Source organism: Salvelinus fontinalis, chromosome 2 (genome assembly GCF_029448725.1).
Source record: "Salvelinus fontinalis isolate EN_2023a chromosome 2, ASM2944872v1, whole genome shotgun sequence".
Lineage (NCBI taxonomy): Eukaryota > Metazoa > Chordata > Actinopteri > Salmoniformes > Salmonidae > Salvelinus > Salvelinus fontinalis.
Genome location: NC_074666.1, coordinates 63,264,004 through 63,408,182, shown reverse-complemented (window position 1 = coordinate 63,408,182; position 144,179 = coordinate 63,264,004). Strand labels below are relative to the sequence as shown.

At 42.5% G+C, this 144,179-nt stretch overlaps 3 protein-coding genes across 16 annotated transcripts in view; 2 read left to right on the top strand and 1 right to left on the bottom strand.

Moving 5' to 3' along the window:
• jpt2 (Jupiter microtubule associated homolog 2) overlaps positions 1–9,745 on the top strand; it is a 10,073-nt gene extending 328 nt beyond the window's left edge. The window contains exons 2-5 of the mRNA XM_055881909.1: positions 4,084–4,232; positions 6,812–6,957; positions 7,075–7,123; positions 7,361–9,745. Coding sequence (XP_055737884.1) covers positions 4,084–4,232; positions 6,812–6,957; positions 7,075–7,123; positions 7,361–7,605 — 589 coding nt within the window. The 3' untranslated portion in view covers positions 7,606–9,745. The remainder of the gene's footprint in view (positions 1–4,083; positions 4,233–6,811; positions 6,958–7,074; positions 7,124–7,360) is intronic.
• A 15,363-nt stretch (positions 9,746–25,108) lies between these two features.
• mapk8ip3 (mitogen-activated protein kinase 8 interacting protein 3) lies at positions 25,109–118,042 on the top strand. Of its 12 annotated transcripts, none has more exons than XM_055881554.1 (35): positions 25,109–26,149; positions 55,284–55,404; positions 65,529–65,599; positions 65,765–65,856; positions 66,491–66,514; positions 69,168–69,225; positions 70,117–70,351; positions 72,205–72,307; positions 72,484–72,602; positions 73,389–73,400; positions 73,868–73,885; positions 74,535–74,592; positions 75,003–75,155; positions 75,233–75,296; positions 81,197–81,348; positions 81,603–81,659; positions 84,835–85,005; positions 85,748–85,874; positions 88,237–88,287; positions 89,994–90,080; positions 91,048–91,212; positions 91,352–91,426; positions 91,535–91,625; positions 103,686–103,874; positions 105,364–105,553; positions 105,865–105,987; positions 106,212–106,292; positions 106,419–106,486; positions 106,779–106,927; positions 107,201–107,372; positions 107,830–107,943; positions 109,333–109,371; positions 113,417–113,593; positions 115,524–115,670; positions 115,954–118,042. In XM_055881554.1, exons 1-35 carry the CDS (start codon positions 25,850–25,852, stop codon positions 116,079–116,081), a joined length of 3,981 nt encoding a protein of 1,326 aa, XP_055737529.1. In that variant the 5' UTR covers positions 25,109–25,849; the 3' UTR covers positions 116,082–118,042. The 12 variants fall into 12 exon arrangements, with proteins under 12 accessions (XP_055737529.1, XP_055737511.1, XP_055737501.1 ...); XM_055881536.1 differs by having other exon boundaries at positions 85,715–85,874; XM_055881526.1 differs by having other exon boundaries at positions 69,168–69,282; positions 85,715–85,874.
• An 8,501-nt stretch (positions 118,043–126,543) lies between these two features.
• On the bottom strand, positions 126,544–132,925 carry LOC129823082 (nucleoside diphosphate kinase 3-like). Of its 3 annotated transcripts, none has more exons than XM_055881834.1 (5): positions 132,836–132,925; positions 129,906–130,036; positions 129,524–129,625; positions 129,245–129,357; positions 126,544–128,938 (listed from the first exon to the last, which is right to left on the bottom strand). In XM_055881834.1, the coding sequence occupies exons 2-5, from the start codon at positions 129,918–129,920 to the stop codon at positions 128,821–128,823; spliced, it is 348 nt and encodes a 115-aa protein (XP_055737809.1). In that variant the 5' UTR covers positions 129,921–130,036; positions 132,836–132,925; the 3' UTR covers positions 126,544–128,820. The 3 variants fall into 3 exon arrangements, with proteins under 3 accessions (XP_055737809.1, XP_055737799.1, XP_055737790.1); XM_055881824.1 differs by lacking the exon at positions 132,836–132,925 and adding an exon at positions 132,381–132,736; XM_055881815.1 differs by lacking the exon at positions 132,836–132,925 and adding an exon at positions 130,629–132,300.
• Positions 132,926–144,179: the final 11,254 nt, after the last annotated feature.

Here is a 144,179-nt window from a genome sequence, read left to right as displayed (position 1 = left end):
ACGTTAACTAGTTATAAGACAAGTTAGTGATACAATATTCCGTTTTGTCAGTACTTAACTTTTAGTTTGGTACGGGTAGTTATCTTCTATGGGCTTTGGTCCCGACGCAGCAGGGCGGGGTTTTTTGGGGGCTGCGGAAATGGAAGCTCGTGGAATATTTTTTTTTGTTGCAGCGTAGCCAGCTAATTTATATGACGCTCATTGTTCTCTGTTGCTTGCATTTTCAAAATGGGCACAGTCACCCACACCCCGTTTACAACAACCTATTTCTAAACAGTAAGGGTAATTGGGTATATTTCACCTTTTTTTTTTTTGCTCTTTCAACTATGGTTGTCTAGCCCCACTGCGAACTTTTCAAGAACAGCCAGCTAACTGGCTAAATATGTGTTCTGTGACTGTGTTGAGTTGTATGATCAGCTACACAGCTAAATGTGACTTTTAAACATTAACGTTACTTAAGTCAGTAGTCCTATGTAGCCTGCAGTCATACTGTGGTACAATTAGTAAATAACTAGATTATTTGGTCTTTAGTCACAGCTAATGTGGCCACAGACACCGTTAGTGGCCTGTCTTAACCCTCCTGTTGTGTTCCGGTCGAATTGGACCGATTTACAAGTTTTCTCTCTGAAAAATGTAGTTAATTTAATCTGAGTGACATAAAGTTCCATGACTTTGTCCACACAGCGCATCTGAACACACGAAATACATTTTGATGATTATCATTACATTTTGGGTGTTTTCATTTAACTTTTGTACACCTGTGGTGTTCCTGGTCAAAAATGAATGGGTGAGACTACAATTCGTGTATAAAATTGAGTAGAGGCACATGCCCATTCATCACAAACAATCGGAACATTGTTTCAATATTATAACTTTTCTCGCAGCTCTGATATATAAAGCTTTTTTGAGGCCTTGCTCACAATTCAATCTGTGGCAGCACAATGACCGAACAATATACAATATACTGTATTTGAGGCTCTTGATCATATCTTTGATCATGACACTTGAGGAGGAGAGAGTGGTTGTTAAACTTTGACACAAAGTAGTCTGTGATAAATAGCACAATATGTTTCATCTGAGTATTTGTTATAGTCAAAATTCTCCATACATTATGCATCTTTTAACTCAAAATGAGTCATATGAGCTCAGGTCAATGAGGCCTAAAGGCCATACATAGCAAATAGAAGTTCAAAAGTTATTGTGAACATTACAAGTTAAGTTGATAAAGATTTAACACAACATTAGGTGATAATGTATGTATTTTTATGGATTTCTGATCAGCTATAATGGGGCGGTCATTTTGGACCGGGGACACCGAATTATTTAACATGAAACTAACACAACAGGAAGGTTAAATAAGAAGTTCTGCATGCAGAATATTCGATTCCTATATTTTGCTAAATGCACCTTTTCGTTATGGTACCTTCTCTATTATTTTTTAAAATATGATTTATTGAATATTTGAAACATACAATGTACTTGCAGTGAAGCCGCTCAATAACTACATCATACCAGTCATCCAACAGATTCCCATTCAGAGCGACACACAGACGCATCCAGGGTCAATGCCCTGCTCAAGGGCATGTTGACCGATCTACCACCAGGCCAAAGAACGTGAACCCGAACTCTCCAAGATCCCCCCCCCCCCACAGTTCCCCAATAGCTGTCCCTCAACCATTTGAGACCCCTCCCACGGTCCACCCCCAGAAAGAAAATAATAAATAAAATACAATTAATTCCACCCCCCCCCCCCAAGAACCCCCCCCCAATGCACCAACAACCAAGAGAATGAACTAAGAGAAAAAAAGGAAAAGACAGAAGAAAACAGGACATTAAGGACAACTAAAATCATAACAGCAATGCCAACTTTATATGTTTGTGTGCATGTCTGGCGCTATTACATGTATGTGTGTTCTTGTATGTGTTTATTTGAATGAGTGTGTGTGTATATGCATGTGTAGAAACCCCTGCACGGCATTAGTTCTAAAAACACTGCCACTTAGTGTCATTCAAATGTACTTTATATTATGTTTTGTTTTCCTGTACTTTTATCTTTGACCATTCTATCTCTCTCACAGCAACTCCACTCCCTTTTGTCTCCAATTCCACATACCAACCCTCAGCTTCCCTCAGCCCATCCCATCTATCTCTGCTGGCCACCCACTTTGGGTTTCTACGCAACACATATCTTTGTACGTTAAACATCACAGCATAGTTCAATGTATCTAATCGAATAGGATCCCCAGATTGCGAGTTTAAGATAAATACTTTTACTAAGAGTATTAGTAATTGACTGACCCGGTCTCTCCAGATCTCCTAACAGTACTATTTCTAGGGTAAATTTTAGATCAATGCAATGCGTTTTCAGCCATTCCTGAACCTGAGACAAGAAACAGGCTACCCGAGGGCAATAACAAAATAAATGTTTTATTGGTTCTGTATCCTCACAACAACATCTGCAGAGCTTCGTTGAATTTATGCCCCAATATTCAAAATTTTGTTGGTGGCAAGAATTCTATATAATAATTTTAGCTGAAAAGCACGAAGTCTTGAATCTTGCGTTTTATATATCAACTCATACACCCTGTACCATGGAATCAGTACATCAACAATCTCTTCCCAACTATTTTGCGATCTGTATGGCACAGTTGTCAACATCCTGGTTCTCAAATGAAACTGGAATACTTTCCTATTTATGCTATTTTTATTCCTCTGCCAGTTTTGATCCTTTATATTGGGCAGACAGACCAGTTCCCTACCTCCTCCCGCTGCCACCCGCCTCCATTTTTGGGGCAATGCTGTAATCAATTGATTGTACTCTTGGATTGAGCAGACCTTTCCATACAATTCTGTTAACTCCATGAAGGACAACTCTACCATTCCAATTTACAATATCATTTAAGAACAAAATACCCTTTTCAAACATCTTTCTCATAAATACAGGTATTTTATCAACCAGCACATTTGAGTTCAGCCATAATATTCGTAATATTTGTTCTATCTTTTCAGGGGGGTGAAATTAAAACTGTAGCCAGCTCTGCAATGCTTGTTTGAAAAAGAGAGATACTTTGAAAAAGTATTATTTTCAATTAATTGAAAATGAGACATGGCAATCTGCACAAAGGCCTTTTTTTTTTAACAATGGATGACATTTTCTTAGTAATCTACTTGAGAACCATTTAGGGTTCAAATAAAACTTTTGAATGAGTGAAGCTTTTAGAGAAGTTTAGAGCTTTTATATGTAATAATCTCAACCCACCCTATTCATTTTATAGATAGGCACGTTTTTTTTTGTCTGGTTTAGTGTCCCAGATAAAGCAAAATATTTTTGCTCATATTTTTTTATTTGAAAAAACGAATCATCAGGAGTAGGCAGCGCCATAAGTGAGTAAACTGTGATATGACTAAGGAGAGATAATCAGGGCAATTTTTTCATATTTAGACAGGTATTTACCTCTCCATGGTTGCAGGATCTTGTCTATTTTTACAAGTTTTCTACTGAAATACTTTGGAGAGCTTATTTATATATTTTGTGATATGAATACCGAGTATGTCTACTTCACCATCAGCCCATTTTATAGGTAAATGAACACAAACTTGCAGTCCCAGCCGTAAAGGCTAACCGTGTCGTGGAATCCTTAGCAACAAAACTTCAGTTTGGAATAAACCATTTTAATGATTTAAAAAAAAATGTAAACAACAAACTGAGTGTAGACAGTACAATGTCCTGTTGTGCGCTCTGATGATGTATGATGATGTGTCTGGATCTGAAATGTCTCTGTTAATTTTATTAACCCCAGGCACTGACTTCCTTTGTGTATGATGAATGCTGACTGTGGAGTTTGGCCTACAGGCTATATAGTTTACATCAGTGGTTCACAACCAGGGGTACAAGGAAGCACTGGTGTATTTGTCCTATCCACAGGGGTTTCTTGCGAAGACTCATGAGACCATAGGCCTACTGATAAAGCACATGAGTGGGTACAGCGGGCAGAGCACAATCCATTTGGTGGTACAGTAACCAGAAAAGGTTGGGAACACTATTCTACGTGAACCAACATGATTCTGATGTTTTCTTTTCAGAGTCCTGCGTCCCCCGGGAGGTGGCTCCAGCGACCTGTTCGGTGGCTATGAGGAAGAAGCAGCTGCGTCGAGACGGCCCCACAAGATGGCCTCCAACCTTTTTGCCCCGCCAGAGCCCCAGGGTGTCATCAGACGAACCAACCCCCCAGGTGAGAAATAGAAGGCCCCTTACTGTGCATACAAATACCCTTTTCACACTACTGGGCTCAATTTATCCAAGCTGCTTTTCACAGGCCTGGTTATGCTTCCAAACAATGGGTGGCAGTCTGTTCTTTTAGTCCTTAATACAAAATAAAGTTTACGCAGCCACCATAGATGCTGGAACCATGATAGAAAGGACTATGTGAAAGGAAAATATCAGAGCCAGGAAAGTACAGTTCATGTCAGCACAATAGAGTGGAAAGGGAATATTATTCCTACAAGTTGAGGGCCCCTGACTGGGCTCCCTGGTCCTGGAGCTGTCAGAGCCTTTTCAGGTCTATGTGGTGTGAAAACTGCCACTAAGGTGCTATGTTAGCCTTTTTTAGGTTCAGAAAAGGAGACATTGATGAGTGTGAACTTACTCACAATCTCTTCCCCAAAACCTGTTAGGATTGCATTGACGTGTGTATTGAAAAGGGCAACAGGTCATTTCTTATCTGGTCCCTTCAGTGTCACAAGACTCAACCAGCCAAATCAAATTTTATTTGTCACATACACATGTGTGCCAGATGTTATTGCGGGAGTAGCGAAATGCTTGTGTTTCTAGCTCCAACACTGCAGTAATATCTATCCATTCACAACGATGCACACAAACAAATAATATGTAAATATCATTAAAGTCACTAGTTTTCCATCATTAAAGTGGCCAGTGATTTCAAGTCTATGTATATAGGGCAGCAGCCTCTAATTTGCAGGGTTACGTAACCGGGTGGAAGCCGCCTAGTGATCGTTATTTGAGATGGAAGCTGTTTTTCAGTCTCTCGGTCAAAGCTTTGATGCACCTGTACTGACCTGGCATTCTGGATGATAGCGGGGTGAACAGGCAGTGGCTTTGGTGGTTGTTGTTCTTTTTGGCCTTCCTGTGACATCGGGTGGTGTAGGTGTCCTGGAGGGCAGATAGTTTGCCCCCGGTGATGTGTTGGGCAGACCACTCCACCCTCTGGAGAGCCCTGTGGTTGTGGGCGGTGCAGTTGCCATACCAGGCTGTGATACAGCTCCACATAATGCTCTCAATTGTGCATCTGGAAAAAATTTTAGTGTTTTAGGTGCCAAGCCAAATTTCTTCAGCCTCCTGGGGTTGAAGAGGCGCTGTTGCGCCTTTTTCACCACACTGTCTGTGTGGGTGGACCATTTCAGATTGTCAGCGATGTGTATGCACGGGGAACTACTCTAGCCTAGTATCGATCAGTGTTAGGCTCATTGTCATTCCATGCAGTGAAATAACAGCCCAGCCTATTCGGTGTTGAGTCCAGTGTAGGATTACACCCTGGCCAGGGTTTACGCTAGCCGGTAAATGCTGTCTTTTGGCTAAAAATAAATTAGTGAAAAGCCAATAAATTAAATGGTTGCCGTCTTTTTTTTCTTTTTTTTTCATTGCAAAAAAATATTGATTATCCCCGTTTCTAGTGTTCACACAGAGGGGATTCTTTCTCCAAAACAGAGTATAGATGGCCTCAAGATCACACCTTCTTGAGGACAAAGTAACGAGGCTGATGCTCATCGCAAGCTGCTCCAAGGAGTTGGACAGTTTTGACTTCCCAACAGCATTGGCTAACTTTGAGCAGGCCAAGGTCCGCTGCAAATGCAAGTAAATTAGATAGATTTTTTTTTCCCAGGCCCGGACTTAGCAGTTCTGCTGCCGCTCTAGGCAAGATCTACATATGCTGTCGTAAAGTATAAAGATTTGGAATGGATTGATAAACTAGAGTAATGATGTGTATCATGCACAGTTTGTGCATTTTAAATGTAGCTTATTCAGTAGCACTTAGAAGCGAAACATCGTTACAGGCTAATTTCTATTCTGTTAAGATAAATTACAATAATCTAAATGTGATTTTGAGTACAGTTGGTGGACGCCCTAATGCGGTACACACTGGATGCATATGGATGTCCGGTAAATTAAAATATCTGCTGCAAAAATGTTCCTAACGGAAACCGTGACCCGAGATTTTCATTAGTTAAACGAAGTTTGAGCCACATGTAATCTAATGACATCACATGACTGGATCAATATGTCTATATTGAGGCCAAGGTTCAGAGATGGATGAAGTAAAATGTTATCATGAGTTTCTATTGTTTCTCTGCACATCGAGCTGGTTGGCTTCCAGCTTTCAGCTCTTCTGTCTCTGTGGTAGAATGGTCTAGAAATAATCATGACGGCACACACCCATATTTTCAAATGTTACTGTGAAATGTATTGCCTCATGTCAGTCCAGGCTGTGCAACAAGCTCTTCACAATAACCATAGCTGTAGCATAGTGAGAGTAGGACTGAGCTTTGTGTGAATGTGGAGGTTTGTGGCCTGGTTCAATTTGGTTGGAGGGGGTATAGTCGTCATGTTGCAAGTAATGGTTCAGATAAGAGGTTTGAGTATTGAAAATGTGTAGAGATTTGACTTGTCTGTCTTTTCCTCAATGCCTTCAATAATGTTCACTTTTTAATGTAAGGGCGTAGACCGAGCCATTTCACCAGGTCAAATTCCTGATGAATGTAAAAAATAATATTTGACTCGCTGTCCTTAATGCAGGAGGTAAAAGCAGTGGGATATTTGGTTCTCCAGAAGCCCCAGCTGAGCAACGGCGACCCGTACCCTCAGGCGTCAACACCAGCAACATATTCGGGGGGTTAGAGCGCGCCCCTCCATCGGTCAAAGCCCATTCCAACAAGCCAAAGGTAATCCAGACCACCCTTGTCCCCCTTGTCTCTCCCATTCCAAATTACTAATGGTTATGGATTGCTAATTTACACGATGTGTAGGCTATATTGACATGTTATCCCTATTATTCCCAGGACAACATTTCTGTGGGTGAAAGTCCCATGCCCATACCCGAGCCCCCAGGTGAGTTTGACACTGATAATGGGTTATTGCTAACACTTTACAGCCCACTGTCAACCAGGCAGTTGCTAGAAATTACTTGTTGACCAAGCTAATAATAATGACCTAATAATTGCATAGTAATTAATTACACATCTGTTTCTTTAAAATGCATTGACACCAAGTCTAATGTACCAGGTTAATCTCGCTCGGTTTCTCATCTTTTTCTCTCTTTTATTCCTCTTTCCCTTTTGCTCTCAGCTCCTCTGCCAAAGGAGAGCCTGGCCAAGGAGGTGAAGGAAGAGAACGTGGCCTCCCCTCCCCCCACACCCACCAAAGTAGCAGTGGAGCCTGCATCTGCTCCCTCGGCCAAGAAGCCAGAGCCAGAGGCCTCCCTTAGTGAGCTCTCACTGAAGGACCACGAGCCCCACCTCGGCCCCCGCCCCCGCTCCCACAACAAGGTCCTTAACCCCCCAGGAGGGAAGTCTAGTGTGGTCTTCTACTGAACCAGCTCCTCCATCCCATCTCTATTCATGTATGCATCCCAAAAGGCACTCTATTCCCTATATAAGTAAGTAACCCTTGTCTGAGCCAGAACGGATCTCTTGTTTCTGTAGCGTGAGGCTGCTTGATGTACAAGTACATCCCCTGGACAGGACACTAGTTTATGGGCCCTGGTCAAAATTTGTGGACTGTATAGGAACAGGGTGCCATTTGGGGCACAACCTATGTCCACTATTATTCTCTGTTCTGTTAATTTTCCCTATTCACTCTGTCCTTCCCTCACTGTTCATTTTATTTTCTGTGGCTATCAAGCTGGAAGAAAATTCTCAACAATCATTTTTACAGGCTAAATTCCTGTCCAATCATTCAAAATGGTTACATTTCCATTTCATTGCAAGGGTTCTATTTCTTGCTGTAAATGTTTTTTTTATTACATGGTTTTGAATGTTGTGTTGATTACAAAGGCAGGGTGAGTTCATTTAGTCAGTTATACCAAAAACAATCACTGGCATCAAGGTTCCAGGTGGAAATTCTAAATTCCATTTAGAATTCAGTGTATGACTCAGCAGTGTATTTGTGTTGGCATTGAGACCTCTGTTTGTTGCCCATGCACACGGTTGTCATAGTAAGCCCTTAAGTGATCACAATCACTCTTTACTGTCACTTTGTTGACAATAACACATATCCCTATATCATGTTCAATCTGTCCTCCATTTCATCCCACTCCTTTTCTCTCGCTCCTCTAATAATCAACCTATCTTGAGTCTCTGTCTGGAGCCAGAAGCAAACTTGTTCAGGGAGAAAAAAGCAAAAAATCGACTAACTAGTCAGTGCAAAGCGCTACAGGCAGTACACATTATGTATTGCCCACCCCCAAAAGTTCTTGTTCTTCGGAATAAAATCCATTATGATTTTTATATATCGCCCATGCAAATGGCCGAATGTATTGTATGTTGTGGTTGTTTCCTGCTCTATTACCATTGCTTGCTGTTCAGAGGATGGTGTCCACTCGGAGGCCTCTATGTTTTAAATTAAAACGGCTGCTGTACACATGTGAACTTTGGAATAGTACATGACCGGGCAAAATATGGGTGGGGACTTGAAAACCCTAAGTCACCCCTAGCCACCCACACACCGTACCACGTTCCAGGCTGCCTACGTAGCAGTTGCGCACCAAATCTTACAACACATGGATAAGCGTTTTAATGTCAGTAACCAGTATGACTAGTTTCTCGTCAACGTATACACCTTTTAATTAGGACTTTGGTTCAGCATATATTAAGAGGGTGTTTGCTTCTGGCATAGCCCGGATAACAGATTCAACTGATTTTCATGCGAATAATTCCAAATCTGCATAAAAACAATATTTGGGTTTTCCCACAATTTTTCTATCAAATTGACTTGTGGATAAAAGATTGATGTCATACTGCACATAAACATTTATTTAGCTATTAAATTCCCATGTACTGAATAAAAAATAAGTTAAATGGGACCTACTTTACTCGCATAAAAAGGTTGGATGGAAACCTGGTTAATAACTGCATCAACCGACTGTAGATGGCGCGGTATTAAATCGATCATTGGTTTGTGTAGTGGGGCCGGTTTGCAGGCAGTCTGGAACGCAAAAGGTCTCCTGGTGCCACCTTAACCCCTGAGTGTTGGAGTGCCTGGCAGGCAAAGTTCACAGCAGAGGAAAAGCAAAAAGAACCTGTGTATTGCAATAAAACTTATTTTCTGACTGATGTCTTGTCTATTTTGCTGTTTTCAGGGCTTAGGTATTGGCTGTGTCAATATATTGATTAAATCATGGAATCGTGAATCACAATTTGCAATTTCAGCATAGTGTTAGTGCACACTAGCAAAGGTTTTGCAGCGAAAAACTAGTTATTGGATAAGTTCAGATAGTCCCTCCCCATGTTTCTTTCTGGTGTTTAGTGAATACAACCCAGACGAATACGTTGGGATGGTTCATCCTCTGTTAGCTTTCTGAAATAGGATATCGGCCGCACCCCTTATATTGTAGGCGTGGTCAATACTCTGAATGCAAGAAATGTCATGATTTGAAATTCCATTCACTTATTCTTTACAGTTATGTTCAATCAACCTTTAACAACTATAAAATTAAAGTGCTTTATCAATTTACATGTGATCATTTTTATTGCTGTGTTTATGGCTGCTGTATGCTAATTTCCCCCTTTGGTGGTTGCTAAAGTCTAATTTACCCTTGTGTGTAGTGTCATGGCATGCTTTAATATTCTAAACAAACTAGGCCTTTATCACTAATATAATCACATGTGTTTTTGCACCACACTTAGTGATGCCTTTTGTGTGGTTCTGCTCATGGCCATTGACTTCTGTTGGAGTAAGACGTTTTTTTCTCACATGACACATGTCTCATGGAGCTACGCCGGCCACCCTCGTGAATAGAGGTAATCTAATACATCTGCCTGGCCTTAGGAATTTGGGCTGCTTTTAGATCAATTGAGAGAGTTTACATCTTATTTCCTTTTACTGTCCGTACCATTGTACATGTTTGGCATTATGGCATGACAAGGTGTTGCATGATCGCACAAACAGACAGGTATCCAGGCTAGCCACAAGGAGGTTATTTCCAACTTGGGCCACCAGAGGGTGCTGCTTTCCTTAACTACACTGCTGTTATAAAACCAGTACTTAACGAATGTGGCTGCACAAGTGGAAGAGGAAGGTGAGGACCGTCCACAGTGAATTTAATAAAAATAGTGAAACATTAAGTTAGCCTTTTTTTAAATAAAACTATAATAAATATATTCACATGGCACCCAATGATTAAAACACACTTTTGCAATGGTCTACAATAGTACTCTGCAGGGTAGCTCCATGGTGTAGCTGGAGGACAGCTATCTTCTGTCCGCTGGGTACATGGACTTAAGTACAAAACCTAGGACGCTCTTGGTTCTCACCCTCTTCCAAAGAAGGTTGGAGGACGTCCTCCAACCGATCAGAGCTCTTGCAGTATGAAATGACATGTTGTGGACCCAATCTTAATATATTAGAATGAATATATATATAAATACTTTTACTTAGCTAGCTAGTTTAGCATACTCAAACACCTGGCTATGGCAATCAATACTCCAAGTCAAGGTAAGCCTTTGGTTCTATTAGTTTATTACCACCGGGGTCCGCAGGTTTAATTGCTGAACAGCTTGATGATTTGTAGCGGCTTTACTAACACGTTAGTTCTAGTAGCTATGTTGACTATGAGGGGACAATGATGCTGGTTGTGTGTAGCAGTCATGATATTAACCTCTCTAGGGTACGTGAGACGGTAGCGTCCCACCTCTTCAACAGCCAGGGAAACTGCAGGGCGCCAAATTCAAAACAACAGAAAGCCCATAATTTAAAATTCCTCAAACATACATGTATTTTACACCATTTTAAAGATACACTTGTAAATCCAGCCACAGTGTCTGATTTCAAAAAGGCTTTACGGCGAAAGCAAACCAAACGATTGTTAGGTGAGTGCCTATTCACAGAATAATACAGCCGTTTTTCCAGCCAATGAGAGGATTCACAAAAAGCAGAGAATTAATCACTAACCTTTGATCTTCATCAGATGACACTCATAGGACCTCATGTTACACAATACATGTATGTTTTGTTCGGTAAAGTTCATATTTCATATCCAAAAATCTAAGTTTACATTGGCACCTTACGTTGAAGTTCCAAAACATCCTTTGATTTTGCAGAGAGCCACGTCAATTTACAGGAATACTCATAATAAACATTGCTAAAAGATACAACTGTTATGCATGGGATTTTAGATGCACTTCTCCTTAATGCAACCGCTGTGTCAGATTTCAAAAAAGCTTTCCGGAAAAAGCAAACCATGCAATAATCTGAGTCGGCGCTCAGAGACCAATCAAGACACAAATATATCTGCCATATTATGCACTCAACAGAAACCAGAAATAACATTATAAACATTCACTTACCTTTGATGATCTTTATCAGAATGCACTCCCAGGAATCCCAGTTCCACAATGTTTGTTTTGTTTGATAATTCCCATTTATGTCCAAATTCCTCCTTGTTGTTCTAGTGTTCAGTAAACTTTCCAAACTCACGACGCGCGGGCAAGTCCAGCGGAAAGTACGGATGAAAAGTTAGTTATATTACAGTCCGTAGAAACATGACACACGAAGTATTGAACATTTTAACATAATTCTTCAATAATGTTCCAACCGGAGTATTCCATTGTCTTCAGAAGTGCGATAGAACAGAGCTCGCTCTCACGTGAACGCGCATGGTCAGCGCATGTTCAGGTCTTGATAGACCTTACTCATTCCCCTCTACTTCGGCCCCACTTCACAGTAGAAGCACCAGACAAGGTTCTAAAGACTGTTGACATCTAGTGGAAGCCGTAGGAAGTGCAACATTACCAATATCCCACAGTATCTTCAATAGGAGCTGAGTTGAAAGTCGACCAACCTCAGATTTCCCACTTACTGGTTGGTTTCTTTTCTCAGGATTTTGCCTACCTTAAGAGTTCTGTTATACTCACAGACATCATTCAAACATTTTTAGAAACTTCAGAGTGTTTTCTATCCAAATCTACTAATATGCATATTCTAGCTTTTATGGCTTTGTAGCAGGCTGTTTACTCTGGGCATGCTTTTCATCCGGACGTGAAAATACTGCCCCCAACCCCTTTCCAAGCTAACTTCTTTGGGGTATTCGCCTGGTCACAGACAGTCGCATGGTTGAGGTCACTGATAAGGGTGGAAAGCTGTGGATTGGTGCGCAATGGGGGCCGAGGTCAGGTCACATGAAGGGAGAAGGAGCAGTTTATTACCCACATCACTTAACTTACTGCCTATCAACAAAAATGTAATGTTTAGAGAAAAGGAGTACTCTACCTAAAAGGGAGTATAAGTACTTGTGCTGGTGGGAATATGTCTTTGTCTTATGCAGCTCTGTGACCCAGTTGGTGAATAAACTTGGTTTGAGCTTTACTAGTCGTCTGAGTTTTTACTCCATTTATTTAGAACCTAACAAATGTTTCTTGAATAGAAGCAAACAGAACGAAACGGGGATAAACATACCTGAATTTGTCAAATAGAAACTCTCCTTTGCAACTATTGAACTAATGATTACACCCTGGCTCAGCTAGATGCAGGCAAGAGTGTGCAAGGCGGTATTGAATGTGTCACTGTCTGTCACCTTGATTACTCACAATTCTCTCGACCTGTGCACCTACGTTATAAACTTTCATTCATAGGCTAGGTTGGAGCAATCTCATGAAGGGTACAGGGAAAATGTTAGTATTATGTAGTAGCAATCGGGAACGTGGAAACAGCTTGTTTATTTGTTTTTGAATATAAATAGAAAAAACTGAATGTCTTGTTTTAGTTTTTGCATATAAAACCAAAAAACAACTTGATATTTCAATTTTCACTTATGTGTGGGGTTAAATGTGGAATGCCGGTCATTGGTTAAGTGCACAGCCAACACTTCTTGTGCTTTCAAAGTAGGAGTTCACCAATCTAACTTGTTAATGAACTGCTGTTACTGTAAATGGTTAGCTGAGTGATATATCCTAGCTACTTAACTAGCCATTGGAAATCTTATTCATTGATGTCATACAGACAAAACAACTATCTATTGCTAGACTAGAGATATTCCACTAGCTACAATTAGTCAGCACATCTTATCTAGCTGGAATAAAGCAAGGGTGTGAATGGTAGACATGTAAATACAGTGCATTCAGAAAGTATTCAGACCCCTTAACTTTTTCCAAATTTGTTACATTACAGCCTTATTCTGAAATAGATTAAGTTCACTTTTTTTCCTCACTCTACAAACAATACCACATAATGTCAAAGCGAAGACAGGTTTTTAGAAGTTTTTGCTAATATACAGTATATATTTTTTTAAACAGACCCTTTGCTATGAGACTCGAAATTGAGCTCAGCGGCATCCTGTTTCCATTGATCGTCTTTGAGATGTTTCTACAACTTGACTGGAGTCCACTTGTGGTAAATTCAATTGATTGGGCATGACTTGAAAAGACACACACCTGTCTATATAAGGTCCCACAGTTAACAGTGCATGTCAGAGCAAAAACCAAGCCATGAGGTTGAAGGAACTGTCCGTAGAGCTCCGAGACAGGATTGTGTCGAGGCACAGATCTGGGGAAGGGTACCAAAAATGTCTGCCCCATTGAAGGTCCCAAAGAACACCGGGGCCTCCATCATTCTTGGTGGATTTCTGTAAAATGGTATAGAATCAGCTTGATCCCTCTGTCGAAGATGCTTGAACCTTCTTTTTTAATATTTTCAGTGGTATTGTTAACAAACATGCCCCATAAAGAAAATGAGAATTAAAAAAAGGTTCAGCCCCTGGTTCGACCGCGATCTCGCAGAGTTGCTCCACCTCAAAAATAGCATTTGTCCAAATGCTCGGCACACAAATTCTCAGGCTGACTGGCTCTCGCTCAGGTAAATGAGAAATAAGTGCACTCAGGCTATCCGGAAGGACAAAGTTAGATACTTTAAGGAGCGGTTCTCTCTCTGTGGGTCTAACCCCAAAACGTTCTGGAAAACGGTCAAAGACCTGGAGAATAAACCCTCCTCCTTACAGCTGCCCATGTCCCTTAATGTTGATGACGTGGTTGTTACTGACAAGAAGGGCATGGCTAAGCTCCTTAATCACCACTTCATTAAGTCAGGATTCCTATTTGACTCAGCCACGCCTCCTTGCCTGTCCAACATTTCCTCATCTCCCATCCCTTCTAATGTGACTATCCCTGATGCTTCTTCCTCTTATTCCCCTGCCCCGCTACTAAGTTTTCCCCTGCAGGCAGTCACTGAGTCCGAGGTGTTAGAGGAGCTCCTGAAACTTGACCCTAAAAAACATCTGGGTCAGATGGTTTAGACCCTTTATTCTTTAAGGTTGCTGCCACTATCATCGCCAATCCTATCTCCGACCTTTTTAAACTGTCTCTCCTTTCTGGGGAGTTTCCCATTGCTTAGAAGGCAGCCACGGTTCGTCCTTTATTTAACAGGGGAGATCAAGCTGATCCTAAATGTTATAGGCCTATTTCTATTTTGCCCTATTTATCAAAGTGTTGGAAAAACTTGTCTATAATCAACTGACTGGCTTTCTTGATGTCTATTGTATTCTCTCTGGTATGCAATCTGGTTTCCGCTCAGATTATGGATGTGTCACTGCAACCTTAAAGGTCCTCAATGATGTCACCATTGCCCTTGATTCTAAGCAATGTTGTGCTGCTATTTTTATTGACTTGGCCAAAGCTTTTGATACAGTAGACCATTCCATTCTTGTGGGAATATTGATGTCTCTGAGGGGTCTTTGGCCTGGTTTGCTAAAAACCTCCCTCAAAGAGTGTAGTGTATAAAGTCCGAAAATCTGCTGTCTCAGCCACTGCCTGGCACCAAGGGAGTACCCCAAGGCTCAATCCTAGGCCCCACGCTCTTCTCAATTTACATCAACAACATAGCTCAGGCAGTAGGAAGCTCTCTTATCCATTTATATGCAGATGATACAGTCTTAAATGCTCTACAACCAAGCTTTCTTAGTGTACAACAAACTTTCTCTACCCTTAACCTTGTTCTGAACACCTCCAAAACAAAGGTCATGTGGTTTGGTAAGAAGAATGCCCCTCTCCCCACAGGTGTGATTACTACCTCTGAGCATTTAGAGCTCTAGGTAGTCACCTCATACAAGTACTTGGGAGTATGGCTAGACAGTACTTATCTCAATACATATCAAAGCTGCAGGCTAAAGTTAAATCTAAACTTGGTTTCCTCTATCGTAATCGCTCCTCTTTCACCCTCAGCTGCCAAACTAACCCTGATTCAGATGACCATCCTACCCATGCTAGATTACGGAGACATAATTTATAGATCAGCGGTTTAGGGTGCTCTCGAGCGGCTAGATGTTCTTAACCATTCGGCCATCAGATTTGCCACCAATGCTCCTTATAGGACTTCTTAGTGCTATGCGTCCCGCCAGCGCCACGCAATTTAAATAAATAATCATAAAAATTATGGATATTAAACATTTAGGTACATACTAGTGTCTTATATCGGTTAAAAGCCTAAATTCTTGTTATTCTAACTGCACTGTCCGATTTCCAATAGGCTTTACAGCGAAAGCATGCCATGCGATTGTTTGAGGACGGCGCCCCACATCAACATATCTTTCCACCGGTACAGGCTTCATAAAATCACAAATAGCGATTTAAATATTCACTTTTTGAAAATCTTCCTCTGATTTGTCATCCAAAGGGTCCCAGCTATAACATGCAGTGTTGTTCTGTTAGATAAAATACTTCTTTATATCCCAAAAAGTCAATTTAGTTGGCGCCATCGATTTGAGTAATCCACTCGTTGCAGAGAAAGGAATCCGAAAAACTGCACCTAAACTTTGTTCAACAAGTCAAAATACATTTCTATTTATTCCTCAGATACCCTAAAATGTAATTAAACTATAATATTTCATACGGAAAGAAGTATGTTCAATAGGAAAGCAAAATTAGCAGGTGCGCGTCCACTTTGTCGAGCACTCAAACACGGATTTCCAAACTGGTGTCGTCTTACTAAAACTCATATTTATTCTTCATTATTCAAGTCACAAGCCTGAAACCTTGAACAAAGACTGTCTAGTGGAAGCCATAGGAATTGCAATATGGGAGCTGGAATTGCATATGCCCCTATGCTTTCCATTGTAAGTGCATGGGCTCTCAAAAACAAATTCTGGTTGGTTGTTCTTTGGATTTTCTCCTACCATATCAATTGTGTTATAGTCTCATACATTATTTTAACATTTCTACAAACTTCAAAGATTTTTTTATCCAATGGTACAAATTATATGCATATCCTGGCTTCTGGGCCTGAGTAACAGGCAGTTTACTTTGGGCATGTCAGTCAGGTGGAAATTGAGAAAAAAGGACCCTATCCTGAAAAATTATGGACACATCACTGCACTCTATACTCCTCTGTAAGCTGGTCATCTCTGTATACCCGTCGCAAGGTTTAATATACACTTCTGTAAGCTGGTCATCTCTGTATACCCGTCGCAAGACCCACTGGTTGATGCTTATTTATAAAACCCTCTTAGGCCTCACTCCCCCCTATCTGAGATATCTACTGCAGCCGTCATCCTCCATATACAACACCCGTTCTGCCAGTCACATTCTGTTAAAGGTCCCCAAAGCACACCAATCCCTGGGTCTTATCAGTTCGCTGCATCTAGCGACTGGATCAAGCTGCAACAAACACTCAAACTGGACAGTTTTATCTCAATCTCTTCATTCAAAGACTCAATCATAGATAATCTTACTGACAGTTGTGACTGCTTTGCGTGATGTATTATTGTCTCTACCTTCTTGCCCTTTGTGCTGTTGTCTGTGCCCAATAATGTTTGTACCATGTTTTGTTCTGCTACCATGCTGTGTTGCTACCATGTTGTTGTCATGTTGTGTTGCTACCATGCTGTGTTGTCATGTGTTGCTGCCTTGCTATGTTGTTGTGTTAGGTCTCTCTTTATATAGTGTTGTCTCCTTTGTCTTGATGTGTGTTTTGTCCTATATTTATGTTATTTTTAATGTAATTTTGTATTTTTAATCCCAGCCCCTGTCCCAGCAGGAGGTATTTTGCCTTTTGGTAGGCTGTCATTGTAAATAAGATAAAATAAATATGTTCTTAACTGACTTGCCTAGTTAAAGGTTAAATATTTTTTTTTAAATACATTCTGAAATGGAAGAAGTTTGGAACCACCAAGACTCTTCCTAGAGCTGGCCGCCCAGCAATCGGGGAAGAAGGGCCTTGGCCAGGGAGGTGACCAAGAACCCGATGGTCACTCTGATAGAGCTCCAGAGTTCCTCTGTGGAGATGGGAGAACCTTCCAGAAGGACAACCATCTCTGCAGCACTCTACCAATCAGCCCTTTATGGTATAGTGACCAGACACTGCTCAGTAAAAGGCACATGATAGCCCCTAAAGGACTCTGGTCATGAGAAACAAGATTCTCTCATCTGATGAAACCAAAATTGAACTCTTTGGCCTGAATGCCAAGCGTCATGACTGGAGGAAACCTGGTACCACCATGGTGGCAGCACCATGCTGTGGGGATGTTTTTCAGCAGCAGGGACTGGGAGACTAGTCAGGATCGAGGGAAAGATGAACGGAGCAAAGTACAGAGAGATCCTTGATGAAAACCTGCTCTAGTGCGCTCAGATCCTCTGACTGGGGCGAAGGTTCAGCTTCCAACAGGACAACGACCCTAAGCACACAGCCAAGACAACGCAGAAGTGGCTTCGGGACAAGTCTCTGGCTAGGCCACTCAAGGACATTCAGAGCCAGGACTTAAACCCGATTGAACATCGCAGGAGAGACCTGAAAATAGCTGTGCAGCAATGCTCCCCATCCAACCTGACAGAGCTTGAGAGGATCTGCAGAGAAGAATGGGAGAAACTCCCCAAATACAGGTGTGTCAAGCTTGTTGCGTCATACCCAAGAAGACTCAAGGCTGTAATTGCTGCCAAAGGTGTTTCAACAAAGGGTCTGAATACTTATCTAAATGTGATATTTCCGTATTTTTTTTTATATATATTTTTGCAAAAATGTCTAAAAACAGTTTTTGCTTTGTCATCATGGGGTATTGTGTGTAGATTGAGGGGGAAAAAACTATTTAATCAATTTTAGAATAAGGCTGTAATGTAACAACATGTGGAATAAGTCAAGGGGTCTGAATACTTTCCGAATTCACTGTATATCCTTTCACTGTTCACATCAGGTATTTAGCTACCTAGAACTGTCTGATCAGCATGCTAGGGTGTTGTGGGTGTGTCCAGCTTACACCTGTGGAAATCCATGTGTGTGTATAGCAATGGAATGAAACCTCCAACCACTGCCTCAAGTCACGCTGTAGGTCCACCACACACCCAGAGGGTAGTGAGGTTCTGTCCAGAAGCAACCCCTTCAGGTTTAAGCAATGTGTGTGTAAGAGCCGTTCGAAAAAAAGGCCTGGAATTTCAGCATGTTCAGGTGGGATGGAACTTTTGGCCCACATCATGATGTCACAATGTGATCTGATTATAATAGACCAATTACTGTTAATCTGGGAAGGGGTCGGGCTCAGCCAATCAGGGCTGTGTATGTAAATATCTAAACATTTGTTTGATAATGCCCATATAATCAGACAAAATATATTTTTTTATTATTTTCATTAAATAAACACACACGGTGATTTATTAGACATACAGTGATGATTTAAAAATAAAATCATAAAGGTTGTAATATCTGTCAAATACTTGCTTCCTTTGTCCTTGGGAGAATCTTTTTTGCAATTCCTTGATTTGTCGCATCCTCTCTCCTCGTTTCCTTCTCAAAGCTCATTGGATGAGAAGGTCAGAGGTCCTTCCCTTCTCACCTTCTTATCCAATGGGTTTTGAGACGGATGCGAGTAGAGAGGACGTGAGGAATCAAGGATATGCAATTAAAATCAAACAAATGTATTTGTCACATGCGCCGAATACAACAGGTACCTTACAGTGAAATGCTTACTTACAAGCCCTTAACCAACAAAGCAGTGTATAGAAAATACCTAAAAAAAGCAAGAGATAAAATAACATTAGTGGGGCTATATACAGGGGGTACCAGTACAGAGTCAATGTGCGGGGGCACCGTTGTCGAGGCAATATGTACATGTAAACTCAGCAAAAAAAGAAACGTCAGGACCCTGTCTTTCAAAGATCATTCGTAAAAATCCAAATAACTTCACATATCTTCATTGTAAAGGGTTTAAACACTGTTTCCCATGCTTGTTCAATGAACCATAAACAATTCATGAACATGCACCTGTGGAACGGTCGTTAAGACACTAACAGCTTACAGACGGTACGCAATTAAGGTCACAGTTATGAAAACGTAGGACACTAAAGAGGCCGTCATGGTCCTGGGCGGTGTGTCACAGCATCATGGGACTGAGCTTGTCATTGCAGGCAACCTCAACGCGGTGCGTTACAGGGAAGGCATCCTCCTCCCTCATGTGGTACCCTTTCTGCAGGCTCATCCTGACATGACCCTCCAGCATTGCAATGCCACCAGCCATACTGCTCGCTCTGTGTGTGATTTTCTGCAAGACAGGAATGTCAGTGTTCTGCCATGGCCAGCGAAGAGCCCTGATCTTTATTACATTGTGCACGTCTGGGACCTGTTGGATCGGAGGGTGTGGGCTAGGGCCATTGCCCTCAGACATTTCCAGGAACTTGCAGGTGCCTTGGTGGAAGAGTGGGGTAACATCTCACAGCAAGAACTGGAAAATCTGGTGCAGTCCATGAGGAGGAGATGCACTGCAGTATGTAATGCAGCTGGTGGCCACACCAGATACTGACTGTTACTTTTGATTTTGACCCCCCCCCCCCCCCCCCCCTTTGTTCAGGTACACATTATTCCATTTCTGTTAGTCACATGCCTGTGGAACTTGTTCAGTTTATGTCTCAGTTGTTGAATCTTGTTATGTTCATACAAATATTTACACATGTTAAGTTTGCTGAAAATAAATGCAGTTGACAGTGAGAGGACGTTTCTTTTTTTGCTGAGTATAGGTAGAGTTATTAAAGTGACATGCATAGATAATAACAGAGAGTAGCAGCAGCATAGAAGTGTGTGTGTGTGGGGGGGGGAGGGCATTGCAAATAGTCTGGGTAGCCATTTGATTAGATGTTCAGGAGTCTTATTGCTTGGGGGTAGAAGCTGTTTAGAAGCCTCTTGGACCTAGACTTAGTGCTCCGGTACCGCTTGCCATGCGGTAGCAGAGAGAACAATTTATGACTAGGGTGGTTAGAGTCTTTGACCATTTTTAGGACCTTCCTCTGACACCACCTGGTATAGAGGTCCTGGATGGCAGGAAGCTTGGCCCCGGTGATGTACTGTACACTACCTTCTGTAGTGCCTTGCGGTTGGAGTCCGAGCAGTTGCCATAAAAGGGCAGTAATGCAAACCGTCAGGATGCTCTCGATGGTGCAGCTGTAAAACCTTTTGAGGATCTGAGGATTCATGCTAAATCTTTTCAGTCTCCTGAAGGGGAATAGGTATTGTCGTGCCCTCTTCACGACGGTCTTGGTGTGCGACGGTCTTGGACCATGTTAGTTTGTTGGTAATCTGGACGCCAAGGAACTTGAAGCCCTCAACCTGCTCCACTACAGCGCCGTCGATGAGAATGGGGGCATGCTCGGTCCTCCTTTTCCTGTAGTCCACAATCATCTCCTTTGTCTTGATCACATTGAGGGAGAGGTTGTTGTCCTTGCACCACACAGGGAGGTCTCTGACCTTCTCCCTATAGGCTGTCTCATCGTTGTCGGTGATCAGGCCTACCACTGTTGTGTCATCGGCAAACTTAATGATGGTGTTAGACTTGTTAAGATTGAGATTCTCCCCTTGTTTCCCCCATTTCTCACCTCCTTCTCAAAGCAAATTGGGGAGAGCAGTGAAGGTTCCTCTCCTCAGGCTACAATGCACTTTCAAGGAGAGGCAAGGAGTGTAGGAAACAAGGGCAGAGGAAGGAAACATTTGACGGCTAGTTTTCAGATAGACTCACAAACACACAATGCTAGAAGAGTTTACTGATTATAATGATTTCATTATTGGTTATTATTGTCAATGATTTTGTTGACAGAACCCATTGTATTATATTATATATTAAAACATAGGGAAATGCTGATTATCTTTTTCATTCTTCAGGAATATTTAGCATGGCTATAAATGATAGAGAAGTTGACTAAAGCACAAAAAGACCTGGCAACTAGGTATGACAAAGAAAGATGCGGTGTCCATGTTTCTTGTGCCATTTTGAATTACATGTAGATGTTTTGTTGTTGCTAGGTGGAGTTCTGGTCTCATTGTGCCAACCTAGAAATGTATTCCTGTAACTACACATGTGAAGCTGCAAGAAAATTATATTTAAATGTATATCAAACCATTTTTAAATTTTGACGCTGATGTCACACATTGGCCCCTTAATTTATAGAAACACCCATATGTTTACTTTTACTCAAGTATGACAGTTGAGTACTTTTTCCACCACTCACCCAGCCTGAATTTAAAATGGATTAAATTGAGATGTGTCACTGGCCTAAACATTTTTTTAAACATTTTTACAAATGTAATAAAAATTAAAAGCTGTGATTAAGTATTCAACCCCTTCGCTATGGCAAGCCTAAATACGTTCAGGAGTAAAATGTGCTTAACAAGATACATAAGTTCCATGGACTTATACTCTTTGTGCACTAAGTGTTTAACATGAGGTATTCATAAAACAAAATCATCTCTGTACCCCACACATACAATTATGTGTAAGGTCACTCAGTTGAGCAATGAAAGAAATTCACAAAAAGCAGACATTAAATATCCTTTTGAGCATGGTGAATTTATTAAGTACACTTTGGATGGTATATCAATACAACCAGTCACTACAAAGATACAGGCGTCTTATCTAACTCAGTTGCCGGAAAGGAAGGAAATCCCTCAGGGATTTCACCATGAGGTCAATGGTGACTTTAAATCAGTTGGAGTTTAATGGCTGTGAAAGGAGAAAACTGAGAATGGATCAACAACATTGTAGTTACTCCACAATACTAACCTAAATGACAGAGTGAAAAGGAAGCCTTTACAGAATAAAAAATATGCATTCTGTTTGCAATAGAGTACCACGGTAAATCAAATCAAATTTTATTGGTCACATACACGTGATTAGCAGATGTTATTGCGGGTGTAGCGAAATGCTTGTTCATCTAGCTCCGACAGTGCAGTAATATCTAACAAGTAATATCTAACAAATCACACAACACATACCCAATACACACAAATCTAAGTAGGAATGAATTAAGACTATATACATATATGGATGGGCGATGTCAGAGCGGAACGGACTAAGATACAGTAGAATAGTATAGAATACAGTATATACATATGAGATTAGTAATGCAAGATATGTAAACATTATTAAGTGACTAAGATACCGTAGAATAGTGTAGAATACAGTATATACATATGAGATGAGTAATGCCAGATATGTAAACATTATTGAAGTGACTAGTGTTCCATTCCTTAAAGTGGCCAGTGATTTATAGTCTATGCCTATAGGCAGCAGTCTCTAATGTGCTAGTGATGGCAGTTTAACAGTCTGATGGCCTTGAGATGGAAGCCGGTTTTCAGTCTCTCGGTCCCAGTTTTGATGCACCTGTACTGACCTCGCCTTCTTGATGATAGCGGGGTGAACAGGCAGTGGCTCGGGTGGTTGAAGTCCTTGATGATCTTTTTGGCCTTCCTGTGACATCGGGTGCTGTAGGTGTCCTGGAGGGCGTGAGTTTGCCACCGGTAATGCGTTGGGCAGACCGCACCACCCTCTGGAGAGCCTTGCGGTTGTGGGCGGTGCAGTTGCTGTACCAGGCGGTGATACAGCCCGACAGGATGCTTTCAATTGTGCATCTGTAAAAGTTTGTGAGTATGAATTATAATACCGATTAAACCTCGTGGTCAAACAGGGAAATGGTTCCAATCGTTTTTCAACCGTAGATTTTTCCCATAGGGGATTTTAGTAACACTTCAAATAAGGGCTGTGTTTCGTGTAGGCTTACCCTGGCGTAATTCTGAGTTGGATGGCAGTTGAAAACGTATTTTCCCAGTCGGAGCTTATTTTTTTCCGAGTTCCCAGTTGTCTTGAACTCACTGAAATCAGATTTCCCAGTTCTGAGTTTCCAGTTGTTTTGAGTGTGGCAGAAGTCATGCTGGATTGACACCATGGCCAATGTTAAATGTTTATCCTTTTAAGCTTGGAAAGAGACTCTTAAACCCAGACTTGGGACCACACACCCACTCTATTGAATAGCAGGCTAGTGATTGCTTTGCAATGCTTGCAGTCAGCCACTGATTCCTTCCAAACCATTAATTGTTGAATTTGCGATTTCCAACTTGTGTAATATTTATGTCCAATGGTCCATGAACACCGATACGCTTTATCTATAATTTCTCTTCATTATTTATCTTCATATGACAAGGAGATTGTCAACTCGATTCACGATGATTACTGCTAGCTTGCTAGCTAAGATTTTGAAATTATGATGTTGACATGATCAGTCCAATCAAAGCTGCTGTAGATATACTTGAGTAAAAGTACAAAGTAAAAGTAAATGCTCTCCATCAAATTCCTTATATTAAGCAAACTAGATGACACTATTTTCTTTTTTGTTGTTTTATTTACAGACAGACAAGGGCAAACTCAAAACACTCAGACATCATTTACAAACGCAGTATGTTTAGTGAGTCCACCAGATCAGAAGCAGCAGGGTGGACAATTCGTTATATTGATAGGTGCGTGAATTGGACAATTTCTGTCCTGCCTCAGCATTCAAAATGTAATGAGTACTCATTGGTGTTTGGGAAAATGTATGAGAGCAAAAGTAAAAGTTGTAAAAAATATAACTGCAGAGTAAACAGCATGACGTCAGCCAGAATTGGTCAGCTGGCACCTCCATCCATCTACAGCCAGGGAGTCCCGAGCCGATTACCGTTCTCCTAGCAGCAGGATATTATGCTGGCAGATGATCCGGATTTTTTTCAATGTTTTATAAGAGTCTCCCTGCACAGACATACTAAACTTTGGGAATATCGATTTTTTTTTTATGCTGTGCAGTGCAACTGTTTTTCACAGCTTTGCAACCACCTTTGAAAAAATACATGGACCATTTTACATATTTAACCAGAATTTATTTTTAAAGTTTACACATACTGGTATGTTGAAAGTTATTGTGTAGTCTATATTAAAAGAAATACACTTTTCATTAAACACGGATACATGTTATTGGAATTGCTCAATCGAGTCTGCAAAAATGAAATTGGTCTCTTGTTCTGGGCAATTGGTTTAATATAGAGTACTGGTGACTCCTTACTCCACCCACTCCATTCACTGCAATGCAATACACGGTACATGGGATACCTGTCTTAGCTAAAGTGGGTTGGGAAATACTCAGTAAGGTCTCTACTAACCAAATATGGCTGAGACGGGTAGAAAAGTTCTCTCTACAAGCCAATATGTATCCCATGTACAATCTATTACAGTGATTGCATTGGACGCTTTAGAGGGGGCGGATTGAAAAGCCAGCAGCAGGCCATGCAACATAGCACCCCTCCAAAACTAACCATATTATGTTAGTAGACCCTACTGAGTATTTTCCACACACATTAGCTGAGACAGATAGAAAAGTTCTCTCAACATACCAGTGTCAACATTGTATTTTTGTCATTTTTAGTCTTAATTGTTATTTTTTTACCATATTTTTTAAATAAATTACTTATTGCATTTTCTTGTTGGCACGATAAAAGTGTCCATTGATTAAAATTGAATATAATTTGAATGAGGTATCCACATTGAAATGTTTTGAAATGCGGGCTTTTATTTAGAAGGTCTCACTAGTATCATACGAAAGTGAAGTTATAGTTTGTGCTGCTGTCAGAATACTAGTCCACAGCGCCACCGACACCGAAACAGCATCGTCCTTCACCGAGAACAACATCGGTAGAAAAAAACGGATCTAGTATGATTTAAGGGGCGGCTTGGGTGTTGGCAGCACAAGGAAACGCCGTTATCCTCTTAATTTTACCTATTTATATATTGTTTTTTGTTGTTTCCCAACGGATTTCGAATCCTCCCAGTAATGGCTGGGGTCCATGCCTCCGGCTGCTGAGCGGCAGGTGTATTGTTGAGGACTTATTTCTCATTCATTATGTATTCAACTACGGCGGATACACAGGTCGGTAAGGACTGAACCGACTGCTACCGGAATTGGATGTTGCTGTCGCGAGGAAGGCAGTAGCAGGGTGCGTCGTTCCGTCCTCGAGGCTGCGGTGCAGCAGCAGCAGTAGTGGTCGGCTCGGGAGGGCGGTCTCTCTATCCCCTTGTAAATAGCTTATATATATTATTGTGAATAAAAATGTCTCAATACAGTTTAGTAGATCAAGGTTATAAATCCTAACTGCCAAAAATACCACCCAAATGATAACAATCTTTGAAATCGTTCGGAATATGGAATGACACCGGAGATATTTATTGATGATTAATCAGAACGGATTATAATTTCAATGAGTAGTATTTTCCCTTTCATCTTGGTAAGCGTGTTTCATAACTAGGCCTATCTAATCAACATCATCACATCTGGAATCGGACCCAGACCTAATTTTGCCAAGATGATGGAAATCGACGAGGTTGTATATCAAGACGACTATGGCTCAGTGTCCGTTATGTCGGAGCGGGTGTCGGGCCTGGCCAACAGTATCTATCGGGAGTTCGAGCGCCTCATCAGCAGCTACGATGAGGAAGTGGTCAAGGAGCTAATGCCGCTGGTGGTGAACGTTCTGGAGAATCTAGATTCGGTTTTAACGGAAAACCAGGAGCACGAGGTGGAGCTCGAGCTGCTGAAGGAGGACAACGAGCAGCTCATCACCCAGTACGAGCGCGAGAAGGCGCTGCGCAAGCAGGCAGAGGAGGTGAGGGTTACTCCATCCATGGCTGTTTTGTTTATAAATACTCTACCAGTGTCTTCATCACTAGCTATATCTATGACTAGTAATCACTGTACATACATTCACTTTTAATAGAGGTTCAGTTTTCATTGCCACTGTATGCCCATTTTACCAAAATGAAACCCTAAACCTAGCCATTATAAGCTATACCCACGTCCCATTCACATTCCTTCTGTAGGCCATTTATTTCTAGGCCTAATTGGCCAGGCCTATATAACAAGGGATACGTCTCCAATGGCACCCTATTCCCTATATAGTGCACTACTTTTGACCAGAGCTCATAGGCCCTAATGTAATATACACTGAGTATACCAAACATTAGGAACACCTTTCTAATATTGAGTTGCACACCCCCTCCCCCTTTTTACCTCCAGAACAGCCTCAATTTGTCAGGCATGGACTACTATACAAGGTGTTGAAAGCAATCCACAGGGATGCCGGCCCATGTTGACTCTAATGCTTTCCACAGTTGTGTCAAGTTGACTGGATGCCCTTTGTGGTGGATTATTCTTGATACACACGGGAAACTGTTGAGCGTGAAAACCACAGCAGCATTGCAGTTCTTGACACAAACCGGTGCGCCTGGCACCTACTACCATACCCCATTCAAAGGAACTTAAATATTTTGTCTTGCCCATGCTCTGAATGGCACATATACAGTCGTGGCCAAAAGTTTTGAGAATGACACAAATATACATTTTCACAAAGTCTGCTGCCTCAGTTTGTATGTTGGCAATTTGCATATACTCCAGAATGTTATGAAGAGTGGTCAGATGAATTGCAATTAATTGCAAAGTCCCTCTTTGCCATGCAAATGAACTGAATCCCCAAAAAACATTTCCACTGCATTTCAGCCCTGCCACAAAAGAACCAGCTGACATCATGCCAGTGATTCTCTCGTTAATACAGGTGTGAGTGTTGATGAGGACAAGGCTGGAGATCACTCTGTCATACTGATTGAGTTCGAATAACAGACTGGAAGCTTCAAAATGAGGGTGGTGCTTGGAATCATTGTTCTTCCTCTGTCAATCATGGTTACCTGCAAGGAAACATGTGCCGTCATCATTGCTTTGCACAAAAAGGGCTTCACAGGCAAGGATATTGTAAGATTGCACCTGAATCAACCATTTATTGGATCATCAAGAACTTCAAGGAGATCGATTAAATTGTTGTGAAGAAGGCTTCAGGGTGCCCAAGAAAGTCCAGCAAGCGCCAGGACTATCTCCCAAATTTGATTCAGCTGCGGGATCGGGGCACAACCAGTATAGAGCTTGCTCAGGAATGGCAGCAGGCAGGTGTGAGTGCATCTGCACGCACAGTGAGGTGAAGACTTTTGGAGGATGGCCTGGTGTCAGGAAGGACAGCAAAGAAGCCACTTCTCACCAGGAAAAACATCAGGGACAGACTGATATTCTGCAAAAGGTACAGGGATTGGACTGGGGTAAGGTCACTATCTCTGATGAGTCCCCTTTCCGATTGTTTGGGGCATCCGGAAAAAAGCTTGTCCGGAGAAGACAAGGTGAGCGCTACCATCAGTCCTGTGTCATGCCAACAGTAAAGCATCCTGAGACCATTCATGTGTGGGGTTGCTTCTCAGCCAAGGGAGTGGGCTCACTCACAATTTTGCTTGAGAAAACAGCCATGAATAAATAATGGTACCAACACATCATCCGAGAGCAACTTCTCCCAACCATCCAGGAACAGTTTGGTGACGAACAATGCCTTTTCCAGCATGATGGAGCACCTTGCCATAAGGCAAAAGTGATAACTAATTGGCTCGGGGAACAAAACATCAATATTTTGGGTCCATGGCCAGGAAACTCCCCAGACCTTAATCCCATTGAGAACTTGTGGTCAATCCTCAAGAGGCGGATGGACAAACAAAAACCCACAAATTCTGACAAACTCCAAGCATTGATTATGCAATAATGGGCTGCCATCAGTCAGGATGTGGCCCAGAAGTTAATTGACAGCATACCAGGGCGGATTGCAGAGGTCTTGAAAAAGAAGGGTCAACACTGCAAATATTGACTCTTTGCATCAACTTCATGTAATTGTCAATAAAAGCCTTTGACACATATGAAATGCTTGTAATTATACCTCAGTATTCCATAGTAACATCTGACAAAAATATCTAAAGAAACTGAAGCAGCAAAGTTTGTGAAAATTGATATTTGTGTCATTCTCAAAACTTTTGGCCACGACTGTACATATACACAATCCATGTCTCAATTGTCTTAAGGCTTAAAAATCTTTCTTTAACCTGTCTCCTCCCCTTCATCTATACTGATTGAAGTGGATTGAGCAAGTCACATCAGTAAAGGATTATAGCTTTCACCTGTATTCACCTGGTCAGTCTATGTCACAGATTGCATGCAGTGAGTACTCATATCTGGACTATCCTCAAATCAAGTTTATTTTATATAGCCCTTCGTACATCAGCTAATATCTCGAAGTGCTGTACAGAAACCCAGCCTAAAACCCCAAACAGCAAGCAATGCAAGTGTAGAAGCACGGTGGCTAGGAAAAACTCCCTAGAAAGGCCAAAACCTAGGAAGAAACCTAGAGAGGAACCAGGCTACGAGGGGTGGCCAGTCCTCTTCTGGCTGTGCCGGGTGGAGATTATAACAGAACATGGCCAAGATGTTCAGAATGTTCTTAAGTGACAAGCATGGTCAAATAATAATCAGGAATAAATGTCAGTTGGCTTTTCATAGCCGATCATTAAGAGTTGAAAACAGCAGGTCTGGGACAGGCAGGGGTTCCATAACCGCAGGCAGAACAGTTGAAACTGGAACAGCAGCAAGGCCAGGTGGACTGGGGACAGCAAGGAGTCATCATGCCCGGTAGTCCTGACGTATGGTCCTAGGGCTCAGGTTATCCGAGAGAGAGAAAGAAAGAGAGAAGGAGAGAACTAGAGAGAGCATACTTAAATTCACACAGGACACTGGATAAGACAGGAGAAGTACTCCAGATATAACCAACTGACCCTAGCCCCCCGACACATAAACTACTGCAGCATAAATACTGGAGGCTGAGACAGGAGGGGTCAGGAGACACTGTGGCCCCATCCGATGATACCCCCGGACAGGGCCAAACAGGAAGGATATAACCCCACCCACTTTGCCAAAGCACAGCCCCCGCACCACTAAAGGGATACCTTCAACCACCAACTTACAATCCTGAGACAAGGCCGAGTATAGCCCACAAAGATCTCCACCACAGCACAAACCAAGGGGGGGGCGCCAACCCAGACAGGAAGATCACGTCAGTAACTCAACCCACTCAAGTGACGCACCCCTCCTAGGGACGGCATGAAAGAGCACCAGTAAGCCAGTGACTCAGCCCCTGTAATAGGGTTAGAGGCAGAGAATCCCAGTGGAGAGAGGGGAACCGGCCAGGCAGAGACAGCAAGGGCGGTTCGTTGCTCCAGAGCCTTTCCGTTCACCTTCACACTCCTGGGCCAGACTACACTCAATCATATGACCTACTGAAGAGATAAGTCTTCAGTAAAGACTTAAAGGTTGAGACCGAGTCTGCGTCTCTCACATGGGTAGGCAGACCGTTCCATAAAAATGGAGATCTATAGGAGAAAGCCCTGCCTCCAGCTGTTTGCTTAGAAATTCTAGGGACAATTAGGAGGCCTGCGTCTTGTGACCGTAGCGTACGTGTATGTATGTACGGCAGGACCAACTCGGAAAGATAGGTAGGAGCAAGCCCATGTAATGCTTTATAGGTTAACAGTAAAACCTTGAAATCAGCCCTTGCCTTAACAGGAAGCCAGTGTAGGGAAGCTAGCACTGGAGTAATATGATCAAATTTCTTGGTTCTAGTCAGGATTCTAGCAGCCGTATTTAGCACTAACTGAAGTTTATTTAGTGCTTTATCCGGGTATCCGGAAAGTAGAGCATTGCAGTAGTCTAACCTAGAAGTAACAAATGCATGGATTAATTTTTCTGCATCATTTTTGGACAGACAATTTCTGATTTTTGCAATGTTACGTAGATGGAAAAAAGCTGTCCTTGAAACAGTCTTGTTATGTTCGTCAAAAGAGAGATCAGGGTCAAGAGTAACGCCGAGGTCCTTCACAGTTTTATTTTAGACGACTTTACAACCATCAAGATTAATTGTCAGATTTAACAGAAGATCTCTTTGTTTCTTGGGACCTAGAACAAGCATCTCTGTTTTGTCCGAGTTTAAAAGTAGAAAGTTTTCAGCCATCCACTTCTTTATGTCTGAAACACAGGCTTCTAGCGAGGGCAATTTTGGGGCTTCACCATGTTTCATTGAAATGTACAGCTGTGTGTCATCCGCATAGCAGTGAAAGTTAACATTATGTTTTCGAATAACATCACCAAGAGGTAAAATATATAGTGAAAACAATAGTGGTCCTAAAACGGAACCTTGAGGAACACTGAAATGTACAGTTGATTTCTCAGAGGACAAACCATTCACAGAGACAAACTGATATCTTTCCGACAGATAAGATCTAAACCAGGCCAGAACTTGTCCGTGTAGGCCAATTTGGGTTTCCAGTTTCTCCAAAAGAATGTGGTGATCGATGGTGTCAAAGGCAGCACTAAGGTCTAGTAGCACGAGGACAGATGCAGAGCCTCGGTCTGACGCCATTAAAAGGTCATTTACCACCTTCACAAGTGCATTCTCAGTGCTATGATGGGGTCGAAAACCAGACTGAAGCATTTCGTATACATTGTTTGTCTTCAGGAAGGCAGTGAGTTGCCGCGCAACAGCTTTTTCTAACATTTTTGAGAGGAATGGAAGATTCGATATAGGCCGATAGTTTTTTATATTTTCCGGGTCAAGGTTTGGCTTTTTCAAGAGAGGCTTTATTACTGCCACTTTTAGTGAATTTGGTACACATCCGGTGGATAGAGAGCCGTTTATTATGTTCAACATAGGAGGGCCAAGCACATGACGCAGCTCTTTCAGTAGTTTAGTTGGAATAGGATCCAGTATGCAGCTTGAAGGTTTAGAGGCCATGATTATTTTCATCATTGTGTCAAGAGATATAGTACTAAAACACTTAAGTGTCTCTCCCGATCCCAGGCCCTGGCAGAGCTGTGCAGATCCAGGACAGCTAAGCCCTGGAGGAATACGCAGATTTAAAGAGGAGTCCGTAATTTGCTTTCTAATGATCATGATCTTTTCCTCAAAGAAGTTCATGAATTTATTACTGCTGAAGTGAAAGCCATCCTCTCTTGGGGAATGCTGCTTTTTAGTTAGCTTTGCAACAGTATCAAAAATACATTTTGGGTTGTTCTTATTTTCCTCAATTAAGTTGGAAAAGTAGGATGATCGAGCAGCAGTGAGGGCTCTTCGATACTGCACGGTACTGTCTTTCCAAGCTAGTCGGAAGACTTCCAGTTTGGTGTGGCGCCATTTCCGTTCCAATTTTCTGGAAGCTTGGTTCAGAGCTCGGGTATTTTCTGTATACCAGGGAGCTAGTTTCTTTTGACAAACGTTTTTCGTTTTTAGGGGTGCAACTGCATCTAGGGTATTGCGCAAGGTTAAATTGAGTTCCTCAGTTAGGTGGTTAACTGATTTTTGTCCTCTGACGTCCTTGGGTAGGCAGAAGGAGTCTGGAAGGGCATCAAGGAATTTTTGTGTTGTCTGAGAATTTATAGCACAACTTTTGATGCTCCTTGGTTGGGGTCTGAGCAGATTATTTGTTGAGATTAATGGCCCATCCATATAAACACAGCAGATCATAGACAGTGGAAAGGCCTATCTATATTGCATCATCAGTGGTGGTTCAATGAGGATAGGGGCCTGGGAATAGCCTAGTGCATGCATTGTGCCTGGGCCAGGTTGGTGATCAGTTCAGTGTGCTTGTGTGTTTGCTGAAGGATTCCTGCAAAGCTGGGGTGTTGTGATGCTGACGTGAATGTACTATATTTCATTACATTTTATTCAATAAAATAATTGTATTTGACACAGACTTTTATGGACAACAATGCCTAAAATGAAACCGGACTTTTCACAATTACAAGTTGTCTTGTAAACTATTACGGACTACAAAGGGAAACCCAGCCGCTAGCTGCCCAGTGACGCGCGAGCCTACCAGACGGGCTAAATGCCTTTTTATACAGGCTTCGAGGCAAGCAACACTGAAGCATGCATGATTTCACCAGCAGTTCCGGACGACTGTGATAATGCTGGTCAACATTCACAAGGCCGCGGGGCCAGACAGATTACCAGGACATGTGCTCCGGGCATGTGCTGACCAACTGGCAGGTGTCTTCACTGACATTTTCAACATGTCCCTGATTGAGTCTGTAATACCAACATGTTTCAAGCAGACCACCATAGTCCCTGTGCCCAAGAACACAAAGGCAACCTGCCTAAATAATTACAGACCCGTAGCACTCACGTCCATAGCCATGAAGTGCTTTGAAAGGTTGGTAATGGCTCACATCAACACCATTATCCCAGAAACCCTAGACCCACTTCAATTTGCATACCGCCCAAACAGATCCACAGATGATGCAATCTCTATTGCACTACACACTGCCCTTTCCCACCTGGACAAAAGGAACACTTGTGAGAATGCTATTCATTGACTACAGCTCAGCGTTCAACACCATAGTACCCTCAAAGCTCATCACTAAGCTAAGGATCTTGGGACTAAACACCTCCCTCTGCAACTGGATCCTGGACTTCCTGACGGGCCGCCCCCAGGTGGTGAGAGTAGGTAGCATCACATCTGCCACGCTGATGCTCCACAGGGGTGCGTGCTCAGTCCCCTCCTGCACTCCCTGTTTCACCCACGACTGCATGGCCAGGCACGACTCCAACACCATCATTAAGTTTGCAGACGACACGACAGTGGTAGGCCTGATCACCAACAACGACGAGACGGCCAGGTCTCTGACCTCCTCCCTATAGGCTGTGTGGTGCCAGAATAACAACCTATCCCTTAACGTAACCAAGACTAAGGAGATGATTGTGGACTACAGGAAAAGGAGGACCGAGCACGCCCCCATTCTCATCGACAGGGCTGTAGTGGAGCAGGTTGAGAGCTTCAAGTTCCTCGGTGTCCATATCAACAACAAACTAGAATGGTCCAAACGCACCAAGACAGTCGTGAAGAGGGCACGACAAAGCCTATTCCCCCTCAGGAAACTAAAAAGATTTGGCATGGGTCCCCATATCCTCAAAAAGTTATACAGTTGTAACGTCGAGAGCATCCTGACTGGTTGCATCACTGCCTGGTACGGCAATTGCTCGACCTCTGACCGCAAGGCACTACAGAGGGTAGTGCGTATGGCCCAGTACATCACTGGGGCTAAGCTGCCTGCCATCCAGGACCTATGTCATACGTGGTTTCAGAGGAAGGTCCAAAAAATTGTCAAAGACTTCAGTCACCCAAGTCATAGACTGTTCTCTCTGCTACCACACGGAAATCGGTACCGGAGTGCCAAGTCTAGGTCCAAAAGGCTCCTTAACAGCTTCTACCCTCAAGCCTAAAGACTCCTGAGCAATTAATCAAACGGCAACCTGGACTATTTGCATTTTTACACTGCTGCTACTTGCCATTTAATTTCTACGCATAGTCACTACGCATAGTCACCTACAATACCGTTCAAAAGTTTGGGGTCACTTAGAAATGTCTTTGTTTTTGAAAGAAAAGCAATTTTTTTGTCCATTTTAAAATAACATCAAATTGATCAGAAATACAGTGTAGACATTGTTAATGTTGTAAATGACTATTGTAATTGGAAACTGCAGATTTTAATGGAATATCTAAACTCAGCAAAAAAATAAACGTCCTCTCACTGTCAACTGCGTTTATTTTCATCAAACTTAACATGTGTAAATGAACATAACAAGATTCAACAACTGAGACATAAAATGACAGACATGTAACTAACAGAAATGGAATAATGTGTCCCTGAACAAAGGGGGGGTCAAAATCAAAAGTAACAGTCAGTATCTGGTTTGGCCACCAGCTGCATTATTAAGTACTGCAGTGCATCTCCTCCTCATGGACTACACCAGATTTTCCAGTTCTTGCTGTGAGATGTTACCCCACTCATCCACCAAGGCACCTGCAAGTTCCCGGACATTTCTGGGGGGAATGGCCCTAGCCCTCACCCTCCGATCCAACAGGTCCCAGACGTGCTCAATGGGATTGAGATCTGGGCTCTTCGCTGGCCATGGCAGAACACTGACATTCCTGTCTTGCAGGAAATCACGCACAGAACGAGCAGTATGGCTGGTGGCATTGTCATGCTGGAGGGTCATGTCAGGATGAGCCTGCAGGAAGGGTACCACATGAGGTAGGAGGATATCTTCCCTGTAATGCACCGCGTTGAGATTGCCTGCAATGACAACAAGCTCAGTCCCATGATGCTGTGACACACCGCCACCAAACCATGACAGACCCTCCACCTCCAAATCGATCCCGCTCCAGAGTACAGGCCTCGGTGTAACGCTCATTCCTTCGACGATCAACGTGAATCTGACCATCACCACTGGTGAGACAAAACCACGACTCGTCAGTGAAGAGCACTTTTTGCCAGTCCTGTCTGGTCCAGCGACGGTGGGTTTGTGCCCATAGGCGACGTCGTTGCCGGTGATGTCTGGTGAGGACATGCCTTTACAACAGGCCTACAAGCCCTCAGTCCAGCCTCTCTCAGCCTATTGCAGACAGTCTGAGCACTGATGGAGGGATTGTGTGTTCCTGGTGTAACTCGGGTAGTTGTTGTTGCCATCCTGTACCTGTCCCGCAGGTGTGATGTTCGGCTGTACCGATCCAGTGTAGGTGTTGTTACACGTGGTCTGCCACTGCGAGGACAATCAGCTGTCCGTCCTGTCTCCCTGTAGCGTTGTCTTAGGCGTCTCACAGTACCGCCATTGCAATTTATTGCCGTGGCCACATCTGCAGTCCTCATGCCTTCTTGCAGCATGCCTAAGGCACTCTCACGCAGATGCGTACAGAGGCCCATTTATCGGCAACCATCACCCCTGTGTCCCAATGGCACATTGTGTTAGCTTAATTCCAAGTTTCTAATTTTAAAAGGCTATTTGATCATTAGAAACCCTTTTGCAATTACGTTAGCACAGCTGAATACTGCAGTTCTGATTAAGGATGCAATACAACTGACCTTCTTTAGACTAGTGGAGTATATGGTGCGTCAGCATTTGTGTGTTCGATTACAGGCTTAAAATGGCCAGAAACAAAGACCTTTCTTCTGAAACTCGTCAGTCTATTCTTGTTCTGAGAATGAAGGCTATTCCATGCAAGAAATTGCCAAGAATCTAAAGATCTCGTACAACGCTGTGTACTACTCCTGTCACAGAACAGTGCAAACTGGCTCTAACCAGAATAGAAAGAGGAGTGGGAGGCCCCAGTGCACAACTGAGCAAGAGGACAAGTACATTAGTGTCTAGTTTGAGAGACAGATGCCTCACAAGTCCTCAACTGGCAGCTTCATTAAATAGTACCCGCAAAACACCAGTCTCAACGTCAACAGTGAAGAGGCGACTCCGGGATGTTGGCCTTCTAGGCTGAGTTGCAAAGTAAATACTTATCTCAGACTGGCCAATGAAAAGTAAAGAGATTTAAGATGGGCAAAAGAACACAGACACTGGGTAGAGGAACTCTGCCTAGGCCAGCATCCCGGATTCGTCTCTTCACTGTTGACGTTGAGACTAGACACTCTAATCTACTTGTCCTCTTGCTCAGTTGTGCACCGGGGCCTCCCACTCCTCTTTCTATTGGTTGCTGATAATGGGCCTCCTTGCGCGTATGTAGATATTCCATTAAAAATCAGCCGTTTCCAGCTACAATAGTCATTTACAACATTAACAATGTCTACACTTTTCCGATCAATTTGATGTTATTTTAATAGACAAAAAATGAGCTTTTCTTTCAAGAACACGGAAATTTGTAAGTTACCCCAAACTTTGAATGGTAGTGTACATCGACTTACCTGTTCCCCCGCACATTGACTCGGTACCGCTAACCCCTGTATATAGCCTCGTTATCGTAAAACGTTATCGTTAAAATAACAATAACGAGGCTATATACAGGGGTTAGCGGTACCGAGTCAATGTGCAGGGGAACAGGTTAGTCGAGGTAATTTGTACATGTACAGTTGAAGTTGGAAGTTTACATACACTTAGGTTGGAGTCATTAACTCGGTTTTCAACCACTCCACAAATTTCTTGTTAACAAACTATAGTTTGGACAAGTCGGTTAGGACATCTACTTTGTGCATGACACAAGTAATTTTCCCAACAATTATTTACAGACAGATTATTTAACTTATAATTAATTCACTGTATCACAATTCCAGTGGGTCAGATGTTTACATACACTAAGTTGACTTTCCCTTTTAAACAGCTTGGAATATTCCAGAAAATGATGTCATGGCTTTAGAAGCTTCTGATAGGCTAATTTGTAACGGTTGTCGTAATCCTCCTCCTATGACGAGGAGGAGAGGCGAGAAGTATCAGACCAATATGCGGAGTGGAAAGTGGTCATCTTTAATTAATGTAGAACGAACACTTATACATAACAAAACAACAAACGTGACAAACCGCAAACAGTCCCGTGTGGTACAAACACAGACACGAGATACAACCACCCACAGCCACCACGTGAATCACAGGCTGCCTAAGTATGATTCTCAATCAGGGACAACGATTGACAGCTGTCTCTGATTGAGAATCATACCCGGCCGAACACAAACAACCCAACAAGAAAATAACATCTCGACAACCCACCCCAACTCACGCCCTGACCAACTAAATAAACACAAGAAAAAGGAAAAACAGGACAGGAACGCGACATAATTGACATCATTTGAGTCAATTGGAGGTGTACCCGTGGATGTATTTCAAGGCCTACCTTCAAACTCAGTGCCTCTTTGCTTGACATCATGGGAAAATCAAAAGAAATCAGCCAAGACCTCAGAAAAACAATTGTAGACCTCCACAAGTCTGCTTCATCCTTGGGAGAAATTTCCAAACGCCTGAAGGTACCATGTTCATCTGTACAAAAAATAGTACGCAAGTTTAAACACCATGGGACCACGCAGCCATCATACCGCTGTCACGATCGTCGTATTGTGAAAGAGAGGACCAAGGTGCAGCGTGATATAAATACATTCTTCTCTTTATTTGAAGAAGACGAAACGAACACTAATACAAACTAGACAAAACAATAAACGTGAAGCTATGATAAACAAAAGTGCAGACACAGGCAACTTAGACATAGACAATCACCCACAACCTACCTAATGACTATGGCTGCCTAAATATGGCTCCCAATCAGAGACAACGATAAACAGCTGTCTCTAATTGAGAACCACTCTAGGCAACCATAGACTTACATAAACACCTACAATGAACACAACCCCATGAACTCTACAAACACCCCCTAGACAATACAAACACCCTAGACGGACAAAAACACACAAACATCCCCCATGTCACACCCTGACCTAACTAAAATAATAAAGAAAACAAAGATAACTAAGGCCAGGGCGTGACAACCGCTCAGGAAGGAGACGTGTTCTGTCCCCTAGAGATTAACGTACTTTGGTGCAAAAACTGCAAATCAATCCCAGAACAACAGCAAAGGACCTTGTGTAGATGCTGGAGGAAACAGGTACAAAAGTATCTATATCCACAGTAAAATTAGTTCTATATTGACATAACCTAAAAGGCCGCTCAGCAAGGAAGAAGCCACTGCTCCAAAACCGCCATAAAAAAACAGACTACGGTTTGCAACTGTACATGGGGACAAAGATCGTACTTTTTGGAGAAATGTCCTCTGGTCTGATGAAACAAAAAATAGAGTTGTTTGGCCATAATGACCATCGTTATGTTTGGAGGAAAAAGGGGGAGGCTAAGGTGCAAGCCGAAGAACACCATCCCAACCATGAAGCATGGGGGTGGCAGCATCATGTTGTGTGGGTGCTTTGCTGCAGGAGGGACTGGTGCACTTCACAAAATGGATGGCATCATGAAGAAGGAAAAGGATGTTGATATATTGAAGCAACATCTCAAGACATCAGTCAGGGAGTTAAAGCTTGGTCGCAAATGGGTCTTCCAAATGGACAATGACCCCAAGCATACTTCCAAAGTTGTAGCAAAATGGCTTCAGGACAACAAAGTCAAGGTGTTGGAGTGGCCATCACAGCCTTTGACCTCAATCCTATAGAAAATGTGTAAACTGTATGTATGTTAACTTCTGACCCGCTGGGAATGTGATGAAATAATTGAAAGCTGAAATAAATCATTCTCTCCACTATTATTCGGACATTTCAGATTCTTAAAATAAAGTGAAGACAAGACAGGGAATTTTTAGGATTAAATGTCAGGAAATGTGAAAACGTTTACACTCAGTTTATTTGGCTAAGGTGTATGTAAACTTCCGACTTCAACTGTAGGTAGGGGTAAAGTGATTTAATTTATTTACTTTAGTTTATTTCGTAAATATTTTCTTACCTCAATTTTCTTAACTGCATTGTTGGTTAAGGGCTTGTAAGTAAGCATTTCACGCTAAGGGCTACACCTGTTGTATTTGGCGCATGTGACAATTTTATTTTAATTTATTTGATCCCTGGGGAAATTAAATGGTGTAGAGTACTGTACAGTGGTGAATAGCAATGGTATCTTGTGCCTTTAGTAATAAGCGGCCTTCAACAGAGACTAAAAGGTTGCGGTCCTCGACTGCCTTTGTTGCTATTCTACTCCTCTCCTCCTCCCATCAGTAGTTAGAGAAACAGAGAAGATGAGGCACCCAGCAGCAGCATCAAAAACCATCCGCCTCTAATCCTTCACCTGCTAGAAGCAGATGCCATCTAAAAACAAGCGAAGCAGAAAGCATCCTACTGTGGTGTCAGTTGGCTTAGGCCTGCAGTGGCATGCTGCTTTCCCATGTACAGTGCCCTCCACTAATATTGGCACCCTTGGAAAAGAGGAGCAAACCGGGCTGTGAAAAAAACCTCTTTATTGTTTATCCTCTTGGTCTTTCATTCAAAATATTCACAACAATCAAACCTTTAATTAAAGTTAAATAATTGGAAGATTTTTTTTCTTCTCAAATATATGTGTGCCAAAATTATTGGCACCCCTTCATTCAATACTTTGTGCAACCTCCCTTTGCCAAGATAACAGCTCTGAGACTTCTCCAAAATGCGTAATTAGGTTGGAGAGCACATGGCAAGGGATCTGAGACCATTCCTCCATACAGAATCTCTCCAGATCCTTCAGATTCTGAAGTCCACTCTTGTGGACTCCCCTCTTCAGCTCATCCCACAGGTGTTCTATGGGGTTTAGGTCAGGGGACTGGGATGGCCATGGCAAAATCTTGATTCTGTGGTCAGTGAACCATTTTTGTGTTGATTTTGAGGTGTGTTTTAGATCATTGTCCTGCTGGAAGCTCCAACCACTGCCCAGTTTAAGCTTCCTAGCAGAGGCAGTCAGATTTTGATTTAATATCTGCTGGTACTTGATGGATACTAACAAGTTGTCCAGGGCCTTTGGAAGAAAAACAGCCCCATATAACATCAAAGATCTACCACCATACTTCACAGTGGGGATGAAGTACTTTTCTGCATGGCTATCTTTCTGTCTACGCCAAACCTACCTCTGATGTTTGTTTTTCAAAAAGCTCTATTTTGGTCTCATCTGACCATAGAACCCGGTCCCATTGAAAGTTCCAGTAACGTTTGGCAAACTGTAGGCGCTTGAGTTTACTGTTTGATGACAGCATAGGCTTTTTTATGGCAGCCCTCCCAAACAACTTGTGGTTATGTAGGTGGCATCTGATCGTAGTTCTGGAGATTTTCTGACCCCATGACCCAACTAATGTCTGCAATTCTCCAGCTGTGATCCTTGGAGATTTTTTGGGCCACTCGAACCATCCTCCTCACTGTGCGTGGGGTCAATATAGACACATCCTCTTCCAGGCCGATAGTTAACATCTCCAGGTGCTTTACATTTCTTAATTATTGCCTTGATAGTGGAAATGAGCATTTTCAACCTTTGAGGAATTTTCTTATAGCCATTTCCTGATTTGTGCAGCTCAACAACCTTTTGTTGCACATCATTACTGTATTCTCGTGTCTTTCCCATAGTGAAGGATGACTATGGGAACTTAGCCTGTGTGTCACCTCGTATTTATACCCTAGTAAAACGGCAAGTCATGGTTTATCACTTAAGTGTTCCTAATCACTCAGGTGAACTTAAAAACGTAAAATATGAATGGGAATATACTTCACTTAGATTTTACTCAAAATAACTTCTAGGGGTGCCAATAGTTATGGCACATTTAATTTACTTCACATACATTTTATTTCATCTAAAGGTTTGATTTTTGTGAATATTTTGAATGAAAGACCAAGAGGATAAACAGCAAATAAACATTTTTCACAGCCCATTTTCCTCATATTTACCAATGGTGCCAATATTAGTGGAGGGCACTGTAGCTTCAGCATTCAGTTCACTCTCGCTCTGCAATCTGTCCGTCAGGACAGAACTTCTCCATGTTAGCTTTATTTTCTCTCTCTATAGACACAACCCGAAACCTGTTCTCGGTAATTCCCAGGTATTTACTGAAAAGTTCTATAGTAAAATGTGAGGCCAAATTACAGTAATAACCCATGAATAACCTTTCATTTAAGCTAGTAGTTTGTTTCTATGGGATTCATTTTAACAAGCACCCCAAGAGATAGCTTTCATATTCTCCATCCTAGCTTTACTGTCACTAGCCTATAGACACTAGGATAAACGTGCTCATTTTCTTCTACATTCCCAGGTTCAGTTAGTATTTACAGAGAAATTGATAAAATTGTAATAATCAATGAATTAGGGTACTACTTTTCTATAAGATTCACTACAACAAGGACCACTAGGCACTATTTGGTACCAGGTAGCAGTTACCAATTGTGCAGAATTCTAAAAGATGACATTAACAAGCATGACAGCTGATGACAATCACAATTACCTTCACACAGTTATGACACATGCATTATACTTGGTGTCATGACAGCGCCCCTGTCAGTTGTCATAAACAGATGTCAGCTATTATGACTCCTTACGACATCTGTTATAATGCATGTGACAGTGTTACTACTAGTGTTATTTGTTATTAGCAACACGCATGCCCCGCCCACCTGAGGATCTGTCTTTTTCAGCCATCTATTTCCTGTGTTTGAGGGGTGCAAAACCCACTTGTCACTTAAATATCGCTGGATTGATTGCTTTCATTTTAATCCTGCGACTCTCCTACTCCTGCTCGTGCATGTCGTTTTCCCCTTTACAACCGCGGAAATGTTTGTAATGACTTGTCGAACACAACCCGGTAATGGCTGAAATGGGCTCAATGGAACACATTGACTTTCCGTTACATCTTTAAAAATGCTAAAGCTTCATCTGGGATTTAACACTTACATCACAAGAAAGAGAAGAAAGATTTTGATTGGTGTTAATTCTTGGTGGAATTGAAAAAAGTAAAAGTAATTTAATACAGTTTAAATGTTTACAAATTAGATGCGCTCAAACCATAGCAACTTCCGAAAATTAAGACTCGGATTATAGGGATATTATGTCTGATCTTGCAAACAATGTATATGTATTAGGGATGCACAATATATTGGTGAACATGGCCGAAATTAGCTAAAAATGCCAACATCGGTATTGGCCGATGTCTAGTTTAATGCCGATGTGCAAAACCGATGTCAAAGCTGACGTGCATACCTATATAACATGACGTGACGCCACGTACAATTTTGCGCTATACGTGCAGGTAGACCTAGGTAGAGCAAGGTTTTGGTGGTTGCAGTCCACCCCTTTATGTTAATGTACTCATATACAGAGTGTTCGGAAAGTTTTCAAACCATTTTACTTTTTCCACATGTTGTTAGGTTACAGCCTTATTCAAAAATGAATAAAATAGTTTTTATCTCTCATCAATCGACACACAATACCCCATAATGACAAAGCAAAAACTGTTTTTTAGACATTTTTGCAAATTTTTTACAAATAAAAAAACTGATATCACATTTACATAAGTATTCAAACCCTTTACTCAGCACTTTGTTGAAGCACCTTTGACAGCGATTACAGCCTCAAGTCTTCTTGGGTATAACGCTACAAGCTCGGCACATCTGTATTTGGGGAGTTTCTCCCATTCTTCTCTGCTGATCCTCTCGAGCTCTATCAGGTTGGATGGAAAGCGTTGCTGCACAGCTATTTTCAGGTCTCTCCAGAGATGTTCAATCAGGTTCAAGTCCAGGCGCCGGCTGGGCCGCTCAATGACATTCAGAGACTTGTCGTGAAGCCACTCCTGTGTTGTCTTGGCTGTATGCTTAGGGTTGTTGTCCTGTTGGAAGGTGAACCTTCGCCCCCAGTCTGAGGTCCTGAGCGCTCTGGAGCTGGTTTTCATCAAGGATCTCTCTGTACTTTGCTCCATTCATCTTTGCCTCAATCCTGACTAGTCTCCCAGTCTCTGCCGCTGAAAAACCTCCCCACAGCATGATGCTGCCACCACCCTGCTTCACCGTAGGAATGGTGTCTGGTTTCCTCCAGACGTGATGCTTGGCATTCAAAGAGTTAAATCTTGGTTTCATCAGACCAGATAATCTTGTTTCTCATGGTCTGAGAGTCTTTAGGTGCCTTTTGGCAAACTCCAAGCGGGATGTCATGTGCCTTTTACTGAGGAGTAGCTTAAGTCTGGTCATTCGACCATAAAGGCCTGATTGGTGGAGTGCTGCAGAGATGGTTGTTCTTCTGGAAGGTTCTCTCATCTCCACAGAGGAACTCTAGAGCTCTGTCAGAGTGACCATTGGATTCTTGTTCACCTCCCTGACCAAGACCTTTCTACCCCGATTGCTCAGTTTGGCCAAGAAGAGACTTGGTGGTTCCAAACTTCTTCCTTTTAAGAATTATGGAGGCCACTGTGTTCTTGGGGACCTTCAATGCTGCAGACATTTTTTGGTACCCTTCCCCAGATCTGTGCCTCGACACAATCCTGTCTCGGAGCTCTACGGACAATTCCTTCGACCTCATGGCTTGGTTTTTGCTCTGACATGCACTCTCAACTGTGGGCTCTTATATAGACAGGCATGTGCCTTTCCAAATCATGTTTAATCAATTGAATTTACCACATGTGGACTCCAATCAAGTTGTAGAAACATCTAAAGGATTATCAATTGAAACAGTATGCACATGAGCTCAATATTAAGTCTCATAGCAAAAGGTCTGACTACTTATGTAAATAAGGTATTTCTTTATTTTTATACATTTGCAAACATTTATAAAAAACTGTTTTTGCTTTGTCATTATGGCGTGTTGTGTGTAGACTGCAGAGGATTGTTTATTTATTTAATACATTTCAGAATAATGCTGAAACAAAATGTGGATAAAGTCAAGGGGTCTGAATACTTTCCGAAGGCACTGTATGTACATTTATGGAAATGAGGCGCATATCATTTTATTTATTTTAACACAAAATGAAATAAATACCTGATACCATTAGACCATTTATAAATGAGTGCATTCTAAGAAAAAAAGTGACATTTGACAATACATTTAATACCTGAATTCCCACCAAAATTCCTGAACTCCATTTGTTATTTGTCTATTCCAGTAAAATGTTTTATGTGCTATAAATTCAGAAAGTTTGGAGTATCTTCATCCATCGTCCAACTGTTTTATAAGAATTGTTTTTAAAACCTTTTAACAATTTTGATGACTTTTGCTGGTGTTATCCTAGACACATTCTAGTACAGTATAAGTAGACAGCTGTGCAGGGTTTTACCCAAAATAAAGGTCCAATGCCACATGATGCTTAGTCACAGATGTGTGTACAGTCATATTGTAAGGTCCCAAATAGCACCCTATTCTCAGCCTAGTGCGCTACTTTTTACTAGGGCCCATGTGGCTATATAGGGAATATGGTGTCAATTGGGACACTGTGGTTTTCTCTGTCTCGTTGTTTGCTACATTTGAGAGAAGAGAACATGATTAAATGCATACATTTGAAATAGATTATCATGAAAGTGTAAAGAGGATTTGTTTATATGCTTTTGGAAGCAAGTGACACAAAAATAGCATGTGTAAGAATTAGTAAGTGTGCCGGTCAGAAAATATGATAAGTAGTTGGATGAAATAGTGCTTGCTACAACCAACATGAATAATGATAATGACAACCTGTAAAGATATAGTGAAAGTCCTTTGGAGTAACTCGTACTGTTTTATAACTGTCTTATATGAATTAGAGACTTCATGATGAACTGCAGAATAGTGTACTATACACGAAAGTAACAGTAATAATCACATTACCTGTACAATGTTATAAGGGTAAGAGTTGAGGTCACAGTTATAACCTTCAGAACAGAGCTCCATTTTCATTGAGACCATAACACACTATATTTGCTGTGGTGGATTAGAACTTTGAATACCGCAGCGAACATACGAGTGCACAGATGCTATTTCAAACATAAATGTTTTAGATGCGACCCAGGGATTGGTTTAAGGCACTGCCTGAGACAGTGGCGTGGTGCGTTGTGGGGGGATGGGGCACGGTGCATTATGGGAAATCAATTGTACACCGAGGGAGATTGGCTCTGTAACCTGATTTTGTGCTAATGACAGAGAGCGAGAGATTGAAAAGAGAGGGGGCAATACAGAGGAGAGAGGACGAGAGAGAGAGAGTTAGAGAGGGGATGAGAGAGAGTTAGAGGATAGAGCAAGAGGGAATGGAGAGAGAGCGATACAGAGGAGAAGAGAGGATGAGAGTGACAGATGTAATATGAGCAGGAATACAAGCCATAAAACAGGGATAGAGAGGAGAAACAGAGAGGGAGTTAGAGAGAGAAAGGTAGACAGAGCGAAAGAACAAGACCAAGATTGAGAAATACAAAGGGGGGGAGAGAGAGAACATCTTACCAGAGAGAGAGAAAGAGGCAGACAGAGTGAAAGAATGAGAGACAGAGATGGAGAGAGATACAGAGAGAGAGGGAACATCTTCCCAAGTCTAGAGAGAAAACAACAACAGCCCACACCCTGGCGGAATCTCCTCCCTGTGCCATGTGTTTCCTTTGGGAGTGTTTACCAAATGGCGCCCTATTCCCTTTATAGTGCACTAGTTTTGACCAGGGCCCATAGGTAGTCAAACCTAGTGCACTATATAGAGGATAGGGTACCATTTTCGACACAGATTTTAGATTGACCCACTGATAAATAAAGGCAACAACATGTTCTATGATTCCTCCCTGAGTCTCCATTGTATCCACAAAGGAGTGTAATTGACAACCACAGTCACTCTAATGCTGAAATGTAGATAAATATGTTCAAAGGACCATGAATGTTTATTGTTTGATTCCTGATAGTTTGAGACCTCAACATGTTGATCCCAATATGCTATATGCTATAAAGCACTTTGACCAATGTTGTTTTGAAAGAACAATATACAATTTGATTTATTGATTGAAATACAGTATGTAGTATCAGAATATAAATGCACCATCCCACTGCGCCGCGCTTCAATTCATTTATTTTGATCAATAAGAGGGCCTGTTATTGTTTTGGCTGCATCTAGCGCTAGGCTATCTATCTGCTCACCAGACCACCCCCTACTGTGGATGCTGCTGAGAGCTGGCTGGGTTGCTGGGTCTGGCTGGGGAGGAGGGGTGCACAGGGGCAAGCAGTATCCTGGGGAGGTCATTTGAAGGGCAGGAGGGTCAGCAGGACAGTTGCCCGGGGTGTAATAGTATATTGTGGCAAGGCAGGGTGTGTGTGTGTGTGTGAAGCCAGACTGCAGCATGATGCTATTGTTTTCTCATGATGTTGCCTTGCTTTGGTCAACTGGTGAGAATGGAGTTGTGTTCCAAATGGGACCCATGTTCCCGGTTCCCTATAGTGCACCATGGGCCCCGGTCAAAAGTAGAGCACTATGTAGGGAATAGGGAGATGAGCTGTATGGAGGTGAGATGGGGTGGGGTTGTCTATTTGTTGAGGTCAGAAGGCAATGCCGGGCATTTGTAGAAAAATGGCAATGGACAGGCTCTATGAATAGGGGTGCCATAGACTAATAACAGGAGCATTTTTAGGGGCATACTGGGTGAGCAAATGGACATATGTCCCCGTCCCTAACTTTGGCAGGTTTGCCTCCCCATGTTCCCGGATCCTGTTATTTGAGGTCAGCCAGGCGATGGTAGAGGATATCTCTAGCAGCAAGCAGGGCCTCGCTGCAGTCAGGGGATTACAGTCGTAAGACTGCAGCCCGGCCGGCCCATTGTGCAAGGCTTTATAAAACCCTGCAGACTGCAGAGAGAGCCATTGGAAGGAAGGCTGGCAGGCCAGGCAGCTGTGTTAGTTTCTGTTCGTTTTCTGCTTTCTGTATAGAGAGAGCGGAGAGCAGGGTCTGGTTCAGTTGGCACGACATGGGACAAAACGCTTTGAAATGGAGGAGATATGCTAATACACATAAATAATGCTAATTTTCATGTTTCTAAATCACATTTAATTCACATTTATTTATAAAGCCCTTTTTACATCAGCAGATGTCACAAACTGCTTATACAGAAACCCAGCCTAAAACCCCAAAGAGCAAGCAATGCCGATGTAGAAGCACGGTGGCTAGGAAGAACTCTCTAGACAGGCAGGAACCTAGGAAGAAACCTAGAAAGGAACTAGGCTCTGAGGGGTGGCCAGTCCTCTTCTGGCTCTGCCGGGTGGAGATTATAAGAGTACATGACAAATAAGGCCCGATCGTTCTTTAAGATGTTCATAGATGACCAGCAGGGTCAAATAATAATCACAGTGGGTGCAAGGGGTCAGCACCTCAGGAATAAATGTCAGTTGGCTTTTAGAGAGAGAGATAGAGAGAGAGAGAGAGAGAGAGGCACATCCGGTGAACAAGTCAGGGTTCCATAGCCACAGGCAAAACAGCAGCATGAATGTTTTTACGTTTTCCGCCCTACTGAACATGACCCTGGTTTTTGTGATTGGAGATGACAGGGTAGATGTTCTTGACGCATCTTTCTCTGTGACTCACCCAATCCAAAACAATACTAGCAGTTCATTTGACCCATAATCCTCTAGCTTCAGCAATAGGTGAAGGTTATATCCCTGACCATGACAGAAGCAGACAGCAGCATTGAAAAATTAAACTGAGTCCTTGTTGCTGGCATTGCTATTTTATGAGAGACATTTCATACTGTGTAATATTTATTTAATTTATTTAACCTTTATTTAACTAGGCAAGTGAGTTAAGAACAAATACTTATTTACAATGACAGCCTACCAAAAGGCAAAAGGCCTCCTGCGGGGACAGAGGCTGGGATAATTGTATTTATATAAAATAGAAATATAGGACAAAACACACATCATGACAAGAGAGACAACACTACATAAAGAGAGACCTAAGACAACAACATAGCAAGGCAGCAACACATGACAACACAGCATGGTAGCAGAACAAAACATGGTACAAACATTATTGGGCACAGACAACAGCACAAAGTGCAAGGTAGAGACAACAATACATCACACAAAGCAGTCACAACTGTCAGTAAGAGTGTCTATGATTGAGTCTTTGAATGAAGAGATGGATATGAAACTGTCTAGTTTGAGTGATTGTTGCAGCTCGTTCCAGTCGCTAGCTGCAGCGAACTGAAAAGACGAGCGACCCCAGGGATGGGTGTGCTTTGGGAACCTTTAACAGAATGTGACTGGCAGAACGGGTGTTGTATGTGGAGGATGAGGGCTGCAGTAGATGTCTCAGATAGGGGGGAGTGAGGCCTAAGAGGGTTTTATAAATAAGCATCAACCAGTGGGTCTTGCGACGGGTATACAGAGATGACCAATTTACAGAAGAGTATAGAGTGCAGTAATGTGTCCTATAAGGAGCATTGGTGGAAAATCTGTTGGCCGAATGGTAAAGAACATCTAGCCTCTCGAGAGCCCCCTTACCTGCCGTTCTATAAATTGTGTCTTCGTCATCTAGCATGGGTAGGATGGTCATCTGAATCAGGGTTAGTTTGGCAGGTGGGGTGAAAGGGGAGCGATTACGATAGAGGAAACCAAGTCTAGATTTAACTTTAGCCTGCAGCTTTTATATGTGCTGAGAGAAGGACAGTGTAACGTCTAGCCATACTTCCAAGTAGGGTTGCAAAAGGTTGGATATTTTAATAGGAAGTTAAACCCGGGAATTTTGCTTAAATTCATCAAAGTTAGCTTATAACATTGAACCTTTTTTGTGGGATACACATAAGGCAATTCTAGGTTTGTGGCATATTTTGGTTTAACTATCCCCAATTCAATGGAATTGCAACCCTCTGCATGCACAGTACATTTTTCCATCACATGTGAAGTGCATTCTTCCATCACGTGTACAGATGATTCTCAAGATCTTGCACACTAATGAGATGCTATTGAGCACACACTGTCTGAGTCAAGGACTACATGCTTTCCGGTAGGTTTTGATTGCAATACTGGGTGGTGTGAATATATTTTGTATGACATACATGTTTTTTGTTAACTAGTAAATAGTAGCCTACAGCAAAGTGTGTTTAAATCATTTCTAACTTGTTAACAATTTCTGCTAGTTAGTTTTTGCTACCATGTGGGTTTTAGCTTGCTTGAGCCTGCTAACTGAGGAGTGTTAATTCACCTGTTTCCATACATGTTTCATTTTAAAACATTTATCTTACAAAGGAGTTGTTTAATCTAACTCCTTAACTATTTATCTGTACATGGAATTGTATTTGTTTTTTAAAAATCTGATTTGTGGAGACATTTCACTGCAGCTAATGTAGAAGGAAAAGCTGTGTACATTTGCAAATACTGTGCCAAATCATATGTGAAGAATGCAACAAAGATGCAGACTCGTCTGGCCATGTGCATACAGTTCCTTCAGTGCTCACAACAAGCAACCTCTGATAAAAGTCCCTCTACTTAGATTCGAGGTGAAAATGATGAATCAGACACCTTATCGATAGCAACAGCTCATGGTCCTCCTGGAATCAGAAGTTTTTTTGACTCAATGGAGGAACATAGTCAGAGAAATGCTGATGAATGTCTTGCTCGAGCTGTGTATGCAACTGGTTCACCTCTGATGCTCACAGGCAATGTGTATTGGAAGAGATTTATGAATGTTCTTCGCCCAGCATACACCCATCCAACCAGACATGCTTTATCTACTAATTTGCTGGATGCAGAGTTCAACAGAGTTCAAGTGAAGGTCAAGCAAATCATAGAAAGCAGACTGTATTGCAATCATCTCTGATGGGTGGTCGAATGTTCCTGTGCAAGGAATAATTAACTACATCATCTCCACCCCTCAACCAGTATTCTACAAAAGCACAGACACAAGGGACAACAGACACACTGGTCTCTACATTGCAGATGAGCTGAAGGCAGTCATCACTGACCTTGGACCACAGAAGGTATTTGTACTGGTGACAGACAATGCTGCGAACATGAAGGCTGCTTGGTCTAAAGTGGAGGAGTCCTACCCTCACATCACACCCATTGGCTGTGCTGCTTATGCATTGAATCTGCTCCTCAAGGACATCATGGCACTGAAAACAATGGATACACTCTACAAGAGAGCCAAATAAATGGTTAGGTATGTGAAGGGTCATCAAGTTATAACAGCAATCTACCTCACCAAGCAAAGTGAGAAGAATAACAGTACCACATTGAAGCTGCCCAGCGACACCCGTTTGGGTGGTGTTGTCTTCATGTTTGACAGTCTCGTGGAGGGGCAGGAGTCTCTCCAATAAATGTCCATATCACAGTCTGCCGATATGGACAGCCCCATCAAGAGTATCCTCCTGGAGGATGTATTTTGGGAGAGAGTGGTAAGCAACCTGAAACTCCTGAAACCTATAGCAGTAGCCATGGCACGGATTGAGGGAGACAATGCCACCCTGTCGGATGTTCAGACTCTGCTTTCAGATGTAAGAGATTAAATCCGTACTGCCATGCCCACTTCACTGTTGCTCCAAGCAGAGGAAACTGCAGTTCTGAAATACATCAAAAATCGTAAAGACTTCTGCCTGAAGCCCATACACGCCACAGCGTACATGTTGGACCACAAGTAGGCTGGTAGGCTGGCATTCTGTCTGGTGCAGAGATCAACAAGGCCTATGGTGCCATCACTACCGTGTCTCGCCACCTTGGCCTGGATGAGGTCAAGGTTCTTGGCAGTCTAGTACACTTCCAAGCAAGGGCTTTGGGATAGAGATGCAATATGGCAGTCGTGCCAACATATCTCATCAGCCACCTGGTGGAAGGGACTTTGTGGATCTGAGGCTCTTTCTCCTGTTTCCTCCATCATCCTCCAAATCCCACCAACATCAGCCGCCTCAAAGCGCAACTGGTCCTTGTTTGGGAACACACACACCAAAGCACGCAACAGGCTGACCAATACAAGGGTTAAAAAATTGGTGGCCATCCGGGCAAATTTGAGGCTTTTTGAGCCTGACAACGAGCCATCCTCAACTAGGTTGGAAAGTGACAGTGAAGAGACGTTGTTCTAGAGGTGGACATAGGTCCAGGGAGAAGGCATGTAAGCCTGAGAGGAAGACAACCAAATCTTTAGTTTCTAGGCTATCATTTTACAGATGTATTTTGAAAACGATTTTGGGAGATGAGATGGATCATTCAATATTCCCTTTCTTTTGTTGTTCAGTGAAATCATCCCATGTGAAGAGCCAACTCATTTAATTAAAGTTCAGTTCATAACTAATTTATTTATTTTTCTAATGGAAGGATTTAATCATTTGCAGTTATGTCTACTTATGATAAGGTAAAAAGTTTGTTTCTGTTTCTATATGATATGGTAAATATATCCAATGCAAAAAACATTTACATTTAAATGGTGTTAATATTAATTTGCATATATTCCCGTTAATTCCCACGGAAAGTTTCTACCTCTGAATATTCATCAAAATGTGCAATCCTACTCCCAAGTACTTGTATGAGGTGACTACCTCAAGCTCTAAATGCTCAGAGTTAGTAATCACACCTGTGGGGAGAGGTGCATTCTTCTTACCAAACCACATGACCTTTGTTTTGGAGGTGTTCAGAGCAAGGTAAAGGGTAGAGAAAGCTTGTTGGACACTAATAAAGCTTTGTTGTAGAGCATTTAACACAACATCCGGGGAGGGACCAGCTGAGTATAAGACTGTATCATCTGCATATACATGGATTAGAGAGATTCCTACTGCTTGAGCTATGTTGTTGATGTAAATTGAGAAGAGTGTGGGTCCTAGGATTGAGCCTTGGGGTACTCCCTTGGTGCCAGGCAGTGGCTGAGACAGCAGATTTTCTGACTTTATACACTGCACTCTTTGAGAGAGGTAGTTAGCAAACCAGGCCAAAGACCCCTCAGAGCCACCAATATTCCTTAGCCGGCACACAAGAATGGAATGGTCTACCGTATCAAAAGCTTTGGCCAAGTCAATAAAAATAGCAGCACAACATTGCTTAGAATCAAGGGCAATGGTGACATCATTGAGGACCTTTAAGGTTGCAGTGACACATCCATAACCTGAGTGGAAATCAGATTGCACACCATAGTGAAAACTATAGACATCAAGAAAGCCAGTCAGTTGATTATACACAAGTTTTCCCAACACTTTTGATAAACAGGGCAAAATAGAAATAGGCCTGTAACAGTTAGGATCAGCTTGATCTCCCCCTTTAAATAAAGGACGGACCGTGGCTGCCTTCCAAGCAATGGGAACCTCCCTAGAAAGGAGAGACAGGTTAAAAAGGTCAGAGATAGGCTTGGCGAAGAAAGGGTCTAAACCATCTGACCCAGATGTCTTTTGGGGGTCAAGTTTCAGAAGCTCCTTTAGCATCTCAGACTCAGTGACTGCCTGCAGGGAGAAACTTTGTAGCGGGGCAGGGGCAAAAGAGGGAGAATCATCGGGGATAGTCGCATTAGAAGGGGTGGGAGATGAGGAAATGTTGGACGGGCAAGGAGGCATGGCTGAGTCAAATAGGAATCCTGACTTAATGAAGTGGTGATACAAGAGCCTAGCCATGTGCTTCTTGTCAGTAACAACCACATCATCAACTTTAAGGGACATGGGCAGCTGTGAGGAGGAGGGTTTATTCTCCAGGTCTTTAACCGTTTTCCCTGAACAAACATAGTCTGTCCCACAGTTGGGTAAAGGAAGTTCGTAGTCAACAAAGCATGCAGGAGTCATGAGGCAAATAGCAAAATGCACAAGAAAAAAAAATATATATAACGACTTGGGGCTCGCCTTTGTAAGATCAGAGTCACTTGCCCCAACAGTGCCTGTGTGCTGGAGGCAAACGAAAGCTCTGGAGAGAGGGGGAGTATGGTGGGGTACCTGTACCAGACAGGGGGAGACAACCAGGGCAGACGGTGAACAGATCGCCAGGTGGAATCCAAGCAGCAGTGCAGCAGACAACGGGCGTAGGTGTCACACCCACTTGGGAGAAGCTTTTATTTCTGGAGGCAGATTTCTCGTAGAAAATGCCAGTGGATGGACTCTGAACAGCAGGAGGGGGCTTCAAGGCTTCTGGATTTGGGTGGGGTAGCCTGCCATTTGTTGGGCTCAAAGGCTTCAACACCTCTCGCTTCACACGTCAGTGCTAATTGAAGTTGTATCCCTTTGTCCTAGATAGCTTGGTAGCCTTAGCATTCAGTTCTTATAAAGTAAAATATATCAGTGTAATGTATTTTTCTTGGCTTTTGAAAGTAAAAATAGCTTCAGACTAAGCATTACTCACTCAGTTCCAGGTTGGATGGTGTCTGTTTGGTTTCTGTTTGTTTGCCAGAGCATTTGCTGTATAGCTTGGGAATAATATGCTATGTTATACACTCTTAAAAAAAGGTTTTTATCTATATTAGAATCTACAAGGGGTCTTCTACTGCTATCCCCATGGGCGAACCATTTGAAGAACCCTTTTGGGTTCCATGTAGAACCCTTTTCATATAGGGTCCTATCTGGAACCCAAAATGGTTCTTCAAATGGTTCTCACATGAGGACAGCTGTAGAAGAACCCTTTTGGAACCCCTTTTTCTCAGAGTGTATAAATATAATATATTTTACAACGTGAGCCATTTACCACACACCGTGCATTCATGTAATTGATACATTGTTATGTTGCATACGATAGGGTTGAAAATTATTTAGTTTTTCCTATTTACAGTGCATTCGAAAGGTATTCAGACCCCTTGACTTTTTCCACATTTTGTTACGCTACGGCCTTATTCTAAAATTGAATAAATAGTTATTTTTTCATCAATATACACATAATACCCCATAATGACAAAGCAAAAACAGGTTTTTGAAATGTTTGCACATTTATTACAAATAAAAAACAAAAATATCCCATTTGCATAGGTATTCAGACCCTTTACTCAATACTTTGTTGAAGCACCTTTGGCAGCAATTACAGCCTCGAGTCTTCTTGGGTAGGACGCTACAAGCTTGGTACACCTGTATTTGAAGAGTTTCTCCCATTTTTCTCTGCAGATCCTCTCAAGTTCTGTCAGGTTGGAACTGGAACGTCGCTGCACAGCTATTTTCAGGTCTCTCCAGAGATGTTCGATCGGGTTCAAGTCCGGGCTCTGGCTGGGCCACTCAAGGACATTCAGAGATTTTCCCCGAAGCCAATCCTGTGTTGTCTTGGCTGTGTGCTTAGGGTCGTTGTCCTGTTGGAAGGTGAACCTTTGCCCCAGTCTGAGGTCCTGAGCGCTCTGGAGCAAGTTTTCATCAAGGATCTCTCTGTACTTTGCTTCCTTCATCTTTCCCTTAATCCTGCTTCCTTCATCTTTCCCTTAATCCTGACTAGTCTCCCAGTCTCTGCCGATGAAAAACATCTCCACAGCATGATGCTGCCACCATAATTCTTCACCGTAAGGATGATGCCAGGATTCCTTCAGACGTGACGCTTGGCATTCAGGCCAAAGTGTTCAATCTTGGTTTCATCAGACCAGAGAATCTGATGTCATGGTCTGAGAGTCCTTTAGGTGCCTTTTGGCAAACTCCAAGTGGGCTGTCATGTGCCTTTTACTGAGGAGTGGCTTCTTTCTGGCCAGTCTACCATAAAGGCCTGATTGATGGAGTGCTGCAGATATGGTTGTCCTTCTGGAAGGTTCTCAGATCTCCACAGAGGAACTCTGGAGCTCTGTCAAAGTGACCATCGGGTTCTTGTTTACCTCCCTGACCAAGACCCTATGGTCTTGGTCAGGGAGGTTCCAAACTTCTTCCATGGTTCCAAACTTCTTCCATTTAATAATGATAGAGGCCACTGTGTTCTTGGGGACCTTGAATGCTGCAGAAATGTTTTGGTACCCTTCCCCATATCTGTGCCTCGACACAATCCTGTCTCGGAGCTCTAAGGACAATTCCTTCGACCTCATGGCTTGGTTTTTGCTCTGACAAGAACTGTCAAGTGGGACCTTATATAGACAGGCATGTGCCTTTCCAAATCATGTCCAATCAATTTAATTTTCCACAGGTGGACTCCATTCAAATTGTAGAAACATCTCAAGGATTATCAATTGAAACAGGATGCACATGAGCTCAATTTCGAGTCTCATAGCAAAGGGTCTGAATATTTATGTAAGGTATTTCTGTTTTAAATTTTTAATACATTTGCTAACCTTTCTAAAAACCTGCTTTCGCTTTGTCATTATTGTGTGTAGATTGAGGAATTATAGAATAAGTCTGTAACGTAACAACATTTGAAAAAAGTCAAGGGGTCTGAATACTTTCCGAGTGTGCTGTATTTCCTATCTATTTTATTTTTGATGGAGATTTTTCCATTCTTGATTTGCAATTTCAATTCACTTCCTGAATTAATTATTGGTTGTTTTATCCCACAGAAATTCATAGAGTTTGAGGATACATTAATCTGTGTGGATGTCCTCTCCCATAAAAATGTATAGGGCCGGTTTCCTGGACACAGAGTAAACCTAGTCCTGAACTAAAAAATATTTTCAATGGAGATTCTCAACTGAGTCATCTTTTTAGTTCAGGACTAGGCTTATTCTGTGTCCGGGAAACCGGCCCATAGCGTTTGAGGATGGTTTTGACTGACTGTGTATGGTTGTTTTCTCTCACAGAAATTCATAGAGTTTGAGGATGCGTTGGAGGGGGAGAAGAAGGACCTGCAGACTCATGTGGAGAGCCTGGAACTGCAGAGGAAACAGCTGGAGCTCAAGACCAAGAACTATTCTGACCAGAGTGAGTATAAAATACTGTTACTGCTCAGAAATAAAACTACTCTGACCAGAGTGAGCATTAGGATGTTTTCACACTTGGTAGCTTTCTGACAATTTTCGTGAACTCAGTGTGGCTCGCTTCATTTTTTGTCCAGTGTGAACACTCCAAAGGAACTCAGAACCCTCAAAAGGGACCCAGAAGTGAACCAAACACTTTTTTAGGGCAATGTACAACACAAAGCTACCCAGTTTTGCTTGTTATTATTCCCGCACCACATACTAGAATACTACAACACCGTTTCCCCCCCCATAACCCCTCACATTGGTGCCACAAAAGAGAGAGGATGATTATCTGCCGGTTTGCAGAAAAATATTATTAGTTTGCAATATCTGATCTATAAAGAGAGATTCTAACCTGTTTATTCGCTTGTGCGGTTTGAATAGTGTGAGATGACAACAATATATTTGGTGAGAATCACAACATGGGGTACAAAATCAATTCTAGCTCTTAAAGGGGAGTAGACTATATTGGGTGTACAATTTCAAATTACAGCATTATTTAATCTGCAGTTATTCTTCTGCTATTTATTCTGTTCCTAATAATATTTGTTAATAGTAATTATAATTATTATGTCTCATCTTTTAACTAAATGGAATCTATTAGCTTCCAAAATATAAGTATATATAAATATCTGTATGATAACACGTTCTGATGGAATGGCTTGTCCTGCACTTTGCAAAAACCCAGAGTGCATTCAGTAAATGTTGGAAAAAGATCTTGGTTCCTTTCGAAGTGTAGCAATGTGAATGCAAAGAAGACTAACCACAAAATAGGTGAAGTGAACTGGAAGAAAAAAAAGAGTTGAGTCCTCATCCGAAGTAACGGGCAGTGTGAATACAAAGAGAACTGAGTTCTTTTGCTTTCTTTTACCTCAGAGTTCCCTAGAGGACTGAGATCGGTTATTTTAAAGAGGACTATTTGTGAAAACACCCTTAGACTTAATAACTAGGACTACTCTGACTAGAGTGAGTATAAAATTATAATAACCAGAAGTACTTTGATCAGAGTGGGTATAGAACTATAATAACTAGAACGACGCTGACTAGAGTGACTATAGAACTGTAATAAATAGAACTACGCCGGCCAGTTTGAGTATAGACTATTAATAACTACGTAGAACTACTCCGACCAGAATGCGTATACAACTATAATATCTGCAACTACTCTGACCAGAGCGAGTATAGACTTAATAACGAGAATTACTACAAATATGAATAGCTAATTATGGAAATTAAGATAAACAGATATATACAGAAATATATTTTTTAATAGCTATATATAATACAAATCGAGGTGAGGGCAATGAAAATTCTTTTGGCGGTTGATCTGCTTCTGTTCTGTGGGTGGCACTGTGTGCTCTTTCGAAGGATGGTCCCGGTCTCTCCAGGGCCATGGGATCCGGGGGGTCGAGGGTGATCTGCCGGTCACTGGGATGACAACCCAACTCGGGATGAGGAGGGGTTTTAGCAGGTGGAATAGTGGGGACCAATTGGAGGTTTACTTAGTAGCAGTGCAAATATCATGGTACAGCTATACAGACACTCAATCATCATGTTACTTTTTAATGGTATGTTTAAACACATATTATATGATAAATAGAATTTAAACTTGTGTCTCATTATTGTAATTGGTGAAATAAGTATAGCCAGTTATAATTGTAATGGCTTAGCAGATAATAAGAAAAGACGATCAGTATTTACCTGCCTAAAAGAGAAGGAATATAATATCTATTGTTTACAGGAAACTCATTCAACAATTTTAGATTAAGTTTTGTGGAAAAAGGACTGGGGAAGTGAAATATATTTCTCCCATGGGCAAAGAAATTCAATAGGGGTGATGATATTAATTAACAGTAATTTTGATCCAAATGTGCAAATTGTCCAAACAGATCCTCAAGGTAGATGGATGATTTTAAATAAGTTATTGGGCCATAAACAGATATGACTTATTAACCTATATGGTCCAAATAATGATGTTCCCAGCTTCTTTGCATATATATATAAGAATTGATCAACTCTACAAGCAACACTAGACTCTATTATTATGGTGGGAGATTATAATACGGTTTTAAATACCTATATGTACCTTGTCCCGTGTGGCTCAGTTGGTAGAGCATGGCGCTTGCAACGCCAGGGTTGTGGGTTCAATTCCCACGGGGGGACCAGGATGAATATGTATGAACTTTCCAATTTGTAAGTCGCTCTGGATAAGAGCGTCTGCTAAATGACTTAAATGTAAATGTTGTTTTTAACTAGGACAGAATAATTTATAACTGACTTTTTCCGACATAACATAGGTACAGCAGATCCCCTTATTGTATGTGCCTAAAAGAGTCCATAAATTGAAATTGAAGGACTAACAGTACAGATATAATTATTATTTTTACTTTTACCCCTTTTTCCCATGGTATCCAATTGGTAGTTACAGTCTTGTCTCATCGCTGCAACTCCCGTACGGACTCGGGAGAGGCGAAGGTCGAGAGCCATGCATCCTCCGAAACACGACCTCTGCTTCTTGACGCAATGCCTGCTTAACCCGGAAGCCAGCCACACCAATGTGTCGGAGGAAATACCGTACGCCTGGCGACCGTGTACGAAAAGGCTTTTGATAAAGTACGATTGGGGTTTATATAAAAATGCCTGGAATATTTCAATTTGAGAATCTCTTATATAATGGGTTAAAGTTATGTATAGTAACCCTAGGTGTAAAATGGTAAATAATGGCTACATCTCAGAAAGTTTTAAACTGTCGAGGAGTAAAACAAGGTTGTCCACTATCGGCATATCTATTTATTATTGCCATCGAAATGTTAGCTGTTAAAATTAGATCCAACAATAATATTATGGAATTAGAAATCCATGGCTTAAGAACAAAGATGTCATTGCACATGTACACTGATTCATGTTTTCTTTTAAATACACAATAAGAATCCCTCCACGGCCTCATAAAGGATCTAGATACTTTTTCTAACCTTTCTGGATTAAAACCAAATTATGATAAGTGTACTATATTACATATTGGATCACTAAAAAATTATACTTTTACATTAACGTGTAGTTTACCAAAAAACACATCTGATGGGGATGTGGACATTCTCGGTATACATATCCTGAAAGAAAGAAATCTCACTCCAATACATTTTAATAGAAAGTTAGCAAAAATAGATAAGATCTTGCTACAATGAAAAGGAAAATACCGGTCTATTTGTGGAAAAATCACCCTGATTTAACTTTAGTCATATCACAGTTTACCTATTTGCTTATGGTTTTGCCTACACCTAGTGACCTGCTTTTTAAATTATATGAGCAAAAAACATTCAATTTTATTTGAAATGGCAAGCCAGGCAAAATTTAAAGGGCCTATTTATATAATGAATATGAATTCGGAGAGCAGAAATTAAATATTAAAGCATTAGACCTCTCACTAGAGGCATCAGTCATAAAGTTATACTTAAATCCAAAATGCTTCTCTAGTATATTAGTAAGAGTGTCTCACCCCATGTTCCAGAATGGCCTTTTTCCCTTTATTCAGATTACAACCGCTCACTTTAGGTTATTTGAAAACAAAATAATCTCAAATGTTATCTTTTAAACAAGCCATAGAAAGTTGGTTGCAATTTCAGTTTAATCCACCTGAAAAGACAGAACAAATAATTCAAGTATTGTGGTTAAACTCAAATATACATATTGATAAAAGTTAAAGGTATATTCTTTGTAAACGATATAAATACGACTGGTGGAGTTATGTCACACATGCATCTAACACAGACATATGAAAATCTGCTCTACCCAAAAATGGAAGAGGGAAAAAGTAAGGAACTTGTCTGTCGGCCCTGCATTAGACCAAAATTGGTCAAAGAAAATTGTGAGATACGGAAAAAAAAACACATGGGATACGAACAGGTCCGCAGTCTCCCTGGAGGACGGGAGCTTGGAGAGGGGAATGAAGTGAGCCATTTTGGAAAACCTGTCAATAATGGTGAGGATGACTGAGTTACCATTAGATGGGGGAAGGCCAGGGACGAAGTCCAGAGCTATGTGTGACCAGGGACGACTGGGTATGGGAAGAGGGCGGAGCAGCCCGGAAGTGGGTTTAGTGGAGGTTTTGTTCCGGTCACAAACCGAAGAGGCTGAGAAACTCCCGGACATCCCTCTCCATGGTGGGCCACCAAAAGCGCTGACGCAGGATGGCGAGGGTATGGTTCATACCAGGGTGACAAGTGAGGTGGCTAGAACGGCCCCACTGAAGAACAGAACGAACACAATCTGGAACAAATAGAGCATTACTAGTACCGTTACCCGGGTCAGGCTGGTTCTGCTGAGCCTGGCGGATACGGGACTTGATCTCCCAGGTGACGGCGGGCAACGATGCAGGTGGATGGCTTCTGGCTCGGTACCCGTGTTGTCGGTGGTGAACTGGCATCAGGCTTGGTATTCTTCGAACCGGGCGATAAGTGAGTGTGAAATTGAATCTACCGAAGAACAAGGCCCATCTGGTTTGCCAGGAGTTTAGACGTCTGGATGTAGGACAGGTTTTTATGGTCAGTCCACGCGATGATGGGGTTACAGAGCCCTCCAGCCAGTGACGCCATTCCTCCAGAGCCAGCTTAACTGCCAGGAGTTCCCGGTTTCCCAATGTCAAAAATCCTCTCTGCAGGTGAGAGCTTACGGATAAATAATGCACATGGGTGGACCTTCTGATCAGAGGGGGAACTTTGAGACAGAACAGCACCTACCCCGGTGTCAGTGGCGTCCACCTCCACAATGACCTGGAGTTCTGGGGTCGGGCTGAGTAAGGACTGCTTCAGGAGTCCAGTGGAATGGAGTGGAGTTGGTGAGACTTGATGTCAGATGGCTGTAGTTGAGGATGAAACGTCTGTAAAAATGTGCAAACTCCAGGAAACGCTGTAGCTGCTTCAGGTTGGAGGGCGCAGGCCACTGTGACTGCCATGACCTTGGTGGGGTCCATACGTAGCTGTCTCTGTGCAATATTATAACCCAGGAAGGACACTGACAGCATGGAACTCACATTTTTCAGTTTTAACAAAAAGCTTATTCTCTAACAGCCGTTGAAAAACGGGTTGCTGGTGAGCCTCAGGGTCCTTGTAAAAATTATTATATATTTTTTAAAATCAGGATGTCATCTAAATAGACAAAAATGGAGCATCCAATCACAGCCGTCATCACATCATTGACTAGGTTCTGGAAAACAGCAGGGGCGTTAGTAAGACCAAAAGGCATGACCAAATACTCAGTGACCCAGTGGTGTGTTGAACGCAGTCTTCCACTTGTCCCCCTCTTATGCGGACAAGGTGGTAGGCATTCCGGAGGTCGAGTTTGGTAAACACCGTGGCACCATGGAGGGGGGGAAAAAGCAGAGCTGATGAGTAGCACGGGGTACTTGTTCTTTACTGTGATATTAATCAGCCCACGGAAGTCTCAGTGACCCATCCTTCTTCACAAAGAAAAACCCAGCACCCACCGGAGAGGAAGATGGCTTGATAAGTCCTGCAGCCAGAGAATCCTGGATGTACTTCTCCATAGCTTCTTGCTCGGGGCGAGAGAGGTTAAATAACCTGCTACTGGGAAGAGGAGCTCCAGGCTGGAGGTCAATGGGACAGTCGTATGGCCGATGAGGCCTGGTGCTTGCTGAACACAGGAGCTAGGTCGTGACTCTGGAGTAACTGATTACAGGCCCGGAGGTTCTGGAATGGACTGGGGCACAGACAAGGCAGGGGCAAGGGCAGAATCTAGACAATTTGAGTGACAAAATGAACTCCAAGTGGTTACCTTTTCGGCGGTCCAGTCAATCTGTGGGTTGTGTAGCTTTAACCATGGATGGCCAAGAACCAGGGGGAAGTAAGGGCAGTCGATTATGTGGAAACTGATCTTTTCCTGGTGGTTTCCAGAGAGATGCAGGGTGACAGGGACGGTTCTCTCACAGACACGGCGAAGAGCTGTCCGTTGAGAGCGTTAGCCGAGGGGTGGAACGAGTGGGATAGTGTTCAGGCCCAATTGGGTAACAACACCTCGGTCCAGGATGCTCCCGTCGGCGCCCGAATCGATAAGAGCAGACAGGGGAAAAGGCTCTGCCACACAAGGTTGCCTTCAAGCAGGGGTCTGGGGGAAGATGGGCAGGCGATTTGGCTCAACAGTATATCCCCCACTACTGCCAAGCCCCCTCTTTTGCTGGACGCAGGGAACAAGTGGCGAAAAAGTGACCAAACTGGCCACAGTATAGGCAGCTTCTAGCGCCGATGCCTCTCCTCTGGAGAGAGACGGGCCCGCCCGAGCTGCATGGATTCAGGATCTGGGTCGAGCCTGGGGATGGGATGCCGTCGGAGAATGAGGACAAGGCACTGAAGCAGATGTTATGGGACATGCAACCCTACCCGCCGACGCTCATGGAGACGGTTGTCGATGCGGATAGCGAGAGAGATGAGTTCATCAAGCTCATCCCTGGACACCAACTCGTCCTTGAAGGTCTCAGTGAGCGCGTTCCGGAATGCTCCCTGAAGGGCCTCCTCATTCCAGCCGCTCTCAGCGGCGAGGGTACGAAACTCACATGCCATCTCAGCAACACTATAGGGGCCTTGACGGAGGGACAGAAGTCGTTTAGCGGCATCCTTACCACAGACCGGGAGGTCAAAGACTTTCCTCATCTCCTCCGTGAATCTGGAGTAGAAGAAGCAGATGGGGACGGTCTCTCCCACACCGCTGTGGCCCAGGAAAGCGCTGTTCCACGGAGGCAGCCAATCAGGAAGGAAATCTTGGCTCGTTCGCGAGCATAAGAGTAGGGCTGTTGCTCAAATACTAGTGAACATTGTACTAAAAAGGCTCTGCAAGCTCTGAGGTTGCCATCGTAGCGCTCGGGAGTTGGAACAAATGGCTCCCGGGACGGAGAATAAGGACTTGGGACTGGTTGTGAGCTCTGGGCGAAGGTTCGGCCCTGTAGGTCAGACAGGCTCCGTGAAAGCCCTTCTGGAGCTCATCAAGGGGTTTTCAGGGCTTGGTCATGTTGCTCGAACAGGACGCCTTGGCCAGCGAGAGTTTGGTGGAGAGTAGCAGAGTCTGCTGGGTTCATCTCTTGGCCAGATCGTACTGTTACGTGGAGTGGAACAGGGAAACCCAAGAGCAGACTCAGACGAGGAAACTGGGATGAAGTAACCAAAGTATTTTATTGCAACACAGGGGGGAGATGGAGTGCAAGCCAGAGGAAGCTTGGGTGGGTTGCAGGAAACCAGGTGCGGAGGCTAAGGCTGGAGCGAGAGGGGTTGGGACAGGGTAAGCAGTTCCGGAGGGGAATCCAAGGGAGTAGTAGAGTGTGGAATCCAGGACAGAGTAGTAGGATGACGAGACATGGGACTGAAGACAGGGACCAGAATCAGAGCGGGCAGAACTGTAGCGGAGAGAAAAACAGCGTCAGGCAAGGAAAACTGGCATAACAGGTCCTGAATAGTAACAAATGGCTAAAACCATAGACTGACTGAGCAGAGATTACGATCTGGCAGCGTGGAAGTGGCAGGGCTGAGTATTTGTAGAGGTCTCGATTATGGAAGAGGTTGCAGCTGGTGGGGATCTGCTCTGACTCTAGCACACCTGTCTCCACCCACACAATCACACACACACACACACAGAGGGAGAGGGAGTGAGTACTGGGGGAGTGGTGGCAGGTCAAGGAGACACAGGATGAGCAGTAGAGGACGTTGCAGGAGCAGTATATATATTTTTTAAAGTGTGTATGTGTATATATATATATATGTATGTATGAATGTTTATACTATATACAGTAGGGCAAAAAAGTATTTAGTCAGCCACCAATTGTGCAAGTTCTCCCACTTAAAAAGATGAGAGAGGCCTGTAATTTTCATCATAGGTACACTTCAACTATGACAGACAAAATGAGGGAAAAAAATCCAGAAAATCACATTGTAGGATTTTTAATGAATTTATTTGCAAATTATGGTGGAAAATAAGTATTTGGTCAATAACAAAAGTTTATCTCAATACTTTGTTATATACCCTTTGTTGGCAATGACAGAGGTCAAACGTTTTCTGTAAGTCTTCACAAGGTTTTCACACACTGTTGCTGGTATTTTGGCCCATTCCTCCATGCAGATCTCCTCTAGAGCAGTGATGTTTTGGCGCTGTTGCTGGGCAAAACGGACTTTCAACTCCCTCCAAAGATTTTCTATGGGGTTGAGATCTGGAGACTGGCTAGGCCACTCCAGGACCTTGAAATGCTTCTTACAAAGCCACTCCTTCGTTGCCCGGGTGGTGTGTTTGGGATCATTGTCATGCTTAAAGACCCAGCCACGTTTCATCTTCAATGCCCTTGCTGATGGAAGGAGGTTTTCACTCAAAATCTCACGATACATGGCCCCATCCATTTTAATGTTATTTTAATGTTTTTTCTTTAAAAAACAAGGACATTTTTAAGTGACCCAAACGTTTGAACGGTAATGTGTGTGTATGTACAAATCAAAACAAATTTTATTTGTCACATACACATGGTTAGCAGATGTTAATGCGAGTGTAGCGAAATGCTTGTGCTTCTAGTTCCGACAATGCAGTAAAGCTTACACCAAGCTTTGTCAGGAGGAATGGGCCAACATTCACCCAACTTATTGTGGGAAGCGTGTGGAAGGCTACCCGAAATGTTTGCCCCAAGTTAAACAATTTAAAGGCAATGCTACCAAATACTAATTGAGTGTATGTAAACTTCTGACCCACTGGGAATGTCATGAAAGCTGAAATAAATCATTCTCTCTACTATTATTCCGACATTTCACATTCTTAAAATTAAGTGGTGATCCTAACTGACCTAAGACAGGGAATTTGTACTAGAATTAAATGTCAGGAGTTGTGAAACACTGAGTTTAAATGTATTTGGCTAAGGTGTATGTAAACTTCTGACTTCAACTGTATATAGTTACCCCAAAAATATATGGGGGATTGTAAATTATGCAGACAATTACATTGATGGAAGCAACAATCTATCCGCAATATTAAAGCTGATCCACCCCCTAATAAAAAAAAAAGAATTAAAAACATTACTTCAACAAGAGTGAGTATAGACTTATTAACTAGAAGTACTCTGACAATTTGATTTCGACAATGCCATTTGCCCACTACATGGGATAAACAGCTGCAGGTGATTGCGCTGTATCTAATGGCATATACAGCGAGACAGTTATGCCCAGCAGTGCGATGGATCAGACTTTGTTTACATAAGACAACACATCGATTCTGCATGTGTTTTTCTGTTGCTCATCAGTCTTTAATAACTAGAACTACTCTGACCAGAGTGAGTATAGAACTATAATAACTTGAACTACTCTGACCAGAGTGAATAGTACCTCAGTACTAAAATACTGTGTACTATTACTCAGAGCTAGAACTACTTTGACCAGAGTGAGTGTGTACTTCTCAAAACCAGCATACTGTAAGTGTGCACAACTCAGAACTAGCACACTGTGAGACTTCCCTACTCAGAACCACCACACACACTGTGAGTCTGCATTACTCATAACTAGCACAATGTGACGGTGCACTATTGACAGCCAAGCACAAAGTGCATAGCCCAGCACATAGTGACTGTGCACTATTGTCTACCTACACTGTGGAGGACTACACATAGCCTACTAGCACACATTGGTTTTGCACCGTGAAGAGTTTTGCATGTAGTATTCAAGGACACAGTATAGCTTCTTTTACACTTAACCCACCGTGTCCGGATGAGCCAGTGCATGTTCTGTCTTCTGTGGTCAATATGGCTTAATAGGGTTTTAGTGCCTCTGACAGCAAACAGACTCACATATTCAATCAATGAGGAAACGGGCCTGCCACCATTTAGTGTTTCAAAGCAGACCAGCTTTAAATGGAGAGCACCATCACACTATCCACTGTCCAATATGGAGCCATGTCCAGCAAGTCCTGGACTAATAGACATTTTCAATGGATAATCTCATTTGAACAGGTTTTTGTCCAAGATCTGTGTCCAGGAAACCAGCCCGACGTGTATAACCCACAGTGCTGTTGCAATGGGAGGCTGGTTGACTCTGATTCTGTTTTTCTGGGTTTCAGTCACGCGTCTGGAGGAGCGTGAGTCAGACATGAAGAAGGAGTACAACGCTTTGCACCAGCGACACACAGAGGTAGTAACAGCCGTGTGTGTGTGCGTGTGCGTGCATGGGAGAGTTTAGTATCTGACTCCATACTAGCTGCTAGGTTTGTATCTTGATGTAGTTTGCCTGGTACAATAGAACCAAGTCAATGGAATTACGTCCATCTTCCTCATTCATCCTCTCTCTTCCTGTCAGATGATTCAAACATACGTGGAGCATATTGAGAGGTCCAAGATGCAACAGGCAGGGAACAACAGCCAGTCAGAAGGGCCAGGCAGTGGACGAACGTGAGTGGCTGACTTTAAAAAAAAAAAAATCTTCAGAAAACGTTATTATCCCCCAGTGAGGAAATCCATTGAGCAGCATACAGACAAAACAATACAGTTCATACAACAACATAGATATAAAATAATATAGTTAGTTGTGACCTTTCTGGAAAGTGTGTGTGGGTGGGTGCGTGTGTGCAGGGGGAAGAGTATAGAAATTGATCCTGGCATAGCTAGTAGTAACAACTATGCTGAGGTAATGGTATGTGGTTTGTTGTGCTTGGGTTTAGTGTTCTGTGTTTAGTGTGCTGTAGTTGTGTTGTGCTGTGTGTAATGCCTTCTGTTGTGCTGCTGTGTGTTAGCCTGTGTTAGCTTGTTTTGTGACCAGTGATGTAGTGGTATACAAAACAGGTTGGTAAAAAATGATCGCTGTTTGTGGTGAGTAAAATAACGCTCCCTATACTTTCAATGCCCTTTTTCCGCAGAAGGTGGGTAAATGCTTGTGCAAAATAAAATATTTCACTAAGCAACATTTATGTGTGTTTACCCTCCACTACACCACTTGTGACCTGTTGTATCATGGTTTGGCTTCACTCTAATCACCATATGTCTGTCTCGTTGTCTCACTCTGTGCTCGTGCTGCTGTGTTGCACAGTCAACGCCACGTGTGGAGGAAAAGGTAAATCACTACCCCCAAAAACCTCCTTGCCTCTTACCCCCCCATCCCTGTCCCCTCAATCCCAATCTCATTCAGTGTTTGTCAGTCTTGGTTCTGAGTATAGGACCCAGGTTCAAATACTTGAAAAATTATTTTAAACACTCAGTCTTTTTGGGACTTTTCTATTGGTTAATCAAGCCAGGCAAGCTGAACCAAACGCAGATATTTATTTCAGTAGTGCTGAGCGATTTAGTGATTTTTGAAGTCGGTTCGGTTTCAGTTCGATTATTCATTTTTTACATTAAAATATTATAGCTTTTTAATGGAGATGCCAAAATAGTGAACATTCAATTGCCAAAACATTGGAAATATTCCATTGTCTCTGTCAGGTCCACAAATAGAGAATTGCTAAAAATAATAAAATATTTCAGTTGTGTATATTACTTAGTTTTATTTGACGACTTTATCCTTTTTCATTCCTTAAAGTCAGCATCTCGTCTCAACTCTGTTCAGGCAGTAGCAGCCAGCCAGACAACCATCTAACGTTATCTCTGTTCTCACCATACTGTACTGTCTTCAGTCATCCTATTTAGCTAGGCTAGCCTGCCTAAGTATGCTGCAGAACTGTCAGACGAAATCATTTGACTAGTTCTTTAAAGTAGATAAGGCATACTTTCACGAACTCTCTATCCCTCACTCTCGTCATTGTGTTGTCTACTATCCTCTCTCTCATGCGGTGGCGAATGCGGTCTGTGTGTATCTAACCTAACGTAGCAGGCGTAAAAATGTATCGCGAACCAGAAAAGAACAGGCACAATGATTTATGGCCATTGTAGTTAATTACCACGTTTCTGAGCTGAGCTAGGTTGAATATTTGCTTAATGAAAACTACAACTCCCTTCAGCCCAGCATCCCATATAGTTCTGGACTTAATGTCTCTCGTCAATGATTTGATTTCTATCTAGAGAAATGGCACATTGGGTTAACAACAAAAATATATAATAACTCGAATTCAAGTAATTGAAACGACGCCGGTCAATTAGTTGTTTGTAATAACAACAAAAAAACTAAAATGTGGTTAATCACTCAGCACTATTTTTCAGGTATTTAAAAACCCAGGTATGCTGGGTATACAGGCGTTTGCTCCAGCCCAGCACTAACACACCTGATTCAACTACTAGGGGGCTTGTTGATTAGTTAATTCAGGTCTGCAGATACTGTGGTTCCCAGGACTAGGACTTGACGATCACTGCCCTGGCTCCATTGACCAACCAGCCTCTCCTTCTTGGACTAGAAGTTGCCCTGCCCCCAATATGGAATGACCCAGAGTTCGTGTCTTTGTCCTTTACCTTATCCTCTATCACCAACTGTTTATGGTCGGTCTGTCTGTCTGTCTGTCTGTCTGTCTGTCTGTCTGTCTGTCTCTGTCTGTCTCTGTCTGTCTCTGTCTGTCTCTGTCTGTGTCTGTCTGTCTGTCTCTGTCTGTCTCTGTCTGTGTCTGTCTGTCTGTCTGTCTGTCTGTCTGTCTGTCTGTCTGTGTCTGTCTGTCTGTCGTGCGCAGCTGAATTGAGTGGAGACGAATGGATTCGGTTCAGTTAGTTCATGCAATCGTCCTGACGAGCCTTTCCCAGCTCGCTAGTTTATGCTTGTGGCTAGAAACCTCAGCGAGAATTTTAAACTTGTCTGCCGAAGTCAGGACTTGGGAAAGTATTCAGAATCATTACGTTTTTATCGGAATAATATATATAATTTTTATGTAGACGTTAATAGTTTAGTTGTACATATGTATTGCATATTGTTTTTTTGTGGTGTGGTTTTCATATAAGCCCTTGGGCTTCCAACCACACCTGCACACCGTTTTTTGTATTTTTGTACAATCTGTATTGTTGTTTTCACTTGTTTTCTTTGGTGACATTTAAAATTAAAATTAAATGTTGGCGACAAACTCTCCCCATTGAGCAGTAGACTGTATCACGGTGACATCCATATGGTTACTACCAATTTTACACATTCTTTTTCCTGTAGGCTGTTATCCTACTCAAGATCAAATCAATTGGGATGGAACAAATTGCCCATGTGATACAGCTACCCTGTGGGAAGCAACTCATGTCGGCAAGCCTTGATACAACATCGTTGCACTGGTCATTCGCACCGGCTTGACTGAACCCAATCCACTCGTCTCCACTTTACTCTCAGTTGCGCAACATACAGTACGTCATCAATTTGGGCAACAGGCGAGTCGATATAGTCTCTCCCGTTTCACCATAATATGGATATATTGTGGCATATTATGTTGGTCTGGTTTAGTGTCAGTCTGTCCAGTAGCTGGCTTTGTGTGTTGTGCTTAATTCAGGGGATTTTCAGTTTTATGTTATGCAACCCCAAAGTTAGCTTTCACGTCTCTCCAGATACCTAATGTACAGTGTATTATCTCCCACCCTCCCTCTCTATCTCTCCCTCTTTCTGCCCCTCTCCTCTCTCTTCCCCATCACCTCTCTCTCTCTGCCCCTCCCTCTCCATCTCATCCTCTCTCTGCCCCTCTCCTCTCTTTCCCCTCACCTCTCTCTCTGTCTTTCATTCTCATTGTCTTTTTCTTCTCTCCCTCAAACCTTTACCCTTCCCCTCTCTTCCTCCTCTCTCCGCCCACCCCTCCCCCTGTCTTTTCCCCCAGCAGCAAGGTGGAGCGTCCCCCGTCATTGAGCTTGTACCCCAGTGGAGAGGGCATGGGAATGGTACGTGGGGGTCTCGGGGGGGCTAGGATGCCTGGGTCTGGGACCAACGTCTGGCAGGTCAGCGAGCTCAGCCAATCGCGCTACATCTCTGGCTACCAGGTGGGATAGAGGCTCCGTCCCAAATGGCACCCTATTCCCTTTATAGTGCACTACTTTTGACCAGAGCACTATGGGCCCTGGTTAAAAGTAGTGCATTATAAAGGGGAATAGGATGCCATTTGGGACGTACCCAGACACACCCTCTGGACCTCACGTCTGTAGAACACGTCATGCCTCACGTCATGCCACACCCACCTTCATTCAGAATCATCCAGACACATCCCTCACGATCTGCTTGTGTCCCTTGTCTTCCAAGGGCTTTTCTTTGTGGTGTTTGTCGATAGTTTTTTATGGCAGTGAGTGTAATGAAGACATGACATTGTATAAACAGATATGAGGAATACATTAATATTAGGACAAAAATATTACATTAAATTGGTGTCATTTCTTTTCACTTAAGTTCTTTTTTCTACAATAATAGAACATAACTTTGCTTCTATCGTCCCATTTGCACCTGTCTTTACATCCCGTTTCACATGTAAGTGTGATGCTTTGTTACTAAGTCTACGCGCAAGATTGTAAGTATAAGCAAGATCGTGAACGATCCTTGCAAGAGAAGAACCCTGGCTTCCCTATTCTCCACCTTTCAGCCTAAATGTGCACTTGTATACTCTCCGTCATTGATTTAAAAGCATTGGCTTGGTGCAAACATTGTCTGGAGGGAGTTTCCACCATTGTTAAATCCATGAAGGGAAGTGTACGCTTTGGGAGAAGGGGGGAGAATCGGGATGCAGCCCCTCTTTTACAATATAGCCCCTTGTCCTCTTTAACCCCTGACCTCTGATGCCCCAGGAGGATGGTTCCGAGTCGGACTCGGTGGCGGCCACGCCCAGTAGCACAGGAAGTAAGTCCAACACGCCCACGTCCTCCGTCCCTTCCGCCACCGTCACGCCCCTCAACGAGGGCTTCCTACCGCCCGGCGAGTTCGACCCAATGCATGCTGTAAGCCGCGGCAGGAAGAGTACTAAACGCCTCAGCAGAAACATGGAGGTGCAGGTCTCCCAGGAAACCAGGAACGTCAGCATTGGTGAGTGTAAGGTGCAGTTACACACACACACACACACACACACACACACACACACACACACACACACACACACACGTTAACATGAGTGGTTCATTGTGTGATCAGGGCCTGTATTCATAAAGTCCCTATGAGAAGGAGTGCTGATCTAGGATCAGGTCCCCCCCTGTCCATGTAATCTTGTTCATTATTATCTAAAAGGCTAAACTGATCCTAGATCACTCATATTCTGAGATGTTTTGTGAATACACTGCTCTAAAAAATAAAGGGAACACTTAAACAACACAATGTAACTCCAAATCAATCACACTTCTGTGAAATCAAACTGTCCACTTAGGAAGCAACACTGATTGACAATAAATTTTACATGCTGTTGTGCAAATGGAATAGACAAAAGGTGGCAATTATAGGCAATTAGCAAGACACCCCCATTAAAGGAGTGGTTCTGCAGGTGGTGACCACAGACCACTTCTCAGTTCCTATGCTTCCTGGCTGATGTTTTGGTCACTTTTGAATGCTGGCGGTGCTTTCACTCTAGTGGTAGCATGAGACGGAGTCTACAATCCACACAAGTGGCTCAGGTAGTGCAGCTCATCCAGGATGGCACATCAATGCGAGCTGTGGCAAGAAGGTTTGCTGTGTCTGTCAGCATAGTGTCCAGAGCATGGAGGCGCTACCAGGAGACAGGCCAGTACATCAGGAGACGTGGAGGAGGCCGTAGGAGGGCAACAACCCAGCAGCAGGACCGCTAACCTCCGCCTTTGTGCAAGGAGGAGCACTGCCAGAGCCCTGCAAAATGACCTCCAGCAGGCCACAAATGTGCATGTGTCAGCATATGGTCTCACAAGGGGTCTGAGGATCTCATCTCGCTACCTAATGGCAGTCAGGCTACCTCTGGCGAGCACATGGAGGGCTGTGCGGCCCCACAAAGAAATGCCACCCCACACCATGACTGACCCACCGCCAAACCGGTCATGCTGGAGGATGTTGCAGGCAGCAGAACGTTCTCCACGGCGTCTTCAGACTCTGTCACGTCTGTCACATGTGCTCATGTGCTCAGTGTGAACCTGCTTTCATCTGTGAAGAGCACAGGGCGCCAGTGGCGAATTTGCCAATCTTGGTGTTCTCTGGCAAATGCCAAACGTCTTGCACAGTGTTGGGCTGTAAGCACAACCCCCACCTGTGGACGTCGGGCCCTCATACCACCCTCATGGAGTCTGTTTCTGACCGTTTGAGCAGACACATGCACATTTGTGGCCTGCTGGAGGTCATTTTGCAGGGCTCTGGCAGTGCTCCTCCTTGCACAAAGGCGGAGGTAACGGTCCTGCTGCTGGGTTGTTGCCCTCCTACGGCCTCCTCCACGTCTCCTGATGTACTGGCCTGTCTCCTGGTAGCGCCTCCATGCTCTGGACACTACGCTGACAGACACAGCAAACCTTCTATCCACAGCTCGCATTGATGTGCCATCCTGGATGAGCTGCACTACCTGAGCCACTTGTGTGGGTTGTAGACTCCGTCTCATGCTACAACTAGAGTGAAAGCACCGCCAGCATTCAAAAGTGACCAAAACATCAGCCAGGAAGCATAGGAACTGAGAAGTGGTCTGTGGTCACCACCTGCAGAACCACTCCTTTATTGGGGGTGTCTTGCTAATTGCCTATAATTGCCACCTTTTGTCTATTCCATTTGCACAACAGCATGTGAAATTTATTGTCAATCAGTGTTGCTTCCTAAGTGGACAGTTTGATTTCACAGAAGTGTAATTGACTTGGAGTTACATTGTGTTGTTTAAGTGTTCCCTTTATTTTTTTGAGCAGTGTATGTATGATAGTGTATGATATCCTATCTGTACTCAGGTATGGGTAGCAGTGACGAGTGTTCAGAAATCCAAGAGATCATCGATTCCACCCCAGAGCTGGATATGTGTGTGGACCCCCGTCTCTATGGTGGAGGAAACAGGTAACATACACACACACACACACACACACACACACACACACACACACACACACACACACACACACACACACACACACACACACACACACACACACACACACACACACACACACACACACACACACACACACACACACACACACACAGCAATGATTAAATATCAGTGTGTGTGTCAGTCCTTCCCAGGGAATCGTGAACGAGGCATTCGGTATCAACACAGACTCCCTCTACCATGAGATCAAGGATGCCAAGTCTGACATAATCGGGGATGTTGACGCCGGGGCGGAGCTTCTAGGTAAGCCAATCAGAGGAGCATTGGGTGTGGTATATGCAAATTAGCTATTAGAAGACAGCATAGGCCAGTATCTGGTCATGTTCCAGGCTGTCTACATTGCAAACGTTGCATTGCATTAACCAATGGTTGTGTGCCATGTCATCGACTGCACAGTCGGGTGTCAGATTGCTATTTCAAATTATGTGGTGAGCTGATATGTTAAACACCTATCCAGCATTGTGAGTTCTGGCATGCGTCTGGAACCCAACCTCTGTCTGCACTAAGCAAAGAGTCATTGGGAATGTAAGCTGCGGTGCTTAGTGCTAAGCTGGTGGGTGCCCCAAACGCCTCAAAAAGAGGAAATGGTTATTCCTGTGAAATATGTTTAGCTTATTTTTTTTGTATAAATGTCACAATTAAGCACTATGTTTTGAGGCTGTGTCACCAGCTGTGTCACCGATGCCATAGCACTGGCTGGCTCTGAACTTTAACCCTACACACAGCGGAATGTTCACCACCACCCCACATTCACGGCAGCTCCCCCATCCTCCACTGCACTGCAAAGCACTCTAGGATATCACTTGCACCATGGCTGCAGTCCCCATTGATTTGATATATTTGAATGGTTGATTTTACAGCACAAGCTAAATTATTCTTGATTTAGTCTTGGTTTACTTTCTGTTACCGCGTTTAGTTGACATAGCTTTATGATTGGTTTATTTCATTGCGATCATATTCGTTTATTGACCCGTGACCCTTCTCTGTGCTTCCTCTCTCCCTTCCTGTGTATGCTGGACACGCCCCTAGGGGAGTTCTCAGGTGTGTATCTGAACCCTCTCTTTCTCAGACACACACACACCCCTGCCTCCCACCTTCCAATACATGAAGTTCCACTGTGTGCCTGTAGGCTTTACCCAATAACACAATGCTGGCCTTCCAGGCCACACCAGTTGTTTTAAATGTTGATCTAGTCCAGATAATGCTCTCTTTGATTGGTTGGTCGTAACGTTACTAAGCTCAACTGAACCCTGTGGTCAATAAAGGTAAATCTCTCTGAGTCTAAACTCACTTCTAGTGTTCTCTGGTCTTGGACAGGTCCAAGCTCTCTTTTTACTCTCTGAAGCTTTAGTATATAACAAGTCCTTATCAGCATTCTCTCTTCTCTCTCTCTTTTATCTCACCCCATCCCTCCCCTCTCTCTCTCTCTCTCTCTCTCTCTCTCTGTTCTTTTCCCCCCTCCCTCTTTCTTTCCCCTCTCTCTCCCCGTTTCTCTTCCTCTTTCCAAGTCCGTGATGATTTTTTCGGTAAGGCTCCCTCTAGCCTTATTCAGCATCTCTAGAAGGTTGCTCGTCTCCCCATGTTGTTGTCTGTCTGTGATGTCTCGTCTTTGCTGCATTCCATGTTGTGATGCCATTTCCTACCTGTTCCTCTGCTGTGATGTCACTTCCTCCCATTTCCTGTTGGGTGTTGAGTCTGGCAAGCTTTTTTTTCTTCTTTTGTATTTGTTTTTCATCTTTGACTTAATTTCAGAGATCTATTCCCCTTTCATTTTAGAATGTCACAGCAAACACATTATCATATCGGTATTTCTTTTGGGGAATCTTTTGGGCTTTTCTTGGTTTCATTTCAGCTTGTGGAAGTTGGCTTAAACACGATGATGCTCCCCAAGCCTCCAAATGTTCATACATTACTGAAGTAGAATTAATCCATAAATAGCCACAGAATTCATATTCAAAGACGATTCATGTGTTCATGAAAAAAAGTTAACTAAGTTTATAGTTAATGAACACTTGGAGAGTTCATGAAGTGTTTATAGAGCTATAGAATGAGTCTGTTTGTGCTCTCTCCAACTGTTTGGCAAGACAGACAGCACAAACAGATCTGCGACCAGGCTAGAAAGCGTGTTGTTAGTGCTAATCAATGCTAACACTAACGCTAACTGATACGTCACAGGGATGGGCAAGGAGGTGGAGAATCTGCTGACGGAGAACAAACATCTTCTGGAGACCAAGTAAGTGTGTGTGTTTTAAACTTACACTTGTTTGTTGTGCTGCTGCATATTAAAGATGGTTTGGTGCAAGATAGATTTACTAGGGGGGCTGTTCTTTTGCAAGGGTTGAGTAAAAAGTAAATTATTTTGATGAATAGAGAGAGCACACACAGACAAGGATGTGTGGTGGGGTGTGTGTGTTTTGTTTGAGAGTGATAGTAAGACACTGAGAGAAAGTTTTTTTTTCTTTTTTATGTTTTTTTTTTAGTTTTGTCCATTTTCTTTTGAGGTGGGGTTACAGGTACAAAAAAAACAATCAAATAAATGAATACAAGATGTCCCCATCCGTCTGTCCGTGTCCTCCCTCCCCACCTGGAAACCATTATTGATTTAAGCAGTACAATTATTGATTCCCATTTCTCCCCATTCAGAAATGCTCTGAACATCGTGAAGAACGACCTAATAGCCAAAGTGGATGAGCTCTCTGGGGAGCATGAGGTGCTGAGAGAGGAACTGGAGGCCCTTAGGACCACCAAGAACAAAGTAGACACAAAGGTTAAAGAACTGGAAGAAGAGCTGAAGAGGTGAGGGGTGGTGGGAGTGTGTGCATGCAGGCATAGTGTGTGTGACTTTTGACTCTTATGACTCTTTGCCTTTTCAGGTTGAGAGCAGAAGCTCTGATTCTGGGAGCATCTCAGGACTCCAAGGATGAAGGAGGAGAAGATGTGAGTAAAACAAACAAATGTACATTTACATTTAGTCATATAGAAGACACTCTTATCCAGAGCCACATCACAGTTATAGAGTCATAAGATAGGTTTCCATCCAATTGACAACAGATTTTCATGCGAATATTCTAAAATGTGCTTCCATCGGAGATGTGTTTCCATCAAATTGACTTGTTGCGGATAAAAGGCTATGCGTGGTGACTTAGTGCACATAAAACAAACTTTTGCAGTTAAACTCCCATGTACCAAATAAAAATATAATTTAAATGGGTTTCCATCGCATTTTCAATTCTACTGATGGTTTTGTGACAAATTATTTTCGTTATATAGCGAATGTGCCCATTCTGGTCTTGGCACATGCGCTCTAGCCAGTACCTCACAGATACAGTCTGGGAATAGCCTACTACATGACGAGATCATTATGGATAAAAGAGCGAGATCGATCATCATGTTACCAGAATAAGACTCTAGATATTTATTGGAGAGGATCATTAAGCTCATCAATGTGGACTTTCACCACTCTGTGAAGTTCATAACTTATTTCATTTGTATCCTAATAAACTGCATGCCGAGTCGTAGTGGGAGGACCACACAACACATCATCGCGTGACTCCAAGTTTACTTCGATATGATGGTTATTATACTGAACAAAACGCAACATGCAACAATTTCATAGATTTTGGAGCTGGTTGGGTAATCACCCCTGGAGGTGATCACTGAGAACTCAATCCATCCTCCTTCAGTTTACATGACAAAAAACATATGTATGGAATTGGTCACACGGTTAAGATTTGTATGAAAGATACTTATAATTCACAGCAGACAGTATCTTCTGTAAAAACTGTACTCATTGTGTAGAAACCAGGGTCTGGCCCCCCAACTACACACTGAAGCCATCTCTCCCTGGTACCCCAGTACAGAAACATCAACTCATGTCAGTGTTAAATCCCCCAGAGGCCCACTTTCAGGTCACACAGACACAATGGAGTTATAAGAACTCTCTATTCTGTTGCATAAAACAACCATTTGATGCAATTACAGCATTATAACATAGTCTTGCAATTTTGCTTTCACACTAATGTAGCTGGTAATGCAAGAAAGGCAAGTACAAAGGTGATTTTTTATTTTTTTCAAATGTCGAATTACTGTAGTTGGTGGTAGATTTGTTGTATATGGGTTAATCCTGGGAGAATGCCACTGCCAAATTACTATTGAGATTCTTTTGCCAGTTTTCTCTGTAGAACTGACCTTGGTAGTTTGACAGATATGCCTTTGCAGGAGCCCTCAATCCTAATTGAGCTCATATGAAATTCACAACCGCATTTCACATACCTACCTGTTCAACTAAGATTAGCTAGGGCAGGGGTTCCCAATTTTTTTTTGCCCACGACCCCATTTTTATATAAAAAAAAATTCGCAACCCCACCATGTAACAAAGTGATGTAATCAACAGTCAATGTTTTTACTTCTACTTTTGACAGTATTTCAATCTACAGGAAGTATGGTTTGAAGTGACTGAAATGCATCAGAAAGGTATTGGGAAGTTCAGAAGATCATCAGGCAATAATTTTGTATGATCTTGTTTGTCCCCCCCCCCCCCCCCCCCCCCCCCCCAGTCTGATTTAGTACCTGGTCTTGTCCACTGTTCTGATGAGTCCTGCGTGGCTTGTGGGTATTGTAGAGGGGCATACATACAGTGCATTCGGGAAAGTATTCAGACCCCTTCACTTTTTCCACATTTTGTTACGTTTAGGGCTATGGTGGTCATGAAACTTTGTCAAACGGAGATTGTCAGGCAAATAACTGCCAGTGACACGGTAATTGACTGTTAATTATCATAAACACATTTAGCATCTCCTGCCTTCCACGTATAGTCTACAAGCCACTGATGCAGACCTTTGGAACATCTACATTTTAAAAAGTCTAATAAATCCATGTAATATAGCCTACACCAGTGGTTCCCAAACTTTTTATAGTCCCATACCCCTTCAAACATTCAACCTCCAGCTACGTACCCCCTCTAGCACCAGGGTCAGCGCACTCTCAAATGTTGTTTTTTTGCCATAATTGTAAGCCTGCCACACACTATACAATACATTTATTAAACATAAGAATGAGTGTGAGTTTTTGTCACAACCCGGCTCGTGGGAAGTGACAAAGGGCTCTTATAGGACCAGGGTACAAATAATAATAATCAATAATTTGCCTCTTTATTTAACCCTCTTACATATAAAACCGTATTTGTTAATCGGAAATTGTGAATAACTCACCACAGGTTCATGAGAAGGGTGTGCTTGAAAGGATGCACATAACTCTGCAATGTTGGGTTGTATTGGAGAGACTCTCAGTCTTCAATCATTTTCCACACACAGTCTGTGCCTGTATTTAGTTTTCATGCTAGTGAGGGCCGAGAATCCACTCTCACATAGGTACGTGGTTGCACAAGTAATCAGTGTCTTAACAGCGCGATTTGGAACAAGGCAGGATACTCTGAGCGAAGCCCAATCCAGAAATCTGGTAGTGGCTTCTGATTAAATGCAATTTTCACAGGACAGCTTGTTTCAATTTCGATGAGGCTCTCTTGTTCAGATATCGGTAAGTGGACTAGAGGCAGGGCATGAAAGGGATAACGAATCCAGTTGTTTGTGTCATCCGTTTCGGGAAAGTACCTACGTAATTGCGTGCACAGCTCACTCTGGTGCTTCGCTATATCACATTTGACATTGTCCGTAAGCTTGAGTTAATTTGCACTCAGAAAAGCATACAATGATGGAAAGACCTGTGTGTTGTCCTTGTTAATGCAGACAGAGAAGAGCTCCAACTTGTTAATCATAGCCTCAATTTTGTCCCGCACATTGAATATAGTTGCGGAGAGTCCCTGTAATCATAGATTCAGATCATTCAGGCAAGAAACAACATCACCCAGATAGGCCAGTCGTGTGTGAGAAACTTGTCATCATGCAAGCGGTCAGACAAGTGAAAATTATGGTCAGTGAAGAAAACTTTAAGCTTATCTCGCAATAATAAAAAACATGTCAATACTTTGCCCCTTGATAACCAGCGCACTTCTGTATGTTGTAAAAGCGTTGCATAGTGCAGAAAATACCCGAGAGTTCAGGGGCCTTGCTTTAACAAAGTTAACCATTTTCACTGTAGTGTCCAAAACGTCTTGCAAGCTGTCAGGCATTCCCTTGGCAGCAAGAGCCTCTCGGTGGATGCTGCAGTGTCCTCAAGTGGCGTTGGGAGCAACCGCTTGCATGCGCGTTTCCACTCCACTATGTCTCCCTGTCATGGCTTTTGCGCCATCAGTACAGATACCAACATGAGCGGCAGCAACGTTTGGCTACATACGGACCATTAGTGAAATTTCCGCGAGAGAGTAACGGTCAATGTGATTGAGGCCTCTATTAAAAAGTGATGGCTTTCACATTGTTTTCTCACGCAATTGCATAGCCTATAGAAATGTTGCGGAACATGATCTCATGGGCTCTCATGAAGTGTTTGATTCGATTTTTGAATACATTTGCATTGCTGTCAGAGTGATTAGAGGGACAATAGAGGCTCGTGACCACCGGTGTGGCGGTAATACAGTCACCGTAACAGCCCTGGTTACATTACAGCCTTATTTGAACATGGATTCAATTGTTTTTTTCCCTCATCAATCTACACACAATACCCCATAATGACAAAGTAAAAACAGGTTTTTAGAATATTTAGCAAATGTATTAAAAATAAAATACTATCACATTTACATAAGTATTCAGACCCTTTACTCAGTACTTTGTTGAAGCACCTTTGGCAGCGATTAAGCCTTGGGTATGACGCTACAAGCTTGGCAAATCTGTATTTGGGGAGTTTCTCCCATTCTTCTCTGCAGATCCTCTCAAGCTCTGTCATGTTGGATGGGGAGCATCGCTGCACAGCTATTTTCCGGTCTCTCCAGAGATGTTTGATCGGGTTCAAGTCCAGGCTCTGGCTGAGCCACTGAAGGACATTCAGAGACTTGTCCGACGCCACTCCTGCGTTGTCTTGGCTGTGTGTTTAGGGTTGTTGTCCTGTTGGAAGGTGAACCTTTGCCCCAGTCTGAGGTCCTGAATGCTCTGGAGCAGGTTTTCATCAAGGATCTCTCTGTACTTTGCTCCTTTCATCTTTCCCCCGATCCTGACTAGTCTCCCAGTCCCTACCGTTGAAAACATCCCCACAGCAAGATGCTGCCACCACCATGCTTCACTGTAGGGATGGTATTGGCCAGGTGATGAGCGGTGCATGGTTTCCTCCAGACGTGACTCTTGGCATCCCATCTGGCCACTCTACTATAAAGGCCTGATTGGTGGAGTGCTGCAGAGATAGTTGTACTTCTGGAAGGTTCTTCCATCTCCACAGAGCAACTCTGGAGCTCTGTCAGTGACCACCGGGTTCTTGGTCACCTCCCTGACCAAGGCCCTTCTCCCCCGATTGCTCAGTTTGGCCAGCTCTAGGAAGAGTCTATGGAGGCCGTTGTGTTCTTGGGGACCTTCAATGCTGCAGATATGTTTTGGTACCCTTCCCCAGATCTGTGCCTCAACACAATCCTGTCTCGGAGCTCTACGTACAATTCCATCGACTGCATGGCCTGGATTTTGCTCTGATCTGCACTGTCAACTGTGGACCTTATATAGACAGGTGTGTGCCTTTCCAAATCATGTCCAATCAATTGAATGTACCACAGGTGGACTCCAATCAAGTTGTAGAATAATGTCAAGAATGATCAATTGAAACAGGATGCATCTGAGCTCAATTTCGAGTCTCATAGCAAAGGGTCTGAATATTTATGTAAATAAGTTATTTCTGTTAGTTATTTGTAATAATTTAGAAACAAATCTAAAATCCTGTTTTCGCTTTGTCGTTATGGGCTATTGTGTGTAGATTGAGGGAAAAAATAATTTAATACATTTTAAAGGAAGGCTGTAACGCAACAACATTTGGAAAAAGTGAAGGGGTCTAAATTCTTTCCGAATGCACTGTGCGTGTTCCTTAGACTCTTATCTTTAAGTGATTGGGTCAAAATATTTTGTAGTTTAGTTTAAACCGTTGAAAAGATAGAGGCATTTGTAGGAAGAAAACAGAAACCGCTCTGTTTATTACAACCACATCTAGCGGCTACTGGAGATTCTCTCGCGACCCCATTTTCAAATCAGGTGACCCCTATTTTGGGAAACTATAAGGGCACAAGGCGAGACCAAAATGCAGACACGGGAGGCAGATGGTTGAGCTCTGATATTTATTACACCAAAAGGGGTAGGCAAAAGGCAGGTCGGGGACAGGCGAGAGTTCATAAACCAGGTCAGAGTCAAAACAGTACAAGGGGATAGGCAGGCTCGAGGTCAGGACAGGCAGAGTGGTCAGGCAGGCGGAATCGGCGTCAGGACAGGCAAGGGTCAAAACCATAAAGGCTAGGAAAAAACAGAGACTGGGAAAAATAGGAACTAGGAGAAACGCTGGTTGATTTGGCAAAACAAGCCGAACTGGCACAGAGAGACAGGAAACACAGGGATAAATACACCGGGGACTAATGGGGAAAACAGGAGACACCTGGAGGTGGGTGGAGACAATAACCAAAACAGGTGAAACAGATCAGGGTGTGACAGAAATGCTGATCTAGGGGCATGTTAAGCTAACTATGCCTCTTGGGTTGGCATTGAATAGTTTTCTTTCTGAAAATGTGAAAAATAAAATTTCTGATAGCCAGCAGAACAGTTTGGTGTCAGCAGGCACAACAGTGTAAAAGGGTATGAATATGCCCTCTTTCCTCCCCCCTTCTCTCTTCTTCCCTTCTCATCCTCTCCTCTCTTCTCTCCCCCGCCCTCTCTCCCCCCTTTTCGCCTCCTCCCGTTTCTCCTCCTCTTTTTCTCCCTCAGTACTCGTCTCCGATGGTGGATGGAGATGTGACTATGACGCAGCGTCGGCGTTTCACGCGGGTAGAGATGGCCAGGGTCCTGATGGAGAGGAACCAGTACAAGGAGAGACTAATGGAACTACAGGAGGCTGTCCGGTGGACAGAGATGATCAGGTGATGACAGGAGAAGGAGGAGTGGGAGGGGAGGGGTGAGGGAGTGAGAGGAACCAGTACAAGGAGAGGCTAATGGAGATGCTGTAGGTTCGTCTGGTGGACAGAGTTGATCAGGAAAGGCAGGCCCTATCTCCTATATTTAGCATGACAATGACCAAAGACGTTGGCAAGACCAACAGATCTTTGACCAGGCTAGGTATATGCTGCTCCCATGCTTAATTCCTGCAAAAACATGCCTCTCTCTGTCTCCTCAGGGCATCCAGGGAGAGTCCTCAGATGCAGGAGAAGAAGAAATCCACCATCTGGCAGTTGTGAGTTGTTATCAGTGCCATGCAGCATAAAGGTGTTGGCATACTTCAGTTCGGCTAGCACCTAGTTTGGCTGGAACCGAACGAGTGTGCTCGCATACTAGCTTAAAAGATGTTATTTTGAAAAATTGAAAAAAGCGGCAATAGTTCTGTTTGTCAATTTTGAGACGACTCAAAATAGTCCTAATTCATCGAAGATAACTCAATAAATCAGTCATTTATTTTGACGTTTTTGCAGAGGAGTTCTTAGTTGTGCAATATTACGTCTAACTAAGATGTTTGGTGCAGTATTTCTCAATATATATATATATTTTTGAAAACAAGTCGTCTCTCGTTAAATGACCACAAACACTTTATAGAAGTGTCTACTGTTGACCAATCACAACAAAGGGGCATAGACTTCGGCTTGCCTCAAAACATTTGTGTGCCCGAAAAGCCAAAAAACCTTACCCGAAATCCAAAACGAACAAAAACGTCACAAATGCCGTCAGAATATACAGTTGAAGTAGGGAAGTTTACATACACCTTAGCCAAATGCATTTAAACTCTGTTTTTCACAATTCCTGACATTTAATCACAGTCAGAATTCCCTGTCTTAGGTCAGTTAGGATCACCACTTAATTTTAAGAATGTGAAATGTCAGAATAATAGTAGAGAAAATGATTTATTTCAGCTTTTATTTATTTTATCACATTCCCAGTGGGTCAGGAGTTTACATACACTCAATCAGCATTGCCTTTAAATTGTTTAACTTGGGTCAAACGTTTCGGGTAGCCTTCCACAAGTTTCCCACAATAAGTTGGGTGAATTTTGGCCTATTCCTCCTGACAGAGCTGGTGTAACTGAGTCAGGTTTGTAGGCCTCCTTGCTCGCACACTCTTTTTCAGTTCTGCCCACAAATTTTCTATAGGCTTGAGGTCCGGGCTTTGTGATGGCCACTTCAATGCCTTGACTTTGTTGTCCTTAAGCCATTTTGCCACAACTTTGGAAGTATGCTTGGGGTCATTGTCCATTTGGAATACCCATTTGTGACCAAGCTTTAACTTCCTGACTGATGTCTTGAGATGTTGCTTCAATATATCCACATCATTTTCCTACCTCATGATGCCATCTATTTTGTGAAGTGTACCAGTCCCTCCTGCAGCAAAGCACCCCCACAACATGATGCTGCCACCCCCGTGCTTCACGGTTGGGATGGTGTTCTTCGGCTTGCAAGCCTCCCCCTTTTTCCTCCAAAAATAACGATGGTCATTATGGCCAAACAGTTCCATTTTTGTTTCATGAGACCAGAGGACATTTCTCCAAAATGTATGATCTTTGTCCCCATGTGCAGTTGCAAACCATAGTCTGGCTTTTTTATGGCGGTTTTGGAGCAGTGGCTTCTTCCTTGCTGAGCGGCCTTTCAGGTCATGTCAATATAGGACTCGTTTTACTGTGGATATAGATACTTTTGTACCTGTTTTCTCCAGCATCTTCACAAGGTCCTTTGCTGTTGTTCTGGGATTGATTTGCACTTTTCACACCAAAGTACGTTCATCTCTAGGACACAGAACGCGTCGCCTTCCTGAGCGGTATGATGGCTGCGTGGTCCCATGGTCTTTATACTTGCATACTATTGTTTGTACAGATGAACGTGGTACCTTCAGGCGTTTGGAAATTGTTCTCAAGGATGAACCAGACTTGTGGAGGTCTACAATTTCTTTCTGAGGTCTTGGCTGATTTCTTTTGATTTTCCCATGATGTCAAGCAAAGAGTTTGAAGTTAGGCCTTGAAATACATCCACATGTACAACTCCAATTGACTCAAATTATGTAAATTAGGCTATCAGAAGCTTTTAAAGCCATCAATCACATAATTTTCTGGAATTTTCCAAGTTGTTTAAAGGCATAGTCAACTTAGTGTATGTAAACTTCTGACCCACTGGAATTGTGATATAGTGAATTATAAGTGAAATAATCTGTCTGTAAACAATTGTTGGAAAAATTACTTGTGTCATGCACAAAGTAGATGTCCTAACCAACTTGCCAAAACTATAGTTTGTTAACAAGAAATTTGTGGAGTGGTTGAAACATTTAGGTTGGAGTCATTAAAACTAGTTTATGTAAACTTCTGACTTCAACTGTATGCGCGAACTCTTCCGAACTGTTTCAGCTGGGAAGCATGCGGACGCCTTAAGGCGGTGTACTGTATGCTTTGTAATTTACACTACTGTTCAAAAGTTTGGGGTCACTTAGAAATGTCCTTGTTTTTGAAAGAAAAGCACATTTTTTGTCCATTTAAATAACATCAAATTGCTCAGAAATACAGTGTAGACATTAATGTTGTAAATGACTATTGTAGCTGGAAACAGCTGACTTTTTTATGGAATATCTACATAGGTGTACAGAGGCCCATTATCATCAACCATCACTCCTGTGTTCCAATGGCACGTTGTGTTAGCCTAATTCCAAGTTTCTTATTTTAAAAGGCTAATTGATCATTAGAAAAACCCTTTTGCAATTATGTTAGCACAGCTGAAAACTGTTGTTCTAATTAAATAAGCTGTCACGCCCTGACCATAGAGAGACTTTTTTATTCTCTATTTTGGTTAGGTCGGGGTGTGACTAGGGGGGATGTTCTAATCTAGGTTGTTTTTGTCTACGTTGGCCTGGTATGGTTTCCAATCAGAGGCAGCTGTTTGTCGTTGTCTCTGATTGGGGATCATATTTAGGCAGCCATTTCCCCACTGTGTTCTGTAGGATCTTGTTTTTGTTGCCTGTGAGCACTCCAGAATGTCAGGTTTCGTTTGTTCTTCATTGTTTTTGTGTGTTTCATTGAATAAACGTGTGGAACCCATATCGCGCTGCGCTTTGGTCCGAGTATGCTTACGACGATCATGACAGAAGCAATAAAACTGTCCTTCTTTAGACTAGCTGAGTGTCTGGAGCAGGCTCAAAATGGCCAGAAACAAAGACCTTTCTTCTGAAACTCGTCAACCTATTCTTGTTCTGAGAAATGAAGGCTATTCTATTTCTGATCAATTTTAATGTTATTTTAATGGACAAAAAATGTGCTTTTCTTTCAAAAACAAGGACATTTAACTTTTTTGACCTCAAACTTTTGAATGGTAGTGTACAGTTAATTAAATCTTCACTGAACTTTCTGACTGTACATCTCTCTCTCTCTTCTCTCCTTCCAGTTTCGCCCGTCTGTTCAGTTCCTCGGCCAGTCCCCCGCCGGTCAAGCGTCCCTACTACAGCGTCAACATCCACTACAAATCCCCGTCCCCTGCAGGCTTCCCCCAGAGACGCAGCCACACCATGTGTCAGATCTCCACCTCAAACCGAACCCTGGAGTTTTTCCCAGAAGAGTGAGAGAAACACATACCAACCTTTTTTATTTACATTCTTCCCTCACTCTGTCCTCGTCCATACCTTCATCCCTCTATCCCTCCACTCCTCTCGCTCTGATCATCCTCCATCTCTGTCCCTCCCTCCTTCTTATCCCTCTCCCTCCGTCCCTCCTTCCCATCCCTCTCCCTCCGTCCCTCCCTCTTATCTCCCTTCCTTCCTTCCTCCCTACCTCCATCTCCATCCCTCCCTTGTCCACCCTCTAACATTGTAGAGTTAGTTGTCTATGCATGTGTAGGGAAGAGTTTGGGGTTGCACTGTCGTAAGTGTAATCCTACAATATGTGTGATATAATTTATTACCTCCCATCATATTTTGAATCGGTTAGTAGTGTTCTTGCATGTGCCATCATGTTAAAGTGCAAAAGGATGTACGTAAGTATGTTTGCTAGTTCATATTACTGCTTTGTGCATTGTTCTTAGTGCAGATCACATATTGTGATTGCTGCTTATTTTGCGCTCTACTCCTGTCTATGGGTGTGTGCTTTTGTTTTCCATTAATTTTCTCATAGCTGGCTGTAGCTTAACTGCTTAAAAACACACAATGCTGCTGTAGCTTCTCTCTTTCTTTGCAGCAGCTTGGCCGCGCTTGCTAACGCTTCGCTTCTCTCTCTCCGCCTCTCTCTCGCTCTCTATGCCTTTCTATCTTTCTCTCCACCCTCTGTTCTAGACTGGCCAGTAATGGTGTTGCGTCTCTCCTTAGCGACTCTGCGCTAACGGCTCGTCGTGAGCAGCGTAGGGAACAGTACCGGCAGGTCCGAGAGCACATGCGCCGCGATGACGGCATTATGCAGGCCTGCGGCTGGAGCGTGCCGCCACGCTTCAAACAGGTACTGTCTCTCATCCACCTGTCCGTCTGTCCGGCCGTTTGCCCACCAATCTGAGAATTTAGCAAGCATTCAGCGTCCAAGTAAAATGCCATCCATGCCATCCCAGCTCTGCAGATTTAGCTGCGAAGAGACAGAATCATTAGATCATTTGTTTTGGTACTGTCCATATGTAGCTTGTTTTTGGTTGCACTTCTAGGAATGGCTGATGAATTGCAACATTTACCTGGAGCTAACTCTGCTGGGTGATTTTGAAAAGTCATAATCAACCGATCAATAATATAATAATACTTTTAGCAAAAATGTTGTCTTTAATTTACAATTTGTAGAAACTTTGAGAATAGAAAGGTTCAGTACTTTTGTGAAACATCACAGCACAGTTGAAAAATATATGGCAAATAGAAATAAAAAAATGGATGGTGTTAAGAGATAGATTGGAGGGGTTGAGTGGAGCTGAAGAGTGCGACTGAAAACAACAAGATAACTAATGTAAAATATATTGTGTCCATAAAATGTATATACTGTAGATTCAGAACTTTTGTGAAACAGCACAGTTAAAAATATATGGTGAATAGAAATAAAAAACTGGATGGTCTTCAGAGGTAGCTGGGAGGGGTTGAGGGTAGATGAAGGACGGGATTAAAAACAAACAACTATTGTAAAATACATTTTGTCCGTAAAATGTATATAAAATGTATACCCCTTCACTTTTTCCACATTGTTACATTACAGCCTTATTCTAAAATGTATTATTCCCTCATTCCCCCATAATGACAAACCATTTTTTTTTTTTTCAACTGTATTAAAAATCAACTGAAATACCTTATTTACAGAAGTATTCAGACCCTTTCCTATGAGACTCGAAATTGAGCTCAGGTGCATCCTGTTTCCATTGATCAGGATTGTGTCGAGTAACAGATCTGGGGAAGGGTACCAAAACATTTCTGCAGCATTGAAGGTCCCCAAGAACACAGTGGCCTCCATCATACTTAAATGGAAGAAGTTTGGAGCCACCAAGAGTCTTCCTAGAGCTAGCTGCCCGGCCAAACTGAGCAATCGGGGGAAGAAGGGCCTTGGTCAGGGAGGTGACCAAGAACCCGATGGTCACTCTGACAGAGCTCCAGAGTTCCTCTGTGGAGATGGGAGATCCTTCCAGAAGAACAAACATCTCTGCAGCACTCCACCAATCTGGCCTTAAAATGATAGTGGCCATACGGAAGCCACTCCTTAGTAAAAGGCACGTGACAGCCCGCTTGGAGTTTGCTAAAAGGCACCTAAAGGACTCTCAGACCATGAGAAACAAGATTCTCCGGTCTGATGAAACCAAGATTGAACGCTTTGGCCTGAATGCCAAGCGTCACGTCTGGAGGAAACCTGGCCAATACCATCCCTACGATGACGCATGGTGGTGGCAGCATCATGCTGTGGGGATGTTTTTCCACGCCAGGGACTGGGAGACTAGTCAGGATTGAGGGATAGATGAACAGAGAACTACAGAGAGATTCTTGATGAAAACCTGCTCCAGAGCGCTCAGGACCTCAGACTGGGGTGAAGGTTGACCTTCCAACAGGACAACGACCCTAAGCACACAGCCAAGGCAACACAGGACAGGCTTCGAGACAAGTCTTTGAATGTCCTTGAGTGGCCCAGCCAGAGCCTGGACTTGAACCTGATTGAACATCTCTGGAGAGACCTGAAAATAGCTGTGCATTGACGCTCCCTCTCCAACCTGACAGAGCTTGAGAGGATGCGCATAGAAGAATGGGAGAAACTCCCCAAATACAGGTGTCAAAGCTTGTAGCGTCATACCCAAGAAGACTCGAGGCTGTAATCGCTGCCAAAGGTGTTTCAACAAAGTACACAGTAAAGGGTCTGAATACTTATGTAAATGTGATATTTTAGTTATTGTTGTTTTATACATCTGCCAAAAATTCTAAAAAACTGTTTTTGCTTTGTCATTATGGGGTTTTGTGTGTAGATTTAATGAAAACAACAACAATTGAATCCATTTTAGAATAAGGCTGTAACGTAACAAAATGTGGAAAAAGTTATGGGGTCTGAATACTTTCCAAATGCACTGTAAGCTGGAAGTAGAAGCCTAAGTGTTGTCCATGAGCTTACTCCAATTAGGGGAGGGGTGGTAGGGTTAGGGAAAAATAATAAAAATACTTTTTTATATATATATATAATATTTGCAAAAAAATATATGGGGGATTGGAAATGATGCAGACAATTACATTGATGGAAGCTACAATCTATCTGCCCCCTAAATATATTTTAAAAGAAATATAACAAAAAATGCCATCCATGTAGCAGTCAAAATACATCATATAGGGCGGTGTCTCTAACTCTATTTCTCCCATAGACTGGTGCTCAGCTGGACAGTGCACTGGAAGGCCCGCTGAAGAAACAACAGGCAAGTTACACCCACAGGGTCCCTCCCTAACCTAGCATGAGCCGCGCTTAGCTACCCCATAGACCCATCACAAGACACACCAACAGACCCCACAGTCTGACAACACCTACACTGTATTCAGAAAGTATTCAGACCCCTTCTCTTTTTCCACATTTTGTTACTTTACATCCTTATTCTAAAATTAATTAAATACATGTTTTTTCTCATCAATCTACACACAATACCCCATATTGACAAAGCGATAACAGGTTTTTTGACATTTTTGCAAATGAAATAAAAAAACAGAAATACCTTATTTACGTAAGTATTCAGACCCTTTGCTGTGAGACTTGAAATTGAGCTCTGTTGCATCCTTTTTTCATTGATCATCTTTGAGATGTTTCTACAACTTCACTGGAGTCCACCTGTGGTAAATTCAATTGATTGGACATGATTTGGAAGGCACACACCTGTCTATACAAGGTCCCACAGTTGACAATGCATGTCAGAGCAGAAACCAAGCCATGAGGTCGAAGGAATTGTCCGTAGAGCTCCGAGACAGGATTGTGTCGAGGCACAGGGGGAGCTTTCCTCTTTTGTTCTCTATTTTTATTTTTTAAGCAGGAGTCCCATTTGAGATTTAGATCTCTCTTACAAGGGAGCCTTGCATATACACATTTGATAAATACAACATAATACAAAATTACAAAACATACTCAGGAGAATCATTACTCAGCATAGATGTTCCCAATCAACAATTTGTACTGCCTGAGAGGCACCAGTACATCTAGTTGCAGGGAACTCTGTAGATTTTTCCACACATGGGGTGCAAGGAAACCAAAAGCAGATTTACCCAACTCTGTGGAGACCGAAGGGATCACAGAGTTAGCCATCCCTGAGACAGGGTTTGGTCATTCTTACATTAAAAGTTTGTTAATGACGTTAGGTACTGCGGAATTGTATTGTTCCCCCAAGCAAGGGGGAGGCCAATGACATCAGAGGGCACTATCAGACCAACTTCTTAAATGTCCTAGTCCATGAAATTTGCACTTGTATCTAGAAAACACTATTCTGCTCAAAACATATTTGTTTTACCTTAAGTGTGTGTACATTACTGTATTAAGACCTGGGATATTGTTTTTCAACAGGAAAGGTAAAACAATAGCTGGAGTGTGTCTTTCAGCCCCTAAGCCTTGTCCCCAAGACACACATCAACAGGCACCACACGGTCTGACACCGCTAACTGACTCAATGACCCTTTCCCTCATGCATGTGAACAGACACCACTCAACCTACTAATACAACATCTACCTAAAACCCAAACGCTCTGTCCCCACAATACACACAACACTTACCTCTAAACCAACACACATCGACAGATGCCACACAGTCTGACACACCTCTCTAACTACAAACCCCTGTCCCCAAGTAGACACACATCAACCTACAACACACAATCTGACATAAGCTATTAACACAATGCCCCTGTCCCTCAGTCATGTTAACAGACACCCCACAACCTGCTGACACTGTCCCTCTGCTATACCAACCTACCTCCAATCTCAAAGCTCTTCCCCAAGACACATCAGATATGTCAAAAGTGTGGTTATACGGCTATATGAATACAGCAATGTCGGTTTGATTTAAATGAGTGGTAATGGCTTCTTCTATTGGAGGTCTTGGAGCAGTTTTGTGATTGGAGGGTTTGTCTGTCTGTCTTCTTTCAGGCCAATGAGAAGGAGGACAACCGCATGAAGAATGTCCCTGTTCCTGTCTACTGTCGCCCCCTAGTGGAGAAGGACCCCAACAGGAAGGTAAACAAACAAACAAACAAACAAATATGTAATTGGTTAAAGCCAGAATCTGCAATATTTACCACTGTTCAATCAATCATCATGTTAATTAATTATATATATATACCCATTGATTCTTTTTTAAACTTTAACTAGGCAAGTCAATTAAGAACAAAAAAATAAATATATATATATATTTTTTTATTTTTTATTTTTTTTTCTTAATATATATATAATAATATATATATATATATAATAATATATATATATATATAATAATATATATATATATATATATATATAGGACAAAACACACCATGACAAGAGAGACACCACAACACTACACAAAGAGAGACCCAAGACAACAACATAGCATGGTAGCAACACATGAAAACACAGCATGGTAGCAACACAACATGACAACAACATGGTAGCAACACAACATGGCAGCAGCACAACATGGTAGCAGCACAAAAGATGGTACAAACATTATTGGGCACAGACAACAGCACAAAGAGCAAGACGGTAGAGACAACAATACATTACACGAAGCAGCCACAACTGTCAGTAAGAGTGTCCGTGATTGAGTCTTTGAATGAAGAGATAAAACGGTCCTGTCTGAGTGTTTTTTGCAGCTCGTTCCAGACGCTAGCTGCAGCGAACTGAAAATAGGAGCGACCCAGGGATTGGTGTGCTTTGGGGACCTTTAACAGAATGTGACTGGCAGCACGGGTGTTGTATATAGAGGATGAGGGCTGCAGTAGGTATCTCAGATAGTGGGGAGTGAGGCTTAAGAGGGTTTTATAAATAAGCATCAACCAGGGGATCTTGCAACGGGTATATAGAGATGACCAGTTTACAGAGTAGTATAGAGTGCAGTGATGTGTCCTAAAAGGAGCATTGGTAGCAAATCTGATGGCCGAATGGTAAAGAACATCTAGCCGCTCGAGAGCGGTGTTAACAATGTGTGTAAACAAACTCTGTTTAGTTGTGGTGTGCGGCGGGCGTGGACCTGGCGGGATGGAAGATGTGCACTCAGGATATTATGACAGTAAAGGCTGGCCCCGGCAACGGCGTTACGAATCCTCTAGCCATAGAGGAGGGAGAGGGAGGAGACGGCAAGAGCAACCACAGCTCACCAGAGAAGAGAAAGGTACTGTCTGTCTCTTGATCTAGTTGGTTTGTTAGTTCATTTAGCTAATGTTTTAGTTTGAAAACATACTTATTGCCCCTTCCGTTTCTCACCCCCACCTCTCCCTCCTTTTCTGTTCCTCTCCCTTTCCTTCCCCCAGTCTAAGGAGCTCCATGAAACAGACACTATGAGTAGCAGAGTCTGGATCCTGACCAGTACCCACTCGGCCAGCAAGGTGTTAAATAATACTTTTTTGTATCGAATAAGTTGTACTTGTAACTCAGCTTGTTGCTGCTATTTGTACAAAATAATCAAATAATGAAAATCTATTATCATCATTAAGGTGGTCATCATTGATGCCAACCAGCCTGGCTCGTTGGTCGACCAGTTCAACGTCTGCAATGCCCACGTGCTCTGTATCTCCAGCGTGCCAGGTTAGTGGTCAAACCGTAACACAAACACATAGTACTCACCTATTAGACCAACTCTACCGCAACTTGACAACTTAGCACCCTACTACTATAATAACACAACCAGATCTACTACCACAACATGACCACATTAGCACTCACCATCTGGACCAAATCTACTGCAACTTGACCACTAAGGAATCTACTGCCATAATAACATGACTACCGACCACCTATCCTACACCCTGTCTATTAACGCAACACAACCATGTAGCACTCTCCACCTGAACCAAATCTACTACCATGACATGACCATAGTATTCAGATCAAATCAACATAATATATACAGTGCATTTAGAAAGTATTCAGACCCCTTGACTTTTTCCACATTTTGTTATTTTACAGCCTTATTATATAATTGCTTAAATTGTTTTTTCCCCCTCATCAATCTACACACAGTCCCCCATAATGACAAAGCAAAAAAGGTTTTTAGAAATTTTTGCAAATGTATAAAAAATAAAAACTGATATCACATTTACATAAGTATTCAGACCCTTTACTCAGTACTTTGTTGAAGCACTTTTTACAGCAATTGGGTGATTCTCACGAAATCTTGGTTTCAAAGATTTCAATCATTAAATCTTTTGAAAGACTTGCATCAACAAATGTCCTTTTTAGGCATTAATAACAAGGTCTGAAGTGTTTGTGAGCATTCATTTAAAAACATTTACTGACAATTTAACACCTTTTTGAACATTTTCCAAAACAAGTCCTTAAAAATCTCATTACCACAACGGTCTGAAAACATCAAAACCATTAGGAAAGCTAATACTTTTTCAATTTCTTTTGTTTGATTATTAACAGTCATGCACAGTTACTTGAAACTTTGAAATAATATATTTTTTAATTTAAAAAATTGTTTGGATTTTGACTGATTTCTCTCATTACTGCAAAACCTTTCGCAATCTACAACCTAATATTTTTGATATTTCATTGAAACCTGACATTTTCAAAATGTGGCAAACCTGAAAGAAAATGATTTAAAAAATATATGTATTTATTTATTTCACCTTTATTTAACCAGGTAGACTAGTTGAGAACAAGTTCTCATTTACAACTGCGACCTGGCCAAGATAAAGCAAAGCAATGAGACACAAATAACAACACAGAGTTACACATGGAATAACCAAACACACAGTCAATAATACAATATAAAAAGTCTATATACAGTGTGTGCAAATGAGGTAGGATAAGGGAGGTAAGGCAATAAATAGGCCATAGTGGCGAAATAATTACAATATAGCAATTAAACACTGGAGTGATAGATGTGCAGAAGATGAGTGTGCAAGTAGAGATACTGGGGTGCAAAGGACCAAAATAAATCAAATAAATAACAGTTTGGGGATGAGGTACTTGGATGGGCTATTTACAGATGGGCTATGTACAGGTGCAGTGATCTGTGAGCTGCTCTGACAGCTGGTGCTTAAAGCTAGTGAGGGAGATATGAGTCTCCAGCTTCAGTGGTTTTTGCAGTTCGTTCCAGTCATTGGCAGCAGAGAACTGGAAGGAGTGGCGGCCAAAAGAGGAATTGGCTTTGTGGATGACCAGTGAAATATAACTGCTGAAGCACGTGCTACGGGTGGGTGCTGCTATGGTGACCAGTGAGCTGAGATAAGGCGGGGCTTTACCTAGCAGAGACTTATAGATGACATGGAGCCAGTGAGTTTGGCGATGAATATGAAGCGAGGGCCAGCTAACGAGAGCATACAGGTCACAGTGGTGGGTAGTATATGGGGCTTTGGTGACAAAACATATGGCACTGTGATAGAATGCATCCAATTTGCTGAGTAGAGTGTTGGAGGCTATTTTGTAAATGACATCGCCAAAGTCAAGGATCTGTAGGATAGTCAGTTTTATGAGGGTATGTTTAGCACCGTGAGTGAAGGAGGCTTTGTTGTGGAATAGGAATTCTAGATTTAATTTTGGATTGGAGATGCTTAATGTTAGTCTGGAAGGAGAGTTTACAGTCTAACCAGACACCTAGGTATTTGTAGTTGTCCACATATTCTAAGTAAGAACCGTCCAGAGTGGTGATGCTGGACGAGCGGGCAGCGATCGGTTGAAGAGCATGCATTTAGTTTTACTTGCATTTAAGAGCAGTTGGAGGCCACGGAAGGAGAGTTGTATGGCATAGAAGCTCGTCTGGAGGTTAGTTAAGTGTCCAAAGAAGGGCCAGAAGTGTACAGAATGGTGTCGTCTGAGTAGAGGTGGATCAGAGAACCAGCAGCAAGAGCGACATCATTGATGTATACAGAGAAAACAGTCGGCCCAAGAATTGAACCCTGTGGCACCCTCATGGAGACTGCCAGAGGTCCGGACAACAGGCCCTCCAATTTGACACACTAAACTCTGTCAGAAGTAGTTGGTGAACCAGGCGAGGCAGTCATTTGAGAAACCGAGGCTGTTGAGTCTGCCGATAAGAATGTGGTGATTGACAGAGTCGAATGCATTGGCCAGGTCGATGAATACAGCTGCAAAGTATTGTCTCTTATCGATGGCGGTTTTGATATTGTTTAGGACCTTGAGCGTGGCTGAGGTGCACCCATGACCAGCTCGGAAACCAGATTGCATAGCGGAGAAGGTACGGTGGGATTCGAAATGGTCGGTGATCTGTTTGTTAACTTGGCTTTCGAAGACCTTAGAAAGGCAGGGTAGGATAGATATAGGTCTGTAGCAGTTTGGGTCTAGAGTGTCTCCCCCTTTGAAGAGGGGGATGACCGCAGCTGCTTTCCAGTCTTTGGGGATCTCAGATGATACGAAAGAGAGGTTGAAGAGGCTAGTAATAAGGGTGTAGCGGTATTAATTAGAGAAAGGTAAAGAAGATTTTGTTCGGGCGCCAGGCAGGTATTAACCCTGCCGAAAGGAAAATAATAGAACAGCGAGAGTACCACTACCAGACCCACACACATCAACAGAAGAGACTGCCTAGAGTGTAGCCTGTTGACCAGATAGCCAGCGGAGAGGAAAAAGAGTACACACCCTATAGATCCCATATCACATCAGTCCTTCCATAATTCTTGGTAACCCCACCAAACATACCTCATATAACAATAATGGCAGAGCAAATAAACATCAACTTCATACAATAATTAATGAACCCAGTCATCACACAGAGGATTTGCAAAAGTTTGTATTTTCTTCTTGGGAACGAGTGCAGAGGGTATGAATGTGTGGTGTCCATATACACACTAGTCCAGCTCCAATCAAACTTAAATGTACTTAGGAAATAGAGTCAGTTTCAGTGTAAAGCACTGGACATAGCGTGAAGAAAAAGAGAGAAAGAGAACAAGAGAGGGCTTAGCTGTGGTCTTGAGGTTGCAGGTATCCGGTCTGTCTGTCCGATGATATGTTGGGTTGTAGTTGAACGCCTCGCAACAAATGTTGCTTCTAATCCATTTGATCCATAACCATCGCGGTCCCACATGAGAACAACCACTTCGTCGAGCGATCACACCGAGGATTGATTCAAAAAACTGTACAACCACATATAGTGAAGACAAACAAAAAAAAACTCTGCAGCATAGCACACACCAACCAAACTGTCGCGCCAACAAGAGCTCTCCCCAATAGAGCTTAACGAGCTCTTTTATCTCCTCCTTCCTACTGCTCATCTGCTCTTAAAGTGGCGGCGCACTTAAGTGCCGGATTTCGCCACAAGGGTTGCAACAAATTCGGCTGATCATTTTAGAAAGAGAGGGTCCAGATTGTCTAGCCCGGCTGATTTGTAGGGGTCCAGATTTTGTAGCTCTTTCAGAACATCAGCTATCTGGATTTGGGTGAAGAAGAAGTGGGGAGGCTTGGGCAAGTTGCTGTGGGGGGTGCAGGGCCGTTGACCAGGGTGGGAGTAGCCAGGTAGAAAGCAAGGCCAGCCATAGAAAAATGCTTATTGAAATTCTCAATTATCGTGGATTTATCGTTGGTGACAGTGTTTCCTAGCCTCAGTGCAGTGGGCAGCTGGGAGGAGGTGCTCTTATTCTCCATGGACTTTACAGTGTCCCAGAACTTTTTGGAGTTTGTGCTACAGGATGCAAATTTCTGTTTGAAAAAGCTAGCCTTTGCTTTCCTAACTGCCTGTGTATATTGGTTCCAAACTTCCCTGAAAAGTTGCATATCGCGGGGGCTATTCGATGCTAATGCAGTACACCACAGGATGTTTTTGTGCTGGTCAAGGGCAGTCAGGTCTGGAGTGAACCAAGGGCTATATCTGTTCCTGGTTCTACATTTTTTGAATGGGGCATGCTTATTTAAAATGGTGAGGAAAGCACATTTAATGAATAACTAGGCGTCCTCTACTGATGGAATGAGGTCAATATCCTTCCAGGATACCCGGGCCAGGTTGATTTTGAAAGGCCTGCTCGCTGAAGTGTTTTAGGGAGCGTTTGACAGTGATGAGGGGTGGTCGTTTGACCACAGACCCACTACGGACGCAGGCAATGAGGCAGTGATCGCTGAGATCCTGGTTGAAGACAGCAGAGGTGTATTTGGAGGGCAGGTTGGTTAGGATGATATCTATAAGGGTGCCCGTGTTTACGGATTTGGGGTTGTACCTGGTAGGTTCATTTATAATTTGTGTGAGATTGAGGGCATCAAGCTTAGAATGTAGGATGGCTGGGGTGTTATGCATGTCGCAGTTTAGGTCACCTAACAGCACGAGCTCTGAAGATAGGGGGGCAATCAATTCACATATGGTGTCCAGGGCACAGAAGGTGGTCTATAGCAAGCGGTAACGGTGAGAGACTTGTTTCTCGAAAGGTCGATTTTTAAATTGTTTGGGCACGGACCTGAATAGTAATAATGTATAGATTCTGTACATGCAATTAAAAGCAAACTACTATTTTTCCATTCATTAAATTAACAATTGATGCAGTAATCATACATAGGTTTTAGAAATGAGGTTGATTTTGGTAATGATAATAAGTATACTAAGACTGAGGTATGGTTAAAAACATCACATTTTATGTAGAAAATAAATGAGATAATATTGGCACACTTCTAATTCATGGAAGTAGTCCAGTTCATTTGGGAGCAGGTACTATTTTTTCCCCCAATGTTGATTTGGTTGTGCCTCATATACATTTGTTTCTAAACTTCAAAACGATTGTGAATTAATTACTTTGGCAAGGTAGCTGTGGTATAAGCAGGATAATGCACTAGTAGAAAATCAGTTAAGCGCACTCCAGGGGGTTAAATGGCCCTCCTCTTCACAGTAATGAGATCAACTTGGAGGGAGGGTGGCCGTTGTATGGCGGTAACATCACAGTCTAGTCCTATCACCACCCCAACGCCTCATGCTACCCTCTCTATCCCCCTTCCAATTCCAGTGTTTTATACACGTTTGTTTGTGTACTTTGCCCAGATCTCAGGCAACACACAGAAGTGTCGAGCTGAGGATGTGGCAGGTTGTGGCTCTGGGATGATAGCTTTTATGTCGTCAAAGTAGTACCAGACTTTTTCTCCCTCAAATCTGATGGATGGAATGAAACATTTGTTTGCTCTTCTAGCACAACTCATAGTGTCGACCTCGTATTGACCATTGCCAATCTGGAAAGAAAGTTGAAAAAAAAAAAATATAGGACTCATTATTTATCAACAACATGAAGTGTCCATACCACCAAATATTTCTACATACCTGTGTGATGGTGCCAGGGAACAGTTCTCCGTCATATTGTACGAGTACCCACTTTCCCACTTCCAAAACTGGCTCAGCATTCTCCTTTTCTGACTTCACATTGTCTCGGAAGTCAAATTCTTTTGGACTGAAGCATCCACAGGCATGGAACCTCTCAATCTCCTCAGTCTTTCAAACTGGTGCTTGATGTTATAAATGTGTTATAAATGTGAATTTTGAGAGGTGGTCCTGTGTGAGGTCCACCAGCTTTTCTATGGAGGTACAGTGGCTTGCGAAAGTATTCACGCCCCATAGCATTTTTCCTATTTTATTGCCTTACAACCTGGAATTAAAATTAATTTGGGGGGGGGGGGTTTCTATCACTTGATTTACACAACATGCCTACCACTTTGTAGATGCAAAATATGTTTTATTGTGAAGAGCTCCTTGGTCTTCATGGTGCCCCTTGCTTGGTAGTGCCCCTTGCTTAGTGGTGTTGCAGACTCTGGGGCCTTTCAGAACAGGTGTATATTTACTGAGATAATGTGACAGACCATGTGACACTTAGAAATGCACACAGGTGGACTTTATTTAACTAATTATGTGATTTCTGAAGGTAATTGGTTGCACCAGATCTTATTTAGGGGCTTCATAGCAAAGGGGATGAATACATAGGCACGCACCACTTTTTCATTTTTTTTTTTTTTGAATTTTTTTAAACAAGTTATTTTTTTCACTTCACCAATTTGGACTATTTTGTGTATGTCCATTACATGCAATCAAAATACAAAATCCATTTAAATTACAGGCTGTAATGCAACAAAATAGGAAACACGCCTCTTCTCAAGAAACACATTCCTCACCCACCTTCTCTTCAGTGGACCCATCTTTGCATTTCTTTGTTATTGGTACAGATTTAGTGACCCACTCCTCCTATACAATGATGTTTCCTTTCGTTGAAGGATCCAGTGTTGTGTGAAATGTCTTATGCTTGCAATTGCTGCATGTCCTGTACATGCAGGACATGTCATCGTCACTACACACACTGGCCTGTACAGTGTCCCTTGGGGTTGATGTTTCTATGACCCCAAGCTGGTGTAGCTTCTTTATCTTCAAGCCAAAGTTTTCATGCATTTTGCAAGCACATGTTTCTCGGTCTGTGACTTCACTGGCCAATCCAAAATGGCTAAAGTTTAAAGAATTGAGCCTTGGAAACGTTGTGCCTTGGATTCTCAGACAGAAATCTTCTATGGAGATTTGCCATAGTATCCGTTATGGCTCTCTTACGGAATATCTGGCCCTTTTTCTGAATTTTCCATTTATTACAGTGGATACTTCATCTTGATGAAGGAAGCAGCTAAGAAGTGTGTGCATTCGTCTTCTCTAGCTGTTATGGGGTAATGTTCTCTGATGACCTCTCTTTGTAGTTTTCTTCTGGACCTCTCTGCCTTCCATGTTGACAATTACCTGCTTCCTCTTGGCCATCATCTCAAGTCTTTTCAGTCTTTTCTTTAGGTTGACCATCTCTCTGGTCCTCTTCAGAAGCTTCTCTTCTATGTAGCGCAACTTTGACCTCAATTTTGATCGTTTTCTTTCTTCCTTTCCTCATTTTGGGTGATTCCTTTTGGTGTAGGTGTTTTCATTGGTCTTGGTGTCTGTAGAGATGTCTCTCTTTTAGGAGTTGAGTTGATGGCAGGGCCATTTACCTGCTAAGGCGAGAATGGCTCTTCTTTTGGGGAGGATGCGTCTTCTTGAAGATTTTGAATAAATTCTTCATTTTTGCTTCTTGAACATGTTGAAGTGAATCATCTTCCTCGCTTGATGGTGTTTTGTCCAATACAGCTTTTAGCTGTTTCTGTCTTCTGTAATACCTTTGAGTTTTCCCGCCACTGTTTTTTTCAAATGTTCATGTTGCTGCTTTGTCAGATCTTGAGTTTTCTTGATTTTACAATATTGCTTTCGTTTTTGATATCTGGAAATGGAAAAGAAGCATGACATGAAATGAGCATGTCTCTAAACATGGGAAAAATCTCACAGTTATGGACACATCATCCTATAGTAGACTGAATGGCTTACTGACTTTATTTGTTTGTGTCTGCATCCTATAGAAGGGACTCTATGGCTTACAGACTGTGTGTACACGTCCTATAGTAAGGACTGAATGGCTTACTGATTGTGTGTGTGTGGTGGACGTGTGCATGCACGCATGTGTAGACTTCCTAACACTGTAGGTTATTGACTTCCTATAGACACTGTATGAGGGCATAGGCTTCTTATAGACTATATACATTTGAAGTTTACATACACCTTATCCAAATACATTTAAACTCAGTTTTTCACAGTTCCTGAAATTTAATCCTAGTAAAAATTCCCTGTCTTAGGTCAGTCAGGATCACCACTTTATTTTAAGAATGTGAAATGTCAGAATAATACTAGCGTACTAGCGAGAGAATGATTTATTTCAGCTTTTATTTCTTTCATCACATTCCCAGTTGGTCAGAAGTGTACATACACTCAATTAGTATTTGGTAGCATTGCCTTTAAATTGTTTAACTTGGGTCAAACGTTTAGGGTAGCCTTCCACAAGCTTCCCACAATAAGTTGGGTGAATTTTGGCCCTTTCCTCAAGACAGAGCTGGTGTAACTGAGTTAGATTTGTAGGCCTCCTTGCTCGCACACGCTTTTTCAGTTTTGCCCACAAATTTTCTATAGGATTGAGGTCAGGGCTTTGTGATGGTCACTCCAATACTTTGTTGTCCTTAAGTCAAGTCATTTTGCCACAACTTTGGAAGTATGCTTGGGGTCATTCTCCTTTTGGAATACCCATTTGCGACCAAGCTTTAAACTTCCTGACTGATGTCTTGAGATGTCAATATACATACTTTTCCATCCCCATGATGCCATCTATTTTTTGAAGTGAACCAGTCCCTCCTGCAGCAAAGCATCCCCACAACATGATGCTGCCACCCCCGTGCTTCACGGTTGGGATGGTATTCTTCAGCTTGCAAGCCTCCCCCTTTTTCCTCCAAACATAACAATGGTCATTATGGCCAAATAGTTCTATTTTTGTTTCATCAGACCAGAGGACATTTCACCAAAAAGTACGATATTTGTCTCCATGTGCAGTTGCAAACCGTAGTCTGGCTTTTTTATGGCGGTTTTGGAGCAGTGGCTTCTTCCTTGCTGAGCGGCCTGTCAGGTTATGTCGATATAGGACTCGTTTTACTGTGGATATAGATACTGTTGTACCTGTTTCCTCCAGCATCTTCACAATGTCCTTTGCTGTTGTTCTCGGATTGATTTGCACTTTTCGCACCAAAGTACGTTCATCTCTAGGAGACAGAACGCATCTCCTTCCTGAGCGGTATGATGGCTGTGTGATCCCATGGTGTTTATACTTGCGTACTATTGTTTGTACAGATGAACAAGGCATTTGGAAATTGATCTCAAGGATGATCCAGACTTGTGGAGGTCTACAATTTTTTTTTCAGAGGTCTTGGCTGATTTCTTTTGGTTTTCCCATGATGTCAAGCAAAGAGGCACTGAGTTTGACGGTAGGCCTTGAAATACATCCACAGGTACACCTCCAACTGACTCAAATTATGTCAATTAGGCTATCAGAAGCTTCTAAAGCCATGACATCATTTTCTGGAATTTACCAAGCTGTTTAAAGGCGCAGTCAACTTACTGTATGTAAACTTCTGAACCACTGAAATTGTGATACAGTGAAATAATCTGTCTGTAAACAATTGTTGGAAAAATAACTTGTGGCATGCACAAAGTAGATATCCTAACCGACTTGACAAAACTATAGTTTTTTTACAAGACATTTGTGGAGTGGTTGAAAAACGAGTTTTAATGACTCCAACCTAAGTGTATGTAAACTTCCGACTTCAACTGTATATGCTAATTACTCTTGCTGTATCATCTTCAACCCATAACCTCTCTCTCTCCTTATTTCTGTACTCTTCCAGCAGTTCTGGGTTAGTGTAGACCTTTTCTCTGAATTTTGTCAGCCTTCGCTGAAGCTTTCTTTTTGTCACTTGCTGACTGTCGGCAATTAAACAGGACATAAAGCAAAATATCAACAGTTAGTAAACAATATTTACATTAATAGTTCATAATATATATTTAAAAATATAGTCTGTATGATTAAATTCTCATTACTGAAACAGAAGTTCTCTCTACTGCAACTGGCCTTAAATTGCAGCGGTAAGGGAGAATGGTGTTGTGGAGGATGAGGAACCTTAGCATGTTTTGCTAACAATAGAGAAGCCATGATGACTAAGCAAATGTTTACTCATTGTACATAATTAGACATTAATGAAGTATAGTTTCATAGAACATTTTAAAGTGAACCTTTTTCTAAATTTGGAAAACTACTTGTATCGGTAATAATCAATACTGTCGTGTACGCAATCTGACAAGAGAATGTTTAACTTTTAACTGGAGAAATATGAAGAGATCTGCTTACCTGGTAGCCATCTTGAAGGTACTGGCAGATGTGTTGCTTCATTTAAAATCAAACATTATTTAAAATTCTCTGTGTAAAGTCCTTCAAAAATGAATGAGAACATCAGTCATGGACACTTAATTTTTCCACATATTTTTCATTATTATTACACATGAATATTCAGTTAAGCTTTCTGTCATTTGTAAACATCTAGTAGAACATCCATAAAACATTTTCAGAATATTTGACTATGTTTAAATTATAACATAACATACATTCAGACAGAGCTGGACACATTGTGGTAATGAGAATTTCAGCAGAAAATGAAATAAAATACAAAAATAATTAATTCCCATGTTGAAGTTACTCTTTGTGCAAAGTAGAGAACACTTATCTTTATGATGTTTTGTTATATTACTAAATTACATGTTTTATATTTAAAATCATTACTGCCATGGTATTTTAATGGTTTCATGAGAATGACCCAATTACAGCCTCGAGACTTCTTGGGTATGATGCTACAAGCTTGGCATACTTGTATTTGGGGAGTTTCTCCCATTCTTCTCTGCAGATCCTCTCAAGCTCTGTCAGCTTGGATGGAGAGCATCGCTGCACAGCTATTTTCAGGTCTCTTCAGAGATGTTCGATCAGGTTCAAGTCCGGGCTCTGGCTGGGCCATTGAAGGACATTCAGAGACTTGTTCCCGAAGCCACTCCTGCATTGTCTTGGCTGTGTGCTTAGGGTCGTTGTCCTGTTGGAAGGTGAACCCTCACCCCAGTCTGAAGTCCCGAGCGCTCTAGAGCAGGTTTTGATCAAGGATCTCTGTACTTTGCTCCTTTCATCTTTCCTTTGAGCCTGACTAGTCTCCCAGTCCCTGCCGCTGAAAAACATCTCCACAGCATGATGCTTCCACCACCATGCTTCACTGTAGGGATGGTGCCAGGTTTCCTCCAGACGTGACGCTCGGGATTCAGGACAAATCTTGTTTTCATCAGACTAGATAATCTTGTTTCTCATGGTCTGAGAGTTCTTTTAGGTGCCTTTTGGAAAACTCCAAACTGTCATGTGCCTTTTACTGAGGAGTTGCTTCTTTCTGGCCACTCTACCATAAAGGCCTGATTGGTGGAGTGCTGCAGAGATGGATGTCCTTCTGGAAGGTTCTCCCATCTCCACAGACGAACTCTGAAGCTCTGTCAGATTGACCATCGGGTTCTTGGGCACCTCCCTGACCAAGGCCCTTCTCCCTCGATTGCTCAGTTTGGCCAGGCGAACCATCTCTAAGTAGGGTCTTGGTGGTTCCAAACATCTTCTATTTAAGAATGATGGAGGTCATGGGGAACTTCAATGGTGCATAAATTTGTTGGTACCCTTCCCCAGATCTGTGCCTCGACACAATCCTGTCTCGGAGCTCTACGGACAATTCCTTTGACCTCATGGCTTGGTTTTTGCTCTGACATGCACTGTCAACTGTGGGACCTTATATAGACAGGTGTGTGCATTTCCAAAAAATGTCCAATGAATTGAATTTACCACAGGTTAACTCCAATAAAGTTGTAAAAACATCTCAAGGATGATCAATGGAAAAAGTATGCACCTGAGCTCAATTTTGAGTCTCGTAGCAAAGGGTCTGAAAACTTAAGGTGTTTCTGTTTAAAAAAATATATAATAAATTTGCAAACATTTCTAAACCTGTTTTCGCTTTGTCTTTATTGGATATTGTGTGTAGATTGAGGGAAAATGTTTTTTCAAACATTTTAAAATAAGGCTGTAACGTTTCAAAATGTAGAAAAAGGGAAAGGGTCTGAACTTTCCGAATTCACTGTAATTCCACATCTACTGAACTAGAATAACCTCTAACGTTTGTTTTTCTCTGTGTGCGTGTGTATGGGTGTGTGTTCCTGTGTGTTGTTTCTGTGTTTGCATATGTGCGTGTCTGTTTGCTTTTCTGTGTGTCTGTCTGCAGCGGCCAGTGAGAGTGACTACCCGGCGGGTGAGATCATGCTGGACTCTGGGGAGGGTGGTGGTGAGGAGACAGGCGGGGTGGAGGGCATGCTAGCAGGCATCACCCTGGTGGGCTGTGCCACCAACTGTAGCGTGGTCCGCAGCAACTGCTCCTCGCGCACCGACACACCCGTACTGGACCGGGGGCAAGGTGAGAACCCCAGATATTTATCTATAGTGCCTTCAGAAAGTATTCATACCACTTGACTTATTCCACATTTTGTTGTGTTACATCCTGAATTCAAAAATGGATAAAATAATTGTTTTTATCACCCATCTACACAAAATAACCCATAATGAGAAAGTGAAAACATGTTTTTATTAATGTTAGCAAATTTATTGAAAATAAAATACAGAAATATCCCATTTACATACGTTTTCACACCCCTGGGTCAACATTTTGTAGAAGATGCTTTGGCAGCGATAACAAATGAGTCTTTCTGGATGAGTTTCTAAGAGCTTTCCACACCTGGATTGTGCAACATTTGCCCATTTATTCTTTTCAAAATTCTTAAAGCTCTGTCTAATTGGTGGTTGATCATTGCTAGACAACTATTTTCAGGGCTTGTCATGGATTTTCATGTAGATATTTAGTTAAAACTGTAACTAGGCCACTCGGGAACATTCACTGTCTTCTTGGTAAGCAACTCCAGTGTAGATTGGCCTTGTGTTTTAAGTTATTTTCCTGCTGAAAGATGAATTAATCTCCCAGTATCTGGTGAAAAGCAGACTGAACCAGGTTTTCAACTAGGATTTTGCCTGTGCTTAGCTCCATTCTGTTTCTTTTCAACCTGAAAAACTTCCCAGTCCTTTAACGATTACAAGCATATCCATAACATGTCGCAGCCACCACTATGTTTATGTAGAGTAGTATTCAGTAATGTATTGGATTTGCCCCAAACATATAACACTTTGTATTCTGAACATAAAGTTAATTACTTTGCCACATTTTTTGCAGTATTACTTTAGTGCCTTGTTGCAAACAGGATGAAAGTTTTGCCATTTTTATTCTGTACAGCAGGGTTCCCCAACTGGCGGCCCATGGGCTCAATTTGACCATGTTAAACACTATTATTGCACACAGAGTGAGACCATGCAACTTATTGTGTGACTTGTTAAGCAAATCACTCATGAACTTATTTAGGCTTGCCTTAACAAAGGGGTGTGAATACTTTTTGAAGGCACTGTACATTACAATGTATATGTATCATCAGGCTTGCAATGAAAGAATATAGGCTTTAATTGCGGCACAATTCTTCTTCTTCTTCTTCTTGTCCCTCCTCCCTGTGGCTCTCCCTCTCAGTGGGAGGCTGATTTCGGGTGAATCTAGTTGGGGACCTCTGCTATATATGTTAGTGTATATATCCCAGCAAGTGATATGTCCCCCCCCCCCTCCAGCCCCAGTAGTTTCCCCTCTCATTGGAAGCTGCACCCAGCCCAGTCAGTTGAAGAGTTATAAGTATAGTTAATAGGCCTCCACATGTTTTTTAAATTCCGATATGATATCAATTGCAAATAAAACAAATTTCAACTAATATCGCTATTGACTTTCCATATTAGTGCCCATCTCTAGTTAATAGGTATAATTGGTATAGTTATAGTAGTGTATAATGTCTCACCCTGTGTCCCTGTCGCCTCAGCTCCTACTGCTCCACCACTCAGTGGGAAGCTGCACCCGGCCCAGTCAGCAGAGGAGGCCACAGAGGCTACAGAGGTAGCTGAGCCGGCCGCCAGCGAGACAGACAACAGATTGGGACCTCCAGGGCCATTCATGGAGCACGTCTTCACAGACCCCCAGCCTCCGGTGGTTGATGATGGCCAATACGACCGGTAAGACACACGATTTGACCGGATTTGAATTGCTAGTAGTTTTAAAGAGAAAGAATATTGCCAGTACATTATTGAAAAGTTGTCATTGAAACTTTGAAAAATGTTCAGAGTTTACATTTTTTTACTGAAAGTGTATTTACATACACTTTAGTTTGATTTGATTTAGTCTTAGTCTAACTTCTACTATTTAAATCCTTTAGTCATCTCTTTAAATTTCTGCAGCAGACAATACTGCTAACATGCTACAGTAGTTGGACTGTGGTAGTCTATAGTGGACTTCAAGACAACTCTCTGTTTGTGTCTCCTGTCAGGTGTGCAGGCCAGTCAAAAGAGGAGTCTAACTCCCCACCCCAGGAGACGGAGGATGGAAGCGACGACCCGAAAGCTGGAACCAGCGTCGCCCCCACCATGTGGCTGGGAGCACAAAATGGCTGGTGGGTAACTAATCACTTAATGCCTAGCTAGTGGCGGTTGTTTTCTAAAAAAGTGCAAAAAATGTATTTTTACAACTCTTGACCATAATGTCACAAAAAACATCATGATTTTTTTGGGCAACCAGTTTTGCCTGCATATGTCTCCCAACCCATAACCGATAACCCTAACCCATAAAACCCTATCTCTGTCTATGTCCTAACTAAGCTTTACATCCCTTCTCCAGGCTTTACGTCCATTCGGCAGTGGCCAACTGGAAGAAGTGTCTCCACTCCATCAAACTGAAGGACTCTGTGCTCAGTCTAGTGTAAGTCCCCCACTACTGACCACTGTCTGCTTTTAGAACGGCCATTTTTACCAGTCCTTGATTTATGTTGTAGTAAATGGGTGCATGTGGCTTTGTGTAACATTAGCGTGACTGTCTCTGTTTCAGGCATGTGAAGGGTCGTGTGCTTGTGGCTCTGGCAGACGGGACACTGGCTATCTTCCACAGATCCGAGGGTAACGTAAACTTAACCCTAACCTACCTAATTCTTCTGAGCTCTCACCTATGAGCCTTAACCATTAACTGTCTGTTGTGTTCAAAAAATGACATTCCATGAGAGCAACATTACTTTTTCTAGTCATGATTTAAAGCTTTACATAATTTGTGTGTGTGTGTGTGTGTGTGTGTGTGTGTGTGTGTGTGTGTGTGTGTGTGTGTGTGTGTGTGTGTGTGTGTGTGTGTGTGTGTGTGTGTGTGTGTGTGTGTGTGTGTGTGTGTGTGTGTGTGTGTGTATCTCTTTATCTCCAGACGGGCAGTGGGACCTTTCTAACTACCACCTGATGGACCTGGGTAGACCACACCACTCTATCCGCTGCATGGCCATGGTCCATGACAAAGTGTGGTGTGGCTACAAGAACAAGATCCATGTCATCCAGCCCAAGAGCATGCAGATAGAGGTTGGTCACAGGAGGGGAGGGACTGTTTGTATAGTAGAGTAAGTTGCAAAGTAACCTTTTTTGAGACTTGAAGACTCACGCTAGCTCCCAGACATATTGTCAAGACATTAGCTCAGTGGGCTAACATAGTCTTGAGTCTATCTGCAGTTATGTTGCAGATAGAGCTGGGTCGAGGAGAGCTCATGTGATGTCGCTCCACATTGATAATATTCTGAAATAAATCTAAGTAAATCAATCAACCAATTCACCCGCCTAACCCCTCTCCCACGTCAGAAGTCCTTTGACGCCCACCCTCGCAGGGAGAGCCAGGTGAGGCAGCTGGCGTGGATCGGGGATGGGGTGTGGGTGTCAATCCGTCTGGACTCCACGCTGCGTCTCTACCACGCCCTCACACACCAGCACCTACAGGATGTCGACATCGAACCCTACGTCAGCAAGATGCTGGGTAGGAAGAACCTAAGCTAAACAGCAGGAATGGGGTCAATTTCCATGTCAATTCAGAAAGTAAACTAAAATTCCAATTCCATTTTTTTTCTAAGAAAAAGATGTGGAATTGGAATTACAGTTTACTTCCTGAATTGACTGAATTTAAATGGAATTGACCGCAACCATGCTATCCAGCTCTGGCTAGGCTGGTGGTCCAAGATCTGTTTGTGTTGTATGGCCAATTTGTATGTTTGTTGTCATATCAACACAATGACTATAGGAGTTGGCAAGACAGCTCAGACATATCAGATCTGGGACCAGCAGGCTAAGCTTCGGCTAACTCATTTATAGTACACCATATTATTTGACTCCACTTTTAATCTATTGAGATGCATCCAATGTATGGATTGACCTGTGTTCTATCTCTTTCTCTCTTTCTCTCTTCTTTCTCTTCACTCTCTCGCTCTGATTGACAGGTACTGGCAAGCTGGGCTTCTCCTTTGTGCGAATAACAGCCCTTCTTATTGGTGGAAACCGCTTGTGGGTGGGGACTGGGAATGGTGTGGTCATCTCCATACCACTGACAGAGAGTGAGTTTGAGTGGTGCACACACACACCTCTTTGATTCCATTATTCTGTGTTTTTGTTTGCTTCTGTCTTTTACTTTCCCTTTTTATACTGAACAGAAATATAAATGCAACATGCAACAATTTCAAAGATTTGACTGAGTTACAGTTCATATAGGGACATCTTTTAATTTAAATAAATTCATTAGGGCATAATCTATGGATTTCACATGACTGGGAATACAGAAATGCATCTGTTAGTCACAGATACATTAAAAAAAAGTAGGGGCGTGGGTCAGAAAACCAATCAGTATCTGGTGTGACCAACATTTGCCTTATGCAGCAAGACACATCTCCTGATCAGGCTGTTGATTTGTGGCCTGTGGAATGTTGTCCCACTCTTCAATGACTGCAAATTCGCTGGATATTGACGGGAACTGGAACACGCTGTCGTACACATCAATCCAGAGCATCCCAAACATGCTAAATGGGTCACGTCTGGTGAGCATGCAAGGCCATGGAAGAACTGGGACATTTTCAGCTTCCAGGAATTGTGTGCAGATCCTTGCAGCATGGGGCCGTGCGTTATCATGCTGAAACATGAGGTTATGTCGGCGGATGACTGGCACGATAATGGGCCTCAGGATCTCGTCACGGTATATCTGTGCATTCAAATTTCCATTGATAGAATGCAATTGTGTTTGTCTATAGCTTATACCTACCCATACCATAACCCCACCGCCACCATGGGGCACTCTGTTCACAATGTTGACATCAGCAAACGGCTCGCCCACAACGCCATACACGTGGTCTGCAGTTGTGAGGCAGGTTGGACGTGCTGCCAAATTCTCTAAAACGACGTTGGCGGCTTATGGTAGAGAAATGTACATTCAATTGTCTGGCAACAGATATGGTGGACATCCCTGCAGTCAGCATGCCAATTGCACACTCCCTCAACTTGATACATCTGTGGCATTATGTTGTGTGACAAAACGGCTCATTTTAGAGTGGGTGTTTATTGTCCCCAGCACAAGGTGCACCTGTGTAATGATCATGTTGTTTAATTAGCTTCTTGATATGACACACCTGTCAGGTGGATGGATTATCTTGGAAAAGGAGATATGCTCACTAACAGGGATGTCAACAAATTTGTGCATATAGACATTTCTGCCATCTTTTATTTCAGCTCATGTAAAACGTGACCAACACTTTACATGTTGCTTTTGTATTTTTGTTCAATGTATATCGGTCTGTCCATTTTTCTGTCTCCTCTTATTCCGTAATGGCTTCTCTTCGTATTCTTTCCCCCTTTCTTTCTCTCTATTTTATGGCTGGTATCCCTGTACTTGTCCTCCCTGTCCTGATTGTCACTCTTGTCCACTCTCTCCTCTCCTCCCTCCTTCCCTCCCTTAGCGGTAGTACTTCATCGGGGACAGCTCCTAGGTCTGAGGGGTAAGTTAGTACTCCCTCTGTCCCACAGGGATGATGTCACATACATCTGCCTGCCTTTCTTACCTCCGTCTCCCCTTTATCGCTCTCCAACATAGGCCTGGTTCAGTTTCAGTCCTAAGCACCCTTATTACCCTAATGTTTACATATCTGATAGACTGGATAGGTGTGAGTAATATAGTGATTGGACCGGAGTAAATTACAGTATATAGCACTTGTAGAGATCTGAGAGGATTAGATAGCCCTCCAACAGGACAAGCACATGTTTGTTCATAAGGCTGCCTGCCACCTATCCAGTCATTTCAGATCTGTCAACCACAAAGGGCACGAGGGGCTAGGGGCCGAAATGGAACAGAGACAGAAACAGTGGTCTGGTGGTCTGGATCTGATTCAGGAAAATCACTTTTGTTCATGTGTAACTCTGCATGCTATCTTCAGGTGTTGTAAAGTACTGTATATAATGCACTGGCACACATATACTCTACCGTTCAAAAGTTTGGGGTCACTTAGAAATGTACTTCTTTTTTGAAAGAAAAGCCAAAAAAAATTGTCCATTAAAATAACATCAAATTGATCAGAAATACAGCTTAGACATTGTTAATGTTGTAAATGACTAGTGTAGCTGGAAACAGCAGATTTTGGGGGGAATATCTACATAGGCATAGAGAGGCCCATTATCAGTAACCATCACTCCTGTGTTCCAATGGCACGTTGTGTTAGCTAATCCAAGTTTCTCATTTTAAAAGTCTAATCGATCATTAGAAAACCCTTTTTCAATTATGTTAGCACAGCTGAAAACTGTTGTTCGGATTAAAGAAGCAATACAACTGGCCTTTAGACTAGTTGAGTATCTAGAGCATCAGCACTCGTGGGTTCGATTACAGGCTCAAAATGGCCAGAAACAAAGAACTTTCTCCTAAAACACGTCAGTATATTCTTGTTCTGAGAAATAAAGGCTATTCCATGCGAGAAATTGCCAAGAAACTGAAGATCTCGTACAACGCTGTGTATTACTCCCTTCACAGAACCGCGCAAACTGGCTCTAACCAGAATAGAATGAGGAGTGGGAGGCCCCGGTGCACAACTGAGCAAGAGGACAAGTACATTAGAGTGTCTAGTTTGAGAAACAGACGCCTGACAAGTCCTCAACTGGCAGCTTCCTTAACCTCTCTAGGGTACGTGAGACGGTAGCGTCCCACCTCTTCAACAGCCAGTGAAACTGCAGGGCGCCAAATTCAAAACAACAGAAATCCCATAATTAAAATTCCTCAAACATACATGTATTTTACACCATTTTAAAGATACACTTGTTGTAAATCCAGCCAGTGTCCGATTTCAAAAAGGCTTTACGACGAAAGCAAACCAAACGATTATGTTAGGTGAGTGCCTATTCACAGAACACAGCCATTTTTACAGCCAAAGAGAGGAGTCACAAAAAGCAGAAATAGAGATAAAATGAATCACTAACCTTTGATCTTCATCAGATAACACTCATAGGACTTCATGTTACACAATACATGTATGTTTTGTTCGGTAAAGTTCATATTTATATCCAAAAATCTGAGTTTACATTGGCACGTTACGTTCCGAAGTTCCAAAACATCCTTTGATTTTGCAGAGACCCACATCAATTTACAGGAATACTCATAATAAACATTGCTAAAAGATACAACTGTTAGGCATGGAATTTTAGAAGCACTTCTCCTTAATGCAACCGCTGTCAGATTTCAAAAAAGCTTTACGGAAAAAGCAAACCATGCAATAATCTGAGTCGGCGCTCAGAGCCCAACCAAGACACAAATATATCCACCATATTGTACAGTCAACATAAGTCAGAAATAACATAGAAACATTCACTTACCTTTTGTTGATCTTCATCAGAATGCACTCCCAGGAATCCCAGTTCCACAATAAATGTTTGTTTTGTTTGATAATGTCCATCATTTATGTCCAAATTCCTCCTTGTTGTTCTAGCGTTCAGTACACTTTCCAAACTCACGACGCGCGAGCAAGTCCAGCGGAAAGTACGGATGAAAAGTTAAAAAAAGTTATATTACAGTCCGTAAAAACATTGAATCAATCTTTAGGATGTTTTTAACATAATTCTTCAATAATGTTCCAACCGGAGAATTCCTTTGTCTTCAGAAAAGCAAATGGAATGGGAGCTAACTCTCATGTGAACGCGCATGGTCAGCTCGTGGCTGCTGGCAGACCTCTGACTCATTCCCCTCTCATTCGCCCCCACTTCACAGTAGAAGCATCAGACAAGGTTCTAAAGACTGTTGACATCTAGTGGAAGCCTTAGGAAGGGCAACATTACCAATATCCCACTGTATCTTCAATAGGAGCTGAGTTGAAAATCGACCAACCTCAGATTTCCCACTTCCGGGTTGGATTTTTTCTCAGGTTTTTGCCTGCCATATGAGTTCTGTTATACTCACAGACATCATTCAAACAGTTTTAGAAACGTCAGAGTGTTTTCTATCCAACTCTACTAATAGTATGCATATTCTATATTTTATGGCTTTGTAGCAGGCCATTTACTCTGGGCATGTTTTTCATCCGGACGTGAAAATACTGCCCCCTACCCCAAAGAAGTTAAATAGTACCCGCAAAACACCAGTCTCAATGTCAACAGCGAAGAGGCGACTCCGGAATGCTGGCCTTCTAGGCAGAGTTCCTCTGTCCAGTGTCTGTGTTTTTTTGCCAATCTTAATATTTTATTTTTATTAGCCAGCCTGAGATATGGCTTTTTCTTTGCAACTCTGCCTAGAAGGCCAGCATCCCGTAGTCGCCTCTTCACTGTTGATGTTAAGACTGGTGTTTTTTGGGTACTATTTAGTGAAGCTGCCAGTTGAGGACTTGTGAGGCGTCTGTTTCTCATACTAGACACTCTTAATGTACTTGTCCTCTTGCTCAGTTGTGCACCAGGGCCTCCAACTCATCTTTCTATTCTGGTTAGAGGCAGTTTGAGCTGTTCTGTGAAGGGAGTAATACACAGCGTTGTACGAGATCTTCAGTTTCTTGGCAATTTCATGCATGGAATAGCCTTCATTTCTCAGAACAAGAATAGACTGAAGAGTTTCAGAAGAAATGTCTTTGTTTCTGGCCATTTTGAACCTGTAATCAAACCTATAAATGCTGATGCTTCAGATACTCAACTAGTCTAAAGAAGGCCAGTTGTATTGCTTCTTTAATCAGTACAACAGTTTTCAGCTGTGCTAACATAATTGTAAAAGGGTTTTCTAATGATCAATTAGCCTTTTAAAATGAGAAACTTGGATTAGCTAACACAATGTGCAATTGGAACACAGGAGTGATGGTTACTGATAATGGGCCTCTGTATGCCTATGTAGATATTCCCCCCAAAATCGGCTGTTTCCAGCTACACTAGTCATTTACAACATTAACAATGTCTACACTGTATTTCTGATCAATTTGATGTTATTTTAATGGACAAAAAATGTGCTTTTCTTTCAAAAACAAGGACATTTCTAAGTGACCCCAAACTTTTCAACGGTAGTGTATGTCGAGTATGGCGTTAATGTATGTATATGTATGAGTCATGTTTGTATGCAATTTGTGTGATGAATATGGATCATTTCAGTGACGTAGTCAATATCTTAGGTAATGGAGTTTTGGGGATGCCTTGTCTCTTCATTATTGCATGTTGATGGCATGTTTTAGTATTGCTACTATTTCAGTATTCAGATTTTTTTTCTTATTCACCGTTTGCAAATTCATAAGTGGATGACCACAGGCTTATTCAGTGGGTTGCCACGTACAGAGAATTGCTATGTATAGAGCCAGCCGACACAGTTTCCTATTCTGCATGACTGAGAGGGATGTTTGTTCTATATTACACATTTTTATTTTAAATGCTCTGTAACGATGTAGCCTGCCCAATTGATGGGTCTTATTGGCAAGCCTGCTCTGTGTGTGCTATTGTGATTGGATGGTCTCATGCATCAATGTCCTTGTCCTATTCGCTGGTCTGTCAGATGTCAGATGTTCTGATTGGCTATTGACTCCACTCTCGTCCCGATAGCCAATAAGGTGTCTCCGACGTCATCCGGCGGTGTGGCCGGGGGTGTGATTCATGTGTATGCGGACGACAACCCAGAGAAAAGCAGCGGCAGCTTCATCCCATACTGCTCCATGGCCCAGGCTCAGCTCTGTTTCCATGGACACAGAGATGCCGTCAAGTTCTTTGTCTCTGTGCCAGGTCAGTTAGTAATCATAATTTGATTTTATAAAGTCAATAAAAGTAAATAGAGTTTATTATACTCTTAAACACATTACATCAAATGTGGAGTAATTGACTAACTAAAAAAGTATTATACCTACTGTCAATACTCTGTGAGGATGGACCAGGTTGTCAACTGGGCACTAAAATGCAAAAGTGGTTTACAGTGTTTAATTTGTGGGTATCAATTGGTAACATCCTTTAGTACTATGTGACAACTGCTGATGTAAAAAGGGCATTATAAATACAATTGATTGACTGATCTGTTTCTCGTTACCTGTTAAAAATATATATATATACAGTTGAAGTCGGAAGTTTACATACACTTTGGTTGGAGTTATTAAAACTTGTTTTTCAACCACTCCACAAATTTCTTGTTAACAAACTATAGTTTTGGCAAGTCGGTTAGGACATCTACTTTGTGCATGACACAAGTACTTTTTCCAACAATTGTTTACAGACAGATTATTTCACTTATAATTCACTGTATCACAATTCCAGTGGATCAGAAGTTTACATACACTAAGTTGACTGTGCCTTTAAACAACTTGGAAAATTCCAGAAAATGATGTCATGGCTTTAGAAGCTTCTTATAGGCTAATTGACATAATTTGAGTCAGTTGGAGGTGTACCCGTGGATGTATTTCAAGGCCTACCTTCAAACTCAGTGCCTCTTTGCTTGACATCATGGGAAAATCAAAAGAAGTCAAAAGAGACCTCCACAAGTCTGGTTCATCCTTGGGAGCAATTTCCAAACGCCTGAAGGTACCACGTTCATCTGTACAAACAATAGTACGCAAGTATAAACACCATAGGACCACGTAGATGTCATACCGCTCAGGAAGGTGACGCGTTCTGTCTCCTAGAGAGGAACGTACTTTGGTGCGAAAAGTGCAAATCAATCCCAGAACAACAGCAAATTACCTTGTGAAGATGCTTGAGGAAACAGATACAAAAGTATCTATATCCACAGTACAATGAGTCCTATATCGACATAACCTGAAAGGCCGCTCAGCAAGGCAGAAGCCACTGCTCCAAAACCGGCATAAAAAAAGCCAGACTACGGTTTGCAACTGCACATGGGGACAAAAATAGAACTGCTTGGCCATAATTACCATTGTTATGTTTGGAGGAAAAAGGGGGAGGCTTGCAAGCCGAAGAACACCATCCCAACCGTGAAGCAAGGGGGTAGTAGCAACATGTTGTGGGGGTGCTTTGCTGCAGGAGGGATTGGTGCACTTCACAAAATAGATATCATCATGAGGCAGGAAAATGATGTGGATATATTGAATCAACATCTCAAGACATCAGTCAGGAAGTTAAAGTTTGGTCGCAAATGGGTCTTCCAAATGGACAATGACCACAAGCATACTTCCAAAGTTGTGGCAAAATGGCTTAAGGACAACAAAGTCAAGGTATTGGAGTGGCCATCACAAAGCCCTGACCTCAATCCTATAGAGAATTTGTGGGCAGAACTTAAAAAGCGTGTGCGAGCAAGGAGGCCTACAAACCATACTCAGTTACACCAGCTCTGTCAGGAGGAATGGGCTTAAATTCACCCAACTTATTGTGGGAAGCTTGTGGAAGGCTACCTGAAACGTTTGACTCAAGTTAAACCATTTAAAGGCAATGCTACCAAATACTAATTGAGTGTATGTAAACTTCTGACTCACTGGGAATGTGATGAAAGAAATAAAAACTGAAATAAATCATTCTCTCTACTATTATTCTGACATTTAACATTCTTAAAATAAAGTGGTGATCCTAATTGACCTAAGACAGGGAATTTTTACTTGGATTAAATGTCAGGAACTGTGAAAAACTGAGTTAAAATGTATTTGGCTAAGGTGTATGTAAACCTCCGACTTCAACTGTATATGTGTGTTCATATATATTTTTTTTCTGTCAGGCAACGTGTTGGCCACCCTAAATGGTAGTGTGCTGGACAGTCCGTCAGAGGGTCAGGGGTCCTCGGCACAGCCGGAGGCTGAGGCTCAGAGCGTACATAACGTCCTGGTGCTGAGTGGAGGGGAGGGCTACATCGACTTCCGCATCGGTGAGGAAAATCACTCACTCACGCATGCACGCACACACTGCCATATACACCCAAGTCCATGTGGCGCTCTTTTGAATTCCAAATCGAATTCTACTTCTCCAGATTCTCTACCCTTCTGCCCTAGTTGTGCACTTGTTCATTTCACTTCATGGATTAAAAATACCAATCCCAATACCAATGCTTTTATATGTGTGGATGTGCAGAAACACTTCAGTGCAAAGGTGACCGACACCAGGTGTGTCTTTTCATGCTGACTGACTCTCTCACTTCATCTGTGTGTCAGGTGATGGCGAGGACGACGAGACAGAGGAAGGGGAGGTTTCGGGGGGCGCCCTGCAGATGAAGCCTGCCGTATGCAAAGCCGAGCGGAGCCATATCATCGTGTGGCAGGTGTCCTACGTCCCCGAGTGACACTCCCACCCTCAAGGGTCACCTTGCGTCTCCCTGTCCCCCTTCTTGCACCCAGATGATCACCCACTTCTCCCATCCTAAAACTAACCCACCCTACCCACCCCGCTCTTCCCTGCCCCTGTATCTACCCCTGGTCATGATGTAACTATCCCTAGGCTTGGAAATGACCCCTCAGCCTCTGTACGTACTATTACACTCCTTTTAACTATCGATATCTCCCCCAAAGACCTTGTAACTACCTATTGCCTTGTAAGTATCACTCCCACAGTCCAGTAACTTTCAAAATACCTTGACTATGACTACCCCCTTCCCCTCCCTCCCTCGCCCTGTTTCTTGCCGCTTCTACCAATGTAATTGTCTCCCCCCACCATGAGCCTTGTAACTACCCCTGCCTCCTAACTACCTCCGCTACCATGTATCTACTCCCTAAAGCCTGGAGTCTGTCTTAAATGGCACCCTAGTCCCTATATGGTGCATTACTTTTGATAAAAACCCATATTGCGCTGGACAAAACTAATGCACTATATAGGGAATAGGGTGCCATTTTAGACGGCACCCAGATGTACTTTCCCCTGGAAGTACATCTGTATCTCTCCTGTATTTGACCTTTGACTTGTAATGGCCTGCATCTTCCCCCAAGCTACCCCCTGATACCTACATTCACCCCTAACCCAACCCTTTCTTGCTTCGCCCACCTGCATCTTATCGAAAACACAAGTACAGGAACATTAAAGACTACTGCATAATATAACGCCTCTCCAGAAATTACCCAAGTTTTGGCAACCAGTAATCCCAAAACTATTTATGGTAGGACCCCCCACCTCCAATCAGCTTTCAGCTCACTGAACCACGCTGGAAACAGAGACAGCTGATTGGTCAAGAGGAATTCAGAGATAGGCAGCTATTGGTCGGAGTGAGTGACACGGTCACTAGCCGCTCATTGGTGCGTTGAATGTAGAGAGAGAGAGACTGACAGTTGATTGGTTGGTTCAGGGTGATTTTACCTCAGCCAGCTGTTAGTTAGAAGGTGAGGAGACGTTGTTGAATGTACTGGGAAAAAACAAGATCAGTCTTGAATGCATTGGCCTGTAAATACAGTGAAGTTTGATCAGGAGGTGTGCAGACTCAGGATGCCTCGGAAAATGGCGCCCTATGCCCTTTACAATGCACTACTTTTGACCAGAACCCGATGGTTCCTTGTCAAAAGTAGTGTACTATATAGGGAATAGGGTGCCATTTGGAATACAGATGTAGTTAAATTCATGGGGAATAACTGAGCCAGTAAATCAGGTGTAGTGGAGTGAAGAGAAATTCTTTTTTTGGCATCAGAGGATGAACAGGGATTTTAATTGCTCCACATTAGAAGCAAGTTTCCAGACAGCCTTATGGACATAGATTGGCCGTGTTTGAGCGAATCAAATATGTGATGCATTGTGGGTAAATTGTGACTGACTGATTGATCTACAAATAATAATGAGTAGTTATTTATGATGCAAGGTGATTCGTAGATCAGTCAGTCAGTCAGGCTGCACTGTCTATCAAACCCAAACTCCCCTGTAGAGAAAATGGACAGGTAAAAGAGGCTCAGTTCTGTTTCGGCCTTTGTAAAAACCTATCTAGTCTTCTCAGGTCTGTGAACACCAAAGGGGTAAGGGCGAAGGGGAAAGTAACCGTGCCAAATAGTGGAAGGAGAGCGAGAGCCAGGCATATCCTAGACTGTGAGCTGTTTGGTCCGTAACTAATTCACCAACCGCCCACTCTACTCTGATTCCCAGACTTACAGTTGGACAGTGAGGTTTGTGCATGGTCGCCTGTTTTGAGTGACAGCTGTCATTGACGATTCTGTAACTCTCCAGACATGTCCAAGGCCCCTCCCCTTCTTGTTCAGTATGTTACTCATATGTTGATCTCTTTATCTGTGTGGATTAAATATTAAACTTATTTGTGCGCTGAAAACCAGAGGCCATCTTGTCTGTCGTTCTCTTCTCTGTTGATTGACTTATTTTCAACCTATTTTGTGATCTTTTTATTCATTTGACTTTTTGAATTAGGACCAGAATTCAATCTGATTGCAAGGCCAACCTATGCCGCATTTAAAGGTAATTTCCGATTGAGCCGACATACAGTATACAGTTCACAGTTTACTGTGAATGCAGTCTCCGCTAACGTGGGAACACTGCCTTTAAATTATGCTGCAGTTCAGAACTTCTGGGTTTACAGATTGAATTGAAGGTGTACAAAGAAGTAACAAGGACAGTGGTTAAGATTCGTAAGAGTGAAGCTCAAGTCCATTTGGAACATGTCAACTTTAGGCACCTCTAACAGCAGTACTATAGATGTTCATGTTGCACAGTGGACATTTTGTTACATTTTAGATCCTGGTTAAAAGTCCTTTGAGTACAGTACATAGCGTATCACACATACAACCACCCTTAATGTCTATGATATACCTGTAACAATAAAGGAATGAAATTCATTGAGAATTCTTTTATTCATTTAAATTCATTCATCCAAATTTATTTGAAGCGACACAGTTGGCTGTTCGACCACATTCAGTGTTTACAAACTTCCTTCTTCACTGTTGGTTCTCCTCTGAGGTTTAAGAGTGTTTTTGGATTATGATGCAGTAAGAAAGCAGTACACAGCTTCTTCATCAATCAATCAATCAATTTTATTTTATATAGCCCTTCGTACATCAGATAATATCTCGAAGTGCTGTACAGAAACCCAGCCTAAAACCCCAAACAGCTAGAATGCAGGTGTAGAAGCACGGTGGCTAGGAAAAACTCCCTAGAAAGGCCAAAACCTAGGAAGAAACCTAGAGAGGAACCAGGCTATGAGGGGTGGCCAGTCCTCTTCTGGCTGTGCCGGGTGGAGATTATAACAGAACTATGCCAAGATGTTCAAAAATGTTCATAAGTGACAAGCATGGTCAAATAATAATCATGAATAATTTTCAGTTGGCTTTTCATAGCTGATCATTAAGAGTTGAAAAACAACAGGTCTGGGACAGGTGGCGGTTCCATAACCGCAGGCAGAACAGCTGAAACTGGAATAGCAGCAAGGCCAGGCGGACTGGGGACAGCAAGGAGTCACCACGGGCGGCAGTCCCGATGCATGGTCCTAGGGCCCAGGTCCTCCGAGAGAAAGAAAGAGAGAAGGAGAAAATTAGAGAGAGCCAAGATTTTCAAAATGTTCATAAATGACAAGCATGGTCAAATAATAATCAGGAATAAATCTCAGTTGGCTTTTCATAGCCGATCATTAAGAGTTGAAAACAGCAGGTCTGGGACAGGTAGGGGTTCCATAACCGCAGGCAGAAGAGTTGAAACTGGAATAGCAGCAAGGCCAGGCGGACTGGGGGCAGCAAGGAGTCACCACGGCCGGTAGTCCCGACGTATGGTCCTAGGGCTCAGGTCCTCCGAGAGAAAGAGAGAAGGAGAGAACTAGAGAGAGCATACTTAAATTCACACAGGACACTGGATAAGACAGGAGAAGTACTCCAGATATAACCAACTGACCCTAGCCCCCCGACACATAAACTACTGCAGCATAAATACTGGAGGCTGAGACAGGAGCGGTCAGGAGACACTGTGGCCCCATCCGAAGAAACCCCCGGACAGGGCCAAACAGGAAGGATATAACCCCACCCACTCTGCCAAAGCACAGCCCCCACACCACTAGAGGGATTTCCTCAACCACCAACTTACAATCCTGAGACAAGGCCGAGTATAGCCCACAAAGGTCTCCATCACAGCACAACCAAGGGGGGGCGCCAACCCAGACATGACATATTCTTCAAAAACGAAGAGGTGTTATGTTACAGACGACATCTTTAAAACTGCTAAAATGAATGAAAAAAATACACTGACCGAACTGTGAATGTGTGCCTTCAGATTAAAACACAATAAATCACTATGAATTAATGAGATTAGAAAAATGTGCCCTATGTTCGCCTTTCTCTCTTCTCTCTCTGTCAGTGGTTATTGCTAAGTTTCAGAGAGAGCACTATTGCATTCTACATCCATGGCCCTCCAGTACATACAGAGCAGCAGCAGATATGCAATTAATTCTCCTTGCAGTGTAAATTCAATCTTAAAGTTAACTCACTGTGAATCTCACATCTTGCAGTTTAATCTCAATGTTATCTTGTGTAAGTAACCGTGACGAAGATGTGTTGTGATTCATTCAATAAATATTTCATCAAAGCAGCAATATCACTCGTATCACCTACAGTACAGCTGCCTACTACAGAATGATACAAAATATTTTTGCGGCTGTGTGTGTTTTAAGTGTCTGTGAAGAGAGTGAGTTGGTATGATCGGCGGTCATAAAAGTAGACCTACATTGAAAAGTACAGTGCATTCAGAAAGTATTCACACCCCTTGACTTTTTGAACATTTTGTTGTGTTACAGCCTGAATTTAAGATGGATTAAATTTAGATTTTGTGTCCCTGGCCTACACACAATACCTCGTAATGTCAAAGTGGAATTATGTTATTAGACATTTTTACAAATTAATAAAACATTTTTTAAAGCTGTAATGTCTTGAGTCAATAAGTTTTCAACCCCTAAATAAATTCAGGAGTAAAAATGTGCATTCATACATGGACTCCCTATGTGTGATATAATAGTGTTTAACATGATTTTTGAATGACTCTGTACTGCACACATACAATTATCTGTAAGGTTCCTGAGTCGAGCACTGAATTTCAAATACAGATTCAAACGCAAAGACCAGGGAGGTGTTCCAATGCCTCACAAAGAAGGGCACCTAAACATACATTGAATATCCCTTTGAGCATGATGAAGTTATTAATTACATTTTGGATGGCGTATCAATACACCCAGTCACTACAAAGACACAGGTATCCTTCCTAACCCCGTTGCCAAAGAGGAAGGAATCGCACAGGGATTACACCATGAGGCCAATGGTGACTATAAAACAGTTAGTTTGTCTGCGATTAAATTAATCATGTAACAATTAACTCATTAGGATTTGGGGCACCACGGAATAAGTTGTTTAGAGTTACCATCTCCTGAATTAAACTCTATAAGGTCTTTACCTATAACATCGATAAACAGTAATCTTATTAATCATTACCTCTTATCAAATACTCATTCTGAACGATCATAACCTTCTTGGATCTGCAAAAACCCCAGCCTTGCGCATTATTCAGTATTGGTTTAATCATTTATTTACTAGCTAATTAAATAATAACACAGACTACACACACTTACATGAGACAAAAGTCCCTAGTGGACTGACAAGATATGACGGCTTGTTACAACATAGAGGGAGAGGGGTGAAGAGAGAGAGAAAGAAAAAGGCACACTTGTATACATCATGTATACATTCTAGGACTGGCCTCACATTAATCCTATACCTTGCTCACAAACCGTCACCTGTTTGAATTAAGAAATCATGAATGTATTTACGTGTGAAATGCCTTCGTTCATTGTTTATCTCGGTCGAATCCAAGCCTTTTCGGAAAGTTGTTGGCCTTCCAGCTGTATGGCTCTGATTGTCCGAAAGCTGTCTCCCCTTTCCTGTCTTCTACTGTTGTTCACTCTGGAAGATAACCAACCATGTTGACGGTTCCCATTGGTGATGAGCATAGTAATATGGCCTCACTTAGATTCGCTATTCTCGATATCTGACTTAAGATAGCTAATCAACTGTACCAGTGATTGTCTGAAGTGAGCTTCTCGCCTCTTCCTCCTCGTGTTGGTATTCAGGCTTTGGACCACGATAGACATGAGCTGCAGCTCTTTGTCTCTCTGGTCGAAAGGAATGTGAGTTTATTTCTTCACTGCGTGTTGAGGTTGAGTTTCAACCATTTAAAACATGTAGCTCTCGCCTCACCTTTCCTGGTCTAAATATTGATTTCTCTTCCAAGCCTTTATGCACTCTTAGTCAAAAGGGGCATTCTGTCAATGCTGACAAGCTCTCCGACCTCACTCAGGGCGTGGCTACATAATGTGCAAAGGATACCAAAACTATTATCCTATTAGAAAAATAAAATCACATTCCTATCTTAACAAAATATTGGATGTACGACATATTGGATGAAAATTTGACAAGTTACAGTATTTGGTTCATACAGTTTTTAATAACATCACAAAATGAAAACCAATATTACATTAGTTTTCCATAGTTCCCCACTGACCATTTCCCACATTCCCCATGTTAAAATTATTGTTCCATTATCCACTTTTGGACGTTAGAGTTTTGAAAGGGCAAAAGTCTCTGGAGAGAAAAGGCATTGCTTTAGCCAATATTGGAGAGCAAGAGCGTCTCCCTCTCTTGTAATTAACAACCGGGTGTGAACGGTCGAACATCCAGCAGCTCCCCCTCTCCCCTCTGTGGGAGAGAAAGGCCTGATTACTGTCACCCCCCACAAGTCTGATCTGACCCATTCTGATCCTCACAGGACAGTCATGACACTGCCTATACCATAACCCCATCGCCATCATGGGGCACTCTGTTCACCATTCTGACATCAGCAAACCGCTTGCCCACATCTTCCCAGCACGGTTGAAACCGGGATTAATCTGTGAAAAGCACACTTCTCCAGCGTGCCAGTGGCCATCGAAGGTGAGCATTTGCCCACTGAAATCAGTTAAGACGCCGAATTGCAGTCAAGTCAAGACCCTGGTGAGGAGGAAGAGCACACACATGAGCTTTCTTATGTTGTGCAACCCCACAGTTTCATCAGCTGCCCAGGTGGCTGGTCTCAGATCATCCCACAGGCATAGCAGCGGGAAGTAGGGGTACTGAAGGTGCTGCAGCACCCCCTGAACAATCAGAATAAAATAAAAATATAATAAAAACATATACACAAAAGTAGTGCATTGGTCCTTTACTAATATTAGAGGTATTGCAGACAAAAAAAAACATTTTTTCTTCATCCCTCCTTTGGCAAAAGAGGTAGTTGAACAATTAAGAACAGTATCTTGCAGGATTCAATAGTTGTAATTTTAAGAGTTGCTGTCCCATTCTCTGCGATTGTCATTCTAATGGAATCCAGAAACAATAAAACCCTATCCATTTACATCAAAAGGTACAAAGTTATGGGCAAAGACACAAAACATCCACATCAAATTAAATATTTATCTTGATCAAATAACATGGAAAACAACCACTTTTGGTGTAGTATTAATTTACCATCCTTACAAACCACTTAATGTAAATGTACTTTACTGTATTGTACATAGGCTGGTCATCAAGGTTTGTACCTGTAGACTTTTCATCACAATGATGAAAAACAATGCACAATACAGTAATTGAGCCATCAAGTGGTTTGTGATGATCTGATAATGTGGCTCAGTTGGTAGAGCATGGCAATGCTAGGGTTGTGGTTTTGATTCCATTGGGGAACCAGTATGAAAATGTATGCACTCACTACTGTAAGTTGCTCTGGATAAGAGAGTTTACTAATATGGAAAATGAATGAATAGACCATTTCAGTTTTCACAAAGAAAAAAGTTGCATTTGCAAAGTATTTCAAGAAACTGGAAAACATATTGCATTCAGACCCCTTGACTTTTTCCACATTTTGTTACATTTACAGCCTTATTCTAAAATGTATTCAATTATTTTTTCCCCTAATCAAATCTACACACAATACCGCAAATGACAAAGCAAAAACAGGTTTTTAGAAATGTTTGCTAATTTATATATATATATATATTTGATCACATTTACATACAGTTGAAGTCGGAAGTTTACATACACTTTAGGTTGGAGTCATTAAAAATAATTTTTCAACCACTCCAAAAATTTCTTGTGAACAAACTGTAGTTTTGTCAAGTCAGTCAGGATATCTACTTTGTGCATGACAAGTTATTTTTCCAACAATTGTTTACAGACAGATTATTTCACTTATAATTCTATATATAATTCTATAATTCTTCTGACAGGCTAATTGACATAATTTGAGTCAATTGGAGGTGTACCTGTGGATGTATTTCAAGGCCTACCTTCAAACTCAGTGCCACTGCTTGACATGATGGGAAAACCAAAAGAAATCAGCCAAGACCTCAGAAAAACAATTGTAGATCTCCACAAGTCTGGTTCATCCTTGGGAGCAATTTCCAAACGCCTGAAGGTACCACGTTCATCTGTACAAACAATAGTACGCAAGTATAAACACCATGCCGTCATACCGCTCAGGAAGGAGACGCGTTCTGTCTCCAAGTGATGAACGTACTTTGGTGCGAAAAGTGCAATTCAATCCCAGAACAACAGCAAAGGACCTTGTGAAGATGCTGGAGGAAACAGGTACAAAAGTATCTATATCCACAGTAAAACAAGTCCTATATCGACATAACCTGAAAGGCCACTCAGCAAGGAAGAAGCCACTGCTCCAAAACCGCCATAAAAAGCGAGACTACAGTTTGCAACTGCACATGGGGACAAAAATTTTACTTTTTGGAGAAATGTCCTCTGGTCTGATGAAACAACAATAGAACTGCTTGGCCATAATGACCATTGTTATGTTTGGAGGAAAAAGAGGGAGGCTTGCAAGCGGAAGAACATCATCCCATCTGTAAAGCACGGGGTCGCAGCATCATGTTGTGGAGGTGCTTTGCTGCAGGAGGGATTGGTGCACTTCATAAAATAGATGGCTGCATGAGGAAGGGAAATGATGTGGATATATTGAAGCAACATCTCAAGACATCAGTCAGGAAGTTAAAGCTTGGTCGCAAATGGATCTTCCAAATGGACAATGACTCCAAGCATACTTCCAAAGTTGTGGCAAAATGGCTTAACCTGACAACAAAGTCAAGGTATTGGAGTGGCCATCACAAAGCCCTGACCTCAATCCTACAGAAAATATGTGGGCAGAACTGAAAAAGCGTGTGCGAGCAAGGAGGCCTACAAACCTGACTCAGTTACACCAGCTCTGTCAGGAGGAATGGGCCAAAATTCACCCAACTTATTATGGGAAGCTTGTGGAAGACTACACGAAACGTTTGACCCAAGTTAAACAATTTAAAGGCAATGCTACCAAATACTAATTGAGTGTATGTAAACACACTGGGAATGTGATGAAAGAAATAAAAGCTGAAAGAAATAATTATTTCTACTATTATTCTGAGATTTCACATACTTAAAATAAAGTGGTGATCCTAATTGACCTAAGACAGGGAATTTTTACTAGGATTAAATGTCAGTAATTGTGAAAAACAGAGTTTTTGGCTAAGGTGTATATAAACTTCCAACTTCAACTGTAAGTATTCAGACCCTTTACTCAGTACTTTGTTGAATCACATTTGGCAGCGATTATAGCCTCGAGTCATCTTGGGTATGACGTTACAAACTTGGCATACCTGTATTTGGGGAGTTTCTCCCATTCTTCTCTGCAGATCCTCTCAAGGTCTGTCAGGTTGGTTGGAGAGCGTCGCTGCACAGCTATTTTCAGCTCTATCCAAAGAAGTTTGATCGGGTTCAAGTCCGAGCTCTGGCTTGCCACTCAAGGACATTCAGAAACTTGTCCCAAAGCCACTCCTGTGTTATCTTGGCTGTGTGCTTAGGGTTGTTGTCCTGTTGGAAGGTGAACCTTCGCTCCAGTCTGAGGTCCTGAGCGCTCTGGAGCAGGTTTTCATCAAGGATCTCTCTATACTTTGCTCCGTTCATCTTTCCCTCGATCCTGACTAGTCTCCCAGTCCCTGCCACTGAAATACATCCCCACAGCATGATGCTGCCACCACCATGCTTCACCGTAGGGATAGTACCAGGTTTCCTCCAGACATGACGCTTGGCATTGAGGCCAAAGAGTTCAATCTTGGTTTCATCAGACCAGATAATCTTGTTTCTCATGGTCTAAGAGTCCTTTAGTTGCCTTTTGGCAAACTCCAAGCGGGCTGTCATGTGCCTTCTACTGAGGAGTGGCTTCCGTCTGGCCACTCTACCATAAAGGCCTGATTGGTGGAGTGCTGCAGAGATGTGGTAGTTGACCAAAATAGACATCTTCAGCGTGGGCAAGCATTTTTGCAGCACCCCCACCCCCAAACTACTTCCTGCGGCTATGCCAGGGAAGAAGCCGGATGTGGTGGTCCTGGGCTGGCGTAGTTACACGTGGTCTGTAGTTGTGAGGCCGATTGGGCGTACTGCCAAATTCTCTAAAACGAGGTTGGAGGCGGCTTATGGTAGAGAAATTAACATTCAATTATCTGGCAACAGCTCTGGTGGTCATTCCTGCAGTCAGCATGCCAATTGCACACTCCCTCAAAACTTGAGAGATCTGTGGCGTTGTTTTGTTCGGCAAAACTGCACATTATAGAGTGGCCTTTTACTGCCCCCAGCACAAGGTGCACCTGTGTAATAATTATGCTGTTTAATCAGCTTCTTGATATGCCACACCTGTCAGGTGGAAGGATTATCTTGGCGAAGGAGGAATGCTCAATAAGAGGGATGTAAACAAAATTGTGAACAGCATTTGAGAGAAATAAGCTGTATGGAACAATACAGGGATCTTTTATTTCATCTCATCTCATGAAACATCTGTGTTTTGCATCAAATAATGCTAAATGCATCATACGGGTCAGATGTCTGTATTTTCAAAGTTAGACATCTTGAAAACTTGATTGCTGACATGCAAAATGTTTTGGGACTAGATCAGCAATGCACTAATTAACCAAATACCAAAACATTTGTTTTTCGGGGGAGTTTTCCTTTAAGATTTAAGGTCAGAATAAGCATAGAGAAAAGTGCATAAAAAGTGAATTACGTACCATTTAAGCCTGCTTAACTCTGATCGGGACCCTACGACCTTTGCACACCTGGATTGTACAATATTTGCACAATTTATTTTTAAAATTACAAAAGCTCTGTCATGTTGGTTGTTGATCATTGCTAGACAGCCATTTTCAAGTCTTGTCATACATGTTCAAGCTAATTTAAGTCAAAACTGTAACTAGGCCACTCAGGAACAACTCCAGTGTATATTTGGCTTTGTGTTTTAGGTCATTGTCCTGCTGAAAGGTGACTTTGTTTCCCAGTGTCTGTTGGAAAGCAGACTGAACCAGGTTCTGCTCTAGGATTTTGCCTGTGCTTAGCTATTTAATGTATTTTTATCCTAAAAAACTCCTTAGTCCTTGCTGATGAGAAGCATACCCATAACATGATTCAGCCACCACCATGCTTGGAAATATGAAGTGGTACTCAGTGATACGTTGTGTTGGATTTGCCCCAAACCTAACTCTTTGTATTCAGGACAAAGTTAATTTCCAAACTTTGGGCAGTTTTACTTTAGTGCCTTATTGCAAACAGGATGCATGTTTTGACATTTTTATTCTGCACAGGCTTCCTTCTTTTCACTCAGGTTAGTATTGTGGAGTAACTACAATGTTGTTTCTCCATCCTCAGTTTTCTCCTATCACAGCCATTTAACGCTGTAACTGTGTAAAGTCACCATTGGCCTCGTGGTGAAATCCCAGAGTGGTTTTCTTCCTCTTCGGCAAAGTCGTTACAGCCTGACTGCCATTAGGTACCGAGAGGAGATCCTCATACCCCTTGTGAGACCATATGCTGACACATGCACATTTGTGGCCTGCTGGAGGTCATTTTGCAGGGCGCTGGCAGTGCACCTCCTTGCACAAAGGCGGAGGTAGCGGTCCTGCTGTTGGGTTGTTGCCCTCCTACGGCCTCCTCCACGTCTCCTGATGTACTGGCCTGTCTCCTGGTAGCGCCTCCATGCTCTGGACACTACGCTGACAGACACAGCAAACCTTTTTGCCACTGCTCGAATTGATGTGCCATCCTGGATGAACTGCACTACCTGAGCCACTTGTGTGGGTTATAGACTCCGTCTCATGCTACCACTAGAGTGAGAGCACCGCCAGCATTCAAAAGTGACCAAAACATCAGCCAGGAAGCATAGGAACTGAGAAGTGGTCTGTGGTCACCACCTGCAGAATCACTCCTTTTTTGGGGGTGTCTTGCTAATTGCCTATAATTTCCACCTTTTGTCTATTCCATTTGCACAACAGCATGTGAAATGTATTGTCAATCAGTGTTGCTTCCTAATTGGACAGTTTGATTTCACAGAAGTGTGATTGACATTGTGTTGTTTAAGTGTTCCCTTTATTTTTTTGAGCAGTGTATATATATAAAATATACCCAATTCCACTTTGACATTATGGGATACTGCATGTAGGAGTGTCACAATCTCAATTTAATCAATTTTAAATTCAGGCTGTAACAACAAAATGTGGAAAAAGGGGTGTGAATACTTTCTGAAGGCAATGGCGTTGCTTACCAAAACAACATTGAATGTTCCTGAGTGGCCTAGTTGCTGTTTTCACTTAAAACAGCTTGAAAATATGGCAAGACTTGAAAATAGCTGTCTAGCATGATCAACACCCAACCTGACAGCCCTTGAAGAATTTTCAAAAGAATAATGTACAAATATTGTATAATCCAGGTGTGCAAAGCTCTTAGAGACTTACCCAGAAAGACTAACTGCTGTAATTGCTGCCAAAGGTTATTCTAACATGTATTGACTCAGGGGTATGAATACTTATCAAAGATATATTAGTGTTCTATTTTTCATGGATATTTGTATATATGTTAGAATTTCTTTCACTTTGACAAAGTATTGTGTAGACCGTTGACAGAAAAAGAGAATTAAATCAATTTCAATCCCGCTTGGAAAAACAAAATGTGGAAAAAGGAAAGGGGTGTGAATAGTTTCTGAAGGCACTTAGGTGGTCTACAAGTGGTGTGTGTGTGTCACTCGTAGATCCAGTGTCCGCTGCTGTCCTCCCAGCACAGTAGCTCATTCTGCCTGAACCACAGAGAGATCTCTCTCTGAGCGCTCTCCACAGAGTCACTGCCATGGATCACATTCCTACAACACAGAAAGTCAAGATATAATTTCATGGTCACTGATGATAACACATGTAACAGTATTGCTTCCATCCCTCTCCTCGCCCCTACCTGGGATCGAACAAGGGACCCTCTGCACACATCAACAACTGCCTCCCACGAATCATCGTTCCCTATTGCTCCACAAAAGCCAAGGCCCTTACAGAGCAAGGAATACAACTACTTCAAGGTCTCAGAGCAAGTGACCTCACCGATTGAAACGCTATCAGCGCGCACCCCGCTAGCTAGCCATTTCACACCAGCTACACAATACACAGAAACACTTTACCTGCCCACTTCCATACAGTAGTCTCCTCTGATGGTTCCTGGTAGGGAGTCTGCCGGGTTGGTCTCTCCCAGCATCTTGCGAGACATCTTCACCACATCCAGACCTTGCCACACCTAAACACACATATACACACCTAGATGAACAATTGCACAACAGGGATGTGCACATTAACGTGGATAACCAGTAACCGTTAAAATTGTGTAAACCATAATAAAATATGTAAAATGTCTTGAGCGGGAGAGGGTAGCTGTGTATGTAGTAGTATGCATGCTATCTCACCATGGCAACGATGGGTCCAGAGCTCATGTAGCGCACCAATCCATTGAAGAAGGGTTTGTCTCTCAGGTCCCCGTAGTGCTCTCTCAGGAGATCCTCGGATGCCTGGCGAACACACACACCCACATCACAACAGAGAGATCAAACACAGACAGTATATCATAAGCCCCTTTCAAACATAAATCACATATTTTATTTAAATATATTTGACAACAATTCTACAGTAACCCCCTTCACACTGCTCTGGAAAGGCCGATTATTGCCTGTTTGTTTTGAAAGATGGTGTACAAGTGTTGTAAACTATGTTAATAAGCCATCTAATGAAGTGGTTCCTCCTTCTCCTCGCGTGTTTGATGGATGTGCATCATGGTGTGTGTGCTCTTACCTGGACTAGTTTCATTCCCACCAATCTGAAGCCCTTTTTCTCAAAGCGCTGGATGATCTCTCCCACTAGCCTCCGGTGCACACCATCCGGTTTCACAGCTATGAAGCTGTGCTCGTTGACACCCGTCCATCCTAGGACGAAAGCATGACCATCATGTCCAGTCCCAAATCAACCCCTAGCCTATGACATGTGTTGATTGGCCATACCTCGTAGATTTGAAATAGGCAGCTGGGGTGTGTGAGCAATATGGTGGAAAATCCATCTAGCCCACTGATTATGGCAAACGTACACATCTGTTAAGGTGGCAGGTAGCCTAGCAGCTAGAGCGTTGGGTCAGTAACTGAAAGGTTGCTGGTTTGAATGAGCAAGGCACTTCCCCCCGGAGCAAATTCGGGTTACCATACTACCATCGCTAACTCCGTAAAACAAAACATTTCACTGCACCTATCCGGTGTGACAAATTCTTTTTTTTAACACTCATGTGTTATACACCTAATATAAGTCCAAGCAAGTACAAGCAATAAAATATCACATCTACGATGTGACTATTACTACAATATCTCATGGCCAATTGAATATGTTCTAGAGAGGATTTAGTTAACTGTTGGGTTGAGCAGGTGTCGGATTACACCCCCCCCCCCCCCCCCCCGCAACACCTTCCATAAAGTGTTGCTTGAAAAACCATACATTTTGGCTTGCGTGAAATATGAAATAGCACCTTACCATCAGATTCCTCAATTCGTGCATGTTTTGCCTCCAAATCCTCAATTTTTTCCTGCTGAACAGGCAATGGCCGTTTTCTTCGTCCCATATCATAGACTCGCTTGCGCCGTGGTGCTCTTGAGTGAGTGCGACCAACAAATCAGATTGCTAGCGTCACCGGCGCCTGGTTCCCAAGTTAACACAGCCCACAAAGACATAAACCCCGCACAATACTACAATTTCTCTTATTAAAATCTGATTACATAACCATAACCTTAACCACACTACTAACCTTATGCCTAACCTTAAATGAAGACCAAAAAGCACAATTTTGTTTTCATTAATTGTTTTGATATACTGTAGGCCTAGACAATTTTGACTTTGTGGCAAATAGTGAAACTGGATACAGTGTCCTTGATGGAATTGTTCTAACTATGCTACAGCAAAGATTATGGGTATACTGACAAAATTACATGTCTCTCCGCCCTAACAATTGGAGTCATTGTCCACAAAGAAGAACGGCGGGCTGACTAGCTCCCGCCTATCCTTTCTTTGGATTGGTGGACACATCTCATTATTGTAATATTCGACGAGGGTTGTCGATGTCAACCATCCGTATCCAATGAAGAGATGCTATGCTACTAGCCTCATGATATGAATATGCATAGCCACCTCGCGACAACTCCGATATAAAAGTGTTTTTTCTCAAAGTTGCCTGGATATCACGTGTCCTACTTATATCAGTACACTCAAAACAATGTGTGCATTACAAAACGTATTCGACCAAATAAGCCATTCAATTTTTTGTTGACCAAATTTCGACACACTCATTGACCTCCATTCAAAAACTCCTTGCTTGGTGGGTAAAACTACACCACCTGCTGGAGGGAGACAGATTTTACGCCGAGTTTGGCCACTCTCTTCCTCTTCCTATCTGGGTACAGCTGGCACGATCACGTGATATGTGCATGTTTTTGTGAAAGCGTTTCTCGGTTTCCACTAGTTACCACAGCCACAAAGTCAAAATGAGGCTGTACCATAAAAACAAAAATGTGCTTCATTTAACGTTAGGAATAAGGTTAGCAGTGTGTTTAAGGGTTATGTTGACAATCAAAATTTAAGAAGGTAAATTAAAGAAATTGGCGGGCTTTATTACTTTGCGGCTGTGGTAACTAGTGACCACCCGTTTCCTCTGTTACTTGTGGTGCTTTCAAGACAACTGGGAACACGGGGGAAAACGAGGTTAAATCATGACCTCAGTGATCTTCAGGTCGAAAATTCGGAGCTCGTTTTTCCGAGTTCCCAGTTGTTTTGAATGCAGCATTATAACTCCGACGCGTAGACATAGGAAATCACTATAAAGACAACTTCTAGTGACGATAAATAGGCTATCAACGCATTTGAATGATAATGTAGCCTATGAAAAAGCCAATCTGACAGCGGCTATGATTAAAACCGGCTTGAACTTCTACCCTGGCCCTCCAATATTGGCAATTTACGAAACAGCAATCGATCGACGATCACACAAATGTCACAAGGCAATAGTCAGAGTCCCACTCCATTCGCAAAATAACTCTGAACCTTCTGCTACGTTCATAATATGTAGGCCTACAGTGTCAGGTGAAAACTTGAATGACTATAGCTGCGAGTACTAACCACTACCGCCAGTCTGCTGCAAGCAAACCAGTATCGAACATATGCAATGTATTTAACTTAAATCAACAATATGAAATTGAGGAAATGTCATATAAAACCATAATACGTGCAACCAACCTGTTTGGAAAACACTTGCCAATATAGTCAAGAGTAAAATCATCGTTGCATCATCCACGGTGAAAAAGTGAAAATAAGGAAGAAAGTCCTATAGTTTCACGTATCTTCAGAATGCAGCCAGGAAGTAGTGTGCGAAAGGTGGGTGTGGGGAGTGATGCAGGCCATAATTCAGCCGAGTGAAGCTACTGATACCTTTCACCAAGTTACCTAACATCTTCCGAGCTCCATAAGATACCGCCATGTATTAACATGGAATGTCAATGGAGACAACGGTTGCAGTCCAAACATGTCAATTTGACCCTGGTTGGTATAATTTGTGGAACGTTCCAAGTGGAATCTGTTCCAAAATCTTCGTAAATAACAAGGTTGCCAACAAATAACGCATACAAAGTTGTATAGCGGCGGAATAGGATACCGGGTAGGGAGTGTGCTATGTAATTACGTGTTTCACTCACCACGTTTATCCCCGAAAAATTCATTCTGTTAGCCTCCACAATTTCTCGTTTAATGTTTTAGTTATTATTTCCGGTGTGTCGGCATTCGGCCAGTGAACTCTACTGCGCCCCAATTAGGCTATTGCTATGGTTAACGTGTAACTTAAATAATGACTGCTAGCGCCAATATTTTATTAGCTAGGTGGCTTGTACACAATTGTTACCGATGATACTGTATATACCAGCCTACTCGTAATACAGAAACATACATTGTATTTTGCCAAGTTCCCTCTGTGTTAATCCTGTTGCCCAAATATAGCAGGTAACTTCTGTCTGTGTCGAAGATGTTGAGTTCAATGTAATATATGCTTTGACCTATTTCAGGTAACCTCAAGATCCTTGACTCACTACAGCTGCTTTTGAAGAACTTTCCAGTCGTTTGTGCTTTACATTCCGACTTTTGAATGTCTGTTTATTGGACATATATATTAGTGTCTAATAAAAAAGAGCAATGTATATAAAGCATCCCATCTGTTTTAGGGTTATAGTGTGTGTGGTGTAGTTCCACTTGATGTCCACTAGGTGTCCGCATAGTTTCAATAATGTCACACCAGGTTCACAACATGTTTTCATGTGTAACAAATCAAATTGTATTTGTCACATGCGCCAAATACTACAGGTGTAGACCTTACAGTGAATTACTTACTTACAAGCCCTTAACCAACAATTGAGTTTTAAGAAAAGTACGTGTTAAGTAAAAAATAAGAAATAAAAGTAACAATAATAAAAAATCATCAGTAAAATAACAACAGCGAGGCTATATACAGGGGGTACCGATCAGTCGAGGTAATTGAGGTGTTACTTTCAAGTCCAGTGGTGTGAATTACTTAACATAAATGTATTTTAAGTACTCCACTACATTTTGTTTATATATATATATATACTGTATTTCTCTGCAGTTTTAATTTCACAAATATTTAATCTACATTTCATGGTTAATCATATCATTTCATACAGTGTATATATATTTATATATATATACAGTTGAAGTCGGAAGTTTACATACACCTTAGCCAAATACATTTAAACTCAGTTTTTCCACAATTCTTGACATTTAATCCTAGTAAAAATTCCCTGTCTTAGGTCAGTTAGGATCACCACTTTATTTGAAGAATGTGAAATGTTAGAATAATAGTAGAGAGGATGATTTATTTCAAGTTTTATTTCTTTCAACACATTCCCAGTGGGTCAGAAGTTTACATACACTCAATTAGTATTTGGTAGCATTGCCTTTAAATTGTTTAACTTGGGTCAAACGTTTCGGGTAGCCTTCCAAAAGCTTCCCACAATAAGTTGGGTGAATTTTGGCCCATTCCTCCTGACAGAGCTGGTGTAACTGAGTCAGGTTTGTAGGCCTCGCTCTCACACGCTTTTTCAGTTCTGCCCACTTTCTGCCCATTTTCAATAAGATTGAGGTCAGGGCTTTGTGATGGCCACTCCACTGCCTTGACTTTGTTGTCCTTAAGCTGTTTTGCCACAACTTTGGAAGTATGCTTGGGGTCATTGTCCATTTGGAAGACCCATTTGCGACCAAGCTTTAACTTCCTGACTGATGTCTTGAGATGTTGCTTCAATATATCCACATCATTTTCCTCCCTCATGATGCCATCTATATTGTGAAGTGCACCAGTCCCTCCTGCAGCAAAGCACCCCTACAACATGATGCTGCCACCCCCGTGCTTCACGGTTGGGATGGTGTGATTTGGCTTGCAAGCCTCCCCCTTTTTCCTCCAAACATAACGATGGTCATTTTGGCCAAATAGTTATATTTTTGTTTCATCAGACCAGAGGACATTTCACCAAAAAGTACGATATTTGTCTCCATGTGCAGTTGCAAACCGTAGTCTGGCTTTTTTATGGCGGTTTTGGAGCAGTGGCTTCTTCCTTGCTGAGCAGCCTGTGAGGTTATGTTGATATAGGACTCGTTTTACTGTGGATATAGATACTTTTGTACCTGTTTCCTCCAGCATCTTCACAATGTCCTTTGCTGTTGTTCTCGGATTGATTTGCACTTTTCGCACCAAAGTATGTTCATCTCTAGGAGACAGAACGCATCTCCTTCCTGAGCGGTATGATGGCTGTGTGATCCCATGGTGTTTATACTTGAGTACTATTGTTTGTACAGATGAACGTGGTACCTTAAGGCGTTTGGAAATTGCTCCCAAGGATGATCCAGACTTGTGGAGGTCTACAATTGTTTTTCTGAGGTCTTGGCTGATTTTTTTTTATTTTCCCATGATGTCAAACAAAGAGGCACTGCGTTTGAAGGTAGGCCTTGAAATACATCCACAGGGTAACTGATTCCAGTTCAGCATTCTTAGCCTGAGACAGAAATGCATACAGAGGAGTACTGTTCTACGATCACCTTTGCCTAGATCATACTGAATTAGTTCTCTCTGGAATAAGATTATATGGACAGGGGTTGATTTGATCGTAGATCAGCACTCCTTCTCAATACCAGTTGCTATAACCTAACATTTTATAATCCAATTTCCCTTGCTGTCTAATGTCCTTCCGGAACCCCATCTCAACATTGTTCTCTCAAGGCAACAAAAGTAAGTTGGCATGCTCTTGTAAGGATTTTAACTCACAACCTCTGGTTGATCCCCAAAGGAAGGTCTGTGAGATCAAATTCCAGAGCAGCAATAAGGCAACATTTTTCTTGTTGCCTTTGTGGGCCTGACTTGTGAGCCTGAAAGAGCAAACTTGAGTGGTGTAGGGGGACGGGCTAGTTCCCATCAAATAGCACGAATGAAGTGACACCTTGTATAGAATGTCCTTTTAATAGAGTCGTGATAACATATTATGTCGTGGAGTAACAATACAAACCTTCTCTGCAAAAGCCTACATTTACCTGGGGGCATGCAAAGAACAAATTCTTTGAGCGAGCCACTATTGTCAGCTGCACAACCCAATCCTGTTATTTGCATATAACAGACTTTTGACCTCTGACCTGTATACTGTCTGTAACCATTCCACAGATATCTCGTACAGTAGAAACACTTGAGCCTCTGCCTCGTCAGCGATAATTCATCACTCCTACTACAGGTAAATTCATTAGCATGAAGTTTGCTACCCATATTGTCTTGTTTTGCACTCTTTGTACAAAATAATAAAATGCAGCACTACAGGATATTTCTTAACGTAGCTCTGTATCTCCAACCATGATCAACTGCCCATGACCTAACCATCTGGGTGGTCTTAACCAATCATAGCACAGTATGATATGGTGGTAAAATGCATCCAATTATAATTCAGTAAAAAAAAAAAAAAATGTTTACATATTCTAAGCGTTTCTTTTGAAAACATGCTCTGCGGTTTGAACTCAAGGTAAGTATCCATTTATATTGCATAGTACACCAACTGAATCGACATATACTCTGAACAATGATCCAACATACTGTTACTTTTCGAACAAGGGATTCTCAGCAATTCAGCTTTCACAGTAGAAATTACATCTTAACATTTCAAACAAATACAATACCAAAGCATTTCAAGTGAACTTTCAATAACAAGTTTACAGTCTGGAACTCTTTTAGGGCAGCGATCTGCCTACACCCTTTGACATTTCACAGGTCTAGGACAGCTCTGGGCTTGACCTCTCTTCCTGACCTTGTGCGATATGATGCTGAGCATGCTTCTGTGTCAGTCAACAGCTCTTGTGGTGTTGCAGATAAGTATGATGTATGTTGTGCTGTGTGTGTGTTTAGTCCATCACGTTCTCTTTCAGGGGAACAGTTAATCTCATCAGTGTGTTGTTCTTTTGTGTTCAGTAGGTGACGACGATTGCGGCGGTACACCGCTCCTTCTGCGGTGCGGACGTGATATGAACGTTCAGTGTCAGCAGGCTGGATGACGACTGCTGGCTTCCAGAGATCATGCTCCTGGATTCTAACTGATTCTCCGTCGATCAGTGGTGGCAGTGGTCTAGCTGACCTGTCGTAGTATCACTTTTGTTGTTGTTGTCTCTGTGCACGTTTTTCATGCATTTCCTTGTAGCTGACGACCTCAGGTTGCAGCTGCTGGTTGGTGCTGGGAAGGATTGAGCGAAGTCTGCGGCTCATCAACAGCTGGGCTGGTGATTTGAAGTTGTCAACTGGAGTGTTGCGGTATTCAAGGAGACTGAGGTAGGGGTCTCTCTTGTCTGCTTTTGCTTTGTCCATGAGTGATTTAGCAATCTGCACTGATTTTTCAGCAAGTCCATTACTTTCATAGTAATGTGGGCTTGTGGTGACATGTGTGAACTCCCATGCTTTTGTGAAGGATTCAAACTCATTGGATTTGTAACAGGGCCAAATTGTCAGATATTAAAGTCTCTACAATGCCATGCCTGGCAAAGGCTGCTTTCAGCTTGTGTATCACAGCTGCAGATGTGGTGCTGTGAAGCTTGTCGAGTTCGAAGTATCTGCTGTAGTAGTCCACTGTTACGATGTAGTCCTCGTTGTTCCAGGTGAACAGATCGGTTGCAACGACCTGCCAGGGTCGTCTGGGACACAGTGAGGTAACATTGGATCTTTGGTGTTTGAGGGGTGTCGTTCAAGACATATGGCGCATTTACCAACAATGTCCTCTATTTGTTTGCACATTCCGGGCCAAAACAAAATGTCCCGTGCTCTCTCTGTTTGCACTTTTCCATGCCCATGTGTCCAGCATGGATCTTTGTCAAAATCTCTTCTCTGAGACTGGTAGGAATAATGATTTTCTCTCCTTTGAAAATTATTCAGTTGATCTGTGATAGAATTCTGGAACCATCGTGATGAACTGAGACGCTCTGAGGGCATTTTCTCCTCTGAAGGAGATCTGCTTGGATCTTCTTCAGTTTTGTGTCACTAACTGGTAAGTTGCTGTACACAGTGTGCACATGTCCATGCCTTCACTGAGGCTGCTGTCCTTATAGGTAAGAAACTTCCTGGAGAGTGTGTCTGCGACAGAGATGTCTTTGCCTGGACGGTGAGTGATTGCGAAGTCGTATTTTTGTAGTTGAAGGATCATTCTCTGTAGCCTTGGCGGGGCTGCGGCTAGTGGTTTCCTCATGATTGACTCAAGGGGCTTGTGGTCGGATTCCACAATGACTTGTCGTCCATATACGTACTGATGGAAACGTTTACATCCGAACAGAATGGTGTAGAGCTCCTTTTCAATTTGAGCGTAGTTGATTTCACAGTCTGTGAGAGATTTGGAAGCGTAGCCGATGGGCTTTCCTTCTTGCAGTAGCGCTGCACCTAGTCCATACTTTGACGCGTCCACTTGGAGTCTGAGCTCTTTGTCGGGGTCGTAGTAGGCAAGGATTTGTCCTGGTTCTCTTGTGATCAAGTCTTTCACATTCTGGAAAGCAATGTGGTGTTGCTTGTCCCAGAGAAACTCACTGGAATGCTTTAGCAGTTGACGCAGGGGTGCATTAGCATTGGAGAGGCTGGGTGCGAACTTGGCTAAGTAATTGACCATGCCAAGCACTGTTTCCAGCTCTGCACGGTGCTCCTCTTTGGTTTGACCACAGACAAGGATGTCGTCCACAATTGCCACAACTCCGTTGAGGCCTTCGTACACTTCGTCGATCTTTTGCTGAAACTCGTCTTGGGCTGAGATAATCCCAAAAGGCAGGCGACGGAACCTGTCGCGTCCAAACGGGTTGAATGTTTTGAGCTTAGATGGCTCTTCTGTGAGCTTTATAGCCCAGTAGCCTGATCTTGCGTCCATGACACTGAATTAGTGTGCTCCCGCTAGCTTGTGTGCGATGCCATTTAGAGTCGGTAAAGGATAATGGGGGCGTTTGATAGCCTTGTTCAAGTCTCTTGGGTCGAGGCATACTCGGAGCTTGCCTGTGCGTGGTTTCTCCACCACCACTAACGCGTTTACCCAGTCAGTCGGCTCTGTAACCTTGGTGACTATGTCAGATTGCTCCATGCTCTCCAACTCTTTCTTCAGACAGGCACGGAGAGCAAGGGGAATCTTTCTCGGTGGGTAGACCACAGGGGTTGCATCTGGGTCAAGGTGAATGGTACATTCTCCTGGGAATAATCCTATTCTTGTAAAAACATCAGCAAACTCCTCCAGTACATTTTCTGTCTCTACTGGTGCTGTCACTGATAAAACTAGCTTGATGAGGTCCATGTCTAAACATGCTTTAAGACCTAGCACTGCAGGTGCTCTAGTGTCAACAACGTAAAAGTCCAACATCATGTCACTTTCCTTGTATTTGCATTTGAAAGTGAATGTGCCTTTTACTGGGAGCTGTTCACCACCATAACCAGTCTGCCCGGGGTGGGCTGTAGCTCGCATTCAGATGTCAAGCTGCAGTACTTATTCAGAGGAATAATGTTTACTTGTGCACCAGTGTCTAGTTTGAACTTTAGCTTTGTGCCTTGTGTTCCTATCTCAATGTCAGCAAAGGCTTGCTCTGTCTCTGATATTTGACTTTTCTGTGTCACTGAATCAATAAACAGTTCATCAGCGTTTGACTCTTTGATTGACATTTCATCTTCACTCACTGTGTGTACTGTTTTTCCACAGTAACGCTTCGAACACACCGACTGCGTCATTGCATCACTGCTGCATAACATTTTGCGCAGCTAGGCAACTATACTGATGCAGGTACCTTTTGCAAATTGTCGCATGTGGTTGGACACATGGAGGAGAGAATCATTTTCGCAGTATCCTCAAAACCGTGTCTTTTTGACACAACTGCTGACAGCTACAGGGACATAAATACAAAAAAATGCTGCTTGGAGACAAGTGTCCACGATAGTAGGATTGCCAGGTCAGTTTAGTAGTGAGCTTGTGCTAGATGTGGCTAGCTAACCTAGCTTGCTAACCTAGCCAATGAGGTGTGTGTGAAAGAAAGTCAAATAAATTATGCTAGTTACTACCCCTGATAACTTTACCAAATGTTCATGTTTGAAAGAGTGTGAGTGTGTATGCTAGATAAATAGTAATAGAAATGGTAGATACTACTGTACCCCTGATAATTTGGTCAGATAACCATGTGTGTCTATGTGTGTAGTAGGTGACATGTCCATGATAGCTATCTAATAACTATAGTTATGCTAGGTAATGGTTTGGCTTATCATGTTCATGTCTATGTAGAAGAAGACTGTAGGAGGAAGTGGAGAGGACTCAGGGACAGGTATCAGAGAGAGAGAAGGGCAGAGAAAGAGAAGAAGAGGTCTGGGTCAGCAGCTTCAGGCCAGCAGCCTTGGCACTTCTGCCACATTCTTTCTTTTCTGGATCCATTTGTTGTGCCTAGGGCAACGAGTGGGAATTTTAAAGCCAGACCCCTTACGTTATCCACAAGTGTTGTCGCCACCGGTGCATCAAGACCCTCAACGTCACCTACAAGTGTGACCATCACCTCCACCGATGTAGTGAGACCCTCTACAACATCATCCACGAGTATGACCACCACCGGTACAGCCATGGAAGATGATGACATGGAGGATAGCACCTCTGGATCTGGGACCACCTGAGATTATTATGAACCTCACGGAAGTGACCACTGAGGACCTCGTTGAACAGGATGTGGCCGTGGAGAGAAACCGAGAGAGAAACGAAGAGGAACAACGTCACGCCAGGCGTCATCGGAGGTACCAGCCCCCAGATCCACTCAACTCATTTCAGCAGAGGCTCCTCCAAGCCGTCGAGAGGGATGCAGCCCCACCTGATGCTCACAGGAAGGAGGATGAAGAGCCCCTCTTTGCCATGAGCCTGGTGCCAACACTGAAGAGGCTGCCTCAGCAAAGAAAAGCAGCAGTCAAGGTTAAAATGTATCAGCTGCTTTTCGAAGCCGAGTTCAATGGTACGTTTTTTCTCCCCACATCACAGGTATTGTCATAAGTGTGCGACAGTGAAGTAAAGTAGGTAATTTTTAGAGTATACTCATGTAGGTTAATTGGTATTTCAGATCAAAGTATTAATATGAGGCAAATGTATAGCTGTTGTTTCTGGGTTAGAAAATATCCCAAAACAGTTTGCTGTCTAAATATTTGCTTGTCATATTCATCTTTTGACCTGAAATACAAATTCCATGAGTAAACAGCAAGTATTACCAACTTTACCACACTGTTCCTATATTTATGCCAATAACTACACTATACATGAGCCAGCAGCATACCACCCTGCATACCACTACTGGCTTGCTTCTGAAGCTAAGCAGGGTTGGTCCTGGTCAGGCCCTGGATGGGAGGCCAGATGCTGCTGGAAGTGGTGTTGGAGGGCCAGTAGGAGGCACTCTTTCCTCTGGTCTAAAAAATATCCCAATGCCCCAGGGCAGTGATTGGGGACACTGCCCTGTGTAGGGTGCTGTCTTTCGGATGGGACGTTAAACGGGTGTCCTGACTCTCTGAGGTCATTAAAGATCCCATGGCACTTATCGTAAGAGTAGGGGTGTTAACCCCGGTGTCCTGGCTAAATTCCCAATCTGGCCCTCAAACCATCATGGTCACCTAATAATCCCCAGTTTACAATTGGCTCATTCATCCCCCTCCTCTCCCCTGTAACTATTCCCCAGGTCGTTGCTGCAAATGAGAATGTGTTCTCAGTCAACTTACCTGGTAAAATAAAATAAATAAATAAAATAAATAAATACAAGCAGTATTTAGTTAACATAAATCTCACCTTTTATGGTGTCATATTATGTTGAGCTTGTATGTGTTGTTTTTCTCTTCCCTTTCAGAAATTTAGCCAATTTAGCCAACCAGCTCACAGGAAGGACAGAAAGAGGAGTTGTCGGGTTGTTGTTTTGACCTCCCTCATTGTACCTTTCTTTTCACACACGTCAGTTCTGTTTAAATTCAGTCAATTCATAAAGTAATTTGTTTATAAAGTCTTAGGATAGCATTCATTATTAGTGTTACATAGATTTCTGAAATGAAACTCATACGGAGTTTTCACAGATTTCTCTTGGTCTCTTACGAGACTAAAGGTCAATATATTTATTTCCTTTAAAACCACTTGAAAACCAGGGTGTTGAAACTTTTTGTGAAGTTATGTTCCATCGACTGGTCCATGACGTCCAGGGGCCATTTGTTTGTTTAGCTGTGTTATGGCTACATATTATTTCCTTTTTTTCAGAGACAGAGACACACACACACCTCTTCATACCTCAGATCTCCAGTGCCCTGCCCTCTCTCTCTTTATGGCCATGTCTGAAGTTCCCCTACTACGTCCAGGCTTTATGAGTAGTCCCTGTATTGGTCTGCAGTTGTGCCAAAAATACATGCTCTTGCTGTTCTCTTACAGATTACAGGCTATACATTCATTTAAAAAAAAAAACAAATACACGCACACACACCTCTTTCAATAGTTTTATTTTTTTAAACATTTTTACAACACACATACCTGTCATGTTCTTTCCTGTACTTGAATACTTATTAAATTATAATGTTTTCATAGTCAGTTGTTTCAGTTGTTTATTAATATCTAATTTAGACTTAATCTGCTTATTTCTTCCCTACACCTTTGCTGATCTAAGACAAGATGAAAGTAAAAACACATTCTCTTCCTAATTAGTTTTTTTTCCACCTGTATTTTGTCAGGCCAGTGAACATGGTGGTAAACTGTACTATTTGTATGGACCCTAGGTTACCCTTTCCCTTTGTTATCATACTAACTGTATGTCGTATAACCTTAATTAGTGCTCCCGCTCACCTGATGTACCATGCCAGGTGTGTATAATACTGACGTTAATGGGAAAGGGAAGGGGTTAATTAAGGTGTGGTCTTTACTCCCAAATATCACTTAAATATAGCTTCCAAATGAAGAGAGACAATGATACATAAAGTAATCTGGGGGAAAAATGCAATTGTATGGACAACGGTGGATGGTTCTTAAAATAACCTTTGTGTTATGGGGCTCTTAAAAGAGCCGTTTCACTCCACGGCATACTGCCATGGGACTTCACCTGCTGGCGATGAGAAGTAGGTGGTCAGCTTCTCCCTCACCTGTAGTGCCTGTCTGGGGGCGTTGTTGGCACCTGCCCTGGTGACATCAGGAAGTTGACCATTTGGCGTGCCCATCTCCATCCGGAGCGGCTCCTGGAATGACCTCCGCAGGTAGTTATGGAGAACACATGTGGCCTTCACGCAGGTATCGACATTTGAGGGGCTGAGACCAAGCACTCTCCGATACATTCTCCATCTCCTACTCATATAGCTACCTCATTACTGTTTATTATGCTATACTAATTATATTGTAATACTCATCAACCATCATTAACAATGCCTTGAAACAGTACAATTCAGTCTATGACTATATCAATAAACTGTAGTCCAGGCCAACTCTACTCTTAGAAAGAATGGTACTATCTACTTAAAAAGGTTATCTGGCTGTCCCCATAGGATATCCCTTTTAGGTTCCAGGTAGTACCCCTTTTGGTTCCAAGTAGAACCCTATTGGGTTCCATGTATTAAGTATTATACCTGGAACCAAAAATGGTTATCCTATGGGGAAAGCAGAAGGGACACTTTTGGAACTTTTTTCTCTAAGAGTGTATGTGAGTACAATAAGAATGTAATGAATGACTGTAACTGTCTTGAACAACAATGTGTCCTGGAAAAGACTATCCTACCTTCATCAGGGCAGAAGGCACCTTTCTTTTCATTTGGTAACATTGCATAATTAAAAAAGGATTATAAACCAACTTTGGGAAAAGTTATAGTCCCAATGAACATTCTGTAAAAGTACATCTGATGTCAAATAGGGACTATTAACTACAGCCCTTTAGCTAGCTAGGTTGCACATAAAAACAATGTATCAAATATCAATCAATTATGGTATCAAAGGCTTTAAAAATGTACTAGAATGTAGCTTACCGGAGACAAATCGCCAGGCGTTCAACTGGGCTGATGGACTCCCGGTAGTTGGTATCCATCCGGGTGATCCTGGCTCCAACCATCTTGAGCAGCTGATCGAACTGGCTTCGGTCCAGACGAAAGTCACTTCGGAATTCCTCTTCAAACAGTCGAAGCTCTTGAATTAGACGGTGGAACTCCCCTGCCTGCTTTCGGGACTTTAACCATCTCTGGACCCACACAGACCTGCGCTTTCGGCGGGGCTGGTCCCGGCCCAACAGCGCGATCAAGACCACCTTCCTCAACATTGGTCTCATTGTTGAAACAGCCTACTCTGCTATCTTGACAATTTATTATTGCATTTCGCTCCAAAACTGCATTTTGGAGAGAAATTATGTTATAGGCTCTCACAATTAATTTGTGGATGTCATCGAATAAGTAATATACTTGGCAAATAAATTAATGCAAAATGTAAAGAAATTATGCAATCAAACTGTTTTTATGTAATCCCACATTTTTAC

Excerpts from the sequence above, each read along its gene's own strand:
- LOC129823082 (XM_055881815.1), bottom strand. The coding sequence starts at position 130,716 with ATGGGACGAAGAAAACGGCCATTGCCTGTTCAGCAGGAAAAAATTGAG. Across the intron at positions 130,037-130,628 it reads ACGAATTGAGGAATCTGATG|GATGGACGGGTGTCAACGAG; the intron begins GTAAGGTGCTAT and ends CTTTCGTCCTAG. Across the intron at positions 128,939-129,244 it reads TACTGTATGGAAGTGGGCAG|GAATGTGATCCATGGCAGTG; the intron begins GTAAAGTGTTTC and ends TCTGTGTTGTAG.
- mapk8ip3 (XM_055881484.1), top strand. The coding sequence starts at position 25,850 with ATGATGGAAATCGACGAGGTTGTATATCAAGACGACTATGGCTCAGTG. Across the intron at positions 85,006-85,714 it reads CTGGAGTTTTTCCCAGAAGA|ACTGGCCAGTAATGGTGTTG; the intron begins GTGAGAGAAACA and ends CCTCTGTTCTAG. Across the intron at positions 105,988-106,211 it reads CTGGGAGCACAAAATGGCTG|GCTTTACGTCCATTCGGCAG; the intron begins GTGGGTAACTAA and ends TCCCTTCTCCAG.